At 34.8% G+C, this 144,179-nt stretch overlaps 9 protein-coding genes, 2 long non-coding RNA genes and 1 pseudogene across 12 annotated transcripts; 3 read left to right on the forward strand and 9 right to left on the reverse strand.

The window, feature by feature from the left end:
* Positions 1-1,899: 1,899 nt before the first annotated feature.
* Positions 1,900-6,699, forward strand: LOC145580032 (replication protein A 70 kDa DNA-binding subunit A-like). 2 transcript variants are annotated; one of them, XM_081637349.1, is made up of 3 exons: positions 1,900-2,396; positions 4,767-5,148; positions 5,242-6,699. In XM_081637349.1, the coding sequence occupies exons 1-3, from the start codon at positions 2,137-2,139 to the stop codon at positions 6,376-6,378; spliced, it is 1,779 nt and encodes a 592-aa protein (XP_081493475.1). In that variant the 5' UTR covers positions 1,900-2,136; the 3' UTR covers positions 6,379-6,699. The 2 variants fall into 2 exon arrangements, with proteins under 2 accessions (XP_081493475.1, XP_081493474.1); XM_081637348.1 differs by having other exon boundaries at positions 4,767-6,699.
* Positions 6,700-7,622: 923 nt separating this feature from the next.
* Positions 7,623-11,893, reverse strand: LOC145577753 (mechanosensitive ion channel protein 10-like). Its single transcript, XM_081635207.1, has 9 exons — positions 11,834-11,893; positions 10,711-10,717; positions 10,498-10,563; positions 10,334-10,427; positions 8,991-10,250; positions 8,763-8,886; positions 8,339-8,632; positions 8,050-8,252; positions 7,623-7,887 (listed from the first exon to the last, which is right to left on the reverse strand). Exons 1-9 carry the CDS (start codon positions 11,891-11,893, stop codon positions 7,623-7,625), a joined length of 2,373 nt encoding a protein of 790 aa, XP_081491333.1.
* Positions 11,894-12,089: 196 nt separating this feature from the next.
* On the reverse strand, positions 12,090-15,038 carry LOC145578866 (mechanosensitive ion channel protein 10-like). Its single transcript, XM_081636165.1, has 5 exons — positions 13,708-15,038; positions 13,496-13,619; positions 12,992-13,285; positions 12,699-12,901; positions 12,090-12,551 (listed from the first exon to the last, which is right to left on the reverse strand). Exons 1-5 carry the CDS (start codon positions 15,036-15,038, stop codon positions 12,278-12,280), a joined length of 2,226 nt encoding a protein of 741 aa, XP_081492291.1. The 3' UTR covers positions 12,090-12,277.
* A 5,714-nt stretch (positions 15,039-20,752) lies between these two features.
* Positions 20,753-24,910, reverse strand: LOC145578867 (uncharacterized). Its single transcript, XR_014098935.1, has 4 exons — positions 24,557-24,910; positions 24,323-24,475; positions 23,035-23,117; positions 20,753-21,044 (listed from the first exon to the last, which is right to left on the reverse strand). It is a non-coding gene; the product is annotated as an uncharacterized LOC145578867 (long non-coding RNA).
* Positions 24,911-25,136: 226 nt separating this feature from the next.
* LOC145577754 (uncharacterized) lies at positions 25,137-36,655 on the forward strand. The gene is made up of 5 exons (XM_081635208.1): positions 25,137-25,670; positions 25,754-25,800; positions 25,901-26,083; positions 26,202-26,216; positions 36,205-36,655. The coding sequence occupies exons 1-5, from the start codon at positions 25,137-25,139 to the stop codon at positions 36,653-36,655; spliced, it is 1,230 nt and encodes a 409-aa protein (XP_081491334.1).
* A 7,396-nt stretch (positions 36,656-44,051) lies between these two features.
* LOC145577755 (putative mitochondrial protein AtMg00310 pseudogene) lies at positions 44,052-44,552 on the reverse strand (annotated as a pseudogene).
* Positions 44,553-58,345: 13,793 nt separating this feature from the next.
* On the forward strand, positions 58,346-58,885 carry LOC145577756 (RING-H2 finger protein ATL52-like). Its single transcript, XM_081635209.1, has one exon. It carries the CDS (start codon positions 58,346-58,348, stop codon positions 58,883-58,885), a length of 540 nt encoding a protein of 179 aa, XP_081491335.1.
* A 1,153-nt stretch (positions 58,886-60,038) lies between these two features.
* LOC145580033 (vacuolar protein sorting-associated protein 2 homolog 1) lies at positions 60,039-62,952 on the reverse strand. Its single transcript, XM_081637350.1, has 5 exons — positions 62,706-62,952; positions 62,106-62,236; positions 60,899-61,003; positions 60,462-60,722; positions 60,039-60,367 (listed from the first exon to the last, which is right to left on the reverse strand). The coding sequence occupies exons 1-5, from the start codon at positions 62,740-62,742 to the stop codon at positions 60,224-60,226; spliced, it is 678 nt and encodes a 225-aa protein (XP_081493476.1). The 5' UTR covers positions 62,743-62,952; the 3' UTR covers positions 60,039-60,223.
* Positions 62,953-79,258: 16,306 nt separating this feature from the next.
* Positions 79,259-81,159, reverse strand: LOC145578869 (protein BIG GRAIN 1-like B). Its single transcript, XM_081636166.1, has one exon. The coding sequence runs from the start codon at positions 80,620-80,622 to the stop codon at positions 79,387-79,389; it is 1,236 nt and encodes a 411-aa protein (XP_081492292.1). The 5' UTR covers positions 80,623-81,159; the 3' UTR covers positions 79,259-79,386.
* Positions 81,160-84,951: 3,792 nt separating this feature from the next.
* On the reverse strand, positions 84,952-93,589 carry LOC145580034 (omega-amidase, chloroplastic-like). The gene is made up of 10 exons (XM_081637351.1): positions 93,286-93,589; positions 90,421-90,537; positions 89,611-89,835; positions 89,415-89,508; positions 88,263-88,337; positions 87,236-87,314; positions 86,175-86,190; positions 85,700-85,780; positions 85,505-85,587; positions 84,952-85,271 (listed from the first exon to the last, which is right to left on the reverse strand). The coding sequence occupies exons 1-10, from the start codon at positions 93,523-93,525 to the stop codon at positions 85,184-85,186; spliced, it is 1,098 nt and encodes a 365-aa protein (XP_081493477.1). The 5' UTR covers positions 93,526-93,589; the 3' UTR covers positions 84,952-85,183.
* Positions 91,429-92,300, reverse strand: LOC145578870 (uncharacterized). Its single transcript, XR_014098936.1, has 2 exons — positions 91,804-92,300; positions 91,429-91,702 (listed from the first exon to the last, which is right to left on the reverse strand). It is a non-coding gene; the product is annotated as an uncharacterized LOC145578870 (long non-coding RNA).
* Positions 93,590-101,895: 8,306 nt separating the features above from the next.
* LOC145578871 (protein Brevis radix-like 4) lies at positions 101,896-110,131 on the reverse strand. Its single transcript, XM_081636167.1, has 6 exons — positions 109,909-110,131; positions 109,636-109,808; positions 109,109-109,548; positions 104,445-104,592; positions 103,310-103,719; positions 101,896-102,131 (listed from the first exon to the last, which is right to left on the reverse strand). Exons 2-6 carry the CDS (start codon positions 109,771-109,773, stop codon positions 102,053-102,055), a joined length of 1,215 nt encoding a protein of 404 aa, XP_081492293.1. The 5' UTR covers positions 109,774-109,808; positions 109,909-110,131; the 3' UTR covers positions 101,896-102,052.
* Positions 110,132-144,179: the final 34,048 nt, after the last annotated feature.

Consider the following 144,179-nt stretch of genomic DNA (forward strand, 5'->3'; position numbering starts at 1 on the left):
GGCTTGATGCAAAATTTTTTGTACTTCTAAATTAAAATTATTTTGTAAATGTCAATACCCTAAAAGTAGAGAATGAGATTTGTTACTGATGAGAATTGAACCTCGCACCTCAAGGATACAAGGCAACCTTGTGCCATTGGCCTATCAAGAGTAGAGGTGTCAAACCCGAACCGACCCGAAAAAAATTATCCGTTTCGAACTGTAACCGATTCGATTTGATCCGAGAAATTCAAGACCCAAACCCGATCTGTAACCGAACCGAACTCAACCCGAATCCGAACTTGACCCGATCTGAACTTAATCCGGCACCGATTTGATCAGACCTGAACTCAACCCGAATCCGATTTGACCCGACCTGAACTCAAACCGAACCGATTTGACCCGACTCGAGCTCAACCCAATCCGAAATTGACCCGACAAATAACCGATCAGATCCGATCTGTTTTAACCCGAACTGATATTAACCCGACCCGATTTAAACTCGATTTGATTTTTACCCGATCCGAATTTAACCCGACCATAATTGATTATTGACCTTTTTATTCAAGTTCTTATACTATATATTTACTAATTATTAATAAGTTAACTTTTTTACTACAAAGAAATAGTCTGGAGTCTTAAGTTTACTACAAACCCATCACGTGAGACAATCTGACTAAAAAGTAGATGGGGTTCATATAAAGAGCTCTCTCTTCTTATCTCTCTCCTTTTTTCTCTCTCTACCATGTGTTTTTAGAATATTTTAATCGTTGTTATGTATTTACAAATACATAACATTCCTTCATTACTACTTCCTCTACAACTATGCATTATCCTAGAATTATAGACATTATACATCGTACGGTTATACACACACTACGTACATATGCAATAATTTATGCTCAAATAAAAAGAATGTACATAGTAACAATTAACTATCACTATGTATAATGTCAAGTTTTTAATATAAAAATTGAATTAGTAATAAAGTAATTCTAACAACTCTAACAAATATCTTATACAAATTGAATTAGTAATAAACTAAATTAATAGTACAGAACTCATAACTTCACAAGATTGTACAATTGATGAAGAGTTGTAACCTTGTAATAACCTTAAAAAATTGATATTCTATTTTGTATATATCACCATATGTAACTATTATTACTCATCAATATATCACTAGCTCGGTCTCACTTATATAGGTATGATAATTTATCGATAATTATTCAATCTCAATTTTCCTTTAAGATAAAAATTATACATAACTTGATCAAATGAGAAAACTAAAACTTCGTACTTCATAATTAATAATCATATTGAACCAATAATAAGGTAAAAACTCAATAATATCTCTAGATTAAAAATAACCTTATTTGGATATGAATTTGGTCAGCTCGACCAAAATCCAGCCAAACACAAAAAGGAATTAAATCGAAACTGACCATTTAATGAATCAACGGATCAACCTTATCTTAATCAAATCGAACTTGACCGAACCGAAATCATCCGAACCGAAATCAACCCGACCCAAATTCATCCGACCCGAAGTTATCCGGTTAAACCCGTTTTAAACCCGATCCAAATTTATCCGAACCGAAAGTGAACCGATCTGGAGTTGACCCGACCCATATCCGACCCGGACTCGATAGACCATGGCCCGAATTTGACCCGACCCGAATTTGACCCGATCCGACTCGACCCGAGTTAAAACGATAATTTTGATCCGAACATATCCGACCCGAATAGATCCGACCCGAACAGACCCGACCCAAACTCCATCCGGTTATCCGAATTGACACCTCTAATCAAGAGCTCTCCCTCAATTAAATTGCCCTAAAAGAGTAGAACAGTCCTTCGTAGGTTCACGGGTTACGTGCGTACGTCTTTAATTTAAAAACTTCCAATACAAGAATCTTTGCTTTTCAGTTCTTGCTCCTATTTTTCAACATTCACCCGCCATTTCAAAACCCTAACCTCTAACCACCATTAACGTTCATTCATCCTTCTTCAATTCTCCCAAATTTTCCAGAAATTTCAATTCACCTTCATAATTATTAGAAAAATACTCTTTCATCTCCAACAATTCCTCTTTTTCTTCATCCGAAAATCTGTACAACATTATTAAAAATTAAATCAAATCAAAGCGTCGAAAAAATGCCGATTAATCTGACGAAAAATTCTCTTTCAGCAATAATGGATGGCGATATCAACTCCAAACCACTGGTTCAGGTGTTGGACATCAAGCTCATTAATTCTAACCAGGAACGGTACCGTATTCTCTTATCCGACACCGTTTCGACTCAGCAGGCGATGATTGCGACTCAGCTTAACGGCCGTGTTAAGTCTGGTGAAGTTCGTAAAGGTTCCGTCATTCAATTGATTGAGTACATTTGTAGCGCCGTCCAAAATCGCAAGTATGTTTTTGATTAATTTTCTCAGAAATTTTAATGGCGTTATATTTCAATTGTTGTTAGTAGTAATTTTGTTTGATTTGGAAAGAGGAGGAGAAATTCTGTGTGAAATTGATGTGATTATGATAATTTGATGTTATTTTGGTATAATACAACTAAAAATGGTATCTAATAGCATGCAAAGAGGTATAGCTCTGGAATTTGTGTGTTTATGATGTCGACTTTTGGAGATTTGGAGCTGAAGAATTTTGGTAAGTGATTATTGTTTCGATCGGATTGTTGGAGAAGAGTCGAGTAACTGTTTGTCGATTTGTAGAGGTAATGAGATACGAGGTACTAAAATAGAAGGTGTTGCTTGTGATACATTGGTGATATTGAATCGGAATTGTGGTCGTTGGATAAATGTGTTTTGATTGGTGTCTTTCTGTCTTAAAGAACGAGAGAAATCGAGAGAGGGAGAAGGAGGGGAAGAGTGTGTTTCTGTCTTTTGTATGTGCAAATGATTTCTATATTATCGTGTAATCTTGATGGTCTTGACATGAGTGTGCAAAATGCTTGCTGAGGAGAATAACACAGGTCAATAAGCTATGCTGATGATGTGACGTTTTGCAACTTGTAGGAGGCATTTCGTTGGGTTTTATTCCTCTGTAGGCTCATAGAGATTGTCAGTTCAGGTTTCGGAATTAAAAATTAAGGAAATGTATAAGCTTCATAAGTATCCTTGGCATTTCATTAAGTATTTATGGGTTGAGCTTGGGAAAATTTGTGTAAAACTACCCTAAAGATAGGGTCGTTTGTGAACAACTACCCATTTTTTTTTAAATTTGTTTAGAACTACCCGTAAGTTTGGAAACGTTTGGGTAGCACTACCCACTAACGTTCTCCGTCCAATTAAAATGGTATTTTGACCCAATTTTTCACTTTTATCAATTACAATGACCAATTAATGTTAAAATAAGCAAAAACCCCAATTCAATTAAACCCCCAAACCTTAGAAATTAAAATCCCCAAATAATTTTACACTCATGAACACTAAAATGAATTCTAATTTAAACCCTAATTAGGTTAATTAAGGTGAATTAAAACCTTTAAACAAACTCGAAAAGTTAATTGGGTGGCAAAAGTGAATAAAGTGGGCTCCGATAACGTCTTAATTGGACGGAAAATGTTCATGGGTAGTGCTACCCAAACGTTTTCAAACTTGTGGGTAGTTCTAAACAAATAAAAAAAAAATGGGTAGTTGTTCACAAATGACCCTATCTTTAGGGTAGTTCTACACAAAATTTCCTTGAGCTTGTGTATATTTTTGAATCAGAGTAATTTTAGGAATTCACTTATATTGTTAATATTCCATGATTTTCTGATACTTTTAGGCAGACCTAGGGAAAATAGTGGCATTCTTTTCATTGCTGTTGGCTTGTGTAGCGATTTTATCAGAACATGAGTGATTGAAGTTTAACACTTTACTGGCATCAATGATGCACGGGTATGGCTCTGGGCTGCCGTCTCCCGTACCCGAAACGTCTCGGAGACGGGTACGCGACGGGGACGGCTAGGATACGTCCCCAATCCGTCCCCATCAAAAGTGGTACGGCACGTCATTTTGGGGACGGCTAGGGTCTTGATCGGATACGTTTCGGGTACAGGAAATCCAAAATTCCACCGTACCCAAGAAGCCCAGCCCAATTTTTTTTTTAAAAAAACCCCAAATCAGAACAAAACTTATCTCATACTCGATTTCCCCCAATTCTCACAAACCCTAAAACTTCGAACTCCTTCATCTTCTCCTTCCCTGTGCGATTTGATTGACGGCGGCGACCCGGAGACTCACATGGAGGCTGCAACAACCGACGCCTGGTTCAAGGCGGCGCCGGAGACCCACCTTCTTCTTCGCTGGAGACCCACCTGCGAGGCATCCTGCTTTTCTGAGTTTTTTCTTTCTTTCTGACTCTCTTCTTTCTTTCTTTCTGTAAGTCTTTTGTTTTCTTTTTTAATTGTTTTATTTGTTGTTGATAATATAGTGAATTGTAGTGACATTAAATGAGAATGTCAGTAGGTAATTTTTTTTTTTTTACATTGTGCAGTTGAATGGAGTCTCAAAATGTTGGTAGTGGGTATGGTAATATTTTTTTTTTTTTTTTTTTTATTGGATTTATATTTTGCTGATTTTTTTTTTCCGTATCCGAGCCGTACCCGTATTTTGAAAAAAAAAATTTGCCGTATCCCGTCCCCATATCCGTACCCGTTTTTGTCCCCGTATCCGTATCAGTGCAACCTAGACTGGCATCCTTGACGATTTAATTCACTGTGATTTACAATACTTGTGCATGCTTCTTGTTTGGTGAGAACTTATTTGGGCCATAATTTTTGCAGGATTATTGTCATTCTGAATATGGAAACTATTATACCTGATTGTGATACAATCGGGAACCCACTGATGCCCTCTGGAGTTGATTCTTCTGTTGGAAATGCATTGCCCAATAGTAATGTTGCTAATCCTGTCAGAGGAAGCAATACAAACATGGCCACACTAAGTACCCGTAACAATTCGCAAAACTTTAGACCCACTATTCAGCCTGCATACCAGCCACCCCCTAATTATAAAAATCATGGCCCTGTTGTGAAGAATGAGGCACCAGCACGTGTACTACCAATTGCTGCATTAAATCCTTATCAGGGGCGCTGGGCTATTAAAGCAAGAGTCACAGCTAAAGGAGATCTTCGCCGTTATAACAATGCTAAAGGTGATGGGAAGGTATTTTCCTTTGATCTCCTTGATTCAGATGGCAGTGAGATTCGTGTTACATGCTTTAATGCAGTTGTTGACCGCTTTTATGATGTTATTGAGGTTGGGAAGGTTTATATGATCTCAAAGGGTACCTTAAAACCTGCACAAAAGAACTTCAATCATCTGAAGAATGAGTGGGAGATTTTTCTGGAAGCAACTTCTACTGTTGATCTTTGCCCAGATGAAGATGTTTCCATACCCAAACAACAGTTTAACTTCCGACCTATTAGCGAAATTGAGGGTGCAGAAAACAATTCCATTTTAGACATTATTGGTGTTGTAATATCTGTTAATCCTTCAGTCCCCATTATGAGGAAGAATGGGATGGAAACACAGAGAAGAAATTTAAATTTGAAAGACATGTCAGGCAGAAGCGTTGAGCTAACCCTATGGGGAGACTTCTGCAACCGAGAAGGTCAGGAGCTGCAAGAATTGGTTGATTCTGGGCACTTTCCCGTCTTAGCTGTGAAGGCTGCAAAGGTCAATGACTTCAGTGGAAAATCTGTTGGTACAATTTCTTCAACCCAGCTTTTTATTAACCCCGATATTCCTGAAGCTCATCGTTTGAATGAGTGGTTTCATCGAGGGGGAAAGGATTGTGCTGCCCAGTCTATCTCTAGAGATGTTATGCCTCTTGGAGGAAAGAATGAGGTTCGCAAAACCATTTTACAGATCAAGGATGAGGGTCTTGGAAGGTCAGAAAAGCCGGACTGGGTTACAGTTAAGGCAACATTATCATTTATAAAAACAGATAACTTTTGTTACACAGCCTGTCCATTGATGATTGGTGATAGACAGTGCAGTAAGAAAGTTACAAAGTCGGGAAACACAAGATGGGTATGTGATCGATGCAATCAAGAATTTGAGGAGTGTGATTATCGCTATTTGCTTCAAGCACAAATACAGGATCATTCAGGAGTGACCTGGGTAACTGCTTTTCAAGAAGCCGGGGAAGAAATCTTAGGCTGCTCTGCTAAAGAGCTGTACACTTTAAAATCCGAAGAGCAGGATGAAATGTTTGCTGAGGCAATTCGCAGTAAGATCTTTGTTCCATTCCTTTTCAAGCTTAAGATAAAAGAGGAAACTTATGGTGAAGAGCAGAGAGTAAAAACAACAGTAATAAGAGCTGATAGAGTGGACTTTGCGGCTGAAAGCAGGTTTTTGATTGACATGATCATGAAGCAACGCAGACGATGAATATCAAGTTAAAGAGTTCTGAATTTAATAACTAGTGAAAAGTGAGACCATTTGCTACTGCTGATTTGATTCTGTTAGGTATTTTGTAGATGTTATATAAGCGGATTAACTTGCCAGCATCTAGTTGTAAGAAACAGGTGCACTAGTGTAATAGAGAAGATCTACTTTAAATTTGTGTTGGTTAATTGTGGATATAGTGAGAATATGACTACAGACATTTATATGTATGCTTGTAGATGTTTGGTACATCTTTTTTCCCCTTGTACCCTCTCTTTACTCATTTATAAAAGCAAAAATGAATTGGATCATCGTGATTTCTAACTGATTTACTGCAGACAGAAAATTTCTACTACGTATTTAGCTTAATGTTGCTGTCCTTGCTGAACAGATTTGTTTTGTTAGTCTGTCGACAGAAAATTTCTATTTAGCTTAATTGCTGATATGATTTGTTTGTGTTTGTCTGTTGATGTGATATTACAAACTTTTATTTATTCCTGATCTTACCCCTTCTTTTTCTACGACATGGTATCCTGGGATTATTCGCGTGAATGGCCAGTCTAAGCTTAGCAATTAAATCAAGATTCACTGTGTTCAGACTGTGCTCTCTTGCTGTGGCCAAAGCTTTGGCTTGACATAGTAATTCTTTCTTCACAAATACATAGATGATTTCAGGAAATTTTGTCATAATAGCAGATGGTCAAATTTCCTTTTAAACTTGAAAATCTGTTAAGTAAATCTCAAGCAATAATACGAACTACGAAGTACAAACCAAGGAGCTGAGCCATTATAAGCTCGGCCTGGACTTCAAAGCTAATCAAGCTGTCTCAAGCATAGTAAACCGAGGAGAAAATGCAGAAAATACATAGAGGCTAAAAGCTCACCACGAAATTGGATTTGAAAATACTCAGCGTCCACATAAACACGCAACAAATATTTTGTATTACATTTGCACTATTTGCAGCACAAATTTTTACACTTATTCTTGAGTGATAAGAAGGAAGCTTCAAACAATCATATTTAACCCTTTTGTACAGAAAGTCACACTTGATTGTGCACCGTTAAACCTGTGAGAAAACCTGCAAGAAAAAAACCAATCAGTCCGCCATAGGAAACAAAGGAGAATCAGCATGCATAGTTCCAAGTATATCATGTCTTACAGTGCACAGCCTGTAGAATCACCAGCAGAATGAGGGGAGTGTAGAATGCAAGAAAACCAGTTAACTTGTGTGATAAGATTTAGCCATCTAGGCATTGGAAGCAGATGCAGACGACCCAACATATGTTACACGAACATCCTGAGGCAGAAGATGATATGTAATTCCTAATTCCTCAAAAGCCTTTTTCAATTCCAGAACGAGATCAGAAGCTCTGCTGTTTTTCTCTGCAATGTTCTGGAAGTTAATAGTGTGAGTTACAAAAAGAGCCATCTTAATCTTGTTCATGTCCACAATGTCGATCAACTGCACGCTATGACATGGTCTCCAGTGCTGTGGTTTACTTTCTATATACCTGATCAACCACGAAAGTATGCTGAAATGAGCAGTCATCTCAATGACAAAGACACAAGCGGAAAGAAGAACAAATTGCAGAAAGCGTTAAACATAGATGCAACATGGCTTCAGTGTAATGTGGGTGTGTATCTGTCCTGTGCAAAAAGTTCTGACAACTTACAACTTAATTCTATCCTTCAGAGCAGCAATGGCCTCGACTGTAGTGGAGAAGTTAATTGCAAACTCTACTGAGTCATTCATTTCTGGGCTCCGATAGAAATTGCTGATAGGTTTGGTTGCTAAAACAGTATTTGGATAGGATATTTTTTCATTATCATATCTCAAGAAGATTGTGTTCAAAATGTTCATCTCTTCAACAACCATCTGTCAGAAAACATCAACTGATTAACAAATGAAATAAATTTAGCTACAGAATGTAAATGATAAAATATTATGCATTTCTATGTTACCTGAACACCATCAATCACACAACGGTCACCTACATCGAATGGATGCATTACAAATACAAATATGATTGCCTCAAACACTGTCTTGCAGGCATTACCAAATATAAATGTCACGAGCAAGAGCTGACTTGTAACAAACACAAGTATTTTGGTGGTCAAAAATCCCATCACAAGAGTCCACACAATAGCTATAACAATCAACACCACGCTTGAAGCTAAAATATTCAATTCATCCACAGCTGTTTTAGTATCATCTAATGAATGAGCAAGTGATTTGCGCTCCATGTAAGCAGTAACCTGCAACCGGAAAATACTATGTAAGATCATGTCAATATTACTTAATCAAAATCTTTACAGCTTTATATAGCGGACTTTTTGTTGGAAAAAAGGACAAAATTAAGCAAATGTTCTCCAAAATCAGACTTACCACCCATTTCTCCAAGGCAGACTCCTTGATCTTTCCAGTTTCAATATATCCATCAAACAAAGGAAGTATTTGGTTTAATTCACCAATTTTCAAGAAACGCAAGAGATCTTCCTCTTCAATATACCTAGTTACACAAATTGATAAAACATTTATTTAGAGTGATTTTACTAAGGTACTATTATTATACTCAAAAACCGAGGAATATTGCCATAAGGTGAATAATCTTACTCATAACCAGGTTTTGCAACATTGTTGAAGATTTTGGAAGCAGCAACTTTTGCTCGCCATTCACTCTTGATCTCTTTACTTAGCTCACCCATGCCATCAACTTCACCCAAGTCAAGGAAACCGGAACTAATAGACAGCTTTGTTGTCCTTACGAGTTTGATCAATCTTTTCATGGTCCATGCAGAGACATTTTCTTGGTTTAGTTGTTGAAGCTTCTCCACATTAATAACCTCTTCTGTTATCCCTTTATTATTTGTCCTTCGCTCTAAACTCAGCTGACTTAAATGTCTCGATCTGGCTACTCTTGCTGCCTTCTCCATGATTGGAGGACCAGAAAGCATTTGAAGCACATATTGATGAAATATTGATTTTTTAATTCGATCAAAGAACTTCTTGACATGAAAAGATAAAGCTAAGGTCTTGATTAATGTAGTCTTCACTAGCCATATTACTGCCCCTAATAAACACCCGGCTATAGCTTTTGTAATATAATGTAATACTATGGTGGCTTCTTTTGATCTGTTGCTCCCACGAATAAACAACAAAATCCACGCGAGAAGAACTGAGCTCAGCCAAAGGAAAACTCGTACACCTCTCTTCAATCCATTGGCATAATAGGGAATCTTCTTCTTGAAAAGAAGTTTTCGTTCCACCAAGTAAACAATCACATTGATGAAATATTTTGCTATAATTCGACCACTAAACATCATTGTAAAAAGAACACACCACTTCCAAAGCTCTAAACTCCATACTGTGGTATTTTGCAAATTGTAGTCTATTAAACTAGCAATCAGCATACACATCAAGCAAACAAATGCAATCCACTCCACGAAAACAAAAAATTTCAACCTCCTACGAAATTGGTGATTCCCTTGCTTGTCAATGGACTTGTAAACATCCTCATTATTTTCTTCATCTTTTCCGTAGGCATTTAATGGTGAGCTTTGGAAACCCGAAGTAGCATTTGGAATAGCCATACTAACTCTAGGATAAACCTGTGCCGGATTTGTATAAGGTTTGTTTGAACCCACCATATAAGTACTTTGATCAGCCAAAACTTCATCACCGGGATAAGGTGGCTCAAAAAACCTAGATTTGGAATTTGATAAAGCTGATCTAGCTAGAGCAGCACGTCTCCTGGTACGTTCATTTGGAATTACAGGTTCAAACATGGGATTTACTATTGTAACTTCAGGATACATTTCAGTATGTATTTGAGGGATTATTTCCCCTGCATTGGCAACTCTGCCAGTCACTTCCCTTTACTTTTTCGGATACTACTTTCTTAGCAAGAACGGATACTACAAGCCTACAACATCGACGAGAGCTGCTTTCAAAAGAACTCAATCACAAGTGCCACCACCATCACCAGCACCAACAGCAACAATTTGGTGAAGATTCCACAAGCAGCAGGATCAGATGTACACAACCTTATCCCTACAAAAACACGAGGGCACTTTACAGAAATTTCAAGCTACTACAATAGCAATAATCCATAGTCTATTACCGCGTATAAGCTTTATAACTTTGGTTGGTTTTATATCAGGAGTTCGAGATGTACACAACCTTACTCCTACTCATCAACCAAAATGATATGATATAACTTTCACAAACCCAAATATGCTTTAAGAAACAAGATAATATCTATCATGCAATATTTCCACAGACATCTAATACATAAACTTAACAGGGAATATTAAGCACAAAAGACAGAAATTACCTTTTAGCTAGTAGATAAGCAGACAGATAGATGTCAGACCTCGAAATTCTCGATTTGCAGTTTCAGTTCCATACTCCCAACAAACATTATATGGGATTGGATTGCAAGTTACAGTACAACTTTTTAAAAGCAACTAACTATCTGCATTGACTGAAGAAGTCAATAAATTGTGTAATTTTTAAATATTCTCAATTTGGCGGGTGGTGAGTTTAATAGTATGAGTAGCAGGTAAGAAGGTAATTGCGGCTTAAATTACAAAAGATATATTCAATTCTATTTATGAATGTATATATGAATGACGCCAGAATTTTGTACTTTTATTACATATTTTAAAACCATTGCACTACTTTATAGAGTTTACCATATAATGTCTTCTACTAAATGCTTTTAAAAAGAGAACTTTGTACTCGTATTAATAGTTTATGCGTCACAACTTAAGTATAAGACACGCAACAATTACATTGAATTTCTTTTTTGAAGGAAATTACATTGAAGAATTCATAAAACATAATTTTTTTTTTTGTGGAAAAAAATGGCAATTTAAAGTACAACAATGCATAGTTGCAAGATGCCTAAATTACAAACTATCCCCATCTTAGACGAAAATTTGGTCCGACAACATATAACTTAGAAGGCTAGTTGGGCAATAGTATGTAGTATAACGTTTGGAACATAAATTTCATCATAACTGTACACTTCTTCAGAATTCGGATATGCTATCACTTGCTCATGGGCCGGTGTATCTTCACAAAATCGTATGTAACCTTCTTTGTAGTAAATTATACTTAGTCCACCGCTGAGCCTGCCAAGAGACCTATGCAAGAAAGGTTAATCAATTAGACATAGACGTAAGCAGGGAAAAGAAGTCTGTAACAACGAAATGTATACTTGAACCTTAGAGGCTAGCTGAAAGTATAGAACAGATAAATGGTCCGAGTTTCTGACTACTAGCAATTTAAAACATAGTTTAAGATGAAGGGTAGTAAGGAATTGGTATGTACGAACTCTTCCCTCAAAGCATAATTGCTTTGTTGGAACTTCATAGTTCATAAAAAATACTTTTGCTTACCTCAAAAAAAAAAAAAAAAAAAAAAAAAGGGTCCTATCTCAGACACTAATATACAGCCTGCAGTCTTTCGGCACAGGCCACAACATTTTGCTCTGTATAAGCTCTTAAACCCATTCCACTTCTAGCACAATGTTAAATTCCTATTCTTCATAACTGTTGCAATTACTGAGTGTACTCCCTTTATCGGAAATTAATTTTCGAACTGTCATAAATTTTTATAATTTATATATGAAATGATTTTACAATACTTAATAAAAATTGTGTTAAAATTCCTCTCCATATCACTTTTTACTATATACATGCCTTGATTTACGCAAGGACATATTAGGAATATTCAATCATAATACACAACGGAGTATTATTCTAAGACAAATGACAACTTTTTCCAGACATCTTAAAAAGGTGCTCATTATCTTATGGTGCAGAACATGTTAAAGGCAAGAACTATACATACCAAGAGATTGAAATTATCTTGCAGAATTGCAGTTGAAAACTTGGTCAGTAATGGGAAAAAGAAGGAGATGCTGCCGGCCCCCCAACATGTGTAACATGCACATCCTGTGGAAGAAGATGATATATGATTCTCAACTCCTCGAAAATTTTCTTCAGCTCCAGGACAAGATCAGATCTTCTGACTCCTTTCTCTCCAATGTTCTGAAAGTTGATAGTATGGTTGACATAAAGAACCATCTTAATCTTGTTCATATCCACGATCTCTTTCAATTGTACACTATGGCCTAGTCGCCAGTATTCAGGTTTGTTTTCTATATACCTGAGCCCAGTTAAAGTATGTTGAAGTAAGAACCAACCTCAAAACCAAAAAACACTAGTTTAAAGGAAATTACTGAAAAGGTTAAATATAAATGTCATGACTTGAGTTCTCCCTTTTTTCTGGTGTAAGAAAGTACAGATAACTTACGATTTGATTCTAGTCTTTAGAGCAGCAATGGTATCTACTGTAGTGGAGAAGTCGATTGCAAACTCAACTGAGTCGCCCATTTCTGGGCTCCGATAGAAGTTGCTGATAGGTTTGGTTGCCAAAACAGAATTTGGATAGGTAATCTTTTCATTATCATATCTTAAGAATATCGTGGTCAATATGTTCATCTCTTCAACAACCATCTGCCAAAAAAGCTCAATTGGTTAGTACAAGTGAATGAGATCAAGCAGCAGAATCCAAACAAGGTCATGTAATAGGCATTTTAAGTTTACCTGAACACCATCAATCACACAACGGTCACCCACATCAAAAGGATGCATTATAAATACAAATATGATTGCTTCAAAAACAGTCTTAACGGAATTGCCAAACATAAAAGCCACAAGTAGTAGTTGAGATGAGATAAAGACAAGTATTTTGGTGTCCAAAAATCCCATCATAAGATTCCACACTATAATCATAATAATCACCACCACGCCTGAAGCTATTCTATTCAGCTCCTCTACAGCGGTTTTTGTATCATTTAATGAATGAGCAAGTGATTTACGCTCCAAGTAAGAATTAACCTGCAACCAAAGAATTTGTAAGAACCATGTTTATAATACAAACTCAAAGTAACCATGTTAATCTGCAATTAGAAGTTAATACTCTGAATTTAAGACTCGTGTCTATATTACTTTTTTTTATTTTTTATTTTTTATATTCAACATCTTTACAGCCGTGTGTGGAAGATTTCTTTCAAATAAAACAAGCATATTTCAGAATCAGTGTCTTACCACCCATTTCTTTAAAGCTGTCTTCCTGATCCTGGCTGTGTCAACAGCACCTTCAAATAAGGGAAATACTTGGTTTACTTCATCCATTTTCATAAAACGTAAGAGATCTTCTTCATCAATATACCTATGTCCACAAAATAATAAGAAGTTAGAGTAATTCAGAACGAGCTCAGAGATGCAGAGAAGAATTGCCAGAAGGTGCATTATCTTACTTGTACCCAGGTTTAGCAACATTTTTGAAGATCTTAAGAGCAGAAACTTTTGCTTCCCATTCACTTGTGATCTCTTTATTTTGCTCACCCGTCTCATCATCTTCATCATAATCAAGGGTATTAGATATAGTAGACAACTTTGTTCTCCTTATGACATCAATTAACCCTTTCATGGTCCAAGCAGAAACTTTATCTTGGTTTATTTTGTGAAGCTTCTCTACATTGATAACTTCTTCTTTTACCCCTGCACTTTTTGTCATTCGTTCTAAACTTAACTGACCACTAGTCCTTGATCTGGTCAAACTTTGTACCATCTCCATGCATGGAGGCCCGGAAAGTGTTTGAAGAACATACTGATCAAACAAGGATTCTTGAATTCGATCAAAAAACCTCTTGACATGGAATGATAAAGCCAAAAGTTTAATCAGTACAGTCTTCAGTAGCCATAGTCCGGCCCCAACTAGAAACCCAGCAATAGCCATTGTAATATAATGTAGAACTTTTTTGGTCTTCCTTGATCTGTTGTTCCCATGTGTAAACAATAAAATCCATGCTAGAAGAACAAAACTCAACCAAAGGAAAACTCGTAAACTTTTCTTTAGTCCATATACAAAATACAGAACTTTCTTCTTAAGCAAGAGTTTTCGTTCCACTAAGTATACAAGAATGTTCATGAACCATCCTGTTACCAATCGACCACAAAATATTACTATGACAAAAACACACCATTTCCAAAGTCTTAAACTCCACAACGCGGTACCTTTCAATTGGTTGATAGTCAAGCTAGCGATTAACAAACCCATCAAGCTAATGAACACTATCCACTCCAATAAAGCAAAAAATTTCAATCTCTTACGAGATTTTTGATTCAATTGAAGGTCAATGGATTTGTAAACATCCTCATCCTCCTCTTCCTCATTTCCTAAGACTGAAAAAGGTGATTTTGGGATGCCTACTGGAGTTCCTACACTAACTCTAGGAGACGCCTTAGGCGTTCTGACAGGTGTTTTTGGACCCACTAGATAAGTGGTTTCATCAACCAAAGCTTCATCACTAGGATATGGTGGCTCAACTAATCTTGATTTAGTTTTCGACCTAGCTAGAGAAGTGCGCTTTCTCATGAGCTCATTCGGAACCTTAGGAGGTCTTTGGGGTGTTGAAATGGGGCTTAACTTTGTGATTTCAGGAGACATTGGTGTAAACATAAAATTTTTTCCTTGGTCTGATAACATAGTGCTTTGGTCTGGTGACTTAGTGCTATCTGCTGCTACTCCAGCAGCAACTATAGCTAATACAACATCAGTCTCATTTTGATAACTACTACCCTCCATTGTAACAACTACTCAGAATCAAATATACACAATCACCCAGAATAAACAGATGCCCTTTCAAAGAAATTCAAACAACAATTATTATAACAGCACAGAATAAACAGATCCCATGAAGCCCCCAACGCATGGGCCGCACCCATCAATACGAGAGAGTTCAGACCACTTACAAGCTCAAATGAGGTAATCACTAATGTAAACAGTCACCCAAATACATGTTTTTCTTTTCTAGGAATAAACAGAATTTCAGTAAATAACCAATCTCTAAGAATAACCAATTCTGATCATTCAATCATTCCCAAAATCACCTGACAAAACAACATTCTAATATTAGAACTTTTTCGCAATTATTAACAAGCAATCAATCAACTTACATAAATTAAATGTTATATAAGTGCAACTTTGACTAACCTGAAAGTTGTTACTTCCCAATTTGGAGGAACATGGTTTTTCTAGCAAAACATTTTCTGGGTGTGAAAATCAAGTTGCACAAATGATAAGAAAAATCTTGAGCAGCAACTATATAATATAATTTGGGCAATATTTTAAAGAATGTGAAAATGGCGGTGGGTATATACTGGGTACTAGTGGACGTTGGCTAAAATGCTAATACGTCAGAATAAAACTACCAAACTATTAATTTAGTAAGCTCATGGAACGTGTGATAGAATATTGTACTTCAGTTATCAAATTCAAATTCATATGATTAGATTATATAATATTTATTTCAACCCCCTTCTATTTAATTAGTCAACAAACAACAACACCTACTCTTCTGGGTGGCTAAATAATGTCCAGCTAAGTGTAGCTATCACCATTTCATCATTACTCTTATTGAGACCAGGGTCTTGTGTAGCCATGTGGGTCATTTCTTCTTATAATATCCCTCTCCAAGTCTTCATGAAGTTGCAAATAAAGATGGCACTGGTAGCATTGTTCAAGTACGAAAAAAGTACGACACGGCATAGGCTCAGGGTAGGTACACAATGTCATGTTATTGTGCATATCAGGCGTGCAACACATTTTTCAGAAAAGTATGACATGACCCAACTCGATAGAAGTATAGAACACACTAACTAAATAGGTGAATTTTGTTTAAAGCATGTAAGCATAACATGACACAATGACACATGTGATGCTTGGACAGTTGGACCGTGCCTACTGCCTAGGCCACCCTTCGACATGGCATGACACGTAGTTAGTGGGCTCGAATGTAGGTAAAGTCTAGCCAGACCAGGGCATACAGGTTGGGCACAAGGCACGGTTCACAACACCTTTAGGTGTAGGTCCAAGGAGACAATAAGGTTTCATACCTTGAAAGTGTAGATTAAGTTTTTTTTAGAGTTCAGGTAACAGGTATCCATGATGTGAGATCAAAACACGAGTCTATAATATAGTACACATTAAACATACCAGAGGGTGCTTAGAGCATATATTCTGAATATTCATCAATTCTGCAATCTGTTAAGCTTCCTCCCCTTTGTTTCCTTCGTCCCTCAAAATGAAATTGAGATGAAAACTCAACATCAGAATTATCAACTCGATCATAAAAAATTTCAGCTACATCATCATGCTGCTCAGCATCACTTTAATCAGCTGATAAAAGTCCCCTTCTAGTGGTGGATCTTGCACTGATGTACACACCTTATTTGCAGCCAGCTAGAGCATATAAGTACGAGTATTATTTCGGAGAAGATGAATGCTTATGCTTATGCTTAGCACCATCTTATGCAATGGTCACTGTCAGTCATCATGAAATTTTGGTCACATAAACATAGATAACAATATAAAAATTCACATTGTTGGAAAGTGGAAGATTGGCATATAAATATTTTTGTTAAGCTTAACTGCATGGGTGCACGACATATTGACATTAAGGCAGTTTTAGGCAGAATGAGAGATGACTTGAGGCATACAAAATCATGTTCCTCAAAATTAGTTACTCCATAATAAATTCATAACGTCATTCATTTGAAGGTTATTGAAATTCAATTATTGCTGATAATATCATCAAAGAAAAAAAAGGTAAAAAGAGAGGAAATTAAACAATGGTGTCGTTTCATCTATAAAAGAGTTAGTTCCTATATGAAGTCACAGTTTCTAGGAAACACAATTCCTAGGACATGAAAATTCTCAAGTCCCAAGTACATTTGATTGGCAGCATAACTTTTGTGATTTTACTCTAACTTATTGAGGGACCTAAATAAAGTATCACTCTCAATCTTCAATTCAACAAACTTGACACGTGGACACGGGTATGAAACTAATGTAAACTTTTCATAAGATAGTCGCGTTTGACTGTTCTAGCCTAGTTTGGGTAACACAGGCAACACAGCTCATTTTGGTAGCTGAACTTGGGTCGTTTATTCAAAGCACACACTATGCTCGTGTCTTACCTTGACACTCGGACCGGGTAGATAATTTAGACTTTATTTTGGGCCAAAATGACAGAAAATTTTCACAAAATAGCCCAGTTGAACACATGGATATGTACCCACTTTGTACGTGGGTTTCAGTGGGTTTGGAAATATACTCCGTATACACTAAAAGAAGCCAAAATTTTGCATTACTACCAAGTAACAACTGCCAACAAAACAAGATACCAAAAACAATTATAATCCTCAAAAAGTTGAATAGTTCATCAACTTTACATAGTAAACATAACAGAATGCAAGTCATTCTATCTGTATTCATCAAAATAATTAAATTCAACCCATTTCCAATTAAAAATTAAAAATTGGAATTTTTTTAATTAATCTCAAATCAAAATTTGGAAGTTCCGAGTTATGATAGAATGGAGTAAAATGAAGAAATTCTAACCAAAACCTCATTTAACTCACAGAAATCAACATGAAACTGCTTGATAAAATCAGATGACGAGATTTTGTATTCATAATATACATAAGCAAACCTTCTGAAATTCTGAGCCAGGCATGTTTGAAAGATGAAGATTCAGGGTTTTTGGGAAAAGATTTGGTTGAGATTCGAACCTCAAACCACAGCAACAATGACTCTTAACATTTTAAAACAAAGGAAAATAAAACCTAAGTGAATTTCTAATTTGTTTCTTTTTTAAAAAAAAAATAATAATAATAATTTGTTGTTGTTGATTTATTTTTTAACTCAAAGATCTGACTTTTATTAACGGTATACATTATTAAACTTTTATTATCAGCGGTGCACCTAATATTTTCACTAATTTGCTACAGTGATCATAAGTGATCAAAAAGTTAATTAAACGTTAAATGAGGGTTATTTCAAGGGATTTTGCCAGCAACTGAGTTTACGAAAATGTCCCCCCAGTCATAAACTCTCCCTCCAAGCCCAACTAACATCATTTAAAGCAAAAATTTTGATCGTTCAACTTCCATACTCTCTCTCCCCTGTTCTGACACTCACATAAAGCCCTAATTGAAGCAAAATTTCTGGAGAATCGCTTTGACAAATCGTGGATTAAGGTTAGTACTCAACTTCGATCTTGATTTTGTGAATTATTTGGTTTAAATTCTTAGGTTTTCATGTAATGACTGCTATTTTCTTTTTGGGGGTTCAATTATGAGTTCGAGTAGTGAATTATGCTGTAATGTTGTTTGATTTTGCTTGAATTTATGCTTGAGTTGCACTTTATTAATTGTGGATGCTAAATTTTGGATTTTTTTTACATATCTAATTCGATGATTAGGTGTTTGTGTGATGCATGCTACACTCCTGTTAAAATTTCAACTTAGGTTTAACATTGTGTTGTTCTTGAGTTTATGATCATTTGTTGTGTTTAAATGGTAGTTTAATATAATTTTGCAAAATGGATGAAAAGCTTTTATTCAGATTTAAGTATAAGGTGCATAAAGTTGATATTGAAATGGATCCTGATCTTTGTAATCTCATGGATTTAACCATAGAGTTCGAGGATGAGTTATAGAAAAAAGGGGTAGTTATACTGAACCCTATCTTTACTTATGCATATAGAGGGAAACATTGGCCTATTGATGATGATGGTGGTATACATGGGATGTTGAGGACATTTCTTAATGCTAAAATGTATGAGATTTTGGTTGGAACTGGTATGAAATCTAGTTTCATGAATGACCCGGTGTCTGAGTTTAGGAGAAACAAAATAGCTACTGAATTAGGTGAATTTCCACCACCTCCTATAAATGAACCAGACTCACCACCTCCTATAAATGAACAACCACTAACACCTCCTATAAATGAACCACTAGTACCACCTCCTGCACATGAACCATCACCACGACTACCAATAGAAAGTGGCCAATCTTCTGAGAGTCAGAGTGAGACCACCAAACTAAAGCCTAGAAGGAGATTAAGGTTGAAATACTCTGATGAGGCTAGTAATGCTGTGGCTCGTAGTACTGTGCATAATGATGCTGATGCTCCTAACAGCCCCATATTAGTAGATGTGTTTGGTACTGAATTTAATTATGATCTAGATGTTACTTGGGGTGATGTTTTGCAAGACGATGAGGAGAGTAATGGGAAGCAATCTAAGCAGTTTAAGAGGGAATAAACTAAGGGTAGGAAGGAGTTTGAGAAGTACTGTGAGAAGGCTAAGGGTAAAGATAGTTCTTCTGGGGCAAAATCAAAAGGAAAAGGGAAAGCTAGTTCTTGTGAGGCAAAAGCAAAGGGGAAAGGGAAAGCTAGTTCTTCTAGGGCAGCAGAGAAGGGTAAGGGAAAAGTTATATGCTCTGGTGGTGAGAAGTTACCCCCATCTCTCATATCCCCGCATACTTGTTTTAAAAACTTTAACTGTTAGAAGAAGCCCTAGGTTTTCACCAGTTCAGAACACCACAATTCAAACCAATGTGCTTCCTTTATTTAGTTCTAACCCCAGACTGTCTGCACCACTCACTAATACTGGACTATTTGGTAGGAAAATTTCCAAGAAGTACTCAAGTTAGGAAAGGTACATGGATTAGTTCTAAGGGTAAGGGGAAAGTTCAGCCCAAACAGCTTGTGGGAAGTAGTGAACCTAAGGCTAGAAGGAAGGTTACCTATGCTAATCCTGATGGTGGTGGGGGTAAGCCTAGTAACTCTAGCAGTTCTTCTGGTGATGACAGTAAGGACACTGATTTTGCTGACCATGGCTTTGAGGATGAAGATGATTCTGATGTTGAAGTAATCCTTGAGGGGAGATGTACCACCTGATGAATTGATGGAAGTCAACTATGTACCCCACATAGAAGACAACTGGGAGGCTGGTTTTTGGGCTGGTTTTGTGGATTCGGTTGATGATGATGATTATTTTAAGAAGTTGTACGGGCAGGGTGAAATTTATGAAGAGGTCAAATTTGGGAAGATTGTTCTTAGACCATGGATGATTTTCATAAACAAGGCCCATTTAAGGGAAACTCTAAAATATTTTGCAGTGTAGGAGGGGTTTGCATTAAATGTTATTGCTGCAGACAAAAAAAGATATACTTTAACATGTTATGCAGAGTGTTGTGAATGGAGACTTCATGCTAGTAGGTTCATTAGTAGAAAAATAGTAAATAACATTGGTTCAAAACCCCCATATAGCACCGATTTTAAACCGGTTTGCATTTGAGGGATGCTAATGTAAGAAAAAAATGGCACCGGTTCAAAACCGGTGGCAATAATTTGCTTTGCCACCAGTTAACCGGTGCCAATTATTCTTCCCGCTTTTTTTTTAGCATTAAATGAAATTGGCACCGGTTACCCGGTGCCAATAATGCCCTAAATAAACAAAAAAAAAATTTGCATTTTTTTCACTTAAAATGTAGCAGACACACATATATTCATCAATAACTAGTAATTGTACACTTTTTAAGAATGAAAAAACTACAGTATCAATATTTTCTTCTAGGGTACTTCTAGTAACATGATAGGAGGAGGTAGTAGCAAGAGGCGGCAGTAGCAGCAACATGGAAGCAGGAGCAGCAGTAACATGGAAGCAACAGATATGTTCTTCTCCCATGGCACACACTGCACACTCACAATCAGGTCTTTTCCCTCGGCAAATTCATCCTTGATCTGTAAAACATAGAGCAATGCATGTTATTAGCAACTGACTATTCCATGAAGATTTTAGATGAAAAGGAATAACACGGATCAGATCATATATATAGGCAAAATTGCTCATAAATTTAACAACCAATGCCGCAAATGCTGATGATAAGCTTACCATAGACTTTAAAGCATGCAACATTGTAATGTGATGCATATTGCCACAAAGACTATACATCTCAATTCACATGAAAACAATCCAATACCCGAAATGCTGCATTTTCCCTATAACCCTATCACTATATTAAACATTTCAAAAAGAAAACCCTGTATAAATACGAAGCAAAGATTATTTAATGAATATTTGTTAGGAAGAAGCTAAAAATACTAACCACGAAATAGAAATCTAAATTACACAGCTGAATCTGATTCCTCTTCAGAAGGATCCAAACCAAAAGTTTTCGCATGTGTTGCTGCTCAAAAGTGATGAGCTAAAGTCACCTTTACAACTTCTGCCACCCCCCCCCCCCCCCCCCCCCAAAAAAAAAAAAAGAAAGAAAACTAGCTTATTTAACACCACTAAGTTATAACACCTAAGAATGACATAGTAAAATCCAAGATTCTTAATTAGAAATGGGAATCTGATACCACTTCAAAAAGATTTTAAGAAAGAGTATACCCATCTGATTTAGCTCAAAAGTGCTTTAGTAAAGTCAACTTTAGACTCCCTTTTTCATTCCCCCTTTAATTAGCAGTAGCATATAAAACCTTAACAAGATCATGTAACACACCACCTATCAATCACCGTCACTATTTCAAGCAAAAAACACAGTTTCTCAGAAATCATCCATATTCTAACTAGACAAGTCCATTGAGTTGAAATAAAATGCAGACCAAATAAAATACACCCAACTCCATTGAGTTGAAATAAAATCAAGTAGACAAGTCTAGGGTTTATACATCTTAGAAAACGCAGAAAACTCATTGTGAGCTAGGCAATTTCAGAGTAATTTGGATCAAGGGGTCTTTGACTTATATTGGTTCTTATTTCTCTGTAGAATACTATCTCCCTTTAGATTTCTCATGGCTTTCCATGCTACATACACCGAAAGGGAAAAGTATGGAGATGGAGGACAAAAATACCACTAACCAACTGAAATAATGTAAATAACCTGTAACAATCTTCCAAATCCTAGTCCAAAAATAGCTCCACCAATGGTTTAATAAATACTAGTACATACTTGCACCATCAATATATAGTTATATACAGAAGACTCATATCAACTCACCAGAGCTGTCTTACTACATTTAAACAAAGAAGACTTACAAGGACAACAACCCAGGTTCCAATCTCAAGTCGGTATTAACAAGACACAAAAATTTCACACAGAGGTGAGGTGCCATATCGATCACATAAATCAACCACATACAGCTAACAGTGGACAGCTACATCTCACACAGGAATTTAGCTTTAATGCTTAAGGTGACAACTGACTCACAATAGTTTTTCAATAGTCCTCGAAAGTACTAGCAACTAATTAGGCTTTGTAATCTACAACTGAAATAAGGTGTACATTTCTGAATCATTCTGACTTGATCTGGTATTAGTCTAATCTCCTAATCTGACTGATCTTTGAATGTATTTTGCCACCAAATTAAAAGAAAAATATCTCAAGTGAGGTCTTGTTAGAAACTCCTCAAAGTGCATTTTCTGAATATCTAATTTTCATAATTTTTACAAATATGCAATAAAAGACGTTTTGTAAGAAAAAAGTAAAAATATTTGGTCAGGCCTAGTCTGGATTTTTTTGGTAAGGTGTGATCTAGCTTGATATTAACGAGATTAGGTAATAACCTCTTGTAATAAGGTTGGAAGGCAGAACATTAATTAGCATTTTCTCAAGAATTCTCATAACCTTAGCAGAATTAATACTTCTTAAATTTTATCTCCAAAGATGTTAAATAGAAGTTACCAAAGAGAGAAATTATAAATGGAAACATGAGAGTTGTAAGGTACCTCTAATGGTCTCGAGCTATACATTTTGTGATAAACCAAAATACAATTGGGATTTCTACCTCCTCAACCTGCTGGCTTTAGTACTGCAGTGATATTCGCAAAGAAAAGTCATAAAAGTTCAGGAGCTGTCATGAATTTATTGTGCAAGAAATTAATGGAAAAACATATCTAGACCTCTACTAGAATTGACAGCAAAAGACAAACAAAGAAGAAAATTAGCAGCACAGGTAAAAAGAAACTTTGGCAATTTGAGGCATACAAGCACTTGGACAAATAAGAAACTTGCAAGGCAATCTTTTCTGATCACATATAGTACTTATGCAAAACAAATCCCAAACTTTGGAACACAAACTGACTTCTGCTGCAAAGGACCGCATGAACCAACTTCTTGCATTTACAAGGAACAAAATGCCAACAAACATTGGCATTGGAGGAATGAGCTTGATCAATATATATATTTATCCTACAGCTAGAATTTCATTCATGACATGAACTAGATAGGTCAGCTTCGGTTGATAGGTTACAGCAGATTTGATATGCTCTTTCCTCAAAATTTATAACAATTTAGTCGATAATTCCAACAAAACAATAACACTATGAATTCCTAAATCAACCACTACAGAGCTGAAAAAGAAGTGTCAAGTTCTCATTCATCTGTGAAGGGGGCCGCTAAGCTTTGTATAGGGCCAGAAAATGGCTTATCTAGACTAAAGAATTTACATAAAAACATACTACAGAGTTACAAAAAGCCCATGGCACCCTCAAGATACATATGATTGCTCCCCTGAAATATTCACTGCCATACACCACTAATAAATATGTCCACAAAAGAGAACAGGACCACCCCTAGAGATACAGATGAATTAATCCCCAAATAAGGTACACCGGTATGCACGTTTACAAAGAAATGTGCTTTAGCGAGAAGTATCCACACAAGCACCTTTTCTCTAATAGGATTACGGAAATAAAAATAAAACATGACTCATCAAAAACAGTTTGAACGAATTGCCAAAATCTACCCCAGTGTCACAAAATAGAATGATAAATTTGTAGCTATCTTACTCGTATTTTCCAAACAAATCAAATTGCAACCAAAAACATTGAAAGCAATCGTTACCAATGCTAAACATGTCTGTCACACATTAACAAAACAACCTAATCAATTCCAAATCAATTCAAACCAAAACAAATCGAAATTCCAGTAAATTGAAGCCCGATCTGAACCAGATCCTAACCCTAAAAACACAATTCAGCAACAAAAAAAAAAATCGAAATAAAATACAAGTACCTTATTCTCGAATTTAAGCAGAGGACTCGAGAAGAGATGGAGTGGGCTGGCGGATCGCGACCACCGTCACCATAATCACCTTGGCGCCGTGAAGAGAACAACATGTTCATCAACCTCATCACAACATAACCCCAACTAATTCAATCAAACGCCCTATCATTTCAATTGTTCATCATTAATCACAAAAAAAGTAAATAAAAATCAACCCTAGATTTCAAATCGAAGAGCACATACCTTCGTGAAGAATTCCACCACATCCGCAAAGATCTCAGACCGGTGAATAAATAGACCGTTAATTACGATGGTGGCGACAACATTCACCACCGCCGTCACACCCTCAAATCCTCAATTCCGCAGTAGTGCTGCGAAGAGAGGAGTGAAAGAGTGGAGAGGTGGTAGATGGAGCAGCGGTGGATGGGGCGACTGTAAAGAGCAACAGGAGGCAACTGAAGACAGAGAAATGAGGGTTTGAGCAGAGAGAGAAAACAAAGGAGAGAGTGCGAGAAGAGAAAGAAGAATTAAAGGGTTTTTTTTAAGAATTCCCACCGATTCAAACCGGTGCCATTTCCTTAATTTGGCACCGGTTTGGTTTGAATCGGTGCCATTTCTATTATATTAAATCCCGCCCATTTTTTTCCCCAACGGTTTTTAAAAATAGGTGGCCTTTACTCGGTGCCCAATTATAATTTTCTACTAGTGGTTGTCTGATGGAAAAACATGTGCAATAAAGAAGATCTGGCCAGATGTTCACAACTGTAGGGGGTTGGAGACCTACAATCCTATTTGCACTGTTAAATGGGCTGCTCCCAAGGTGATGGAAGATATTAGGGTAGCTCCAGATATTCCAAGCAAGGCATTGAATGAGCTTCTATTCCAGAGATTTGGTATCTACATAAAACAAATATCACTATATAGGCTGAAGAGGTATGTGATTGAGGAGTTGTTTGGTGGCTATGATGAGTCTTATTCTCATTTGCCTAGATATGTTGATATGATATGTGCCACTAATCTTGATTCAAAGGCCTTTGTTGCTTGGACATTAAGTGAGAGCATACCTAGGGTGAATTTGTTCACTAGCATTTTCATCAGTTTTGTTGGACAGTGGAAGGGATTTCTTGGAGGGTGCAGATCTTTGATTGGATTTGATGGGGCCCATTTGAAAGGAAATTATGGAGGTATCTTGTTGTCTGCAGTTGCAGTAGATCGCAACAATGAAATTTTTTCATTAGCTTATGCAATAGTCAATGTAGAAGACAAAGAAAGTTGGTCCTATTTTTTCTGGCATCTTCACAACATTGTGAAGCAATCAATCGGGAAGGAGTGGACAATAATATCTGACAGACAGAAGGTATCAATTTCAACCTATTGTTTGATTATGATTTACTGTCCTTTGATTTTGTAACATTTTAACACACTATGATTATGATTTAGGGTGTTGATGTTGCTCTGTCTCAAGTGTGGCCTGAAGCAAAAAGAAGGTATTGCTGCAGACACTTGAGTAGGATTACAAAAAGGCATTCCGGGTCCTTTGATGTATATTCTTTTCTGGAGGGCATGCAATGCCACTAATGTATACAGCTTCAAAAAGGAAATAGAGAGGCTGCAAAAGGAAGGGGGAGAAGATGTTATAAAGTGGTTTGCTGATTTAGGAGATCAGTCAAAATGGAGTAAACATAAGTTTGATCCAAATATGTGCAATGACTCAAACACCTCAAATTTTGTTGAGAGTTTCAACTCAACACTAGGTACTGACAGATGCAGGTTAGTCTTAACATTGCTTGAAGGTATTTAAGTTGTGATTTTCTTATCATTTACCTTACATTATGTAATTGAAACCTAACTGTTTATTCTAATGACTGCAATTGGTCATTGGTATTAGTGTAGGAGTTTATAGGTACGAATGCGGAAAACATGAATCATATTCATATAGCACCTAATCCCAAGATCATGCATAACACATAAAGAATTAGAATTAATACCTTTTGTAGCGTGATTCCACGTATGATCGAACAAGAACAAGGGAGACAAAGAACCTCAAACGTGATTCCTCTACTTGGTCCACGGGCACGGATTAAGACCTCCACTAATGCTAGTTAGTTGCAATTGAACCCTTCAATTGACCTTCTAAGGAGAAGAACGAGCAACGGACCAACCACGAACCACCACAGGCGCCACTAGGGGTGGCCGGCCGTGCGTCCAAGGGGAAGGAGAGAGAGAGAGCCGTGGGTTAGAGAAAGAGTGTGAGGGTTTTGAGATTTCTGGTTGCTTGATTCACAATCAACTGTTAATTGTTGAGTCAATTGTTATGTCATACAACCCTAGGCATGGATCTTATTTATAGATCTCATCTCCAAATAAGAGTCCATGACAAAGCCCAAATCCTAACTCTAATCTAACTATGCTAGCCCAATCCAATTCATGATTAGTTACTTGTTCATGAGGCCCATAAATGGGCCTCTAACTTGCTTAACCCAATACCCTTATGTGTGACCTCATAGGATCCATTCTAGCGGGCTTTGGACCATTTGACTAGCCCAAAGATCATTGATCATAGTCTAGCAACAGATAATGACGACCCAAAAGAACGAACTTATTATCTCCATAATAGTGATCCTTGATATATCTAGTAATTGCACTTATCGAAGACATAACTCCTTCAATCTCCCACTTGTCTGAGACAATTGCACAATATTCAAATTCCTTAAGTCAATGTGTGTCGATTTGATAATATGATTGCATCTCATGTCGTGATCATATCAATCTACAAATCTTTTCTTGAAAACTAAGTTAGAATTACAAAACAAATGATTACCATGTAATCCATTTCAGCACGGCCATGCTTTTTCTGAATTCTCCCTCTTCAAGGGGCCAAGACACATTCCTAATTAAATTGGTAGACTCAATCCAATCTTGTGGCAACCAAGGCTCCCACTCAAATCATGAAGCAACCAGGAAACACCCTTTATAATCTCCAGTTACGGGAAGACGTTTGAATGTACACGGTTACATCAATCATTGAATGAAATCAATGTTCCACTCATGTCAATATATCCGGAAGCTCTATACTTGAGCTTCAAAGTAGGTCTATAGTTCGATCATGCATCATTCATGCATATCCATGTGATTGACCGAGCTTCACTACGCTCCTATAGCCTATGAAACAGAGCTATCCAATCAATCTTACATGCTAGTCCATTAATTGAAATCATTTATGTCTAGTTTAATGATTCCGAACTAGGAACTGGAATAATATATGGATTTTGTTCACCTGTGGGGTTTCACTCACCAGGTCATTAAATAATTAACCTGATGAGCCCATCAATCCACAATTATTTTGGACATTTTATTTAATATTGAAACCACAATTAAATAAGAGAAATGATAAACTTCTGATTAAACATAATTCTGCCAATGAATGTATTACATATGTAATAAGTTTTTCTCTAAAAACAAATACAACTTAAATTACATCATTAGCCTCAATCCAGTTGCATTAGCATGTTTCTCATGCTTAGGCAATGGAAGGGGTTTAGTAAGGGGATCAGCGATATTCTCATCCGTATGAACTTTGCAATTCTTGACATCTCCTCTGCCAACGATTTCTCGAATGAGATGATACTTCCTCTCAACATGTTTGGATTTGAAGTGTGACCTAGGCTCCTTTGATTGAGCAATGGTGCCATTGTTTTCACAATACAACTCAATCCCTTTTTGAGCACTTGGTACAATGTCCATCTCAATAAGGAATTTCTTAATCCAAACTGCTTCCTTAGCTGCTTTAACAGTAGCTAAATATTCTGATTCTGTAGTAGAGTCTGCGACAGTGCTTTGCTTCGAACTCTTCCAGCTCACTGCTCCTCCATTCAGACAGAAGATGTATCCAGACTGGGATTTAAAATCATCTCTGTTTGTTTGGAAACTCGCATCCGTATAACCTTTGACAACCAACTCATCTTTGCCGCCATATACTAGAAACATTCCTTTAGTCCTTCTCAAGTACTTAAGGATGTTCTTGCCAGCTGTCTAGTGTGCTTCACCTGGATTTGCCTGAAATCTGCTACACATGCTTAAAGCATATGAAACATCCAGCCTTGAACAAATCATGGCATACATTATAAACCCTACTGCCGAAGCATAAGGTATAATCACCATACGTCTCATCTCGTTTGGCATAATCGGACATTGAGATTTACTAAGCGTAATGCCATGAGATATGGGGAGAAATCCTCTCTTGGATTTTTCCATCTCGAACCTATCAAGAATCTTATCAATATAAGTCTCTTGACTCAGTCCAATCATCCTTCGAGACCTGTCTCGATGGATCTTGATTCCCAAGATGTACTCGGCGTCACCCAAGTCTTTCATGGAGAAACAACTCTTCAACCATTCTTTGACTGACTCAAGCATTGGTATGTCGTTCCCCATAAGTAGTATGTCATCTACATACAAGACTAAGAAAACTATGCTGCTCCTACTGAACTTCTTGTATACACAAGGTTCCTCTTCGCTTTTGACAAAACCAAACTGTTTGATTGCTTCATCAAAACAAAGGTTCCAACTCCTTGATGCTTGCTTCAATCCATAAATGGATTTCTGAAGCTTGCATACCTTTCCAGGATTTTCTGGATCTTCAAAACCCTCAGGTTGTGTCATATACACTTCCTCCATCAAGAACCCATTCAAGAAGGCGGTTTTGACATCAATCTGCCAAATTTCGTAATCGAAAAATGCAGCAATCGCTAGAAGAATCCGAATGGACTTAAGCATTGCTACTGGGGAAAAGGTTTCATCATAGTCAATACCATGAATCTGTCTGTACCCTTTTGCAACCAGTCTTGCTTTATAGATGTAGGCATTTCCATCCTTGTCTGTTTTAATCTTGTAAACCCACTTGCAACCAATAAGCTTTACCCCATTAGGAAAGTCCACTAGGGTCCACACAGCATTTTCAAACATCGATTCCATTTCAGATTTCATGGCCTCAAGCCATTCTTTTGAGTTGGGGCTCATCAAAGCTTGCTTGTAGGTTGTGGGTTCCTCATTCTCCAATAAGAAGATTTCAGAATCCTCAGTTAACAGAACTTCAACAAACTGTTTGTTTCTGATTCTGGCAAACCTACGTGGGGTAGGAGCAACAATAGAAATGTTTTCTTTAACTCTTTGAAGATTTTCGCAAGAATTAGATTCAAGTGGGACGATAGGAGTCTCGCTAGTCGAATTAGCTTGCTCCGACGCATGATTATGCGCCCTCGCCTCTGATGTGGTGTTATCCACATCCATTTGTTGCTTGTCTCGAATTTCTTCGAGAACTACTTTACTCCCACTTGGCTTTCTAGAGAGGAATTCATTTTCTAGAAAGACACCATCGCGAGCAACAAACACTTTGTCATCTTTGCGATTGTAGAAGTAATACCCTTTTGTTTCTTTAGGATAACCTACAAAGAAACATTTGTCTGATTTAGGGCCGAGTTTGTCACTTTGTAAACGTTTTACATAGACTTCACAACCCCAAACCTTGAGATAAGACAACTTTGGAACTTTTCCATTCCATAATTCATATGGTGTCTTCTTAACTGCTTTGGATGGGCTTCTGTTTAGTATGTTCGCAGCTGCTCCTAATGCATATCCCCAGAATGATATGTGAAGATCAGTAAAGCTCATCATGGACCGAACCATATCTAGTAAGGTCATATTCCTCCTTTCTGACACACAATTTAACTGTGGTGTCCCTAGAGGGGTTAACTGTGAAAGTATTCCACAATTAATCAGATGTTCATCAAATTCTTGGGTTAAATATTCACCACCACGATCAGATCGTAATGCTTTAATTGTTCTCCCAAGTTGGTTTTGTACCTCATTCTGGAATTCTTTGAACTTTTCAAAGGCTTCCAACTTCTGCTTCATTAAGTAAACATAACCAAATCTACTTAAATCATCAGTAAAAGTAATGAAGTATCTATATTGACCCCTAGCTTTTGAACTCATTGGTCCACACACATCCGTATGTATGAGTCCCAAAAGGTCACTTGCTCTTTCACCTACACCCGTAAAGGGTGACTTAGTCATTTTACCAAGCAAGCATGACTCACAATTTTCAAATGATTCATAATCAAATGTTGAAAAGAGTCCATCCTTATGTAATTTCTGGATGCGCTTTTGGTTAATATGTCCAAGCCTACAATGCCATAGGTAAGTTGGGTTTGATCCATCTGTTCTTTGCTTTTTATGATCTATGTTGTAAACATGAGTTGTATAATCTAAGACATATAAACCATTAATTAATTTAGCGTTAGCATATAACATATTTCCTTTAGAAATAAAACAACATTTGTCTCTTATTTCAAAAGAAAAACCTTCAGTATCTAAAACAGGAACTGAAATAATGTTTTTGGTAATAGTTGGAACATAATAACATTTATTAAGCACCAAAATAAGACCAGATGGGAGTCTGAAATGATCACTAGTAGAAAAAATTAAATGGCAAGCGGTTCAAACCCCCTAATGGCAAGCGGTTTTGAAACGCATGCTCTTGGGGGGCTTGCCAATAGCCTTTTAAATGGCAAGCGGTTCAGAACCGCTTGTCATTTGTACAGAAAGGGCAGCGGTTTGGCGCCAAAACCGCTGCCCATTATGGCTATAAAAAATAAATTTTTTTTTTTTTTTTTGGTTTTTTTTCACTTAAATTGATTCACAAACAAAATATACGTAAAAACATTAAAATTTTCATTAATAAATTGTTGTAATATTACAATTTCATCAAAAAAAAAATATTAAAAAAAATATTACAAATAACAAAATTAATACAAGGTAATTTCTCAAAAAAAAATAAAAAAAAATAATAAAAGTTCTTGTTCCACCACCAGCCACGAGCACCAGCAACACCATCACGCGCACCAGCACCATCACCACCATCCATGCGCATCAGATCCCAGCCCACCACCACCACTCACCAGATCCATGCGCACCACCACCCACCAGTTCCCAGCCCACCTCACCACCAACACCCATAAACCCGTAGCCCACCTCACCACAAACCCTCATCAACCCGTAAAACCAGATCACCACCCACCAAAACCCACACCGAAACCACGACCTCCACCCCAATTAGCTCTACGGCCATGAAAACGCCAAATTGCCTTGAAATTATGGTTTTAAAGGTCTAATTCGACCCTAAAAACTCTAGATCTAGAGTTTTTAGGGTCGAATTTGACCAAAAAAACTTGAACCCACACACATGCACGAAGTTGCTCGAAATTATACTTGAAATTTGCTCGAAATTGCCCTCAAAATCTGCTCGAAATTGCCCTCGAAATCTGCTCGAAATTTAACTTGGGGTTTTGGTCGAATTTGCTCGAAAATATCCTGGTTCGAATTTGTGGAGATGAGAAAGAAAAATGAAAAAGAGATTGTGAAAGAAGAGAGGAACGAAGGACAAAGAAGAAGATCGGAGATGAAAAGGGAAGAGAAGAAAAGAGAGAGGGAGAACGGGAGATATGGAAGTAGAGAGAGAGAGAGAGAGCAGCGAAAATGAGAGTAAAGAAAGAGGAGAGAGAATGGGAAATGAAGGGAAGGGTGGGCGGCTGCAAGTAGTGAGCATTAGTTTTAGGGTTTTTTTTCAAAATGGCAAGCGGTTTGGGGTTGAACCGCTTGCCAATATATCTAATGGCAAGCGGTTCAACCCCAAACCGCTTGCCATTACATATATTGGCAAGCGGTTCGCGCCAAAACCGCTTGCCATTTAATATTAGAGGTTTTTTTTAAAAAAATTGGGTAAATGGCAAGCGGATTTTTAAAACCGCTTGCCATTTGGGGCTTCCCATTACGTTTTTTCTACTAGTGGATAATCTCCAATAGCAAGTGCAACAACTATTGCTCCATTTCCTACTCGGAGTGTGATTTCCCCTTTTGCTAATGCCCTACTCCCTTCTAGGCCCTGTATGTTATTAACAATGTGAGCACCACAACCGGTATCGAATACCCAAGTTGAAGAAGAGGTAAGATTAATTTCTACAACAAAAACATCAAGTAACTCCTTACCTTCTATTTTCACTGGTGTATAATGGGGACACCCTGGTGTATGGCGAAGCCAATCACCACAATAGAAGCATTCGCTTTGTCTCCTTTTCAGGTACTTCTCAGCATGGTTGAGTAAAAGGTTGACTAATGTCACAGTCGAGCCCTCATCATTATGAGTGAGCCTGACTATATCAAAACCATCGTGGAGTGAGAACAAGATTATGTCATGTATGGAGTCATCATCAAACGGTTTCCCAAGGACGTCCATCTGATTGAATAAATCAATCAGTTCATTGACATGGGTCCTTACTGACTGACCAGGCATGAGTTCTTAGCCATTATCTTATAATGAACATTGTAAGCCTTATACCTTATGTTGTCAGTCCAGGAATAGTAAATATGAGGGATCGAATTAACGACCTCTCTTACATTGTAGTCGTTGAAGTTTCCTCCTCCACTTCCTAATGCCCCAATGCCACCTCGACAGATGGCACGAAGACATTCATAAAAGTTGGTTAACTCATATTGCCTGAACCTTCTTTTCCAACAATTTGGAATAGATTCTAAAATGAGATTCCTGAATTTCTCTGCATCCGAAACAATTTTCGCATGCCTTTCAGGATCATAACCTTCAGTATACTTGCCCTCAACAGGTATGTATAAACGAGATTCAAGCTTTTGGCTTATAAGAACATTTCTCAACTCGTTCTCCCATTCCCTGAAGTTTCTGAGATTCAGCCTTAAATTTAGTTTCATTGGCAAAATAGTGTTGTCATTATAGTTATTCATCTACAAACAAAAAACAATACGAGGCAAAGTTCATTAATTATGTTTAATAATTTTAAAGTACCATAAACAATTTAAATTGGTAACTTTAAAGCATTTATTCAATATTAAAATGATCCCTATTGAATTAAATGATTCCAAGACCCTTTATTTGTGTAATAATTGACCGGACTTTGGCCCTACCATCAACCATTATATTTTCAAGGTGAGTAAACTCTTTACTGATTACAACTCTTGTAATTCTTGGTTGAATAATTACGCATCACATGTTTAATTATTACCCTTGCTTCAAGGTTCTAAACTCTTTAGGTAACCTTGTTGAGTATAACCAATCAAAATTGTAAAACTTGATTTACCCCAACTTTCCCAAGATATAATATGACACCCAGCTTTGGCATGACCCATCATAAATATCAAAGGTTTCATCGGGTTTTCAATTGGAAAAGCAACCTCAATATTCCCGGGACTTAGATTTATTATGTTGTGATTATTTAGTGAACTCTAACGCATCATCAATCAACATAAAATAAATCTAACATGCATAATCTACTAATGCATAAGTAAAACATGACATAGTATGGCCCCTTAATCCTAAGAAAACTAATAAAGCAGAAAAATGCTCCCACTTGAATCTTCATGGATCTCATCCATCTTATTCCTTTGGGCCTCCACTCCATTGGCTTCTTGGATCAACTACAACCTGTAATATTATTCTATTCTATCTACTACTTAAAGAAAATAAAATAAAATTACAAAAATACTTAACGATACGCATACCATATTTAGATTACAAAAATACGAAACGATGCACAGATCGTATTTAGAATCTATGGGCCATACTAGTCTATATATAGCAATAAATAATATCATATATTATAAAGTGCCACATAATAAACCACTCATCATGCTTTCCTAAACTACAACATCGAATGATCATAATTAAGGAAACATGGCACAAAATATCTCATATTTTTTAATTAATTAATTACTGCAATTAGATAATATCATATATTATTTCTAACCAATCATAAAATATCATATATTTTATTTAAGGTAAGAGATAGAATCAAATCATATTTTAATTATGGAAGATAAATCATATTTATTTTCCATGGTTATCTTAACTAATTTAGGAGATTCTATCCTAATTTCTAGCCAATCACATAATTTTAAATCAATTATTATCAAAAATAATTATGAGATAATCTTCTTAAATCAATCATTATCCAAAAAGAATCTTTTGCTCCATAATTATCCAAACTTAACAAAAATAACAACTTTAATTTTGTTAATTATCTTTTCAAAATCAAAACTTATCCCTTTTTTTTTTTTGAAATCTGATTTTTAAATTTTTTTTTTTTAAATAGCTGCGCCAGCCACCGTGGTGTGGCCAGCCGAAGCCAGCCACGGTGACCGTACACCTTACGGTGTAAGCTGCACAGCAGCAGCAGCACACGCAACACTTGTGGTGCACTGTTGTCGCTGCTCCTGTCCGAGTTCCTGCCCTCCCTCCGGACCACCTGCAGCGGAAGCCGCCGTGGCTGCGCCACCTAGCCGCGGTTACCGCTGCTTTAAAACTTTTTTTTATTTTAATTTAAATAAAAACAAAACAATTTTGTAAAAAAAAAATTAAATTAATCTTAATGTGGTCCAATTAATTTCAAAATTAAATCATATTCAATCTTGAAATTAGGGTTCTTCATGAAATTAATCCCCAATTTAATTTAACTCTTAAATTAAATAATTTGATCATGAAAAATTCATAATTTAGCATGAAATCAAATAGATTAAATTCTATAAACACATAACAATCGAATTAAATCAAAACCAAAACACAAATTTCTCAAATTAGGGTTTAGGGTTTCGAATTTTTTGAAAATTAAGGTGGGGGGTTCGAATTTTTCGAGTGATTAAGGGGAAAAATTCGGATCTTTGATGGCTAATTTGGAGCAAATTAAACAACTTTTAATGATTCTATATTGTTAAATCACATTTAAAATAATAATTGACCCATAATTAAATTATTCTCCCTTCTAATTGAATTAAAATTGTGGACTATCAAAGAACTAATATTCAATATATGTACATGCATAGGCTAACTGATACCACTGTAGGAGTTTATAGGTACGAATGCGGAAAACATGAATCATATTCATATAGCACCTAATCCCAAGATCATGCATAACACATAAAGAATTAGAATTAATACCTTTGTAGCGTAATTCCACGTGTGATCGAACAAGAACAAGGGAGACAAAGAACCTCAAACGTGATGCCTCTACTTGGTCCACGGGCACGGATTAAGATCTCCACTAATGCTAGTTAGTTGCAATTGAACCCTTCAATTGACCTTCTAAGGAGAAGAACGAGCAACGAACCAACCACGAACCACCACAGGCGCCACTAGGGGTGGTCGGCCGTGAGTCCAAGGGGAAGGAGAGAGAGAGAGCCGTGGGTTAGAGAAAGAGAGTGAGGGTTTTGAGATTTCTGGTTGCTTGATTCACAATTAACTGTTAATTGTTGAGTCAATTGTTATGTCATACAACCCTAGGCATGGATCTTATTTATAGATCTCATCTCCAAATAAGAGTCCATGACAAAGCCCAAATCCCAACTCTAATCTAAATATGCTAGCCCAATCCAATTCATGATTAGTTACTTGTTCATGAGGCCCATAAATGGACCTCTAACTTGCTTAACCCAATACCCTTGTGTGTGATCTCATAGGATCCATTCTAGCGGGCTTTGGACCATTTGACTAGCCCAAAGATCATTGATCATAGTCTAGCAACAGATAATGACGACCCAAAAGAACGAACTTATTATCTCCATAATAGTGATCCTTGATATATCTAGTAATTGCACTTATCGAAGACATAACTCCTTCAATTAGAAGAGTGTGCATGGTCAGAATTGCATCAAGGCATCAGAGAGCACAAGACTGGAAGGATGATGATTTGTGTCCTAAAATTTCTAAGTTGGTTAGAAATATTAGCAAAGCAATTAGCACATGTAGGGCTTAGTCTCAACAATAAAATATGTTCATGTGGAGCTTGGCAACTGTCTGGAATCCCCTGCAGACATGCAATCAGGGCAATGCTCCATGCTAAGGTTGATCCTCACAACTATGTAAGCTCTTGTTACTCTGCAAGAACATACAAGCAAGTCTACAGCCATGTCATACACCCCATTCATGATTTCACTCAATGGCCACCTGCTGATCATAACCACCCCCATCAAATTAATCCACCCAAGATGAAGAGACGTGTTGGAAGGCCTAGTAGAAATAGGAGAAGGGAAGAGGGTGAGGACCAACTAGGGAAAAGGGCAAGAACTGTGAGATGCAACAACTGTGGAAATTTTGGCCACAATTCTAGGACTTGCAAAGGGGGTTTAACTGGGAAGGAATCGAAAGCAAATGAGGCATTGGTTGTTAAAAATCCAAGGGTGAGGGATCAATCAAAGGCTGAAAAAGAAGCTGCTACTCAGTCCAGAGCTGCTGGAGCTGCAACAGAGATGTCATCAGCTTAAATGGCCAGCCAACCTCCAGACTTATCTCAATCTCAGCCCTGAAGCATGATATCGTAGTAGGCTGTCTTATTTTGCTGGTTTTTGAAGTAGTGTGAACAAACTTAAGTACTTTTTTGATGGGATTTTATAAGGTGTAATATTTTTAAACAAGTTTTATTGCAATGTTGGTGACCTTTCTTATTTGGCATCAACTTATAACTATGATTAAGTTGTTTTTTGGAACAAGTTTTATTGCACTATTGGTGACCTTTCTTATTTGGCATCAATTTATTATGATTAAGTTGTTTTTTTGCAATTTGAAATAACAGGGTGTAATTTTGCAATGTGAAGTTACTTGTTGTAATTTTGCAATTTGCTGCTAATAATTTTGCAAATAATTTGATATAACATACACAAATAAACAAACAAACCCCTGTCTTTATTCCAAAATAAAACACCAAGTACATTTGAGTTCAACTATTTCATAACAATAACTGAGTTCATCTATTTCAAAGCAACTATTAGCAACACCAAATACATCACCACAACTAATTTCACCACCATGTACATAAAATCAGCAAATTCGCCAGTCTTGTGTATAAACTCTGCAAATTCTGCCCTTAATGCATGTAAAGATGATGCTTCTCCTTGCCTCCCTCCAAGGTCCCTTAAAATTTGGTCTTCACTAACCCACATAAAGAACTTACATAGCCTACACTTATGATAGGGCCTTCTAGGATTCGATATTGAGTTCGAAAACCTAATGTCTGCAGATCTTGGTGGTTGGCTATTGCAGTTCATGCCTCTGAACCAAGCATCTCCACAATTGATGCTGCTTGAAGATGCACCCCTGCCAGAAGAATCCATTGAAGTGTAAGAGTTTAAAAGAGCAATGAAGAGAAAAGTGGATATAGGGGAATTGCAAAGTAGCAGGGAGATTAAATAGGAAAGAGGGGAAAATCGAAAAAAAAAAGGAGGGAAAAATAAAACAGAATTTTGGAGGGAGTTTTTAGGGTAGGGGCATTTGAGTATTTTCACCTTCCCAACCCATTAAACCAGCAAAAACCCACACTTAATGTTCAATTAACGTTTTAATGTCATAGTGATCATTGCAAATTAGTGAAAATATTGGGTGCACCGCTGATAATCAAAGTTTAATGTGTACCGTTGATAAAAGTCAGAACTTTGAGTGTACCAGTGATAAAATCCCATTTACGGAGGCTGCACCAATTTATCTAAAAAAAATTTATCTAATGGTAGTTTTGTAAATAAATCTACATAAAATCCAAGTCAGCTTGGCATTTAGGTAAATAAATCAACATTATATTAATGGGGTCTACATTTAATAAAAGTTTTTAATTTATTTATAGATTTGTCAATAAACGTATTTTTGTTTATCATGAAATAAACTTGTATATTCTCTTTTTTTTTTTAAACAAACTTGTATATTCTCTTTATTTTGTTAGATTTGTCTAAATTTTATTTTCAATATATCAATTTATATAATTTAAAACTATTGATAATGGTTAAAATTTTGCATTCACAAGCATAAAATAGGAAGGTTTAGTAATCTATGGAGTAAATAAAAACGGAGAAAATACTCCACATTATTAACAAGAATGTTTAGTAATCTATGGAGTAAATAAAAACGGAGAAAATACTCCACATTATTCAAACCAGAACGTTTAGTAATCTTTGGAGTAAATAAAAACGGAGAAAATACTCCACATTATTTCAGAAACAAATTCTAATTTGGATTAGGAAATAAGGGTTTGTTCTGATTTACTAAACTGAGCTGAACTGAACTGAACTGATTGGAGCTGAATTGAAATAAATTGTTTATGAGAGAAGGCAATTAAATTAGGAATTGATTGGGGCTAAATTGAACTGAACTGAACTGAACTAAAACTAAGCTGAAGAGAACAGGCCCTAAAAATAAATAAAATTAAAAAACCACAGTTAAGTGTGTTAGATTATATACAAATCATTCAACAAAAAGTCTTGTGTAAGGCAAGCTTACGTTATTGTTGTTGTAAGACCATCAATTTGAGGATAATTTTAACAATTTTTCTAGTAACTTTAATCCTTTTAAGGGTAACTTTAATTTTGAGTGAGTTTGATTGTATTTTAATGTGTAATTTCTAATAATTACATGATATGAAGGCTAATATGATTAATTTAGTACATTATAAGTGTTTTTTAAGGGTAAAATGTATGTTACGAACAATATTAACTTTTGAACTCCCTCTATCCCAGATTAACTGACACTGTCAACCTTGCACACATGTCTAGGGATGTTATTGGGGCGGGTCAAGTAGGAGAGCCACCCCATCCCTTCCTCAATGGTTTCGGTTTGGCGGGTGGGGGCGGGGATGGGGATAAAAACCATACCCGCCATAGGTGATGGGGCGGGTGGATTTTAGGTTGTACCCGCCCCATCCCCACCCCGCCTCACCCGCCCCACTTCGTACTATACCCGTCCCATCCCCACCCGCCCTACATCGTACCCGCCCTATCCCCACCCTCCCCCCTTCGTACCCGTCTTATCCCCACCCCATACCCACATCTATATATTTTTAAAAACAAAATTATATACTTTTATACTATTTTATATAAAAAAAATTATGTAAAATAAAATAGTAGATTTGTAATATGATAATATTACACTCCATAATCAAAGAAGTGTGTAATATTAACATTTTTTTTGTAATTTATATAATTATGTAGTATTGTGTATTGAAAGGTGGGGATTAGGGGGTCTTGGATGGGGATTAGGTGGGAATGGTTTTGGAAGTATACCCGTTGGGGCAGGGATGGGGATGGATTTTGGACCCGTCACGGGGATGGGGATGAGGGTGGGGATGAAAATTTTAAGTGAGGATGGGGATGGGAAGGCAAACATCCACCCCGCCCTGCCCCATTGACATCCTTACACATGTCGATGCACTAGTTTGACTTAATTTTTATATAATCAAATATTAATGAAACCTATTTTAAAATTATATTATGAACTTTTATATTAATACCTATATAACAACATATTTTATGATAAAAAAAATATTTTTATTATATTAGTAAAAAAATATGGTCAAAACTAATATACAAATGGTGAAAAAAGTCCGACGTTCCAGGTATTCTGTCATGGAGAGAGTAGTATATTAGAGTAACTTTAAATACTTTTAGGGTAAATTTAACTCGTCTTACAATAAATACCTGAAAGTCCGCCTTAATTTAGAATTTGTAATCATTCAAAAAAATTGTCTTAAAAAAGTCTTAATTGTGTGTGAATTGTCTGCAAAAAAAATAGTCTTTTTATGTAATTTGTTTTTAACAAATATATAAAAAGAAATGAAGTGGATAATAGATTGTTGGATTAGTCACAAAATATTCAATTATCATAAAGTAATATCAATTATTTTATCATTTTTACTAATAAACAATTAAAATTGTAAGTCCTTAACAAATGCGCATGGTCAAATTATAATGCTATAAAAATAAATAAATAAATATAAAACCAAGCAGGATATAAAATGATTTTAGAGTACCCGTAACTTACTTTTCTACGAGGGAGGCCTAGTTTATTACCTTCATAAACAAAATTCGTTTATCAAGTGGTAAAATTGTAAATTATTCAATAAAAATGTTCAGTCATTCATTGTGGCAATTTCGTATTTATATCAACAAATAAGGGTCTCATGTTTACTAAAAAGTTGTTGATTTATTACAACTTTATTTGTCAATCCTAAATTGAAAATTATACTCTAAAGCCCCAAATTGAAAATCATAAATGAGATATGTAACTTAAATATCAAATTAAAACCTCTAATTTGAAATTTGAAAAACACTAATTAAAATCATAAACCCTAAACCCCCAATTGCATGTTAGTGAATATCGTACGGAGTACATAGTTAGTTTTTTTTTTTAATTTTTTGGTAACGGGAAGCAAAAACTTTTATTCAATCAAGCAAGAAGGCTCTGATGAGCCAACACAAATTCAATTACATCATTTGGACATTCTTCTATCCAAACTCTAAGCTCAGGAAAAGAATTACATAATTTTGCAAGGCCATCATGTGCACCCCGAGAAAACTTCCCAGGAGGTCACCCATCCCAAGACTACTCCCAGCCAAGCACGCTTAACTATGGAGTATTCTTAGCATATGAGCTACCTAAAAGGAATATGCATCTTGTTGATGTGAGTAGTATATCAAACTCCTTTAAAGCAATCATGAGGGGTATTACATACACCCCCACTTGAGAACGGCAACGCCCTCGTTGCGCCTGGAAAGCTAGGGACTCCAGTATTACGCCTAATGGCAACTGGGTAGCCAAAGTGTTACATCCAGTCTGGCTATGGCCATATGGCCCCAAAATTCTCCCCCGCTAAGCGACTGACATAGGATTAATTATCCACGGTCAGCACGCGGTCGCAGGGTTGCTCGAGGTCATCACATCCCCCGCAACATCCCTGTAGGGAATATTTCAAGCATCCCACACTTGAGCCCCACTGTGATCATACATTTAAGTATGGTAAAAGAGTCGCCAACAAGTTTTAGGAACTTGTAAACCGTTCACAGGGTGAAGGTTATACCCCTCCACGATCCATGAGATCACTAACTCCATATTAGTCTAGAACCATGACTGGATATTCGGGGATGAAGGTACAAATCCAACCTAAAAGAGATTGAACCTGCCCTAAAAATAGGCCTCTACTTTATTCTTCTCATATTCATGTGCGCTTTCTGACTAACATACAATCAATATATTAATCCTAAACCTGTTTGTTCTATGTTGGTTGAATATTAATGCACAATCAAAACTACTATTGGCGATCACTTGAATTATAATCATATTAGCCTAAATAAAATTATTAATTATCTTATTAAGCGTGATTACAAATACAAATTCCCTTTAAACCTGCAAGAGATGGCGTGATCAAGCAATAACAATATATATATATATATATATATATATATATATATATATATATATATATATATATATATATATATATATATATATATATATATATATATATATATATATATATATATGTATATATATATATCAAGCAACATAAGAATATATTGATACAATAAATCATCATCATCATAATCTCAATCTCATGAAAGCATAATAATATATTAGCAAGATCCTAGGAATGATACTAACATGATTAATAACAAATCCTAGCATATCACTAAGCAATAAAGATCAAAGCTTTATCCCTAACATGATACTAACATGATAGAAGAAAATAGAAAGCAACCTAAACATGATAATATAATGCAATAAAAGCATCCTAACATGACACTAGGAATTAATATAATCTAAGAATGATTTCAAAAGATATAAAGCAGATAAAACAACTTACTTTGTTGCCTCATTTCTCTTTCTAATAACAAAATACACACATTAGTAACTTCAAGGAAAATATTAAATCAGACAATTAATTTAAATAATTAAAATAGGGATTTGGGACTAAACCCTCAAAAATTATCAACCTTTCACGTCTAGGGCGAAGGCAACTTCGAGCTTGGCTAGGTGTGTCTAGAACTCGTGAATGCGGTATTTTTATTTGAAAAGGGAAGGCTTAGAAAGAGAGAGAAAGAAAAAGCTATTGCTTGAGAGAGAGAAGAGAATAGATGATTGTTGATGATTGTTGGTGAATAAAAACGGAGAATATCGACCCTATTTATAGAGAAAATAGTCCAAAAACAATATAAAATATTTAGAATTCGAATCGGAATAAAATTGATTCTGTCGTAGAGCGACAAGGTCCAACGCGGCGCGACAGGACTGTCGTGGCGCGGTGAGACAGTTTTTTGCGTATTTTGTTTTTATCATATCTTTTGATCCAGAATCCAAATAAGTCATATAATATGTCGTTGGAAAGCTCTTGAAGTATAATTTCCAAACCAATTGGAATAAGATTAAAATATTTTATAGAATAAAAGATATGGCCAAAATAGTGGAAGGGTATCAGTTTTGGATAGAGATTCGTATTTCTTTCATATCTTTTTCGTTATAGCTCTGAATTAATATTATAATATATCATTGGAAAGATAATTTCAAGAGCTATCCAACCATATATTATTTGGATAAAAAATATGATGTCCGAAAATAATATCTGATCATCTTTGAACGACATTCATTTCAAATAGAATTAGGACTTATAAAAGAAAAGTTTTATCCAATTTCAAACTCTTTAATCTTATCTTTTTTTAAAAAGGATAATTAAGATCTTTTAGAAACTTATAGAATCTTTTAATTAATCCTAATTAGTTTAGGAATGGGATTAAACCTTTGGACCCTCCACATGATCATTGGGGCGTAGGTAAAATCCGGATTGAGCCTAGTTTAGTATTTTAGCCATAACTTCCTCATTATTCATCGGAATTGGGATTATAATATATCGTTGGAAAGGTCTTTTCAATCCTCATCCAACTACACCATTATTGGACCCTTATCATGGAATTAAATAAACTGGACTGGATGTTTTTCATAAATAGAGTAAGAAAAGAAATGTTTTCGAAAACAGAAAGAAGTATTTTATTAAAACGACCACATTCCACGAGGCTCTTTCACAATTTCACCTTGTTCGATATCAATGACGTGAAAATTACTCATCACTAGGTTTGCCTTTTGGGGATACATAATTAGGTGTCTGCAGTCCCGCATTACACCACCAAAGCCCACCCCACTAGGAGAAAACAGAGCAGCATCAGAGTTTACCTTGGTAACACCCTCCAAAGGAGGCTTCCAACACGAATCAAGAATCGGAGAAGGGGGGTTAGTATTGCATATTGCCTGCGCCTTTTCAAATTCTCCAACAATATTAACAACACTACGAATGACTTCAGTCCTATCCTTCCTCTTCTTTTCAAAGAGCCATCTATTGCGACGCAACCAAACTCCCCACACAATACTCCAAAATAGAGTCCACCATTCAGCATCTTTGTGAACTTCTCGAACAGAGCAGCACCATTCTCTGAAAGATTCCCCAGCAAAATTCTCAACATTTAATCTCAAGGGTGATATGTACCAAATTAATCTCGCCTCTTCACACTTCACCAACAAATGCAAGGTATACTCATTCACCTCACCACACATAGGACACATTAGATCAGTCTGCATACCTCGTCAAGCTAAATTACTCCGAGCAGCAACAACATCTCTAATTGCACGCCAAGCGAACAACTTGATTTTTTGAGGAAGCTCAGCACGCCAAATAGACTTCTAGTCAAAAGAGCAGCCACCCATAGATGAAGACACGACATTTCGGGTTTGCTCATCAATTAACATATTATAAGCACTCCTCACCGAGTAATGTCCATCCTTTGTAAAATTCCAAGACCACGATTCCTTACTGTCAAACATAGGGATATGAATATTCTGAATTTTGCTCACCTCATCTTAAGAAAAAATAGTGTTCAACATGTCCACGTCCCAGCTTCTGTTACTCCAAAGTTGGCGCACATAATTTATCCCTGCAGCATTATCACCTTGACTTGTCCCAATTGTAAAGCTTGGCAGATTTGGAACCCAAGAATCCCTCCAAATATTGATAGAAGACCCGTCCCCAATGTTTTTCCTCGCCCCTTTCAAAAGAACATCCCAAGCTCCTAGAATCGACCTCCACGTGAAGCTTGCATTCGGACTGATTTTTGCTTCTAAAAAGGTTGAGTGCGGAAAGTATTTGCCTTTAAGGACCTTTGCCATGAGAGAGTCTTCATTTAAGAGAGTACGCCAAGTTTGCTTTGCAAAGAGAGCTCTATTGAAAGATTTCATATTACGGAAACCAAGACCCCCTTGATTTTTTGAATTATACAATTTATCCCAGGAAACCCAACAAATTTTCCTCTCTTCCCCTTTTTGACCCCCAAAAAAATTGACGACACAATTTTTCAACCACATTTAGAATGATATCCGGGATCGCAAAACATTACATAGCATAGGTCGGAATTGCTTGAGCAATTAATTTAATCAAGACCTCCTTCCCTGCTTGAGACAAGTATTTCTCCTTCCACCCCCTCAGTTTCTTCCAAATCCGATCCTGAATATTCTAGAAAACCTGTTTCTTGGAGCTACCAATATAAGTCGGTAAACCAAGATATTTGTCATGTCCTTCGACAGCCTTAAATGATAAATTCATCTGAAGCATGTTTTTCCATTCTTGATCAATGTTTTGGCTAAAAGACACCTCTGATTTATCCATATTCAGATTCTGACCCGAAGCCACTTCATAAGTAGAAAGGATCCCAAGCATATTCTCAACTTCCTCCTCCGTAGCTGTAGGGAATATTTCAAGCCATCCCACACTTGAACCCCACTGTGATCATACACTTAAGCATGGTGGCGTCCAAAGGGAAGGAAGCTAGAGCAAAAGAGTCGCCAACAAGTTTTAGGAACTTGTAAACCGTTCACAAGGTGAAGGTTACACCCCTTAACGATCCAGGAGATCGTTAACTGTAATAGGTCTGGAACCATGACTAGAAGTTCGGGGATGAAGGTACAAATCCAACCTAAAAGAAATTGAACCTGCCCTAAAAATAGGCCTCTACTTTATTCTGCTTGTATTCATGTGCGCTTTCTGACTAACATGCAATCAATAGGTTAACCCTAAACCTATTTATCTATGTTGGTTGAATTTAATGCACAAATAAAACTATTATTGGCGATCACTTGAATTATAATCATATTATCCTAAACAAGATTATTAATTATCTTATTAAGCGTGATTACAAGTACAAATTCCCTTTAAACATTCATAAAAGGCGTGATCAAGAAATAACAACAATAATATATATCAAGCAATAATAATGATAACGATAATCATAACAATCACCATAATCATAATAACGCTAAAGCATAATAATAGCAAGATCCTAGGCATGATACTAACAAGATTAATAACAAATCCTAGCATGTCACTAAGCAATAAAGATCAAAGCTTTAGCTCTAACATGATACTAACATGATATTAGGAAAAAAAATAGGAAGCATCATAGAAACATACGTGATATTAGAAATTAATTAACCCTAAACATGATACTAGGGAGCAACAAAACATCCTAACATGATACTAGGAATCAAAATAAAAATCTAAGCATGATTTCTATGTCAAAAGAATAATGAAACAATTACATTACTTACTTGGATGCCTCGTACCTCTTTCTAATAACAAAATACACACGTTAGTAACTTCAAGGAAAAGTATTAAAATCAAACAATTAAATTAAATAATTGAAATAGAGATTTGGGACCAAACCCTCAGAAATATCAAACCTTTCACGTCTAGGGCGAAAGCAACTTCGAACTTGGCTAGGTGTGTCTAAAACTAATGTATGAGGAATTGTGTTTGAGGGAAGGTTTAGAAAAAGAATAGAGAGAGAAGGAAAGCTTCTAGCTTTTAAAGAGAGATGATTGTTGTTGAGAGTTGATGATTTGAAAACGGAGGTCCAGGGACCCTATTTATAAGAAAATAGTCCAGAATCGATAGAAAAGAATCAGAGTTCAAAAAGGAATAAAACACTCTTCTGTCACCAGCGACAGAGCTCGTCGCCAAGCGACAGGCTTCGTCGCCAGGCGACGAAACTGTCGTTTGGCGATGCAGAAGGTTTTCCACGCGTTTTCAACGCGGAATCTATTTTTCGATAAAATCAAGTCGTAAAATCCGTACGAAGGGTAAAATCGTAATTTCATTTAAGACACTTCTTTTATTCCAAATAAAACTCATAAAACATAATTATCAATCCTAATCCCTTTAGGATTCAAAAGAACCTTCTAGAAGATTCTAGAAGACTATAATCAATCCTAATTGCATTAGGAATGATAATTCATAATAGGCCCTCCTCTAGATCATTGGGCCGCATATAAGAACCAAACCGGGCCCAGTTTAGTATTTTGGCCATAACTTCCTCATTATTCATCGTAATTGGGCTTATAATATATCGTTGGAAATCTCTTTTCGAGCTCAATCCAAATACATCATTATCGGACCCTTGTCATGGACCAAAATAAACTAGATTGGCTATTTTCATAAAATAGAGCAGGTTTTTGAAAACAGAAAGAAAGATTTTTTAATAAAAACTAACCACAACATTAGAATTTCCACACTTTCACTTCATTCGATTATGATTCGACGCGAAAGGTATTCATCACTGGGTTTGGTTTTGGGGAGACACATTTGGGTGTCTATAGTAGCCCCCACTTTGACTGAGTTTGGAGAAACTTATGTTTCGAAAACAAAAGTCAAAGTAGCGATAGGGACGAAGAATGATTCAGAACGTTCTGCGATCCCAAATCATTCTTGCAACGCCGATACCTGCAAACTAGCGTTAAAGAGTTAAGAAACGCGTATCTTGCACCGTCGAGCACACGTCTTTGTAGTCTTGTCGTCTTGCGCTGAGTCAAAAATAAGACGCGCTTTGCACGCGGAATCCTCTTCTTAATATGATTAAGCAACAAATTCCGCGTTTACCAAATTAAAATCGGGTTTATCATAAAACACTTATTTTATTCCAAATAAACTCTTTAAAATAATAATTATCAATCCTAATTCCATTAGAATTTAAAAGAACCTTCTAGATATTCTATAAGTTTAAAATCAATCCTAACAACTTTAGGAATAATAATTAATAGGCCCTCCTCTAGATCATCGGGCCGTATATAAAATTCATTTCGAGCCCAATTTAGTATTTAGGCTATAACTTCCTCATTATTCATCGGAATTGGGCTTATAATATATCGTTGGAAAGCTCTTTTCGAGCTCGATCCAACTACACTATTATTGGACCCTTATCATGGACCAAACTAAATTAGGCTGGCTATTTTCATAAATAGAGTATAAAAAGAAATATTTTCAAAAACAGAAAGAGAGATATTTTAATAAAAACAACCGCATCACTAGACTTTTCACACATTCACTTCGTTCGATAATCAAGTGACGTGAAAGGTATTCATCACTAGGTTTGGTTTTGGGGAGACACATTTGGGTGTCTACACTCAGCATCATGAATCAAAGCTGATAAGCCCTCTGCACATAAAATAAACAGGAACGGGGAAATAGGATCTCCTTGTCTCAGGCCACTGCTAGGCTTAAACTTTCTCGAAGGTTGACCATTGACAAGAACATCAAAAGAAGCAGTACTAACACAATTCATAATCAATCTCACAAAAGTCTCCGGCATTCCTAGTTTCAGCATCATCCTTTCAAGAAAAGCCCACTCTACTCTGTCATAAGCTTTACTCATATCAAGCTTAAGCCCAAGGTACCCCTTCTTCCCTGTCTTTTTCTTTCTGAGATAGTGGAAACACTCATAAGCCACCAAAATATTATCCGTAATCAGACGACCCGGAACAAGCCACTCTGCGACTCATGAATGATATACGGGAGCACCAATTTCAACCTGTTTGCTAGCACTTTTGTGACAATTTTATACAAGACATTGCACAAGCTAATAGGTCCATAATCAACAGGAGACTCACATCTTTTTTTTTCGGAATTAAAACAATATGAGTCTGATTAATCGGACCTACATCCCCACCATTATTTAAAATATCAAGCACTTTATCAACAACATCAACCCCAACTATGTCCCAAAATTTTTGAAAGAAAATTGCAGGCATACCATCTGGGCCTGGGGCTTTAGTAGGATGCATTTGAAAAAGAGCAATTCGGACCTCCTCGACATTGAATGGGGCTGCCAAGTTTGAGAATTTTCTATCATCAATAATAGGTTCAACTTTCTCCAACATAGGCTCCGGTTCGATGTTACTATTTCCCGTAAAAAGATCCTCGAAATAATTCACAAAAGTTTCTACAATTTGCTCCTCTTCGGCATACAATTTTCTAGCAACATTTATAATGAGGGAAATATTATGCCTCGTCTCTCTTTGCTTGGCCTTATGATGAAAGAAAGAAGTGTTTTTGTCATCATGCTTTAGCCACTCTTGCCTACTCCGTTGCTTCTAATAAATCTCCTCCCTCCTCTCTAGCATATCCATCCGATCATCCAATGCTCTCATTTGGGCAATTACCTCCTCCGTTTGATACTCACCCATTAAGTGTTTCATTTGAGCCTTACAAGCATTTAGCTCCTTCACAAAGTCCCTAAATTTCTCTCTACTCCAAGCACTCAGATTCGAAGAAGTAAAGGCTATTTTCAAACAAAGATCACCTCCACGCTCCCAAGCATTCAAAACTATCTCAGCACAATTCTCATCAGGGAGCCACATTTCTTCAAATCGATACGATCTCTTTTTTTTATTTTCCTTCTATTTTGGCACAGCATCCTTAATGCACAAAAGGATGGGTAAATGATCGGACCTCCTCTTAGAAAGGTGAGTGACAAAAGACCCCAAAAAAGCTTCTCTCCATGCTCGATTTGCAAGAAATCTATCTAGCCTCTCTTGAATATTTTTCTCCCTTACTTGATTATTTGTCCATGTGTACTTATGTCCAATAAAACCAAGGTCCTCAAGCTGGCAGAAATTAACAGCATTATGAAGAAAATCCGCCTCCTCCAAACAAAAACACGCCCTCCAATATTTTCATTTGATTTAAGCATTAGATTAAGGTCACCCCCACAAAGCCACGGTTTACCATTTGAGTCCTTGAGACTCTCCAAAAGTAGTCCGATTTTGTATTTGTTCTCATCTTCAGGATACCTATAAATACCCATAAATCTCCACTCTTCTTGATCCGATGTCTTCACCCCTACATCAATATGGTTTGACGAGTAAGAGTTGACACTAATGTCAATGCTGCTGTTCCAAAGAAGCGCCAAACCTCCCCTTCTCCACCTCCCTTCACCTTCACACTCCACTATAAGACACAAAGCAAACTTTATTTTTTTTTTTTTAATTTTTTCCATCTCAAAAGCCTTCAATCTCGTTTCCGAAAAAAAAACTACTTGGGGACACTCAAGAAAAACAATGCATTTTAATGCATTAACTGCAGTGGTGCTCCCCAAACCCCTACAGTTCCACGAAAGGATGTAACTCATTTATCATCGAGAGCCCAAGTAGTGGGATTCACCACTTTTTCCACAGATAAAGACAACATCCTTTTTTTATTACCTCCCCTCTCATCACCATCATCCATCAAAACACCCTTATTAATTTCCATCTCACTCCCTTTTCTTTTTTCTCCTGAGAGCACCATACTACTTTCCATGCTATGGTCAGCATCTCTCAGCCTTCTCCTCCATCCCTTTCCCTCCTTTCCCTCTCCTTTTCCCACATTCACATCACTGACAACCTGAACAGGATTAGATAAAGCAACTTCCCCACTAGAAAAAACAAACATCTCCTTTCCAGCATTATTTTCGTGCAACACACTCTCCATAATTCCACCACTCCCCTCTCTATTATTTTGTTTGTCTGTAGACTTCCCAATATCCAGTCCTACCTCACTAATTTTATTAGCTATCTCATGCACTTGCGTGACATCAATCGGTTTAGTGTCTATTTTTTTCGGTTTTGTAACAAAGAAAGCTCTCGCACTAGTATTCCCTACTGACCCCTCCTCCTCCACTCTAAACCCTGGCTTATATTTTCATGAAGACGCTTCATCCAATCCCCAAAAGGAATCATAAGATTATTACAATCTTTATGCTCATTACAGTTCTTTATTCCATGTCACATATGACCAAAAAAATAACAAAATAAAGGGGGTTTCTCATATTTTACCTCAAAGTACTCTTCAATTCCTCCCCTCAGTTTCAGCTTCACATGTTTTGCAAGAGGTCGTCTCACATCCACCAACACACGAAGACGGATAGACTTATCAATGCCTACCCTTGCTTCACTGTCCAATTTCACAAACACCCCCAATTTATTGCCTATTTTTTCGACATTAGCAGTATTCAATCTTCCTTTGAGAGGGAGATTATATACCCTAACCCACATTGGCAGATGAACAAGTTGAATATCCGAGGGCTTCACTGAATCAAGCGTTTCACCAAGAATCAGCGCATGTCTATCAAAGTGCCACGGTAGATCCTCGAGCACTTTATTTTTTTCACGCCAATGATAAAACTGAAACAAGAATAGATTCTTGCTAATGTTTGTAATGTCAAGACCTTGCTTAGTTTGTCAAACTGCTTTGATTGTTGCAATGAAAGCAGTGGTATTAATGTTCCTACTCGTCCAAACCTTCCCCGCTAGGGCGAGTTCAACCCCAGCATCCTCATCAAGTTCTCCAGAGTCATCCCATTCAATTGCGTCATTCGAGTCATCCTTCTCTAGAATCTCCGAATTACTACCTTCGGCCACATCCTTTTCCACCACCGTAAGAACTTTGTTGCTATCCCCCATAATTGAGTTCCAAAATCAAGAAATACAAGCGTAAAACACTGAAAACCACAAGAAACTCGATTGAAATCAAGAAGAAACATGAAAAATAGGAAACCCTAGCCCCAAGCGACTAGAAAAAACCTTCCCAAGGAAAACCTAGAGGGAACTTTTTGTTTTCGGAGTACATAGTTATGTATACATACGGAGTCCTATTATTAGCATTATAGCAACAAATCTTAAAATGTGTAGCTTTGATGTTTAGACCTCGCTTAGTTTGATGTAAGATGATTTCAAGAAAAATGATCTTTACATTTTTTTTTTCCCATTTTCTTTGTTTGGTTTGTGAATGGGTTGAAAACATTTTTTTTAGATGAAATGGGTTGAAAAAAATTCCTACCTCTGTTTCAATTTATTTGCAACATTTAGGATACCACAAATTCTTTGCAACAAATGTTTTATTTCTCTTTTTAATTGCCATTTCTTTTAATCTTTCTCCCATCACATACAACTTTTTCCCCCCTTAATTTACCACTCACAAACAAATCTATAATTATACTAAAACAGAGGGCACTCATGCAAGCTACATCTTGACATGTGTCACTCTATGCTTAAAAATTGTGATATCGCAATATACTATAAATATGTATATTCATATAACTAAAAAAAATCTTGCAAGGCAAAATATAGTGTAATATATTCATTATATTTACAAAATAACTTCACAAAATAATCTAATATAATATATTCATATAACAAAAAATATATATTCCTACAAGGAAAAATAAATTGTTCATATATTCATATAAAAAATATGTAAAAATAATTATTAGCCTATTTTATAAAATATATACTTACAAAATCAATTCCTCTAATATAACCCAGCTTGTAGTCATAATTATAGTTCGTTCTTTACTATATTTATTTTATAACTATATTTATTAGATTATGACTACATAGTTATTGTCCGAATACAATATATAGTCATAATTATAGTTATAAAATAATATTTAAGCCCTAATTGGAATAAATATAATTATGAATAATTATTAGATTATGACTACATAATTATAGTTCGACTACAAGTATAAAATATTGTAAGAAATAAACATAGTTCGTTTTTTACTTATACAATGATTGATAAATTACTCCGTATTTATATATTGAATATACCAGTCAATATTTAGAAATTTAGAACACATTTTCAACCATTAGGATTTAGGAGTCAAATTCCTACTATTACCTCCGCAATAAATTCGATGATAACACGTTGTATATTATTACGTTGATATATAAGGGTCTCAGTTCAGTTCAGTTCAATTTAGTTCAGCTCCAATCAGTTCAGTTCAGCTCTTAATTTTTTTCTCTCATAAAATATTCATTTCAGCTCTGTTCAGTTTAGTTCAGTTCAATTCAGTTCAGTTCAGTTCAGTTCAGCTTCAATCAGTTCACTTCAGTTCAGTAAATATGAACAAGCACTAATTTTCGAAGAATTGGATTTGGGTTTTATTTTGTTTCCTAGGATAAAATCAAGAAAACCCACCTAAAAAACCGAGGAGCTGCAACAAGGTGTAACTTTGAAAAGAAATTCGATAATTCTTGAGCCTAAATTGGATGATTAATTTTTTGAAATCTATAACTTGAAAAAGGAATTGTAGGAAAACACTGATTGTGGATTTGAAAAATTGAGGCTAACGGCGGCTGAGTTTGCGAGTTGATTTTCAAATTGGGTTTCAATTTTACATATTCAAGCGAGGACATACGTACATAGAATGATTTGGTTATTAAGATATGATTTTTAAGGTGAATAGGGGGTTTGATCTTTATAGGGAGACCTTATAAGGAGGTTGGAAAATGTGGGTATCACTACTGTGTGACACCGACTTCAAGTGTTTGGAGTGTTGATATGATTTTGATGAAAACGATGAAGATGCTAAGCTAGAGTTAAGTATAATACAAGGACCTCACTTTTCTATTTTTTCACCTTTAAGGACCTCCAACTTTTTTTTCACCTTTAAGGACCTGTGGTTAATTTTCCGGCAACTTTAACTCACCTGAGATTCGGCTAAAAACTTAAGTCCTTCATTTCCAAATGTTAAGTCCTTCAAAGCGTTAATTATTGCAACACTTTCTACTATAATGATTAGTTCTAATCTTCCCAGTTCCCACATGAGTTTGGTATATCAAATTCGATTCAACACAAGTTCTACCAACAATCTAATTCTATTACAAGCAAAGAAAACAAAGCAAATATTATTTCCTATCTAAAATCACAATAATATAAATGATAAATTACCATTTAATCTCATGAATCAAAGGGTTCTTGTTCAACCGAAATTTAATATGCCAATAGTCTCCAAATCCTCCTCCTAAATCACATCTTCACTTTCCCTCCCAAATGCTTCTGAACCTCCATTAATGTCTGCTTCTAAATCAAACTCAAGCTCTTATCCTAAAAAATGGCGGCTCTCGAACCCTGAACACTCGAAAAAACCCCTCTTCTCACCATCATAGATCAAATTAGCATCAGCACCCTTAAATTCCAAATAATTATTCACTCTAGTTTTCAACAACAAATCAATTGCAATTAGCACAAACAAAAGCTATGACCCAAAGCTTCTAGAATACAGTATGAAAAATGAATAAAACATAGGGGTAACTTAATTCAAAACAATGAGTGTGCTTCCCCATGACACATTAGCTACGTAATTATGGTTTTATGTCAGCTAACCAAAGCTTAACTCAGCTTAACTCAAGGTGAGTTAAGTGATGTTAATCACCACCGGAAAGTAAATGTTAGGTCCTTAAAGGTGAAAAAAAAAGTGGGAGGTCCTTAAAGGTGAAAAAATGAAAAAGTGAGGTCCTTATATTATACTTAACTCTGCTAAGCTACTATATTAGATGAAGTACATTAAATTGTTGATATCTAATATTAAAGATTTAATATCGATCAGATACTCCATATTAAACTTTTGATACCAAATATTAAAATTAAATCTTGATATATGATATTTAAAATATAAATATCAATATTTAATTGTTGGTGCAGCAGGCCATACCGTGTGGCATGGGTTACTCGTCGAGTTACTCGGTCAGGGGTTTACTTGAGGGGTTCGAACATGGGTTACTCAAGGGGTTCACTCGGTCAAAGATTACTTGAGGGGTTACACGGTCATGGGTTACTCGAGTTAGTCGGTCATGGGTTACTCGAGTTACTTGGTCAAGGGTTACTCAAGTTACTGGGTTAAGGGTTACTTGGTCATGGGTTAATTGAGTTACTCGGTCAAGGGATACTCGAGTTACTCGGTTAGGGGTTACTCGGGTAGTTCAGTCAGGGGTTACTTAAGGAGCTCGATCAGGGTTACTTAAGGGTTCGGTTAGAGGTTACTCAGTTAGGGGTTATTTGAAGGGTTACTCGGTCAAGGGTTACTCAAGAGGTTCAGTCATAGATTACTCGAGGGGTTACTCAGCCCGGGGTTACTTGAGGAATCTCGGCCAGGGGTTACTTGAGGGGTTACTCGGTCAGGAGTAACTCAAGTAACTTCTGGCCGAGTAGGTTGAGTAACCCCGGCAACTCGAGTAGACCCCTAACCGAGTAACTTAGGTAACCCCGGCAACTCGAGTAACCCCTGACCGAGAAACTTGAGGGTAAGTAACCCCGGGAACTCGAGTAACCCTTGACCGAGTAACTCGAGTAACCCCTGCCGCATGGTACAGTAGGCCGCATACAAAAATTTGTGATGTACAGTATGGATGTTTGTATATTGGATTTTTTTTAAAACTATGACAACCTTATGAAACAAAGAGAATATGTTTTATTATTAAATAAATATACACATAATGGGTAATACATGAGACATGTAAATAGGCATCTATAAATCATTCTGATTAAAAGGTATAATATAACTGAAATATATAAAGGCCATAAACCTTATTATTCATATCTTTAGTATGTCTTTATTTTTGTAAAACATTAAATTGAAAATATTACAATGAGTAATAATTATTGTGATAAATGGTTGCACATTATTGTGATCTATATTGTTGTATAAGTTTTCAATATTGTGAATTAAATTAACTATTGTTTAAATTTTATAAAATTTAGTATTTGAACTTTTAAAACCGTGCAAATACATGGGTTCTATACTAGTTTTACCTAAATATTGGTGAATATCACATTGTTGTAAATAATAGGAAAATTTGTTTAAAAGGGACATATATATTTACTATTTTGTTTGGAAGGACCTTATATGTTTAAAATGGTCTAAAAGGACCTTAAAAGTTTTTTTTGTTGTTTAGGGGGACCTTGAGGTCGGAATCTGGCAATAATTGACTTTTTTTTCTCCGATATTGACCTCTCACGTGACCTTAAAAAATGACCCCCTTTTTCTTCTTTTCCACGATTTCCTTTCAATTCCTCATTCTCTCTCTTCTAATTCCCAAATGACACAAATCAAAATAAGGGAATTTAGGGAAAACATGAAGGGAAAAAAAAGGGGGTTATTTTTTAAGGTCACACGAGAGGTCAACGTCGAAGAAGAAAGTCAATTATTAAAGGATTCCGACCTCAAGGTATTTTCCCAACTAATATTTGAAAAGGAAGTTGAATTAATTGTTGCTAATACTTGAAATTTTGGAGTACTCAGAGCATCTCCAATGGTTCAATTATAAGGACTTGCTTGCAATTTAAATAAAGTTCCTAGCTACATGCTTACCATTGGAGAATAAAAAATTGAGCAACATGCTAGCAATTGTAGCCCAACCAAGCTACATGCTTGATTGAAAATGAGACAAATAATCTCCATTCATATTGGAACATGTGTATAATTATCTATTATTTTTTTAAAACTTTATTTTTTTGCAAACTACAATATGTGTGGCTTACCATTGAAACAAGTTGTTGGTTAAAAAGTGTTGTAGCTTAGAAATTTATGTGGAAAAGCAAGCTACAAAGTATTGTAGCTTGCCATTGGAGATGCTCTCACTAATATTGGGACAATTTTAACTTTGTCTTTAATTCGAATTATGTGGAGGTGAATTCAGCAAGGGGGGTCATTGAGTTTAAGAAAAGTAAAGATATCATACGCGTACTTGGAAAAAGATAAGGTTTTTTCTTCTATCAAAGAGAACAATATAACGGAAACAATCTCTAAACATTTTCAAACATGCTCCAAGTTTCAGTTTCAACCAAAAGAGGCAAAATTCTTTTGTTATGATCTTACAGCAATGATTATCGATGATGGCCTAAGAGAAGATCAAAAGTAATGTTATGAAGAATCAAGATCTTTGATTACTAGTTCGAGTTTTTTTTTTCATTTTCTAAAGACAATAACTCGCTTAGCAGAGTTATGGTGTCAATGAGAATGAGATGAAGAAGTTATGTTGGGATTCATTTCAACCATCATAGAGCCTCCAAAAGACCATTAGTTTTTTTTTTTTTTTTTTTTTTTTTTGGTGTATAGAGAGCCACAAGTGTAGTTATGTTGGGGTTCACTTCAACTAGGGGTGGCAGTTCGAGTTAACAGGTCGGGTTCGGGTCAGATTTCTTATAAACTATCAAAAATAATGTAAATCTTAATATTATTACGAAATATGAAACTTGGGTCAAATCGGGTCGATTTCGGGTTGCTCGGGTCGGGTCGGGTTGGGTTCGGGTTTATGTCAGTAACTTTAGATCGGGTTCAAGTCAGGTCAGGGATTGACAACCCTAACTTCATCCGTCATCGATCATAGAATATTCTGAAATTAGGAGAGAAACTCTAACCACTTGATCTATCCCTCACTCTGAGTCTCTCACCATTACATTTTAATATACTAGGAATTGCATTGGTACAAAAAGTATTTGGCTCGGTTAAGGTTTACAATATTTGGATGTTCGGTGTTAGGAGAACAAAATAAAAAAAGAGTAAAAAGCTCTAAAACTGTCATTAATCAACCTACTTATACAGATTTTGTAAAATATCTTTTCTCCTCCACTTTATGCAAAGGCTTTACCCAAACCCACAAGTAGCCTTTAGCATTAATTACAAGTTTACAACAAACTAAAAGATTGAATAAATCAGGCTCTCCTTCAATTAGACTCCTCATGAGTGCTTAATCTTATCCAATTTCCAACATTATTAAAATGTGATATGCATATAATGTAACAACCAAATAAACAAAATTATATATTCATATCACCTGCTTTGAATGCGGTTCATTATTTAAAATGTAATGATTCTCGAGTTAATCAACTTAAAATGGCTAATTTTTAATTTGCCCATAAAGATCTAGGAGTATCAAATTTTATTTTTTTGTTTTTGTTTTACATATAAATGTGTTCTAGAGTAAGGTCAATTTTTGGATCAACTGGTCATCAATCGCGTGTGTTAATTTTCCTTTTTTTTTTTTTTTGTTGGTAAGAAGAAGAGCTCTACAAGCCGAAACTTTTCATAGGTCTTCTCAGCCCAAGTTAACGAATTAGACACTTTAATAAAAGTGGGAAAGGGATAAGTTAGTAAGGAAATCCCGCCCCAAAGTGCCTTTCGTAAAAAAGACCAAGCTTTGCTTGGTATTAATTTTTTTTATTAAGCAGCGTTTATCTTCATAACCAATATTTGCTTTATTTATACTAGGAAAGTACCAATTAGTTTAAGGATAACCTAGGAGACGATATATTCTCAGAAAAAGATCTAATAACAGGAAACTAGATTTTTTTTATCCAGCTTTTTGCAGCTCAAGCTTCACATCATTCACAAGGACTTATAAATGAAAGCAATTATGTCATATCTCTGAGAGTCCAAGTATGTGACAATAATTATGAGAGTTACAAGAGGTGGACCCATAATTTTCTTCTTAAATTATTGGACAAAAAAAATTATGAATGAGTATTATCGGTTGAGTTCTTCAATTTTAATACAAAAACAAATAATTTGATGATATAAGCGTATGCAAAATGTACACTGTGCATCTGATGAATAATAAGCATAAAACTAAAGAAAATAAAGCTTATTCTCCATATCATTCGATCCCAATAAAAAATCCATCAACTACAATTTCACTCAACTAAATATTTTTCCGTTTTTTAAATCCGTCACTAGAAGGGAACCTCTAAGAGGTCTCTAAAAAAAAACAGATCTAAGTTCATACCCTTTCTATTTAGAAAATAAATTGACAACAACCTAAACAAAATAAAAATAAGAAAAATTAATGTCAGCCGTCCTTGTTTGGTAGCACATATAGCAAATAAAGCTTTGTCCTCACTTCCATGATGATTCTACAGTCTATGGAAAACGCAAATCAAATCAAACAAAATTTCCTTAAACTCTACTTTAACAACCCCTTCGTATAACATCAACCTGCAGAATTTTTCATACTTTTCTTTATTTACTTGTTAAACCAAAATACCAAAAAAAAAAAAAAAAAAAAAAAAAATGAGTGATCCATCACACTATCATATAGAACCTCCATCACTAGGCGAGCAACAACCCGGTCACTACAATCTGAGCATGTTATACTGCGGATTCTTCGTCGTCGTGACTGCAGGACTTGTTTTAGCTATTTATCATTGTTTAGCACTTAACTGGTGCACTGACTACCCGTCCTCTACTTGGTCAAGAAACAGGGAAGTTATCGGAACTGCTCCGAAGCAGTTCAATGGTCGGAAGATTGTGGAACTAGATTCAACTCTATATAAGTACAAAAGTAGTCTGCCAGAAGAAGGTGACAGTAGTTGTTGTGAAGAGTGTGTAGTTTGTTTGTCAGTGTTTGAAGAAGGGGAAGATGTTAGGGAGTTGGTTAGATGTAAGCACTCTTTTCATGCTCCTTGCATTGATATGTGGCTTTATTCACATTTTGATTGTCCGCTTTGTCGAGCACCGGTGGGTGGTTGTCGTGGCGGAGACATCGGTGTTGCTCGGTCTGAGACTAATTCAAGTGCAGGTTTATCAGATTCAGGTGTTCTTCCTGTATAATTATAGATGTCTTGGTTTTCTTCTTTTATGTGCTTAAGTTTAGTTTTGTTTTGATTTTAGATATCTAATTATCTCTTGTTGTTGTCTTAGTTGTGTAGAGAATGTTCAAATTAGACAACTAGATAAGTAGTGTTGTCATTAAACCATATACTTCAATTATACAAACTTGGAAAATTTGTGGATGAGTTTGAATTCCTTCTATATTATTGGATTTCATTCCACTTTATAACTTAAGAACCAAAGTTATACACTAAGCGTTACTAATTTGGTGTCAATTTTTATAAGAAAAAACGCATCTATTAGTTGCAATGTTACATCTTACAAGAGGTTATTTTTACAACATACTAGTATATACTATTTGAACATACATTTAGTAGCATCATATCATCCATGTTACTAATATACGTTTTTAGCAAATTCTAATAGCTAGCAATTGCCAAATTAAAACTATTACCCATCTTGTGGAATATGTTATATACACTCGAGTGCACCGTACACTCAATTAACCTAAGATTAGTTTTTGCTCTTTATTTGATAATTAAATGAAAAACAATCATTAAAATAAGGATAAAATACTCGTAGGTGTATGGTGCTCCCATGGTGTATATAACAATCTCTCCCCATCTTGCCAATACGCATAAATTTTGGACTACTAGCAATTGCCAAACTTTCGATATGTTGCAACATTCATAAATTCAAAAACACCATGTTTTAGATGCCAATTTCTTCATAATTTCAGGTCAATTAAAGAAAAAAAACATAGGACAATAAATTGCTAAGAGATAAGAAAAATATCGAAACCGAGTGAGTAAATTTCAACACAACTATTCTTCTTAGTATGATTTTTTTATATAGTATTGAAATTTCAACAATTCAGTCCTTATCAGTATCAGTAGTTTTTATGGTTAATAAGGGGTTGTACGTTAAAAATTCCTATCAGCAAGCTAACTTTGACATTGTCAACCTTGGTACAAAGTGCAATACTCATACATATATCAAGCTGGCAGCTCAAGTGTACCCTATCATCCTTCATCAGAATCTGAAAAGCAAAAAAACAGAATGCAGGATAGAGAACCAAGCAAAAAAACAGAATGCAGAATGTAGGTAAATTCATATGTACTCTGTTGAGTGGTAATAACTTGATAACATCATCTATTTTACCTCACCAAGCAAATGCAACTTCATTAGGAAGCAAATCAATCTAAAAGTTTATTATATACACAAACAAAATAGAGTCAGCTGGCAATGCATCAAACATTAAGCTGAAAATTTTGCTCAAAATAGACATCATATATTGAACTCTCTTGTTTAAAGTATGGACCAATGTGACATATGGGACTACATTCTTCTCAAGTTATCCAACCTTGCTTGCAAGTCATCATCAATCCCACCATCATCATTACCAGTAGCTGTTGCTTCAGCCTGGGCAACCTTGCCCTTAGCTGCAGGTGCAGCCACTGCACCTGATGGTGCGTTCACAAGCTGCAAACAAAACATCGTCAGAAAAATGTATTGAATTTATTGGCGAGGTAACTTCATCAGAGAGATAAAATTGCCAAAGTACTGAATAAAATACCTCTTGGTTGACATCGATACCAATTTCATCAAGCACCTGGTTAACAAGCTCGTCTGTTTCATCCTCCTCTTCATCTCCCTCCAAAGCGTCGTCAATAGCATCTCCCATGACTTCGCTGGTGAGCTCCATTCTCTCGTTTTGCCTCTCAAACTCTTGCATTATTTTCTGGAGTGATGGAAGATTCATCTGCCTATTCATTTGGCCCATGGCCTTTGTAACTCCTTTCATTGCTTCTCCCATGGCTTGTGTTGATTTCAATGTCTGCTTGTACAAGGAGAATGATTATTAATAAGTATAATAACAGTGTAACAAGAAGCAAATCTATATGAACACTAAAATAAGACACTAGTGCCCAGTCACCAAATAAATTAAACGCTATCATGGCATGCTGCTGAATAAGAAAATAAATACTGTACTGAATGAGGATTTTGACATGCCTGAATCCTCAAGGAAACACCCTGAAGTTGCGATTTAAGCTTGTAGAACTTCTCAACCTGATGTCTTGTTCTAATTAGATCTTTTGCCATGATTCTGACAGCTCCCTGGCAACAAAAGAATTCATAGAATCAAACATCAAAATTTGATAAATAAAATGCGCACAAGACTCCTTCAATTAATAAAAAAGTTAAAAAGCCAAGAACATTCCAAAATTCAGCACTCTACAGCTTCACATGATGAAATATAGAAGCTTCTCCATAAAATTTGCTTATTTTCAGATGGTAAAAGATGATCACTATCAACATCACCCAATTGCATCTCAGAGCTCCAACATACGGAAGGGTAAGTGGAGTCAGTACACGCAAGCCTTACCAGTATAATTATAGACAGTGTATACTCCATAAAATTTGTTTTTTTTTTTTTTTTTTTAGCATATAATACATATCAACTATGTTACACTAGGTTTAGATAACGATAGTAAAGAGAGAAAGGGACAGAAAGGAGAAAGAGGGAAGAGAAGGGAAGTGGAAGGGAGGGAAAGAGTGACCTTCCAATTTTCCTTCCAAATCTCTCCAACAATAAAGGGGTTTGGTTAACTATAAGAGGAAATTTCCTTTTCCATCATTTACCCCATGGCATCCAAATAAGGGAGAAGTTAACCCTCACTTTCCCTAAAAATCTCCCTATTTAAATATAGTGTGAGGCTCTGATAGAAGTGTTAGGCATGGCCACACGGGTACATATCCAAATGTCATACAACCTTTTTATTTTATTTTATTTTATTTTTTGCCTACTTCTTCCCTAAATGAAGTGTTCAAGTCTTCAAGAGCCATTCTAATGTCAATGTCTAAGGGTTGAGTAACCGACATGTGTAGTTTGGTAGTTAAGGTGCAATGAAGAGTCGGACAACATAGTAATCACTACCATGTACCATTATCACCTCTATGCTTCAAAAGAGCAGACTCATATATAAAGGAAACAAACCAATGTAATGATTCTAAAGAGGATGACTGTGCACGGTTTCACAATTCAATAAGAGGAACATACAGCTTATTGCCCATCTCAATTCAACCCATCAAAACCTTAAGTTTGACATTAGCAAATGATTCATACTTAAACTAGTTTTTCTACATAACATTCAAGCACAACGATCAATGCCACGAAAACAAGCTAACACAATATGTAAAATGTGTAAAATTGACAAACCATTTGTCCTTGCTTAGCACTCTTCTTGATTTCGGCAATTAATTTCTTCTCTTGAGTTTGTAAACCCGCTCTCTCCCTTTCGATTTCTCGTATCGACTTATCCAACATCCTCTTATTCTCCCGCAGAAGCTCTATCACACAAAATCACAAACATACTTCAGAAATCTTGCATAACTGATCACCCAATTAATATTAACATCAACAAAAACAACGTTTTCAAGATCATCAAAATTAGGAGCCACTAAACATATTAGTAACAAACAATTGCATTAAAGATGATAACAATGGTTCTATTTCCAAATATGGAGAATCACTTTAAAAATCAAGCATAATTCGGGAATTACCTAGTTACTCTATAATACTCTAGCAGTATAATAAACCTTAAAACTCAAACAATTGAATTTTTTTCTAAAAATCAAACAAAAACCCTAACTAAGCAAATCCAAATTATATGAAATTCAACACAATGCAAAATGATCAAATAAATTGGACCGTCAAATAATAGATCAGATCAAAAACAAAAACAAAAAACAAAAAAAAAAAGGGAGAATTTACTGTATTACAAAAATAATCAAAAAATTAAAAAAGAATATGATTAACCTGCAGGAGTTTTGCGTTTTCCGAAGATGAAACTCATATCGATTAAATTAAATCAGGCCCTCTTGATTTCGATCGAAGAAATAGCAGAAAAAATCGAATAAAATTGGGGGATTTTAATTCTGTAGAATCAGATTAGATTAGATGATGAAATTTGATGATAAAGAGTTGAAAATAGAAGAGGATAAAAGGAGGGGAAGAGGAAGGAAGGTGCGAAGTCGTTGAAAGCCTAAACAAAAAGCTTGGTTGCTTAACGCGGAAATTATTCCCACTGGGAAAGGTCCCCTCTACTACATGACATTATTTCTGGATCCTCTGTGACTGGGTGTAGGGTGATACTGTGCGTTTTTTGCTGGGTTGCTGACGTGGTGTATTTTTATTTGTTGGTTGATTTTTTTTTTTTTACTTGGATGATGGTGGATTATTTTGTTTTGTTTGGGTAACTTTGTGTTTTGTTTAGTCAAGGATTACTACTAGATTAGTTGGATCACTTTAGATTAGTTACAATGTATCTTTTTAGAATAATGAATTTTTATAATTACAAGGGCGATTAAGGCACGCGATATAGTTAGCATTAGTCATGTGTGAGGAGCTCTTTTGATTTGGCCTTATAGTGCAAATTTAGTTGTTACCAACACTAATGACTGTGATGAGATAAAGTACGTAAAATGTTTACTATCTCCGTTACATATTAGTTGCAACTTTGGAATATTTTATCTCTCACAAATAATACTCAAAGTTGCTACTAATATGTAACAGAGGTAGTAAATGTTTTGAATTTTCTATTTCAAAAAAAAAAAAAAAAAAAAAAAAAAAAAAAAAAAAAAAACAATTAATATTAATAAGGGCAAGTTAGTAAATAAACTTTTAGAGAGTATATTTGTCAAAATGCTTTTCATAAGAGTTATCTCAAACTTGTTACAATGTTGAAATTACATGTATAAAGATATTTATGTTTTGAACCAAATATTGAAAACCATGAAAAGTTAAATTGGACAAAAAAAAAAATTAGGGCAAATGGGTTATGTAGGGCTTCAAATTATCCGAACCGATCCGATTTTCAATCTGTTAGAGCTAAGCTTGATAAGAATTATTCATGTTTGACCTATATATCTCAAGCTTGAACGAGCTTTTAAAAATCTTATTCGAGCTTGGCTCATTAAGAATTTGACTTGTTTGAGCTTTGTTCACGAACATAATTGTTTGCATTTCAAGTATAAATTCGAGCTTAAACGGGTTTAAATTTGGTTTAATTAAATAAATTAGCCCTAATTATTATTGAAAAATGATTTCTTTCGAGTTTTAATATATTCATTTAAATGAGTTTGAACAAGCTTCATGAACATTATCAAGTTGAACATGATGTTGTTCGAGTTTTGTTTATCTATTTGACAATCTTAATACTTTTGTTCGAGGTTGTTTGTTAGCTTAACAAACGAGTTTTGACCGAGCTCGTTCGTGAAGCTTATTTACACCCAAGGAGTATATTAGTTAATTCGGATTTTATGTATTGTTAGAATCAAGTGCTTTGATCTTTTGTAAATTAAAAGAGATATTCGGTCAATCATCTTAACTAATGTCTTTTGTTAGAGACTTGGAGATGCAACAACGCTTGATAATGGTGTTGGAAGAGCATTTCCTCCTATTTGGCCTAGCTAGAATCCGGATTAAACAGAATCTAATGACCATTGTAATTATTGAGTATACTTTAATTCTGATTTATTCTAGTTTTTCTAATGTGGCAATTTCATTTAATTTTTTATCTAAAGAAAAATGTTAATTCATTTTTTTCATTGGAAAAACAACGGAAGTATTAAGTGAAAAGAAAAATTACTCCATATCACATTCGTCATTCGGTGGTGAATTCGTGAATGATGGCTTGATGGGCTAAGTTTTGAGTTGAACATCAAGCCTGCAACCGAAGTTGGGCTTTATCCATGCTAACTTGCTAGGCCTAATACAATGAGGTTTTTCCGTCTTTTTTATGATGGACCTAAGCTAGAAGTCCATCTAATTGCAAATTTGGTCTTTTTTTTTTTTTTTTTTTTAAATTACTTGAGAGCAAGATTAGCTCCACGTCTTAAGATTCTAAATGACATCATCATTTTTCTAATTTTGTGGTGTTAAGACAAGACTTTATTATTTTAAAACATTTATGAAGTTTGGTCTTAATAAAATCTGAAGTGGAGTCTTGAAAATTCAAGACTCAACTTCAGACTCAATTTAGCACTCAATTAATTTTTTTTTTATTTTTAAAAAACTTTAATAACTTAATTTATATGTAAAAAATGAGTTTGAGCGATTGAAGAGATAAATTTTATCGAGTTTTAAGGAGTCTTACATAATTATAAATTAGAAAAATAATTAAATTTAATCTAAAAAGCTGATGTGGCAATGAATTAAAGTATTAAGATAAGATTCTATGTCAACCGGGCCTCTTGTTGACAATACTTTAAAGGAGTAGGGGTGGGATTTGATGCTGATGAGGATTGAACCTACACCTCGAGGATGCGAGGCAACCTCTTGTGCCACTGCACTAAGAGGCCTCTTTCATTTGATCTATATTGATTATGAACTAGTACTATTAAGCTCTCCTAAAGTTCTATGTAAAAGTGTTAGTTGGAATTTTTTTTTTTCTTTTTCTTTCTTTAGGTAAGGATAATCTCCTTGCAACTAGAAGGAAAATTAGGGATCTCACTTGCTTAGAGGTAACGTTTAAGAGTAGAGGGAGGAGGTAAGGGAAAGCAAAGTTGATAAAACTCGAACTCGTGACCTCAAAGTTACAAAGTAAGTTTTCCAAATCCACTAAACCTGCTTGGTTAAAAAATGCTAATTGAATTGTTGGTTATAGAGTATAAATATATAATGCACTTGGTAAATCATTATAATACTTAGGTACTTATTTCGTTTTCTTTTATTTATCTTACTTGAAAACTAGAGACATACTTATAAAAATGATATATAAGATTTTTAACGGTTCTTTAAGCCATTCTTGCTAGATTTATCTGGATATTGATTTTTAAATACCACCTCCGTTTCTTATTATGTGCAACAAAGGGATATTAATTGTGAGACATAAAATATTCCTTTATTATACACAGGGCCGGTGATGAGGTTGTGCAACCAGCCCCGCCGCACAGGGCCCCAAAATCCAATTTACAATATATCATATTGGCTGCATTAAAGTATCATAAAATTTGTTGTAGCGTAGTGGTAGAGCGGCACGTCACAACAATGTGTATCACCCACCTAGAGAAGCAAGGTTTGAATCTTTTGGGAATCATTTTTTTAGTCCAAGGTCCTTTTTTGAGTTTAGTTCTAACTTCTAAGTCCTTAGTAACTCTTTATGTTCTACGTGCTTAGCACCTCACTAAAGCTTAATGTCTTAGTTCCAATTAATTCTCTGAAGTCTGAATGTCTATTTATTTATTTTTTTGTCTTTCATGAATTAACTATACCTCCCATCGAATTAAAATTCATCCTCCTTTCACTTGTTGCTATGTGTATAAAAATTCACCATTATCCTTAATGGTAAAACATTTCACGATTTATATTACATATTGTATAATCATTTATATTAGCTTCCTCCTTCAAAATTAAAACTTGAAATATTATTTTATACTTATTCATATTTTATTAGCTTTTTATTTAGGTTCCCACAAGTGAAAATTGTACTTTACCTTACAAGGAAAAAAAAAACACAAAAAATATCAATGTTGGGGCCTAATTTTTAAAATTAGCACAGGGCCCCCAAAATATATAGGACGGCCCTGGTTATACATAATAAAAAATGGAGGTAGTATATAATTTTTAAAATTTCAAAAACACATAATTATTTTGTTGTTTTTTTATTTATATTTTTTTTAGTAGAGTAACACATGATATTTAATATATTTAAATTATAATATTGCATTGAAAAATCTGCAAAAATAAACAAGTCAATTTTTATTTATTTATTTTTTTTTAAAAAAAGGAGAGGGTACAATGATGGTTAGAACCAGATCAAGCATTGTGAAAAATTACTCTGTACTTCCTCCATATTCTTTTAGTGACTATTTTTTAAACTATACACATATAGTTTTACACATTACTTCGTATTATTTACTTTTGCGCTATTTACATACTTTCATAACCTTTGACTAATATATTAAAAAATAAATGATATTATATAAAGTGTTATTAAATACTCCGTAGATATTAATATAAAGAATTATAATACGGAGTATTAACTTTCTAATAAATTCTACAGAGTACTTCGTATAATGTTTAACTATATATATTAGTGGTTAATTAAACTAGTGCATTGACAAACACATTAATTTTAATAATACTATCGACTATTATAAAATAAAGGGAGTAATATATAAAAATCAAATATCACGGACTATTAAATTTAAAGGCAAACTAAATTAGTCAATGCACATTTTCACAAGATTAAGTTTTTTAGAAGTTAAACTAAATAAAAGCTAAAGATAATTAGGGTATGTTCTCTTCGGCTTAATTTCAGTTCGGTTCAGTTACTAATTTCTTTTTTTCATAAACAATTCATTTCATTTCAGTTTAGTTTAATTAAGGCCCTGTTCTCTTCACCTTAAAAAAAATGATATTAAGTAAAAATAATTTCTATTCAGTTCAGTAAAATTAAGTTCAGTTTAGTAAAAATAATTTCTTTTCGGTAAAAATAAGTTCAGTTCAGTAAAATTCAATTTTCTTAAAGAAGAATTATAATAGAAAATCAGTAAAAATAATTTCAGTTCAGCAAAAATAATTTCAGTTCATTAAAATTAATTTAAGTTCAGTAAAAATAATTTAAATTCAGCAAATATAATTATATTTCAGTAAAAATAATTTCAATTCACCAAAAATAAGATGAAGAGAATGGAGCCTATGCTCTATAAGCATTTAGAAATGAAAAAAGTAATTTTAAAAAACAAAATAGAGAAAAATTGTCACGCCATAAAAAAGAACATGTCTGATGTCCATCCAGAAGCGTATGCGTAAATGGGCATCGTGTTTATTTACTGACGCAGTCAGAGATGTACACGTACACATGCGCACGTGGTACCTCCAACAGCAAACTGTAGAAGTGGGACTGACAACGACACTCGCCAGGTGGTCACGTGCGGTTGTGTCTCTGTCCTTATCTTTTTCGTTTATGCACGCGGCCCATCTTTCATTAATATGACACTGTTCATTTCTTCATTTACCAAAGCAAGGATTTGGACCACTTACCTTTCTTACGGAGTACCTTTTTTCTTCTTCTTTAGCCCAACTTCTTTCTTTGGCCCAATTTCCATAATTGATCACTTTTGATTCTTCTGCTGTTGCAGAGCGTATTATGTATACTGATTAGCTGGCCATACCGTACGTCTGTTTATTATATAACGGAATAATCCATATAACATTAATTAAACATTATATATCTATAACAATGATGAAGTAATCTATATAAAAATATCAAAGTATAGCTCCATAATAGTTGGTCACATATAAGAATTAGAGTTATTAAAATCACCTTGACATGCAAGTTTAATTTTCTTTTTCCTTAATTTTCAATTAAATAACTTTAAAATAATCGCAATGTAAATTAAAAAATGTGAGAAAACATATGAGTACATACATGAGTGTATGCAGTGGCGGATCCAGGATTTGGGGAATAGGGGTAAGGAATTAAGTTTTAAAAAAAAATTACAAAATACAAAGTAATATGTGAAGACTTATAATTTTGCTTACTTTATTAGTATTTGCGTACACTATACAATTACAAGTTTTATAATTGAGTAACTAAATATGTTTGGAGTATTCCCTCAAAAAAAATGGAGTGAAAAAAAAAAGAAATTATCTAAGAGAACTGTTATTCTTAACAATAGTTCTTTTTGTTCAAAAGTCCTCATTTATGGTGGAAAAAATTAACAATATTACCTAAGAGACCTGTTATTTGTGACATTAGATCTCTTTGATCATAAGTAGTAGTATCGCGCAAAAAATAATAAAACCCACCTAAGAGACCCCGTGGTCTTTAAATTCTACACAAAAAAGACGGGTCATTAATTATTGCGGCGATACCTAAGAGACCACCGATGTAAATAGGCGGTCTCTTTTATTATCAGTTTTTTTTTCCTTTTTTTTTTTCGCGAAATGGGGGTATACCTGAACTTCTGTGTACCCCTGGATCCGCCACTGAGTGCATGGAAAGAAAATAGAGAGTGCACATTTTTCTTTCATTATGTTTAAGTTTTCTTTTTGTTTGGCGAATATGTATTAGTTTATCACTTGAATAGAGTACTACAGTAATGATAATGGGAATTTATGAGAAATTAAAAAGAACATCTTTACCATAGATATTTAAATAAAAAGTTATACTTATGCTCTCCTCTCCTTGTTAATGTTGTAAACATGTAGCTTGGTGTTTTTTTACTCATTACATAGTGTATGACATTTATGTTTTACTCAAACTATTGATGTTTTTGTATAATTTATTGAGACGTTAGTTATTTCTTTAATTTTTTCCCATCCTATTATTATATACCTTTCAAGTTTTCATTCTAGAAAAGTAAGAATATAAGATAATAGAAAGGTGAGTACATTGTGAAAACTAAGTCAAACAAAAGTATACACGGTGCAGTGTGTGCTTCTCTCTCTCTCTCAAAAAAAAAAAAAAAAAAAAAAAAATCTATATACTTGAGAGTAGATAGAAGAAAAAAAACAATTTACTCTACTATGTTAAGCAATTCAAGCCCTACAACAAAATAAGTCATGCCTTGCAAATTAAAAACTCACTCAAATGACATCTAAAATAATGTAAAATGTCAACCCTCAACGGTCAACACCTAGATCAATACTTTAACCACTCAACCTCCATAGTCCAATATAGTACTCCGTATAACAAATACATTTTCTAACACTAATGCAAAATTGTTTTTTTTTTTTTTTTTTTTGCTTCTTATTATAAGCGATAGTGCAATAACTGAATATGAGGAGTACCTTCTTACATAATATGCATTAATTAAATGTAATAGGAAAATATGTTCACACTCCTATAGTCCTATAGATTGAAATTTAGAATTACTTTTTCTTAGGGTATAGTTTACTCATGTGATTTTCACTAATTTGAATTTAAATATAATAATCAAAATTGTAATATCTCATTTGATTGACTTTAAATAGTTCTTATTAGTAACCCTTGTTTATACACATTTTTTCTAAACTTATCAAAGCTGAAATTATTAATTCTTAAACAAAGTTATTTTTTGTATTAAATGAAAATAAGACAAACTAAATAGAACCCTAATCCTTATTTTCTAAATTATTCACTCAATTAAATTATTGAGTGAATATCTTTTTAAGGGGTAGCTAGGTTTCAATGTATATGGCTCCATTAGTCCATTACAACCACATAAAAGTGGTTAAAATATTATTTATATATTATTCACCATAATTAATTACTCTACATTATTTAACTACAAAAATCTATTGGATTCATCATAAACACTTATTGCACATGCATAATGCTCGTCCTTCTTTGAAAGTGAACACTCAAAATTATTGTATCAACATTACATGAGTGACTAAGGACCAAAATTAGGCTGGCTAGATACAAATTTCTTGAATTTAAAATGTTTTTCTTCAAATTATTTGATATGAAGTAGATAGCAAAAATCTGTGGTTGGAGAACAAAGGTAACCCCACATAGTTAGAATGAGAGTATAGCACAAGATCAATCCATGCACCCCTTCCAAAAGACAATAATATATATGAAAATTGAAAAATTGTACCATATCAAGGACAAAATTGTAAGTGCATCCGTATCAATTGTTGGCTATTTGCTCTCTTAGGATTTTGTACATATGTAGTACTACAGTGGTAGTGCTAGGTTGGCAAGAAACATTATTTTGTGGTGCCTAGCCATATATGTTCGTGTTTTTTTTTATATAAATACTTGATCACCATCTGAATATATAAAAGAAAATTTTGCGAATAACTACCGCAAAAGTTCCAACTTTTGCGAACAACTGTCTTTATCTTTTTTTTTTCGAACAACTACCACAAACTTTGTATTTGTTTTGTTAACACTACCAGTTAACGATGGACGTTTCCTTGTTGTGTGTGGGGCCCACCCTAATTCGTTCAATACACAAATAAATGAACAATTAACCAGAAATCATAAGAAAGATTAAGAAAATGAACGAATATTACCTGTTTTTTCAATCCTAATAGCATGAATTCGATCTCTAGGTGAGCAATTTTACCTATGCCTTAAAATTTTTAGAAGACAAACATTCAAAGAAACAAAGAGTATCTAATTAGGGGAAGGTCGTTAATATAAAGGAGAGATAGTTGGAGGGAAAAGGACGAAAGGTGAGCCCCACATACGACAAGCAAACGTCCTTCGTTAACTGGTAGTGTTAACAAAACAAATACAAAGTTTGTGGTAGTTGTTTGCAAAAAAAAAAAAAAAAAAAAAAAAAGATGAAGGTAGTTGTTTGCAAAAGTTGGAACTTTTGCGGTACTTATTCGCAAAATTTCCTATATAAAAAATCAAAGATATATGTATTGAGAGAAATTACACATTTAAGCTGAATATTGTTCTTATTGTTATTACGGATGGTTTAATAACAAATTGATACATAAATTCAATACATACTTACTCAAGTTTATTAAGAAGTTGAAACGGTAGCAAAATGATTAATTTCTTACAAAGGGAGTATGATGATCATCCACCAAATGAAATGTCTAATAATGTCTTATCTTATCTTAGCTTCTATATATATCATAGGGCTCACTAATCCTGACCAAATGTTTGTGCATTGATTATTATTGTTCTTCCATTACCCCTAAATGTAATGTCTACTTGTGTTTGAGACGAAAGGAAGGACATGCACAAGTTTTGTGTATGCCAACTCATTTATTTCCCTTTTTTTATTTTTATATATAATTTGAAAAGGAAATGAGGAGGAAGTTGACTAGAGGATTCCATTTCTTATCAAATCACCTCAAGGCCTTAAAAGAAAACCAATATACAGATATAGAATTAGCATGTGGGTGTGTAGGACTACCAACATCTGAAATCTTAAAATTTTAGGATAAATGAAAATATAATAATACTCCCTTTGTTCAAAATTGATAGTCACCCATGACCTAATTACTCAAAAAATCTATATTAAGAATGGTATTTGTCATCACCCAATTTAGCAAAAAAATAAAATACGGTTTAGAGAATTACAAATTATGATAATTACAATATGTTATTCTAAACTTAGCTAATATTGTGAGTGACTATTATGTTGTAGAAAATAAAATGAGTTTATCAATTAATATGACTATATGAGTATAAAAATTAATTAATAAGATTCTAAATAACAAATGAGGAAAGTGATTAGAAAATTAAATTGATATATGTTGGGGATGAGTTGGCATGATCATAGTGGGGGTTAGGGTTTGGTGGAGAAAATCGAAAAAAGTAAAGGAATATAAATACAAAAGATTTTAATGGTGAAGACGTGAAGTTTGCTAGATTGTTAGGCTCCGCTACCAAGTCAAGTTTTAGGGTGAATGATTTGCATTGTACAAGAGATTAGGCATATAATCCCTTTATCCCATACTTTTGCTCCCATATATAAGTCATAAAGCTCTCACAAATAAGTGGATCATGTATATATGGAGCAATTAAAAAATGACCGAGGGAGTATATAGTTATATACCAGCCTAACACTTGTACTTCATATTAGCTAAAGCCCATGGCTCACTTAAGGCAATAATTATATGTACTTGCCATGCTAATTACGCTATTATCCTACAATACAATTATTGGTGCCTTCTTACAGTGGAGTATCCTTGTATAATAAGGACTTAACTACCTTTTTATAATTTCTATCCATAAGTTATTATAAGTCCGCTTCGGGTTCTTATCCATATTGGCTGTATTTTTAAATTTATGTACCATGTAATATCACTAGTATTATTGGACAATATTGGTTAATTGTGTGAAGCTCATTGTGAGGATTACACAGGATAACTGGCTTAACCTGTCTCCTGAATTTTTAGTTATTGGCAGCAGATCAATCGTTGGAAAAGAAAATTACACATGATCAAGTTATGCCCTAGTACTGTAAACTATTACATCAATTAACTACTTCAACTAAATAATTTTTTTTATTTTTTTTTAATTTTTTTCAATCAACATCAAAATAAGTTTAGAAGAATGGAGTTTCTATAGGTAGTGTAATTGTGTAAAGTGCTCAAGGTCCATTAAGTTTAAGCACCTAATGCTAATAAATTTGCTAATACTTTTATGGTTGCAAGGAAGGAATCGTACCGTGATAACTTAGGTTAGAAGGTTATATTTGATTTAAGTAATAGCGTTTTAAAAATGAGTTTAGTAATCATTGGAAATAATTATGTGTAGTGATGGCTTTTAAGATTCATTCCTTGTTTACTTGTGAGTTTGAGGTCACGAGTTTTGAGCCCCATCAACTTTATTTGTTTGGGAGTAAAGGGATTCCCTTACCTCCCCCCTTTATTCTCAAGTGTTGACTTGCGGAGCTGGGTTGACTTAACCTGTGAGAAGTGTCGGTATCATTTTATTAATAATAATAGTACTCTCAAGTAGTACTTTGTATATCATTATCACATTTAGGGTATAAAATATATGATTAAGACAAATTTATAAGTAAAATCATTATTACTCATTAAATCATTTTATTTTAAAATTTTTGTGAAATAAATATAAGTAAACCGTTGTCTTTTATCTTTTTACTATTAACATATGTTAAATATGGTATACATATATTTATGTTTTCACTCACCTAAATCAATGGTATATGCACTTAGTAATAGTAATAGTAATAATAATAATAATAATAATAACAACAACATTAATAATAATAACATTAATAATAGTATTAATAATAATAGTAATAATAATAATAATAACAACATTAATAATAATAACATTAATAATAGTATTATTAATAATAATAATAGTATAGCAGCAGCAGCAGTAGTAGTAGTAACAACAACAACACCATTAATAATAATAATAACATAATAATAGTATTAATAATAATGTTGAAATCTGCTCTGCTCGGCTCGGCTCGGCTCTGCTCTGCTATCCTGAAATCTACTATGCTCTGCTGAAATTTAATTTGCTCTGCTCTGCTGACCCCTGCTCTGCCCAGAAGCTCAAAAGAACAGGACCTTGGTCACTTCACAATCTTCCTCCAACCTCACTCGATGTTGTACGATATTATTGAGGGGAAGTGATTTAACAGTCGCGTTGAACCTTGGATCATAACATTATACCTTGGATCATAACATTATATTTTATCTAGCATTCACAACATTTTTTATAAGCTTATTTGCTTCATACCCATCTAATTTCAATAACTCGTTAATAAAGTAAGTTAAAGTGATACTGTGATATACTAACAGCTAATTTCAAACAAATAAATAAACTACTCGAATGATATAACTTTATAAACATATCCGATAAGAACATAACAAATTATACACGGTGTAACAAACTCATGGAATACAAAATAAAAAAGAGATAGATAATCCATATTAAAATCCAAAACAACCTAGCAAAGAATATAACTATGTTGCATGTGGTGGTAGAATTGTAAGAGAGTACAAACTATTATTAATAAGTTAGTATGAAGTTTCGTTGATGGGGTCAATTATAATGATTTGGGGCAAATGTGGTTATGAAGCACAATAATGTTCTCACAATCTAACACCTCTTCAAACGATCAATTTTGCTATTACATTATCACTAAACCCGTCGTTTTCGCGTGTGCAATCAACTTTAGTGTAATCATCAATTTGGTAGTTCTCCCCCCTTCCTTTTCTGCTAGATTTGTCAAAAAGCTTCTTACTTTATAATTAACTCTTTACAATTATTCTCATTTTATTCTTTTTTTTTAAAAATTATTTATGTTAAAAAAAATTGGTTAGCCGTTTGCACTTTATATGATTTGTAGCGTGGAACTAAACTAGTAGTAATTGTTTAGGCCACCATTCAACTAGGAAACTTGTATTGAATTGGTCCCAAATTGTGTGCTCCTTTCATACTATTTTATGTGTCTTACATGAACTATCTCGTTGTCCTCAAACAAAGTCCTTTTACATGAAAGACTTGTTTGATTATTAGTGTGCTTTTATTTCGGCGTATATATATATAAAATGGTACCTACACTTTATCATAGCAAAACATGTAGATTTAGCCATGAAAGTTCAATTTTGAAAAAAGTGATTGTTTATAATTTTTGAATTTATGTAAAGCTTTTTATAATAAATTGTAAATTGATTTGTCACTAATAGAATTGAAGTTTGGAAACTTATTAAATATTAAAGGACCAATTCCAACAAAATATTAAACTGATGGTGGTTGAATCCCATGATTAATTTATACTTCGTATATTCTATCACGCCCTGGCAAATGAGGGCCCGTACCTATGAATTTTTGTCAAGTTGGCCCTGATACCATGTTAAAGGACCGATGAAATCAAGCGTAATAAAATATAAACTCAATTGAATCTAACAACTACGCCAATTGAATTAATGTTAAGCTAATCAAAAGTTGTAAAGCGTAAAAGGCTAAAATATACTGCGTATACAACAAGAAATGTAGAATCGGACCTTGAAGCTACACTACGCCCCTTAAGTAGCAAAGCAGCATAAGCAACTTCATACCTAGTTCGTTAAGCAAGCCATCATAAATTTTCTCTCACGAAATAAATATATTTCTATGAGAATCACCACGTACTCTCAATTAGAATATGACACGTGATTACACCACTACTAAAAATTGGCCAAATTGCGACCGGCGTAAACGGTAGCAAAAAATAGTGAAAACGGTCGCAATACATAATTGCGACCGTCAACGGTCGCAATACATAATTGCGACCGTCAACGGTCGCAACATGGCGGTCGTTATTATCATGGTCGCAAAAAAAAATATTACGACTGTTTGGCGGTCGCAAATTTTTAACGGCCGTTTTACCTATTTTCAACGATCGTCAAAAAAACGGTCGCAAATATTAAAAATTGCGACCGTCTTATGAGACGGTCGCAAATATTGAATTTAGCGACCGCCATAAGCCGTCGCTAAAAGTATTAAAAAAAACAAAAAAAAAAAAAGAAAAAGACCCACCCAGATCCTCCCAAACCAGAACCCACCGAAACCATGCACCACCACTACCCTTCTTAAACAACCACTACCCGCCTCCGCCACCCATTACCCACCATCACCTTCGCCCACCTTCAACCACCAATACCCACCACCACCTACCCACCTTTAACCCAGAAAAACAGAAAAAGGAAAAAAAAATCACCTACATAATTTTGAACAAAAAGCAAACAAAAATGAAATAAAACATCATCAAACAATCTATGAAATTCGAACACATAAAGAACAAATTCGAGCAAATAAAATGCACAAAAATTAAATAAAAAAAATCGCCCAAAAATGCACAAAAATTAAACCAAAAAACGAGCAAAAATTTAATAAAAAAATTGCCCAATAATTATACCCAAAAAAAAAATTAAACCCACAACAATTAAACCCACAATTCGAACAAAAAATTTGACAAAAAAATCAAACAAAAAATCTATGAAATTCGAACAATTATAGAACAAATTCGAACAAAATTATGAAAAACTCGAAATAAAACCAAAATCAAAGGAATTCGAACAGAAAAGAAATTAAAAATCGATAACAAAATCAAACAAACATGGAAATTCGAACGAAAAACGAATTTCAACCAAAAAATTCGAAAATAAACAAAATTTTCAGAAAAATAAACATACCTTTCATAATATATCTTCCTCTTTAGGTTTATATGGTCGAATTTGACCAAGAAAACTCCAAATTTGGAATTTTTAAGGTCGAATTTGACCATGAAAAACCATAACTCGTTTGTTAAAGAAATCCGAACACCATAATTTGTTTGTCGACGAAAATACGTACACCAAAACTACAGCTCTGAAAAAAATGAAGAAGAAAAAGAGAATGAAGATGGAGGGGCGTGAGAAGAGAACAAAAATGGAGAAGTTAGAAGAAGAAGAAAGGAAATAAAAGAAGTAAGGATAGAGAAGAAAGAGATGGAGGAGCGTGAGAAAGAGAAGTAAGAAGGAAAGAGCAGGAGAGAGAAAAGAAAGAGGAGGGGTGAGCGGCGTGAGGGAGTGTGAAGTAGATTAGGGTTTGTGAATAAGGTATGCTTTTATACCGTATTTTTTTAATTAAAAAAAAGGGTCTTTTACGACCGTCTTTGCCGGTCGCAGATTATGATTTTTACGACCGTCTCTTTGACGGTCGCAGATTATGACGTTTACGACCGTCAGAGACGGTCGCAGATTTTGACATTTACGACCGTCTCTTTGACGGTCACAGATTATGACATTTACGACCGTCTTTGACGGTCGCAAACGATTTATTTTAATTTGGAATTAATTTTATTTGTTCAAACATCCTGCGACCGTCTAAAAGGCTAAAAACGGTCGTAAAACGGTCGCAAATTTGCGACTGTTGTCAAAGCAGTCGTAATATTGCGACCGCATAAAAAACGGTCGCAAAATATGAATTTTGCGACCGTTTTTCAGACGGTCGTAAAAAAACGGTCGCAATTTAGCTGAATTTTAGTAGTGCACCATTATTGAAAAATTTAGTGTCTGTTTGTTTCATTATAATTAATGAAAGACTTAGGGATTGTTTGTAATATTGATCCTTTATGTTATGTTGTACTTGCAAGCTCACCTATTAGTCATAATAAGACATTTTTTGAAAGTAACCATCATACGTTAATAAGTTTAGAGAAAGGTTTCATTAAAAAAATAGAATAAACCATAAAGGTAAACAAAAATTAAGTTTAAATTTTCACCTAAAAAATAGGTTTAAGTATAAGGCAATAAAATATGATAAATTCAAATAATTGTAGGCATATTTTAACCATTTTTTATTGGGTGAGGAAATGTGTAACTACGTTCTTGTAATAACAGTGAGCTGCCATATATATATATATATATATATATATATATATATATATATAGGAGAGGGATTCGGTAAGAACCCCTCTTTATATAAGAACCCTTTCTTATGTAAGAACACCTTGTGTTTTAAACTTTTTCCTATGTTCTAAATTTTTTTCTGCCTATGTTCTAAATTTTTTCCAATATCCTACTGTAATTTTTTTATACTTATGTTCCAAATTATTTCCTATGTTCTAAATTATTTTTTTTAGCTTATGTTCTAAATTTGTTCAAATGTTTTAAGTTATTTTTTCAGCTTATGTTCTAAATTTTTCCCTATGTTTTAAATTATTTTTTTCAGCTTATGTTATAAATTTATTTACTATGCTATAAATTATTTCTTCAACTTATGTTCTAAATTATTTTTCTTATGTTCTAAATTTTTGTTTCCTTATGTTCAAAAGTTTTGCATGTTTGATTTTTTTCTTCTTATGTTCTAAATTTTTTCTGCTTATGTTCTAAATTTTTTCTTAGTTCTAAATTTTTTTTCTATGTTCTAAATATGAACTCCTCAAAATTACAGAAATGTCATTACTAAAGGATCATTTTAGATGATTAGATCAAAACTAATAAAGGGTTGAGATTGGTTCTTATATAAGATTGGGCTCTTATATAGAGGAGGGTTCTTACATGAGCCTTTCTCTATATATAGTTGGGATCCAATGAGAAGTTTCTTAAAATGAGAAGGATGAAATGTGCATAAGTTTTACACTAAATGTGCATATTTTTTCACTAAATATGCAAAGCAAAATTTTGAATTAACAAAAATATTTTCTGGAAAATCAGAAAAATGTGCACATTATGTTCAAAATTTATGCATATTGAATTTGGGTCAAATATTTTTTTGCACATCCAGTTCAAAAAATATGCACATTCAATTCGGTACAAAAATTATGCAAATAAAATCCTACTCATTTGAGACTCACAATAGGTTAATGTTAATTAAGGGATTTTTTTAGTCCATATTTTAACTTTTTAATACTCTGTAATGGTTATTTTAAATTTATTTTATTTTTCTTTTTGTTATACATATTTAAGCCAAAATGAGTTCAAATTAGTTAAGATGTCAAGACAGAACAACTTATGAGTCCTGACATACTCATACAGAAATTATGTATAACAAAAATACTCCATAAAATTAAGTATAGAAAAAAGTAAGTTAGTTCAAACAAAGCCTTATGTTAGAGATTATGCAATACTGAGATACAATCTACTCTAATTTACCATGATTAAAAAAAAAAATAAAAAAAAAAATAAAAAAAAAAAAAAATAACACATAAGAATCCAATGTGTTATATACTTAATATTCATTTTAAAGGATATAAATAATTAATTCAGGATAATTATAAAAATAGTTAGAAACCTTAACCTCATATATTCCTTTTTTTTTTTTTTTTTTTTTTTACGAACATATATCCCCTACTAGCTATCCGCCTATCCCCTACTAGCTATCTAGCTTAGTAATCATACCACATTCAAAATCAAATGCATTACAACTAATTAACGTAGTAGATTTGTGTTTCCTCATAAACTTAAAACCAAAGTTAATAGATTAATCAACTTCCAAGAACCATATAATTACATTCACATCCTAATATTAAACCAAACAAAAAAAGAAAAAAAAAACAACATAATTAAGAAAATAATTAAAAAATAATTAAGCCGTTATGTTGTTCAAACTAGTAGTACCATACACCGGCAACTCCTCGTAGTACCGACTAACACCAATTGAGCTGAAATTCTCCAACTCAAAAAGATCTGAACTCGCACAACTTCCACCACCATCATCATCTTCGTCATCATCATCTTCCATTTCGTCGTGGTCGAAACCATCTTTTAAATTCGATACATGACGTTGTTGAATGTTCCCGCAATTTGTCTTGATCATCATCATTAACGCATCAATCTCTTTCTCCCTCCTCCGTCTCCTCTCCTTCTCGCCGAATGCGTCTTCATTCGGCGGCGATGCGAGCTTCTTCGACTCTTCAACTTCATTCTTTTGTAACGATTTATGACCGCACGGTCTAGAATCTTCGTCTACTATTACACTCACTGGATAAAATCTCACTGATCGTTTTGATGATTTTGTAGATGACGTCGTTTTATTGCTCAAGCATGATCTTGAGAATGACGACGCAGACGAACACGTTGAGTCCGTCGCCGTCGCCGCCGTCGTTGTCGGCGGCGGTGATTTGATTCCCGGCGAACTTCTCGCCGGAGATCCGCCGGAGTTTCTGAAAATTGAATTCAGAAACGCGGCGATTCTTCTACCTGGAGAAATTGGAGCAGTGTTCTGCTGTTTGGAACGCTTTAAATCGCCGTAGATCTTCAGCGCGCGAGATTTCGTCTTCGTGAAGATTCGCGAAGACGATTGATCGCGCGAGGTTGTTGATCGAGGAGTGAGATTCGTAAAACACGACGAAGAAGACGATGAAAAGTCAGTCGTGGAAGAATTATCTGATGCCCTAGGTAAACTTGGGACAGATTTCTGACGAACAATCCTGATTTTTTGATCGAGTACATCACCGAGATGAAAATGCTTCCGATGCGGTGGTTGTTGCGGTGGTTGTTGTGGTGGTTGCCGCTCCATCCATGACTCGATCATGATGGCGCGGCGAAGATCGACCGTCTCTAAGGTACTATCGCTTCTCATTTTAGTTCTTCGCTGTTTAGACGATGATGATAATTGTATAGTGTTGCAATCACTTTGTTTAGTAATAATGCTTCTAGTAGGAGAGGTAGGGGTGGTACGAGGGTAATGGTGGAGGTCGTCGTCTTCATCGATCGATCGATAAATGGCGTCGAGAAGGATGGAAGAAAATGAAGGGTTCTTAGCCCTTCTTTTGTGGGTAGTATTATGAAAAGGAATAGTAATTGTTTCAAATTTAGACATTTTAGTAACACACAATAACAAAAACAATAACAATGTTGTTACCAAAACAACAACAATGAAGATGTTATTGGTAGAATTTTAGCAATAGTAGTGAAGTATGATGAATGTAGGATGGGAGATTCTCATGCTAAATACTCAAATTTAGGAGTGACAAAGAGAGCATGTGAAAGAAGGAATTGGAGCAGTTGTTAGCTAAGAGAATGTCAAAAGCTGCAAAGGCTTAGGCGCAATTAGTGAGAGAAAAAAAAAACACCACCATGTGATATGATCAAAGAGTTGAACATATAAAATAAGTGTAACACACTATTAACACCTTATCGTACCTTCGTCCCAATTTAAGAACCAACACCCTTGCTCGCACCCTTCAGGATAAGGGTACGATCACGGGTTATTTTATTTGCAAGTTGTTATGAAGACGTCTATAATAATTAGAGCGAGAGAGAATTGGGGTTTAAAGACGGGAAGATATTGGTAAGTACTATCCTGTGTTCGTATATATGAACAGAGGATAGTACTTAAAAAGAAAGGAAAAATAGTGTAAATAGTTGTGCGGGAGGAGAGAGAAAACTCCCGCGCGTGCGGGTGGGAAGAAGAAAGGTGGAAACGGGGGAGCAAAAAGCTGACAGCTAGGCTAGTGAAATGAATAATAAGGTCGGTTAACTTTTGTTAAAACTTTTTTTTACTATTAGTCAGATTACTGTTTTATTTTGATTGCTCTGTTTTTTTGCTTTTGTTAATGTGACTTTGTTTACACGTACGTGTGAGGGTTACTTTATTTTTTTATTTGTCTTTTTTTATTTTGGGTTTATGTGCTTGAAAATTTGTTGGATGTTCATATTCATATAATAAGCCAAATTTTGTTTTATAAAAAAAAAAAAAAAAAAAATACAGTATTCATATTCCTTGACTATTTGATTGGTGGAAAAATCAACCTAAATCATTGACAGTCAAAGTGGTATTGCTTTTTTATTTTTGGATGTTTTAATGGAATAATGTAAAGTTGTTTTTTTCAAATTTGCTGATTTTCAACTGAGGAAATAATTGTACTAGCAACATTGCAATAAAAAGGATGCAAAAGACAAGAGCTAATCTATGGTGGATATTTCTTCTCCTTCTATATTATTCACTACATTTAATTTGAGATCATTTTAAGTAGAGAAGACAATCCTAATTATATAGTCCCTCATTAGAATCTTTACAATTATTTAAATTTTCTAGTTATACCATCAATATTGCGTATGAAGAAAAAAATAGACTTGTGTGGTCTTCTTTATATTAATTATTATTTTAAGATTATCAAGTTATTATGATTATTTAGAAGAGTTTGGTCCACAAATAAGGCTAAGGAGATTCCATACTAAAACCAACTGATAAATAGGAGTAAGGGCCTGTTCTCTTCCGTTGAAATTCAGTTCAGTTCAGTTCAGTTCAGTTCAGCTCTTATGTCTAATGATATTGCTAATGATATAAAGCCAAATTTCATTCTTTTAAGCTCTTATTACAACGACGCAACAAATAATAATAATAATAATAATTATTATTATCAATAAATAATAATAATAATAATCATGAATAAATAATAATAATAATAATAATAATAATAATAATAATAACAATAATACTAATAATAATAATCAATAATTAATTATAATAATAATAATAACAATAATTAATATTAATAATAATAATAATAATAATAATAATAATAATAATAATAATAATAATATCGATACAATTCATTGTTCAAATGGTTCTATTTTTTTGATACACATTTCTATTGTTAATCTTATTGAGAAAATTAGAGTACTACACAACTTAAACTAATTTTCATAGTCAGTTAGTTCTTCGTCTTCTTCTTGTCCACCAAGCTCCTCCATTACCTCGGCATTCCTCTGAACTGACTCCCATATCTGATCAGTTATTTCTTGTCGGACAATATCCATAGCTGCTTTTCTGCTACATGTAAGTGTTTTGTGTTCTTTTGTCATAATACTATTTTATTTTAAAACTAAATAGTATATGTGTTTAAAATATTTAGAGGTTTCAAGTTTTTAATATATTTTCCATAAATTTATAATTATATTATAAAATTTATAATTATGTCATATGAAATAGTACATTTGTATATACACATAGGTATAGTAATATATAATCAAAGACCACTAATCCGTAGTTAAAAATCACTAATTAATAAGTTCAGTTCAGTTCAGTTGATTTCAGTCAATCAGAACAGGCCCTAAGGGTCTGTTCTCATACGTTTATTTTCAGTTCAGTTCAGCTCCTAATTTCCTTCTCTTATAAAATATTCAGTTCATTTCAGCTCAGTTCAGTCTATGAGAATAGGCCCTAACTCCTCTACATTATAAAGTGGAACAAGTATAGGTGGATTACAATGAGTTTGAACATATACGGTCTTATGTTGTATAGTTTTGTTTAGAATTGTAATCACATAATAAAACAAGTCTAATTTAAATTGTGTGTGTATCAGTATATGTGCATGAATGGACAAATGTACATATGTTTTGTCGATCATTCAAGTGTAAGTATATATTTACTCCTTAGAACATTCACATTGGTTGTTCACAAGGAGCTGCTAGCAATTTTTAAGTAATTGCTAGCTACATACTTGTCATTGTGAAATTACAACCTCTTATAGCTAAGCAATTTACATAGCTCTATAGAGTTATGTAGTTTTCACTTCGTCCAATGCTATTATATTTATTTATTTAATATATTTTATGTGTTTGTTAATATATTTTATGTATTTTATATTATCACGTGGGACATAATAAAATTACAAAAGAAATAGTTTGCCATTGTAAAATTTGTAGCTTAAATCATGTAGCGTGAGAAATAATGATATGAGTATATGGCAACCCTTAGCTACATGTATATGAGCTAGCCATTGTGGATATACCACTCTAATTTTAAGACCCCCAATGTATATGTGAAACCCTTAATTGTTGTTTTACATCTATATAATTCATCTAAACCCTTGCTATACACAAATTCAGAAGTTAAAGCAAGTGTTAGCTCTTAAAAAATTAATTTACAGGCTTACAGCAATATTTGAACCCACATTAATTATGTACAAGTAGAGATTTTGATAGCTGAAAATAAATTATAACATGAATACGTAATTATAATTTCTATACTACCTTACTTAAGCCCGTATAATACTTTTTCTGTTTTTATATGTTTATCACTATTCACTCACTCCCTATTCATTAGGGAATACACATTAATTATAAAAAATTCGAGTATAAGTTCGATGATCGCCTAGTTGTATAGTACGTGTTGCCAAAAGAAACCCTAGTTGTATAGTGTCCCAACCAACACACAAAGAAGGTTTTTTATTGGGTTGGGTGGGGTGATTAGCGGACCCTTTAGGCTCTATATTTGGATGGTCCAATACTCCAATGTTAGTGAGAGTTGAGTTACTATAAAAATTTGTCAGCTATATGATCTCTTTTATTAATTTTGTGTCAATTCGATAATATATTGTTTACAAATGCTTCATTGACTTAGTAAAGTGCCCTTAAAAAATGCCACTGTTTAAAAAGATAAATTTAAGGTTGTAAAAAAAATTCATTGGCAAAGTGATTTTTTATTTTTTATTTTTTAATTTTAATTTCTTTATTATTACTATCAACAACTAATTAGTGATAACTGATACATCAACTTTTATAATAGGTTTGAGTCAAAATAGCAATGATTGAAAAACCAAAGTACTCAAATATACCTTATCAATACAATTTTGAACTATACCGTATTTCAAATCCAAGCAAGACATGGAGACCTCGTGATGGTTTCAATGAAGATATAGTATAACGAGTGTATGATCAAGTATAGTTCTCGGAGCTAGGTTGCCAACTAGCTTTCGGCAATGTCTTGGTGGTGGTAAGGTGGTACCTAAGACCCGAGATTATAATTCCGTCCATTGCTGTGAGAAATGAATGGAGGTTCTGAGTACTCATACGGTAATTTTCTGGTCGGGTCTACTGAAAATGTATTGTTAATTTAAATTATTACAGCTAACAAAAAAAGGTCATAACCTGTAAAGAAGAAAAACGTACTGAAATGAGCAATATCCTTAAACCAGCTGAAATAAATGTCCATTAATAACAGGTACACTCATGGGCCAAGAACACTAATGTATTACAGTACTAATACAATCCATTTATAGACTACAGCTCATTTAGAGCCCACAAGTTAACTCTACTAATGACACTACTATTATTAGAATATACTGGCACTGATGAGCAAATTTTCTGTATTAATGAGTTGTACCATACTGCTAGATTCCAAATTCGTCGAGTCACGAGTACGTAGAAAATAAATTACAAAATAAATATATTATGCTATCATTCTTCACAAGAGGAAGGAAATCAAAATCTTGAGGGAACTGGGATGGTCATCTCACCAACAAAACCTTATCTACTCATCATAATTAGAAAACATTAAGAGATGGGCTCTTTGAATGTGCTGTATCAGAGTTGACACCACGCACGAATTGCTAAAGATTGATTATTGCTGATGACGGTAAGCTGGTTCTGTGCTGTTACTTGGTAGACTCAGCGTGCAGCCTCTGAACATCAACTAATTGATATAAGTCACCTCTCCTTTGGTTGATGATGGGTAGGTATGCCCTGCAGATTCCATTTCATACGAGAATTTGGTAAACAAAATATAATGCTTGGATCGGATTTAAACAAAACCTTCAGACTGAGAAAACAGCTCCAAATTTTCTTCTTAGAACATTTAAATAAAAGAATGTGGACCGCTGGATCCTTCTTAAAATGACAGTTAAAAATAAAATTAAAAAATAAAATACAATAAAAAAGAACTAACATATAGTATCATAAAGTACAGAAGATGTCACCTTCTTTGCTCAACCAGTGAGTAGTCGATTTCTGCTATAACAGTTGTCTCATCATGATCGGTTGTCGCAAGCACTTCCCCGAACTGCCATAAGAAAATGACTTGCATAAATTATTCATTTGCCTAGGTTTCACAACTTTCCTAATCAAGTAATAGCCTAAAACTTGAAGATGACGTACAGAGACAACAAACTTACAGGTCCAACCAAGGTAGAGTGTCCCCATGCCACATACCCTGACTCAGTATCACGAGCTGGTGCACACGTTGCTACATACAACTGAAGAGAAATATATAGAACGTCATCTACCTGACTATTAAGTTCTCAAATGCAGGCAATAACATCATGAATTCATGACTTGTAGCTAATATAAAGAAGATACATAGACACTTTCACAATAACATGAAACATGTAGAAAATACAGGCCCTCTAATTGTGAAGCCCTAAGATTGAGCAAGTTTATTCAAATTTTAAATGTCTAGTTCATTAAACTTGGTTAAAAATTACAATAAGAACCACCTTCACTATAACATGGTAGTAATAATGTATTATCATACATCCCCTTCACCAGCAAATCGCTATAACACGGTAGTCATAATGTAGTGTCATATACAGACTTCATCATGTAATATCCAATGGGAATACTTCGCAATAAACAAGGTCAGTGGAGTACCTGATTATCTGCTGCCCTGCATAATCCACGGATAAAAAAATATAAAAGGAGTTCATTAGAAACAGGAACTTCACTTTGAGGTACAGAAATACAGTATAATCCTTGTCCTAAAATGCAAAATACACTTTTTTTCAAGGTGAAATACATACACTTTGATATGTATAGTTTCAAAACAATTTCAGCTAATTTTCAAGATATATTAACTATGTTCTGAGATGATGATATTTTATCATCAATTTATGGAATTGAGTAAAGACGTAATTATACAAGACGGGAACATCATCGTGACATTGTTTAATACTAGTTACAATATGTTCACCCTATATAATAATACCGAAACTTGATGGCAACTTAATTTCATAGAGAGCTCCTCCAGAAGCCACATCTCATCCTAAACCAGTAATCCCTTCATTTTTCTTATTTTTGTTTATTATGGGGGTAGAGGCAAGGGTTGAGGTAGGGAAGAAAATTGTGGAAGGAAAATCTATAAATAAAATAAATAAATAAAAAATAAAAAATAAAAAATAAAATTGTGCCAGACCCTTCCTCCTAGACCCCAACTAATTATATTCAGCACCTTCCCCACATCATCATTTCATTCTAGTCTTGTCGTATTATAATGGCACAAATAATAGTATCCACTCTCCAGATCAAACACATAAAACAGATTGCTGTAAAATAGGTTCTCTACTTATTCTTTTTATTTATTTATTTATTTATATCACTCTCCCAGTCTTCCTATATTTGGCAATTCTTGAAATCCTACAAGGGAAAGCATTGTCATAGTTTGACAGAAAATGCAGCATGCCTAATTGCCTGCTCATAGATCTTTGTAATTTGCAAACACTAATACTCCTGCAGACTCAGCACGACAGCAACATTTACAGAGTGAACGAGCCCTAGGTTCAACTGAGAAGCAATAGATTTTAGCTGTACATTGCCAAATTCTGTCAAAAGAAGCATAGCAAAGATGAAGGTTTAGTCCTGCTGGGTGAGTCTGGTAGTTTCCGTTTTCCAAAGGTAGAGAAAATTGATTCAACTAAAAGCATTAAACCTCTTACCTAGCTCTCTGTAGAAGTTCCCAATGTAATGGACCAGTGGTCATATTAAATGCTCCAGGATAGCAGAGCAAATGAGCACCTAACATCCAGTAAAACAAACTCACCATTATAATCAAAGTCTAGAGAGCAAACCTAACATACAATTTACACTCTACCAATAAGGGGATTTTTCAACAATACAAGAGCAGAAATGAGAAATCAATAAAGTACCAAAAAACAGTAATACCAGAAGTCCAAAAGTCCATGCTCAACAGATGTGGCATGCGCGAGTGTGACAAACAAGAGACACCAAATAATTTTAAAAGAAACCAGGTAAGTATGATGGACACCGTTTTTGTTTATTCTATTATAGTAGGAGTAAAAACAACATCAAGAGACGTCAAGCTGCCAAGGAATCCTCTAAAGAGAAACATTTAATGACAGTAAAATAATGCAAGGTAGAAAAAAAGTTATCCCATAAGCTTCTTAGCTAGTGCTCGTATTACAAAATGTTCTGGCTTCTCTTAATTAATTATACCTAAAGGATACCCAATCATACTGATCCGCAAAAACACTTCATTACATCCTTACAAAGTGCACACTGCTAACTCGCACCAAGGAATCCCCACAAACACTTCATGAAATCCTAAAAAAAATTGACGGGCAGTTAAATGTTGCAAGGTATAAAATAATGTACCATAAGCTTCTTATTAGTGCTTGTATTACGAAATATTCTGGCGCTTCTCTCCATTGATTACATCTAAAGGCTACCCAGTCACACTGATCCCCACAAATACTACACAAAATCCTTCTAAGCTGCACATTGCTAACTTGCAATGGCATTAAAAAAGATGACTGCACTCACTGGAATCCCCAATTAAAAAATTGAAAATTCTAAGGAATACTCCGTTATACATTTATATATACTAAATATTATTTGGACTTCCCAAAAATCATGATTTTCAAAAGCTAAAGTTCCATTACATTCTTTGATAAGTTTTATACACATTAAGAATTAACAAATGATAAAACAAAAGTAAAAACAAACCTCTTGCTGCATAAATTGCCGCTAATTCTTGAAAGCGGATATCATAACAGATACCAATGCCGATGCGCCCAACATCTGTACAGAAAATTTACTTATCAGCCTAAAACAAAACATTAACAAAGAACCAAAAAGTGGATTACAAGTAATTTCTTTCACATATAAGATCGGACTATTATTAGTATTCTACTAAATCATTGATCAATCATAACAAAAGTATACCAAGCACCTCTAATAGTTTATGACATGAAGCAGTCCTTAGCCATACTAAAGTCTCTGTTTATTTGTGTGTGTGTGTACCCACAGGGGGTTGACTTCTTTAAATCAACAGATATACGTAGAACAACAATGCAGTATTAAACTAACATAGCAAGTAAGAGGTATTCAGAAAACCCAATTATCTGTCTTAAGACTCTGGAAGACGTGGCTTGAAAGGAAAAGATACACGAGTGTCTTTAAACAAAGTAGATTCATGAATTCAGAGTATTTCAAATTGAAGCTTTTGACAAATTGAATTTCCTAAAAGGCTATAACGCATCAAGCATGAGTGTATTCAGAAGTCATATGGAATTTCAGCATTTTGCATACACAGAGTGATGCTATATTATGATAAGAAAACATGGTGAAAGAACCCAAATCATCTGCAACCACAGTGATCTAGCAGAAAAATCTGACTCCTAAAGCAATATTCACACAGAAAACTATTATTGATTTGAGCAATTCCAGAAAATAGTTTTATTAAGAAAATTGACAATGAAAAACTGGCCCTTTGAAGAAAAATACACTAGACTTGAATCAGTAGTAAATGAAAAAATTCACAAAAGCTGTCCCAAAAGCATTAAAAGGAACCAAAATGTGAAGGGAACTAAAAATAAGAGGAAAAGGGATGTCCAAAACTCCAAATCTTGATAGACCATTACCTTCAAAGTAAATAAATAAATAAATAAATAAATTTTAAAAAAAAAAAAAACAATATAGTAAAGGGGAAAATAAATTTTACAATGAAAAGGGTTGATCACATTACTGAATTTACAAGAAAATTTTCTTGATCATATTACTATGCCCAGCTATCAACAACCCCAATATTTTACAAGCAACTAAAGAGCAATAAATATCTAGATGGCCTAGTCATCGAAGAACAAAAAAGACAGAAACCTGTGTCAACTATGGTAGGATTCTCTCCAGCGGTAAGTGTCTTTGATTCTTTAAAAGTCATCTTCCCTGGAATGTCAATGTCAAAAAGATGTATCTGCAAAAGTGATCACAGTGATGTTAGGAAACCTAATATAAAAACCATCATATAGTACAATGCAAAGAGAGTCTCCACACCTACAGTAGATTAGACACATGCCTTCCTGTGTTTAGCTTTTAGCTTCCCATCAGTCCCAAAAATACAGCATGTATTATAAAGCCGATCACCTCTTCTCTCTGGTATGGAACCACCAACTATCGTAATTTTAAGGTTTCTCGAAACTTCAGAAAGCATTGCTGTGGAGGGAGATGCATCACCACCTAATTCAATATCTTCGGCATAAACTGGAAAGCTGTCATTTGAATAGGGACTGTTCCATATTTCCTGAGATGATTGCATAAAGAAAGCAAAACGTGTTTTATAAAATTATCCACGTAAATTTTAAGAGACGAGAGTCTAATAAGCATCAGGACGATATCGCCCATAACTGCACCCACAAACAATCAAGCATAATCAAAATTATGCAAGTCCAAGACAAGCATACTGAAAACCTCACCAGATTTCACCCTAAACTACATTCACAAACAATTAAGCATAAGGTATGCAAGTCCAACCCAAGCATACTGAAAACCTTACCAAATTAGATAGATTATGTTGCAAGGGAGATGATCCTTTTACAGTTTTACTATTATTAATACATAGAAGTATAGAACTAGACAAAAACCATAACTTAGCCAACTAATACATAATCAAGACTCCAATTATACTACTACTTGGATAAGTGAACAACATGACTAAAGCAAATATGCACTCACACAAAGACAACATAGAAACAGCTCCATAAAATGACAATCCCATGCATGGTTGTCAAGGAAACTAAGACCCATTAAAAGAGAAAAAAAATACAACAACAAGACCAACCATCCAAACCCAAGTACCCAATTAGGCAATTATAACATGTATGCTTACAGGCAGAAGAACAAGCTGAGCACCCTTGTTTGCAGCCTCCTCAATTGCTTCACGAGCATGTGATATATTCCTCAATTTGTCAGATGTAACTGACAATTGGCAAAGAGCAATCTTGAACTGCACACATGGAAATAGTGATTCAAGAACACAGTAAATAGTGCCAAAATGCCACCAAAACAAAATATAAAATACTATAAAATTAAAAAAAAAATAAAAATGATTGATACAAGATGCCTTGAATATCAACACCAATGAAAGGGGGTCAAAAATTAACTAGAAAGAAAAATTGTTTATCAGGCCAAACTTAGAGGTCTGAATGTCTCCAATTATAGAAACCCGAAAGAAAAAGAAAAGACACTACTAGGTACATGGAGAGTGACCATTTCATTGGATGGGTTTTGGAAGTTGCTCAAGAGGTATAATGTCTATGCACCTTAGCACTGGCCATTGCAAAGTTATAAACTACTCCGTAGGAATTTTCAAGGACAATGTACAACAAAATATTTGTGCTACTTTGAGCCACTACATAAAACCCCATCTTACTTTAGCTTCATTCAATTAGCTGTTGATGAACTTCAAATTTTGATTAGTTTAACCATCATAAAACCACGCTTGGCTCAAGCTATATCACCTTTCGTCCCTAAGGACAAACCAAATAATGGACAGGCTTCTCAAGATATTATTCATGGGCTAATAACAATGTTATCAGGATCGGGATTCTAAGTTGGATCGGAAAGGCCTAGCAGGATCGGATCGTAGGATCGAATCGTAGGATCGCACGATCCTACCAATTTTCAATTCTAAGACAAAGTAGATGTATAAAATTGTTGTGGGATCATATTTTATGTAAAAACAACACTAATAATGCTAATACTTAGTGATTTACTCATTGAAAAGGCGATACTTCATTAAAAAGCTAATTATAGCGAATATTTCGACATCTTTCTCAATAAATTTGTACATAAAAATCTTGAGAACAAGGCAATAGTTATGAGTTCAATACTTCAATGACAAAATAATACACATAATGACATAAAATAGTTTTAATTACAAAAATCTTAGTTTTAATTAAAGTATATTCATCAATCATCATATCCAAAACTCAAATTGCCATACTCAACATCATCACTTCTAACATTAGTTTCTCCTGTACTAGTTGGCTCATTTTCAAAGTTGTTTCCATCACCAAAATCGTCATCATCATTAAATTCATTTGAGCCCATATAAGTTGATGCAATGTCATCATCATTGTCGGTTAAATTTGTTACTTCAACGATTTCATCTACACAATAAGTGGCAAAAATAATTAAAAAGGTGAAATAGGAGAAGATAAGATTTTTATAAGTAATAAATATTAAATGAAAAGGAAAATAAAAATCTCACCATCATGGTCTTCATGATTTTCATCTCCATTTCATCTCCAGTAGAAAACGAACAAAAACATGCAAATTTACCAAAACAATCCCTAAATTACTAAGCAAATAAAGAAAAATTGAAAATTTCATAATAAAAGAACATACCTTTGCAAGCTTGGAGCAAAAAAATGGAGTTTATGCATCATGCATGTGTCGATTTGCGTGAATAAGATAATGGTGAAATGGAGATTTGGAGTTGAATGACTTGAATCTTGAATGTCGGTGAAATGGATAGGAAAAAGTGATCAAAAAGGGTTTTTTTTACAAATAAGATAATGATATCTTGGATTCTTAAGGCTAGAATATTAATGGGCCAGCCCATAATATGTTTGGCTGACTAAATTTTCACAAATGTAAGCTTTAATGTAGGATCGTTGGAATCGACATAGGATCGCGATCCCACCGATCCTATACGATCCCAACGATCCTATGCCCGATTTTTTGCAAAACCGATCTTAAGGACGATCCAAGTCGTTTGATGAGATTAGGATCGTAGGATCGTATGATCCTACGATCCGGATCGCGATTTTGATAACATTGGCTAATAAGGATTACAAAAGTCCTTAAATAGCATAAACACAATCGTTGACAAATCAACCCATTATATGGCATTGTTAGATTACCAAACTATCCCTGATATTGACCTCGAGGATAAAAGGTAATATAATACCCTAATCTCAAACAACTAGTTTTTAAACAAATTCATACCTAAGTGGTACTACTAACGACTTACTCATAAATGGTAATACTAAAGACCTCAATGGTAATACTAACAATATCAAAGGTACTACTAATGAGTCGTATAGTACTATTGACGATCCCTTATTCTCAACAGAATTATCTTTGTACTGTTTTATTTGTTTTAGTCTTCAACTACTAAGAGGATTAATAAAAAAAAAACCCTTTCCTTATAACATCCAACCGCAACAATATCAAGTTTAAGGGAAAATAGTATATCTAACTATTTAATGAGTTACAAGGATAGCATAAGAACCACAACAAACAATGGATTAATACTGAATTAAAAAGCACGATTACTTTCAACTCGCATAAGAATCACACCAATCTAACCGAGTAGCAATGAATCTAAAAGCATGATTACTTTCAACTCATAAAAGAACCACACCAAGCTAATCAAGTAGCTCAATACCAGCTAAACATTGCTATCCTTTCGCAATGAAAATGTAGAACATCAATGTATTAAATTTAAAATGTTACCCAAAAAAATGTAGAATTTAAAAGTTGAAATAATAAATAAATTGCCAACTCCAAACCCTAATCACAACATAAAGAAGTCATCATTACATCTAAATTAAAAATTGAACAATGCAAGAAAAACAAAACAAAATTACAAGTATAAATTAATGATTAATCAAACCACAATTCTTAAAAAAAAATAGATTAATTGATAATATTCGAAAGAGAGAGAGAGAGAGAGAGAATAAGTGACCTTGGTGATCGGAGGAGGTGGCAATGGAAGTGCGGGAGGAACCCTAGATTGGTGACCAGTGGAAATGGCGGAAATTGTGGTGGAAAAAGGTGAATTAGTGATGTTTGAGTAATTGGGATTGCGAAATTTGACAGCAAAAGTTTGAGATGATAAAAATGAGAGATTACTGGAATTGTGCTTCAGAATTTGCAGTGAATTTGGAGTTTTTGTTAATGGTTGAATTTGGGAATAATTAGCCATGTTTTTTTTTTTTTTCTTCTGAATGTTAGGGAAGTGATTGAGTTTGATGTTTAGATATTACAACTGAGAAAGTGATTGAGTTGTTGACAAGAGTTGAATTAAACACCATCGTATTTTGCTTTTATCATGTACCCGCAATTTTTTTTTTTTTTTTTATATACTACCTCGGTTATATATTATTTGCAACGATTAGACATTTTTTCTCTCTACTTTATGTCAAATCGTTGCAAATAATGTGTAACGGAGGTAGTATATTTTTTTTGAGCAAATTATTTTTTTATTTTATTTATTTAATTACTGTATTACTCCGTATTATTTATTTATTTTTTTATACTCCGTAAATGTTTAGCAATCCTTTTTTTTTTTAAAAAAAAAAAAAACCAACGGAGCATTATATTAATTAATCAAGGGATAAGTATCCGACAAAACATACGGATTAACTTCACACGGACAATGATTAACCCATACTTGCTCCACACCAAACGGAATTAACTTAATAAGGTGATGTGCAACGGAGTTACCAGGAGTTACCATCCTTTTTACATGATTCCAAATAACAAGATTAAAAGAAGAGGTGATAGAGAAAATATCTTCCAATAAAGAGTCCAACTCGGTCAAGTGGATGGCTGCTTTCGAAAGCTTAGAAATGAGGGATAGTCGGATAGATTATTTGATTCAAAGATCACCTTCTTGCAGCCAAATCTTCGAGCTAGCCTAGCAGCTAGTAGCAAAGTAGAATTATCAAATAATGAATCCACTTTATAATAAGGCAAAAGCTAACGAATGTTTCGGAAGTATGGGATAAAATAAATAAAAGTAGAATTATCAAATTAAAATGAATATTAACTATACCAATCAACGAGTGATTTTGGCATGCACTCCTAATTAATACCATTTTAGGAAATGTTTATCTAACACCTCAAAAGCTCTTTAGCAAGATCCTTATAATAATGATGTTTATGTTTTTTATAGTACTACTCCGTACTATTTTTTGTTTCCAATTGTTGTCTCTATGCATTCCTTTATTATTAATGTGCTTCTATATATAATACTCGTAATTTTTGTGCTTTAAATCAAATGTTATGTGCTTTTATTCAATGAGTTTGTGCTTTTTTTACAAGAAAAATAATAAAACAACTTGGTTGTAAGTAAAACTACATGTATGTAACCAAGTGTATGTTCTAATTACTTCTCATTGTTGCGGTCTCCAAGAAGTGTCATTAGGTCTATTCCGCTTTAATTACTATTGTGTGACAAAAAAAATCATGTTACCGTTGCAAGTATCATTGAAATGCTTTGCATTGTTCAGTTTTTTATTTTTTTTTAAAATGAAAAGATACATGCAGTTAGTGGGTTTTTGCAACTGTTGGTGCAAGGGCAGAGCCAAGGGGGTTGGTGGAGGCCCGTCACATATTCTTAGGTGCACACTCATGCACCTAGAAATAGATGTAAGGTGTAACAACAACACAATATGAACATTAGCTTTTCAGAAAGTGGACATTAGGTTTCTTCCCTTTATTTTTCTCCTTCAATTTTTTATTTTCTATCTCCTCTGTTTTTTTTTTTTTTATTTTCCCCCTTTTTAACAATTATTTGCTTGAATTTCTTTCTTACAACATGAAAGTAGTTATTAAGTATGAATTTTTGTGTGAATTTCAATTTTGTGCCTTAATTTCGATTGATTAAGGTATATATGAATCTTTGAATTTACAAATTATACTTTATTTTTTCTCCTTCCTTCTTTAATTCCTTTTTCCTCGGTTTTTTTTCTTCTAATTTTCTCGTTTTTTCGATTTAACGATTGAATATGTTACTTACAATATGGAATTGGTTGTTTATTTGATTTTTTGAATTCATATGAATTGTTTTTTTTTTAGCTTCGATCAATTTCAGTTGTGTATGAATTTCATTTGATTTTCTGCATTTTTTTTATCAACGAACATAATCATGCAAAATATGAACATATGCATAGGTTCCCTTAAATGTGAACATTAGCTTTTTAGAAAGTGAACATAAGCATAAAACATATGAACATATGCATAAAACATATGAACATATGCATTTAAGAAAGTAAACATAACAATTCAAAATATGAACGTAAGCATTGGTTTCCTTAAAGCGAATATAACCATTTAAAAGGTGAACATATGCGTAAAAAATATGATCATATGCATTTAAGAGAGAGAAGATATGCATAAACAGACTTAATGAGAACAACAAATATTTACTATGAATATTTACATTATGAACATATAAAATATTATTATGAATATAAGGCATTTAATTATGAACATAAAAAATTGAAGAAATAAAAATAATATGATTATGAAACATATGCATCATAATTCATAAGTATTAAAAATATGAACATATGAATTCAAAATATGAACATATGCATTGGTTCATTTTTGAATGCGTATGAACATAATTAAGCATTTCAGAAGGTGAACATATACATAAAAAAAATATGACATATGAATTTAGAAAGTGAATATAAGCATTTCAGAAAGTTTACAAACGGATTCAAAATATGAACATAAGAATTCAAAATATAAACATATGCATTTCGAAATGTGAACATAAAATATCCGTTTGATTTCACTAATTTTTTTGACAATTTCATTAATAAATTTCGAACAATATTCAAACAAAATTAAGTGATAATCATATAAATTCAAACAAAATTAAGTGAAATTTACATAAAATTGCCTTTTTGGGGAGGATCCTTTTGATTTTGCATCTCTTTCCTAATGTCCATTGAAGTTTTTGCAGTTTTTTAGTGAAAGAATGAAATAGAGGAGAGAGAAAGTGAAAAAGAGGAGAGAGAAAATCATATAGAAGAAGAAGATTGTTGAGTTTGGAAATGACGTTACATTTATTAGGTATGGGTGGGTTTATTGGGTGTACGTGGGTGAGTGTATTGCAGTTTTCGTGTTTTTTAGTTTTAGGGCTTTTTTTAATTGGGTTGTCTGTAATTAGGCTTTTGGGCTACGTTGTTACACCTATTTAAGGTTACAAATTTTTCCCTAGACTCTAGTTTAGGCAACTTTTCCTACACCCCCATCTTATTACGTCATTTTTACTTTCCCTCCTTAGTCTTTTTTTTAAAAAAAATTCTCATCTTTCCTTCTTTACTTTTCATTCTAGCCACTGCATAAAAAATTTCTCTCTCCTCTTAGAGATTTCATATTCTCTCTCCTATTTTTTTTCTTCAACTTTCTCTGATCTCTCTTCTTTTATGAAGATTTCTAACTTAGTTGTTTTTTTTTTATCATGATCGTGAATATGTTATTTCTGCTAGAGTTGGATTACTCGATTCGTTTAAGGATTAATGTGAGTAATTTTGTATCGTTAATGCTAATTAATCAATCGGTTTTTTTTTTTTTTTTATCTTTGATAATGCTCTGTTTTTTTTTATTATTTTTATTATTGTTATTGTTTCATTACAAAGATTTGATTTCATAGTATTGGTTGTAATGCTTTTAATCTTGATAATTCTTTGTTTTTCTATTGTTATTGTTTCATTTTAATATTATATTTTTTTCCAGTTATGTGCATCTTATATGTTTTATAGTTATTTATAATTTTTTTCATTCGATTGTTTTTACCAGTTTTATGTGATGTATATAAACAGTTATAGTTAAAACAATGCTCACTTTTGTAATAGTAAATGTTCATTTTAGGGTTATATTTGTGTTCAGTAGTAAATTACATGTTTATTGTAGTTGTATATGCATGAATATATGTGTTTACATGTGAATTTTAATGATTATAATTGTTTTGTAATTGCTCATGTACTTTTTAGGCTTTTAGCTAGTGAATATATTTTATTATTTGTTATTATACAGTGTCATTATAATGTTCAGTTATGTAAAGATAAATGTTCATTTATATATACTCTATGGTAACTTTACTCTAATTGATCAAATGCGTCATTATAATTGAACATTGTTGCTATTGGATATATATGTTCAATTATTACATGTTTTCTTATTGCAGTGACAATAAAGAATGTTATTATTCTTGAAGAAACAAGTAAGCCTGATTTAGTGGGGATACAATTTAAACCTGAAGAAGAAAACTTATGAAATGTATAACGAATACACATTTATGAAATTAAAGGTTTTGGAGTTAGAGATGGAATTGAAAGTGTAAGAGGCGATGAAGAGACGATTCAATATGTATGAAAAGTTTTATTTGTTCTAAGAAGAAGCGAGTTCCTCCTAATGCTGCAACAAATGCTCCTAGTATTTAAGAATGCTCAAGTTCCTGAAGTCCCTCCTAGAGTTCCTAGAAATGTTCAAATTCCAATTATTTTAGGTGTTCAAGCCAATGATCAAGTTGTTCCTACTGTTTCAATGTACAAATTCCTACAATTGCTCAAGTGGCACCTAATATTCAAAACAATACCTTTATCCATTTGCTATTAAGTACTATTTTTCTTATTGAAATATTTTTTAAAATATTTAAGTGAATATTTAAGTTTGTAAAACCGATCATTTAGTTTTTAAAAGTGATCATTAAGTTTTTGTATAGAATCATTTAGTTTTACTAATATTCTACAAGTGAATATTTAAGTTTCTGAAAGTGGATCATTTAGTTTTTGCAAATGATCAAAATTGATAAATATAATACTTTACATAAAAATCACAATTTTCATATAAGATTGTAAGAATAATTTTGTAAATAAATAATATTTATCAAACTTTAAACATAAGTAACTTAAACTTAAACAACATAGAGTAATTCTATTAACAAGTAATATCTATAAGTTTTTAATTTATCAACCAACAATGAACATATCCACAAGTGAACATGTTATATATACTTTCGTTCTTTCCGCTCAGATCTTCAGTTTGCATTAGTTGAACAATGTATTGCATCATCAGTCTTCTTATTTGGTCTACCTGTTAATGAAAACGAATTATTATTAAACTGAACATTAAGTGTTATATAAATGAACATTATGTGCTACATAATTGAACACTAAATTATATTACTTGTTCAACTAAAAATTAATAAGATTATTACTTGTGTATTGAATTTTACTTACATTTCAAGTCACAAACCCAGACTTTTGGCTTATTGTTTTCTTTTTGCCTAGCTTTTGAGTTTATACTTATATATAAATGAACAATTATCAAATTGAAGATGAACTTTCATAAAAAATAACTTGGATATACATGGACATCAGCTCATAATATGAATTTAAACATATAGTGTTTTGTAAGTGTTCATTATACTTAAGAGTTGTATACATTATATCTTCTCCACTCATCGTCGTTTTTTGCATATTATATATATATATATATATATATATATATATATATATATATATATATATATATATATATATATATATATATATATATTGTTCATTACACTTAAAATTATGCTTACATTTGTGCAGAAGTTTTGTTTATCATCTCAAAATATAATTCCTTCCGCTCTGTAAAATCAAATTGAAAGAAGTAAGTTGTTTAAATATGACCAAACTTAAATAACATTGTGCTTACACTTTGAAATTTAACAATAATTACTAACAATACTTATGTTGATGCTTCTTCGACGCCGGATTTTTCAATTTCTTTCATGAACACCATCACAAAAAAAAATAGGGTTTCTACTTTCTTTTTTACTCTAAACATGAAAAATATACTTACTCTTCAGATTTTTGCTTAGTTTCGTTGAAATTTGTTACGATTGAACAATTTTGTCTCTAATGTCGGACATTGTCGTTGATTTTACTTATTGTTTGCTGCAGTTTTGCACTTTTGCTTTTGCAGAGAAGATGAGAGATAAAATGAGAAAGAAATGGTGAGAGAAGATGAGAGAGAAAATATTGATCTGAAAATGTAAATGAATATTTGATTATTTATTTATGTGTGGGGTAGGGGAAGTTAGTGGCAATTTACTGTGGTAGGGGTTGGTATTGAAACACAACGTTTCATGGGGGGTGTAGGAATAGATGCATAGACTAGTGTCTAGGCATAAATAATTAATTTAAGGTGCACAAGGGTGCACCTTAGACTAATTGGAGGCCCGACCTCCCGTGGCCCAACTAGTGGCCTTTTTATTTTAAAGGCTGGCCCATAGATATATACAATAAAGGGGGATTTAAATCTAACTTTCTAGTGTATGACTTAGTGGTTAGAGTGGATAAAAGTAAACTCTTGTCACAACATGTGTGGTGTTAATCCTTCACTTTAACCATTAACGCAAAGACCTATGCTATTTTACTTAATAAATCTCGGCCTCCCCAAATTTCAATTCCTGGCTTTGCAAAGCAGTATCATTGGTGGAAAGGTCCCCATTTAAATATTTTGTCAAATGGGGAGCTTATTTTTTCCCACCAATCTGGATGTTACCTAGTTCTCCTTTCTCCATAAATATGATGATCTTATCAACACTTCACTTCTTAGTCATAGTAAACCATGTATCTCACCCTCTGTATCAACCCACAACTCATTCGAAATCTTAGTCCCCGTTCTTTAGAGCTGCTTTGCTCTGCTCTGCTCTGCTGAAATCTGCTTTGCTCTGCTCTGCTCTGCTTTGCTGAAATCTGCTCTGCTCTGCTCTACTCTACTTCAATCTGCTCTGCTCTGCTCTGCTCTACTTAAAATTAATACTTAATATTAAATTATTATAATAATAATTAATATTTAATAATAATAAATAATTAATATTTAATATTTAATAATAATAATAATTAATATTTTATAATAATAATAATAAATAAATAATATTTAATAATAATAAATAATTAATATTTAATTATAATAATAATTAATACTCAATAATAATAATAACAATAATTAATTATTGATATTTAATAAAAAAATAAAAAAAATAATAAAAAATTATTAATATTTAATAATAATAATAATAAATTATTAATAATTATTAATAAAAATAATAATAACAATAATAATAACAATAATAATTAATATTTAATAATAATAATAATAATAGTAATAATAATAGTAATTATACTAACAGTAATAATAATATTTGTAACTAATAATATTAATTATAATAACAATAATTGATTTTTATAATAGAAATTAATATTAAGATAATGACTAATATTTAAAGATAATACTAATTATTAATTTTTAATAATAATAATTAAATAATATTTAATAATAATTATAATTAATATAATAATAATTAATATTTAACTTTAAAAATTTAATGATTATAATAATAATGCGATAATATTAGTAGTAGTAGTAGTAGTAGTAATAATAATAATAATAATAATTAATATTTAATAATAATAATAATAGTAGTAGTAGTAGTAATAATAATAATAGTAGTAGTAGTAGTAATAATAATAATAATAATAATAATAATAATAATAATAATAATAATAATAATGATAATGATAATGATAATGATAATGATAATGATAATGATAATAATAATAATAATAATAATAATAATAATAATAATAATAATAATAATAAAATAATAATAATAATAATAAAATCTGCTCTGCTCGGCTCGGCTCGGCTGAAATCTGCTCTGCTCTGCTCTACTCTGCTTTGCTTTGCTCTGCTGAAATCTGCTCTGCTCTGCCCAAAAGCTCAAAAGAATAGGGCCTTAGTCATGCATGGAGTATACAGGTTTAAATATTTTTTTTTCCCCATTATTAAACATTATGCCTTTTTCCAAAATTATGGCTCCTGATCAATTTTTTTACTCGTGCCTAATGCATTTGTTTTTTGCCAAGAGTCTCTCAACTCCACATTTTAATTCGTTACATGCTGAATGTTGCGGTGACACAATTAACACCTTGTTAAGATTTCTTAATTATGTACAACAACAAAATATGTTGATCACTAGGGCACCTCTTATACATTGTCCTATAATTTGGAACTAGTGTTGCTCCACGCCTAATTGAAATTCTACGAACTCGTTGAAATTTCAAATGATTGAATTATACTTGAGTAGCCCTTATTTAAAACGGTCTTGACTTGAACTTGTTTTCTGAGTTGAAACACAACAAGAATTCGTCCGGTGAATTTTTCCTTCAGATCAAGTGTGTAGGAATTGAAAGGGAGCAAACTTTCTATTTACTGGGTTTCCTTGTAAAATTTGATATACCAAATTGAAATTACATCATTTCCTTCCCTTTATGCCTTGAAAGAACTTACCCATTGACATGATTTTGCCTGTTTTTCACATCAGCTTGTCAACACTCAAGGTCTAAGCCCTCTAAACTTTACTCGCTAGTATTACCTTATACCAGTTGATACATCATATTCATGTCACCAAAACAAGAAGAGGAAACAAAAAGAACCAAAAATTGAAAAAACGGCGAATGGAATGCCTTCTGAACTTCTGAATTTAAATACATGCAGCATACACCTTGATCTTCATAGCATTTTATCTAACAAGGCAGTAAGGCATCCTTTAGGTATTTATACTGAGGTAGTAACATATAAAGAATGTACTCTAGACACGACTTGCTTCTTCAATTCATCCATCAATACTCACAGCTCCTCCCACTTGTTTTTTCTGATCACAAGTATTGTTCGTGTATACGAGCTCTATTTTCTTCCCACCAAACTCTAGCATGCATCTCTCCAAATTTTTCTCGACTGCATTGCATGAAAAATTCAGTTTAGTCACAAATTCATATGACCATATTCCAAGAATTGGAGTGTACAGAAAAGCTAGAATCAAGCAGAATCTACACAAATCTGATCCTGCAAAACAAAATATCCCTACTTCTACGCCAAAAAGATAGATAAAACGAATGAAAGGGTTTGTTTCAATAATTTCAGAGATGAATGTATAGCACTATTACCCTAATGAGTAAATGCCTTTATAAAGACACCCACCCAATCCAATATCATGTTCAATAACGCTTTATAAGCTACTTCACAATAAATCAGAAACCCATATAGTTTATGGACCATTTGCATTTCGTCCATTATGATCCACAAGCCATCTTTAAGATCTTGGATGGGTAGATCTAGCATTTCCTTTTCAATGGTTAAACACTAATGGGAGAATTTCGCAAGAAGAAATCCTCACTTTCCTAATGAAAACTCACTTTCCAGCTTTAGACATCCATAGATTGATTGCACCAATGAGTTTTAACTTGAACTTTCCAAAGTAAGATTGAGGCAGATATCAGACATATATGATGTGGTCCATGTGAGCTTAAGTTTTCTTCTATCGTCTTTTTCCATTTCCGTTGAGGCTTATATTTATTTGGACATCACATTTATAATGTGGGACTGCCATGTTTATGTGTACTATCATTTTCTTTCAATGTCAACTAAAAACACAAGATATAAGTGCCTATCCAATGACACTAAATTCATGGCTCTCAACTACCTCAGGAAATAAGGAGGTCACCCGATTTATAACACCATCTCAATGATTTAGTGACTGCAAACTTTAGAAACAATCAGTGTTTCGGAAGAGACAAACTACACTCACATTCTAGTATTCTTGGAGTATGTTTTAAAAAAAAAAAAAAAGGGAACGTCCAAGAAACTCATCTCATTTGTAACAAGGTTGAATGATTAGTTATGCTTCAGCCTTTTAGCCAATTTCACAATAAAATAATCCGTTGATCAAAATTGTTTTGGGTTCAGACTTAAGTAACCACGAAAAAGTATTACTACTAAGCATGGAGAACTAAAATGAAGAGCTTGATGTTTATGTTATAACTTTACTTGCTCATTTTCCCAAGGAGATGAAGTAAATTTACTGTATAAACTTTTAATAAATTAGGAAGCATATAATGCAAGTTGAAAATGTTTACCTGAATCTAACGCGTCTAAGCTCCCTTCGCCCCCCAGGCAACGCTCTAATAGTGATGTAAACTCCTGGCTCATCCTCTTCTACCCACTCAGACTCCATGTCACTGGCATTGCTGATTGACAATTCTCCAGATCGATCTCCTTCTCTGGAAGAGGTCGATCTTAATGACTCATCCATAGAAGATAGTTCTGTCTTAGCTGTAACTCCACTGATGTTGGAGTGTTTAGGTGTTGAGGCGAGGCCACTTGATTCGTATTGGCGTGATTGCTTTGAGTGTTGCTCGAAAGAATCTGAGGATGAGTATCCCATACCCATGTTCATTCCACGGTATAGGTTGCGTGGTAGGCTTTCTTTGCTTAATGGTGGTGTAACAGGACTGTCCCCAATTGATGACTCCATCATTTTTGAGTTCTGTTAAAATAAAAGTAGATGTCAAAATATTGGCAAGTGAACATATTAATATCTACTTATCATTTACTATGTCAAGTGTTTTTGCTAACTGATGTTCACTTTGTTTGAAAAAAGTGCCATAGCAAAATTAAACCACCTTGTTAATTTATTTGTGACATTTAGGCTCATAGTAGTATAGTACATTTATAAAAGGTGATGATCAAAGAAGAAGAAGAAGGCAATTGTAATATATATTTCAATTCAAATCACTGATTTGATGAACAATTTTATTTATTTATTTATTTTTGTGTGTGTGTGTGTGTGTGTGGGAGGTGAGAAATGGAGAAAAAAAGAGTCGCGGAAACAAAAAAGACAAGAATGCCAAGCAAAAGGAAATTGGGAGCTACAAGTTTGTCAAATTTTGGGGAAAGGGGGGGGGGGGGGGGGTGGATAATTAGCTATAGTAACCTTACTTTTCTACTTTAGGGGTTTCTTTTGCTTAAAAGTACCTTTGCAATTATGTTTCTCTAAAATGCTGTTTCCATATATAAGTATAGCCATAAATCAAGGATGTGGTTAATATAAGTCCATAATGCATCTAAGAAAACATACAGCACTTGTTATTCAATTTTCCCCATCTTTGTACCAACAGCTCGTAAACATCTGAAATCATGCAACTCCTAATACTTTGTATAGCAACAATGACATGATATTATACTATAACAGCAGAGACTGGGATGGCATACCATAGAGCTATTCTCATCTTCTGATCTTGGGGGAGTTGGAAGTGGAAATGCATTACGACTAAGTCTTTGGACATTGTACAGTTCCATGATCTTCTCGTAGTTATCTGTCCACCATTTTTGGGCTTGCCATTTGTTGAACATATCTCGGCTAATCAAAGAACACAAAGAATAAGAATTCATGAGTTCATAGTTAGAAACCGTGAAATATGAAAGCATAAACAAAAACAATAATATTGGATTGGCTCAGGTAACTAATAATGTTACTATGACTTCTGGAATTACACCGATGAATCCCCACCATTCATTCCACGGTAAGTAGTGGCTTACCCAAATGCAAGGATTAAAGTTTCATAATACATTATTTATTTGGCGAAATGAGCATGGAGCAAAGCCTATAGCAAGCAATGGTACTCATTTACTTGGACTGTTCTATTCACCTTAGGGACATACTTCAATACTTGTATCAGACCCTTGACACTGTTACACGTATGGACACTAAACTCTTCACTTCAGACACAAAACGCGGGGGATTTTTTTTTTTTCCATGAAGTAGCATATTATGACACTACTCATATCTAACACGAGTACCCAAGACTGAGTAACATAAATCACAAGCCCAAAGCCCCAATCCCTTTCTTTCTTTAGTGAGAATTGAACCCTGCACCACAGGTTGGAAAATATTCTACTACAGTAATATAGTTACAAGTGACTGTTAAGTAAATTATTACAATTTTACATCACTTTTTACACATGCTTAGTGCCATAATTTAGAAGCAATCATGAATATAATCTTTTCACTAGTAATGGTTTAGTCCACTAAAATGATCACCTAACAACTTTTGACAAAGTCATATTGTCCTTATTTCAAGGGATTAATGGCCCCAGCCATGACATCTGGGCATGGGAAACAATATAATTTCCCAATAGTGATAACATTGATAATTTTTTTAATCAATAGATGCCAAACAAATCTAATCAAGTCTTCTAAATATGACAACTTTTTACAATATTTTGCTTTGGCCATCTACAGTAGTTAATTTGTTGTGATTATAAGAGTTAAATGGTTTTCTCAACTTGATAATTGGGATGATTGATGGCTACCAGACTAGGTTATAAAGTTATGATATCCACATTCTTTTTTAAAATATTTTGCTCCATAATTTTTCTCGGGCCCATAGCCACCCGCTAATTATCTTTTACCATAATTGTAATATGAATCGGAAGGAGTATGAACAACATAAATTAACTGAGTCAATGAGTAAAGATGTAAGACAACAATTTTTATTTGGTTAGGCTTAAGGACCCACCTACGGAGGGGAGAAAGGGGCAAATGTGCCCCGTGATGTTTTTTTGAATTATAAGGTGGAAAAAGATGTCACTACTCTATCACCCCAACTTCTTTCTATTATCTTTTCATTTCATTTAAGCACAATGCCACACCACTTAACACTCTTAACGTAAGTCGTATAGACAATAAACAAAAGTCACAAAAGACATTTTGATTCAGACACAATATTGAAAATTATACTAATAACAACAACAAGACGGTCGGTCGGGACCCAACACTTAAACACGTACATGTGTAGAACAATAATAATCGAAGCCAAGAATAGAACATAATGCCAATTATATATCCCTCAATCATATATTCATGACAAATTCTATAACATACGTCCAATGTAACCATGACCATGCGCACCCATGATTTACAAGAAAATGGATTTTAGGGGTGTTATATGTCATATTTTCATGGCTTTATTTTATGGTACTTTGCATGATAAAAGGACAGAAAAATTAGTACAAACTGACAAAGATAAACTCAACCTTGGCGTGAAAGAAGCTTTGAAAACCCAAAAAAAAGAAAGAAAGAAAAGAGATTGACCCCACATCCGACATATCGACATTGTGCATAATAAAAGTTCATGCAACACAAAATCAAATTGGCCCACTAACCAAACAGTCCTGCAATTAATTCTTCTTTTTTGGACCGTTTTTTTTAATTTTGTTGTTGAATTACTATTTATTATTTTAACTTTATTATAGGGCAAAAGAGTAGATTTTACTGTAAGTCGTCATTAATCATTTACACAAGACAGAATTGTCTCGTAAATCTTAAGGCTTTGTTTGGGACAGGAATACCATTAGTCAAAAAAGTGATTTTGAATTTTAATCTCTCTTGTAATCAAGCAAGTTTTGTTATTAAAGGGTAAATGGGTACACTAACCCAAATAAAGAACTCTAATTTCTTCTAAATAAAGCATCTTCACTTTCTCTATGTTTTTACTTCATTTTGATCAAAGAGCAAGGAATTAATATATGTGGATAATGTGAATTACCCTTTTGAATTAACTATAACACTTTCTGAATTATTAATGATAAGACAAAGGAGCACAATGAATCCTTAAACCTTATACTCGATAATCAATACAAAGACTCAATTGTATACGGAGTGTAACATAACTACGTAGTACACAAGTAAAGAGGACATGACCAAAAATGTTCCGAATATCCGTCAATTTCAACTTTTCTTCTTTTCAACCTAAATAACATACTTTGTATAATCTAAATGACATTATGAATGAAAGTGATTTGACTTTTTTTTTTCATCCTTTTTGAAACTAAGAAACATAGTTTACTCCTTTTAGAAACTAAGCGCAATTTGTTCATCAAAATGGAAAAGGATTATCCATTTCCCCCTCTTTTATCAACAAGTTCCCAAGCTTTTCTCAATTGGAGGGCAAAATTTTCCTATTTTTACCCCCTTAGATCAAATAGTGTTATAGAAAAAAAATCATAATCATAATCATAAGTCAACATTTAAAAGCAAGCTAAGAGTAACAAATCATAGCACAAAAAAGTGAGACATAAGATTCTAAAGACAATGCAACCACAAACTTTGAAGTTATGGTTATGGTTACTTGCAATTATTTCCTATTGCAAGGCAACCATAACAAAGTCATTAGTCTCATTACCTCATATCTTGGTTTTTTTAACAAGTGTCGTTATCAATTGTAACGCTAAATATATGGATTGGATTACTACCTATCTTGTATCATCAGAATTCTCTATTATGGGCGTGTTCGGCGTTAGCTTTTGGTCAAACCACTACTCAACAAAAAATGTGAGTGTTTGACAAAGTAGTGGTTAGGGTAGCTTTTAGTGGTGGAGGTAGCTTTTGTGAAAAGTTAGAAACATTAGCTTTTGAAATTAGAGGTAGCTTTTCAAGTAGCTGTTGAAAATTTAATCTATAGTTTTAAAAATAAAAAATTGATTTTTATATATAACAGGTTGTCAACCACTACTTTACCGAACACTCATATCTAAATTATTTATCTTGACAGCTAACAGCTACCTACATAGCTAATAGCTACCTTCACAACTATATTTTGCTGAACACACCCTATATCTCCGTAAGATTTGCTCAAGATAATAAATTTCATTAAAGAACAATACAATATTATTGACCATGAATTAGGTAATAGATAAGTATTATACATTATTAAAATATGCATAATCTACACCAAACATTTTTTTTTTCTATGATCTCATCAATGATCAAAGAAACACAATCGCTTTAGTAGTTTAGTGTACAAGCAACCAATACCAATTCTTTATTCTGTAGGCTTTATATGCTAAATGTAGATACTCTATGATCAAACTAATCCTCAAATGTAAGAGTATAACAGTACTAAACTTTTTCATATAAAAATCATAGCAACGGTCCATTTCACATTAAGGAACCCGCAATATATGGGAGTATATAGTGTACCAACAATCAATGAATCCAAACACAGCCTATTCTACCAACCAATTTCTAGGTAAAATCAAAATCCATTATGGACTTTAATTACTTACTTAAGTAATCTTAACAAAACATTAATCAATGCTCGTATCAGTCATTAATGTAAAGGTTTCATTGTTCAAGACTATTGTTCTGTAAATAATTTAGTCGACACCTGGGTTTGTTCTACACACCTTATTTTTGTAAGGAGAAATAAAAAAAATAAAGTTCAAATAAGCGACAATCAAATTTCTTATACTCCATAATAATAATAAGAAAAAAAATAAAAAAAAAAGAGAGAGAGAGCGAAACTCCAATGGTTGACATGGAGATTAGTCCTTTTCACAAGACTTGAATCACTCGATGATGTATCATGTTTGAATTTAAAAATGCCCCGAATTAATACTATAATTGAAACATAATTATATAAGACTTTTTTTTATTCAAACACAATTCTAATAAGACTTTTGTTTCCTCTCTTTATCCAATTTCAGAAACAACCAACTAACTTATGTTTGTTGTATTTTTATCAGCCAAATAAGATACATTCTCCACTTTATTTAACAAATTCTTAATCAAAGCAATGTACGTGGTATATCTATATTAAATACTCCGTAATGAAAATCACCAAAACTAACAAACTAATGATGTCTTGACCGAGTGGTTAAGAGCTCAACACATAAACCCGTGTATAATACGAGCAGGTCACAGGTTCAAATATCCCCAACCCGACCACCCCCAGACGTAACTTGTATTCAAAATCAAACACGACCGTCACAACAATGCAATCAAAACAATAAAAATACTACCTCCGCTTCATATTATTTGCAACAATAATATGAAACAGAGGTAGTAATTAAACCGAAGAAGAAATTAAACTCACTTGAATCGAATACGCTTAAGATCATTCCCGCCACGTGGCAAAGAAACAAATGTAATCAACACCCCAGGCTCCACCTGAGCCACCCACTCTTTGGGTTCGTCTTCCTCGACCAACACAACCGGGTCAACCCGGCGCCCACTCGCTGACACCGACATTACCGGCGTTACCTCGCCGCCAACCGACAACCCCTTTAACCGAGCTTCCATCTCTTTCCCCCACCTCGGCGTCGCCGCCGAAGACGACGAGTTTGCACTCAATGTCCTCTTAAACGCCCTTGGTGGCTTTAACTTCTCTGACCCAGACCCGGAACCCGACCCGGTTTCTGATTCGGCGTATTTCTTGAGTTGACCCGGACCTGACCCGGGTGCACCGGTTGAGTTCGGGTGTGAACATGGGTTGCATTTGTATGCTCCTGATGCCTTCAATGCTATTCCTTTGATCTACATGTATAATAAAAAAAATCAAATTATTATTATGTCAAAATAAAATTACATTAAAATGGAAAAAAATAATATGTTTGGAATTACCTGAGAAGTTAAGGTTTTAATGGCTTGTTTACTATTAGGAGTGTGAATTGAGTCAAGATCGTCGTGTTGATGATGATGATGACTAACTGAGTTATGATGACCTTGTTGATGCTTTGGACGAGCTATGCACGTCAACATTTTCGATTTTTTTTTTTTTTTGGGTTTTCTCTATTCTGTAAAATTAATTATGGGGTTTAATTTCTTCATCAAACACAAAAAATTCAAAAAATAAAAAAAAAAAAAAAAAAAAAAAGGAAAATGAAGAAAATATACCTTTGTGAAATTCAATTGGTTATTGAATTTATTTGGGCAACTAAAATGATAATGATGAGGATGATTGAGTAAAGGATGAAATTAATTAACCCAAAAAACATAAATTAATTAAGATTAAGAAGAATAATTAAGGAAGAAGAAGAAAAAAGAGATGAAATTAAGAGAAAGAAGGAGAAGAAGTGGAAAGTGCAGGGCACGTTGGTTTAATGGAGTTCGCATCTTCTTTAATTTTGGCTCCCACTCTTTTTATTCTTTAATTATTTTTATTTTTTTTCTTTTGCGCCTTTTTTTTATTTTATTATTTATATGATTTTCTTTTTTTAATTTTTACCTTTACCACGAGGATGTATAAGTGTGAATGTGAATAGGAATTTTTGTTGGCGGGTATTTTTTTTTATTTTATTTTTGGGTCCATATAATTTGACTAGATTTGTAGCAATTTCAATCATGAAGTAGAGAGTAGTACAAATTCTTAAATGGACCTGGTTTACACTAATTTATTGTGAACCACTAACATTAGAGAAAGTATGGTTGTTTTATTAACAAAAAAAAGGTCACTATAATTTTAAAAAAAGTCACTATGTTGAAATAAAAATCATTTTGGTAATATATAGGCCTAAGTGGTTATTTTTGTAATGAAATATTTTATATACTGATCAATATGAATAATAAAGGCCACTATGCTAAAATTAGGGTAATAGCGTCGTATTTCAAGTTCACAATATTATTAAACGTTGTAGTAGTTTTAATAAAGGTTACTATGTTAAAAATAAGGTTACTATGTTAAAAATAATGGTCACTATATTCAATATAATGTCAGTTGCGTGTGTATAGACCTCGGGTCCACAATAATATTATTGTGGACCAGGTCCACGCAAGTGTTTTTGAGAGAGTAGTGACAATTTAATGGATTTATGGATTTGATACTCTTAATTTTGTTTATGTAAGAAAGGCCCAATCCTCTATCATAAAGGGTCATGGACTCATGGTCATGGTCCTTCATGGACTTTTTGGTTGGTTTAGTTTTGTGTTGTTTGAGTTTGAAATTGGGTTATGCTAAAAGCATCCACAATAATTATGATAAGTCCTTGTTTGTAATTTTTAAATATAATACTACCTCCGTTAATTATTTTGTGCAACTTTTACTATTTTTGTCCGCTAAACATTACGTGCAACTAAAAAATTTCTTTCCTCTTTTATTAAAAAAAAAAAAATATAGTCAAATGTCAATTTTATCCTCATTTTAAAAATTAACGGCTATTTCACCAAATGCCACTGAGCACTTTAAAAATTCACCAAAAGCCATCGAACTTTTCAAAATTCACCAAATACCACCCAGTTTTATAAAAAATCACTTAGTGCCATTAATGACCAACGGCCGTTAACTCCGTTAGTCATTAGGGGTTAATCATGACACATGTCATGATATAATTGGTCAATTTATCTTAATTCATAAAAATTAAAAAAAAAACAAAAAATTAAAAACAAAAACCCCAAAATTTTCCTAGCCACCCCCACCACCGCCAAACCCTAGTTACTCCCCTTATCTCGCCGGAAAATGGCCGGCCACCACATTAACCACCAAATACCGGCCGGCTGGCCCTTTAACACCCCCACCGAATCCACCGCCGACCCCCAAAACCACCCACACAAACTGCCTCAACCCTAAAAACTAACAGCGAGCATGAGCTTTGACAACAGCATGACCACCGCGCAAAACCACTCTTATCCTCCACTCTTGAAACGACGAAATCGACCATTCTGGATTTCCATGGTCGATTTCGACCGTTTGAGGGTGAAGGGTTTCCATAGTCGAGTTCAATTTTGGGTTTCCATGGTCGATTTCGGTGGCTATGGTGATGCGTCGTGTTGGTGCGTGAGGTGGTTGCGGGGGCTGGGGTGGGGATCACGGCGGGGGTGTCGGGTAGGCAAAGTTCTGTAGGTCGTCGGGCAGTGCGGAATTGTGGGCAACTGGACATTGCGTGAGACAGTTGCGGACTTGCGGTGGCTGGGGTGATTTATCGGGAGGAGGAAAGGGGGATTAAGTGGAGTCAGTGGTTTTGGTGGGGTCAATGGGTTCAAGAGGGAGGTTAGGGGGTTCCGGCGGATTTCGACGGGAGGTTAGGGGATTCCGGCGGTTGGCTTTGGGTTGTCGGTTGGCTTTGGGTGGTGGTTATGGTAGTGGGGGCTGGTTTGGGTTAAGATTTAGAGTTTTTTTAATTTTAATTTTATTTACTTTTTTTAAAACCAATAGCTGACTGACACGTGTCCACATGTGTCATGATTAAGCCCTAGTTATTAACGGAGTTAACTCCATTAGACAATAATGGCACTTTGTGAATTTTTATAAAACTGGGTGGCATTTGGTGAATTCTGAAAAGTCCGATGGCATTTGGTGAATTTTAAAATTGTTCAGTGGCATTTAGTGAAATAGCCGAAAAATTAAAACGCAATTTACTAACTATAATCAGATTTAATTATTCACTAATTTCTCACCCAATTTTTACCCCAACCAACCCAATTTAATTCATCAACTCTTCATCTTCAACTCAAGAAACCCAAAACCACCTTCATCTTCATCTTCCCCCATACTTTCTCTCTCCTCTTTCCATATCATTATTTCTCTTTATCTTTTAAAATCTTCTTTCTCTCTCTTCAACTTTCAAGAAATTGAATTCGTGATGGGTTTTTTGAACTCGTGGTGATGATTTCGTAGTGGGTTTCCGTCGGATCTATGGGGGGGTTTCGTGAGAATGGTGGTGGTGGTTTCATGGGGGTTTCGTGAGAATGGTGGTGGTGGTTTCATGGGGGTTTTGTGGGGCTGGTGGTGGTTTCGTGGGGGTTTCGTGAGAATGGTGGTGGTGGTTTCATGGGGGTTTTGTGGGGCTGGTGGTGGTTTCGTGAGAATGGTGGTGGTGGTTTCATGGGGGTTTCGTGGGGCTGGTGGTGGTTTTGTGGTGATTTTGTGGGGTTTTCGTGAGAATGGTGGTGGTGGTTTTCGTCGGATGGGCTGGTGGTGGTTTCGCGGGGGGTTTTGTGGTGGTTTCGTGGGGCTGGGGGTGATTTCGTGATACTGATGGTGGTGGTTTCCGTCGGATCTATGGGCTGGTGGGTTTTGCATAGATGGGAATCGTGGGGTTAGTAGTGGTGGTGGTTTCGTGGGGGTTGGCAGTGGTGGTGGTGAAGCCGGCATTGAAGGCAGTGGTGGTGTTGGTGAAGGCGGTGCCTCGATGGTGGTGTTGGTGAAGGCGGTGTTGGTGGTGTTGGACTGTTGGCTGGTGTTGGTGGTGGCAGTGGGTGGTGTTGGCTGATCTTGGTGGTGGCAGTGGATGGTTGATTAATTATCTAAACATTCTCTCTCCACCTTAATTACATACCCCTAGAATACATTAATCACCATTATCAAATTTTGTTTCGTGAACCGCAAACTCTCTCAAAGTTGCACATAACTATTAATGGAGGTAGTATGTAGTTGGAGCTAGTAGTACATCATTATGGAGCTACGTACAAAGGTTTTAGCATTAGTGAAACTATATAGCCTCACTTATCCTAGATCATGTGATTTCTTTTTTGCATTTCTTTTTTGTCAAAAGGTAGTACAGAGTAGTTTGTTATTGTGAATGTTATAATTTAAATGATGTAGTTTGGAAAATAATGATGTGGCAACCCAAAACTACAAAGAATGTAACTATATATTGTAAATGCTCTAACTCAGTTTAGGATCTAATTTCATCCTATGTTGGTTGCAATACTTCATTGATTTGGCCAATATAATTAGGAATTGGCCCATGATATTATATGAGAATGAAGAATAAAAAAAATAAGGTTAGATAGGGAATGAAAAATAGGATAGGATCAATGAATCATTGGTCACAACAGTAAGAAAATAGAAAACCTGTTTGTTTAGAGCCTTAGAGGGATAGGGATTTTGGGAAATGGATATAATAATTCCATGTTTGTTTATAGGGATAGGTTTTGGAATTAGAAAGGATAATGGGAAAAGGATTAAAACTCCTCTTATCCCTTAATTTCTATACTTAGGGCCTTAGGGGGTTGGTATAAGGTAGAGGTGATCATTTGCAAGCTTGGGTGGGTAGCGGGCTAAGCCTATGCTTATTTTTTATATTTAATGGGCTTTATGTAGTAAACCCGAACCCTTTTATGTGGCCTTGATACTTTGTCCATGTCCGCTTATTAAACGGGTCGGGCTTGCCCGTGAAGAGACCTTAAATTTTTGTTTTATTTTTTATAACACTAATTAATCTTTTTATTATTTACTTGTACTAAAATTATTTTGGTAGAGTATGATTTATGATCTAGCAATTGAAAATCTATCGTGATGGATGAGTATAATCAAATCGTTAGATGACTATTTAAATTTTAATTTTATTGTCTTATCTTAATAATTTATTTTGGAATTTAGAATAATATTATAAATACTCCATTGTATTATTATTGGCATAGTTTTCTATTGAATTATATATAGTTTCTCAACCCATATGATTTTTGGGTTAAATTCTTAGATCTACCATAAACAATTCAATTAATCAATAAATTATGAGTTTTATTTTTCTTAAATCTAAGTTAAGTTATTTATTTAATGATTGAGTATTTTATTTTAAGGGTTTGAAAGTTGAATGAAGAATTTGAACAAACATTTAGCTGAAATAAAAGCGTTAACACCCGAATGTAAGCTTACCAATTACTCTATTTAATTGATTAATTGAATTATTTATGATAGATAAACGGATTGAATAGACATCTCAATGTGAATTCGACCTTAGCTACTTATTACAACAACCAATTACAAATTACATGAAATTAGTTCATTAACAAATTACGTGAATCTATATATATATATTGCACATAATTAACACATCTACAACCCTTAAAATGTTTCATTTGTTCCCCTTATGAATAGTGCTCACATGTGTGAGTGACATGTGTGATGACTTTTTGATGTGGCAATGTTAGTTGTTACTTTGCTTATGTTGCGTATTGGAGGGGACATGTACCGTTTTGTTGTTTGTATTTGTCAACGTCAGCATTACTTCTTTGGTATGCATTTTTCTCCTCTGAATTTACTTTTCTGTTTTTCCCCAAATTTTGTATGCATTTTTCTCCTCTGAATTCATTTTCGTTCCCTTTTTTTTCCCCAAATTTTGTTTCCCCAATTTTTTTTTCCTTTTCACTCGATGATGATGCTGACTTGATTTTTTTTGCCCCAATTTTTTTTTCAGATTTTTGCTTCTCCTCGTATGATGAAGTTGACACATCATTCACTACAAGAATCAGGTCAAATAACGACGGATCAGTTCCAACGGACCTGAAAATCCGTCGGAAAAATAGATATTTTCGACGGATTTAATTTCCGTCGGATAATTCCGACGAATTAAAAAATTCTGTCGGAAATTTCCGACGAAAAATAAATCCGTCGGAATAATTGGACATTCCGACGAAATATTCCGTCGGAGAAGGTCATTTCCGACGGATAAATCCGTCGGAGCATGTACTTTAAAAAAAAGGAAAAAAAATATTTATGTAATTTCTAACCCTAACCCTCTTCTATCCTCCCCTTTTTTTTTCCCTCACTTTTCTTTCCTCTTCTTTCTCTCTCCTCAACCCTCCTCCTTTCCTTTCTTCTCTTTCTCTCTCCTCATCCCCTCTAGCCGCCCCTTCTCTCGTCTTCTCTTTCCTCATCCCTCCTCTTTTCCTCTCCTCATCCCTCCTCTCCTCTTTCAACCCCTACCACCGCCACCAACAACATCATAACCACCAAGCAACAACACCACCATAACCACCAAGCAACAACAACAAAGACTACAACAACACCGGCGACCAAAGAAGAACGACGACCACATGCGCATAGATCTAGTTAATTTTTTATGTAATTGTAATGCCAATTTATAAATTTTATTAGATAATTGTATAATTATATATTTCCTTTAATTTTTGTGGTTTAATTATCGTTTTTTTTTTAAATTTTCTTTATGAAATTCTTGTTAAATATGTAGATCTATTGGTTTTGATTTATTTGTGTGGTGTTTTTCGATTTTATTGTCTTAATTTTCGTATTTTTGGGTTGATTTTCGATTATTGGGGTTATTTTCGGTTTTTTTGCTAAGTTTTGTGTTTTTAGGGTTTATTTTTGGTGTGGTGATGTCAGTGGTGGTGTTTGAAGGTGGGAAGGGGCTAGTGTGGGTGTCGGTGGCGGTGTTTAAAGGTGGATTAGTGGCTGGTGTGGGTGTTGGTGGTGGTGTTTGATGGTGGGATAGGGGCTGGTCTGGGGTGTCGGTGGTGGTGTTTGATGGTGGGATAGGGGATGGTCTGGGTGTCGGTGGTGGTGTTTGATGGTGGGATAGGGGCTAGTATGGGTGTCGATGGTGGTGTTTGAAGGTGGGATAGGGGCTAGTGTGTGGTGGTGGTTGGTGTCGGTGTGCAGTGGGGTCTGGTGTTGCGGGGTGGTTGCTGGTGAGGCTTTTTTTTTTGTTTTTTAAAATGATTTTCCGACGGAATTTCCGTCGCAACATACCGACGGAATTCAGTCCGTCGAAAACTTGCGACGGACTTTCTCGGGCCTGAAAATATTTTCCGGCGAACTAAATTTCGTCGAAATAGTGTTTCCGACGGAAACTCCGTCGGAAAAGACCCATTTTCCTACAAAAGGTTTTCCGACAACTAGTTCCGACAGAATTTCCGTTGGAAACGAGTTTTTCGACGGAAAACAGGGTGTTTCCGACGGAAATTTTTTGTCGTTATTTGGCTGTTTTCTAGTAGTGATTGTGTGTCGATCTTCTATGTTGTTTCTCCGACTTCCTCACCTTCTGCAATTGATAAAGCAAAATCACAACTTTTCAGCAATGGCTACAAGATGTCATAAGGTAAATTGTATATATAAGCATTGGATTTTTTAGATTAAGTCTCACCTATGCCCCTTATGAACAGTAGTCCAACCTGGGAGTGGCTCGTGCAAACGCTGACGTTGCACTTTATTTTTTTTTTCTTTTTTTTTCAAATTTGTGGCTAACTCTCACCCGTGACTCAGTGAGTAGTGAGTACCCTTCTGACTCTCTGAGTTTCAATTCCTCTTTCCTCTTTCCTCTCTCCTCGAAGTTCTTTTTCAGACTTCTCATCTCTAATTCCTGACAACAAAAGGTTTTGTGTGAGACCGGACTCACGTGAGACCGGGCTCAATAACAAAAGTCCAACAAAAAGGCGCAGGCTAACTAAACCCGATCGCGAGGTCCGCAACACCAAATACATGACAGTAATATTCTAATAACTGGCAATAATATTCTTATACATAACACTAATGTTTTAATATCTGACAATAATATTCTAATACATGACAGTAATATTCTAATACCTGACAATAATATTTTTATACATGACACTAATATTTTAATATCTGGCAATAATCTAATATATATATATATATATATATATATATATATATATATATATATATATATATATATATATATATATATATATATATATATATATATATAAAGGGGAATTTTTCCCCGCGTTTTTATAGAGCCACATAGGATTTTGTTATTTTAAAAAAATTATAGAGCGCCACATAAATGTGCGATGTAGGATTGGTATTTAATGTGTGCCACATAGGTTTAAAAAATATTAAAATATTAAAATTATAAAAGTCAAGATGAAAAATAACAATCCAATTCATCAAATTGATCCTACGTGCATATTAATGTTTATCATAATTAAATAGGTTAAAAAAATATTAAAATATTAAAATTAGGAAAATTTGCGAGGAAGGTCCTTTTATGAGGTCAACCTTGTGTGGAAGGTTCTTTTATGAAAAAGGTGGCACGAAAGGTCCTTATATGAACATTGGATTGCGAGGAGGGTCCTTTAACCAAATTCCAGCGTTGACCAAGATTTTCCAGCCAAAAATAATCACGTGATGTGCACGTGACCACTTAAATGAGGTTTTTTAGGTGGTGGATGTTCGAGGTGTGGGTTTTAATGGGTGGTTTTCGTAGGTGGCTGGTTCTGGTTCTGGTGAAATCAAACACCATAACAATTAACAACCATAATTCTAATTGTAATTGTTGTTTCCGAGCTTAATTTAAAGGGGGAAAGGGAAATCAAGGGAAAAGAGGGAAAAAGGAAAAAAAAAAAACCTCATTTAAGTGGTCACGTGCACATCACGTAATTATTTTTGGCCGGAAAAAGTTGGTCAACGCCGGAATTTGGTCAAAGGACCCTCCTCACAACCCAATGTTCATATAAGGACCTTTCGTGCCACCTTTTTCATAAAAGGACCTTCCACACAAGATCGACTTCATAAAAGGACCTTCCTCGCAAATTTTCCTTAAAATTATAAAAGTCAAGATGAAAAATAATAATCCAATTCATCAAATTGATCCTACGTGCATATTAATGTTTATCATAATTAAATAGGTTTAAAAAAATATTAAAATATTAAAATTATAAAAGTCAAGATGAAAAATAACAATCCAATTCATCAAATTGATCCTACGTGCATATTAATGTTTATCATAATTTAAAAAAAATAAACTTAAATTATCAAGCATAACACACACATTGACACATATTTGCATCATCAAAGTCGATAAATTAACGTGCATCAACAAACAATTTTTTCGTTAAATTGTTTATGGACTTCTCATTTTGTGCGTCTCTATAACTAATTAGGAAAAAGATAATAATGATTAATTTTTTTTAATAATGATAAAATTTAAGTTAGGAAAAATATATGAATTGTTTTAATTAGCTTATAATTTGTTATTATTATAAATAGGCATTAATTTAATCCACGCACCACCAAAGAATCACACAATACTTCATACAAAGCAATTTACGACTTTACATTGTGGTTTAAGAAAATGTACTCTAATTCCTTAAACTCAAATTTTTTTATGAATTAACAATGAATATGATGAGGTTGCATGGGGAAGTAAGGTCGTGGGATGAAAAAGGCATCACTACACTTTTTCAAGTCTTCTGTTTTTATCATCATTGTTATTGTCATCCAAGATTTACTATTTTGCTATTTATCAATGTTTTCCAGCTTACCTATATGCTAATTGATGGTAAATTAAGTCTATAGATCACAACCTAATGTTTGATTAATGTTGTACCGCTGCCTTTTCAATTACTTCTAGATCAAAATAGAGATGCTTGTAAAGTGAAGTTTAAAAAGAGAGGCGTGCTTTCCTTATTCCTATCATCCTATGTGTTTTTCTTTTGGGGTCAACTATGTTATTTGATTGAGAAGTAAGAAGTTAAAATAATTGTAAAAATGTGTTCTCAAACCATTCTTATTACCAATACAGTGCAGGATGGGTGTATTCACAAATAATATTATTTTTAACTATTCCGTTTTTTTTTCATTGCATTGTTTTCTTAGGTCTACTTCGTTGATTTGAGAACTTAATTCTTCCAAAAATGATTGGAAAATTAAAGTACGTGTATCAAGGCTTTTGGATATATTGAAATTTCGGAAACATAATAATTTGATTAGTTTGGACATGGTTTTAATTGACGAAGAGGTATGCCTTTAATTTTATTTTTAATAATAATATATAATTCTTTTTTGAAAATTTATTGTGTAACTTACCATATTATTTTAACTTACAATATTTTTTGCATATGTAGAGTGAATATGCCCATGCTTCAATCAAAGGAAAATTTGTCCAACAATTTCGTTCTAAACTGGTTGAAGGCAAAGTTTACACAATTCGATATTTTTCTGTTGTACCTAACAAGAATGAAATCGTGTTGTGAGCGATAACAAGATAATGATACAATTTTTTCAAAATACAACTGTCAAGGGCGTTGCAGATAATAATAAATTTCCTTTGCATAGATTTGATTTTGTTCAATTGCAACATTTAGATAAGTTCCGTAGTAATGCTACACTCCCCGGTATATATTTTACAGATTTTCTGGAGGCACTAGAAATATGTACCAGAATTACAAAGAAACAATATACTCTACACACTACATATTTAGGGCTGTAAAAGGGAATAGGATAATCCTGTCAGCGTCATTCACAGGAGACCCAAGATACCTAAATCATAAGTACAAAAAAAGAATAGAGTACTCTGTATAGAGATGTACAAGAGATCATTCTATTTGAACATCACAAAATGTTTTTTTAGTATAATTTTTTGATAATATCATAATAATAATAGTTTTTTAAGATTGAAATATTATTATTTTTTATTTTTGACATTATTGTTATTATATGCTGATAATTTCTGGTAGCTCTGTGAACTATATAATATACTGTAATACTGTATAATCGGTCATCGGTCCATTAATGAAAGTGATAGAGTTGTGACTTGTGTAGTTGTGTTGGCATGCATGAAACTAATACATTCCTACAGTTCAAATCAATTGTAACACACATGTAAATTAAAGCATTCTTACCTCTTAACAAATTTCATCTTTTGCAATCCAAATCCAAAATGAACACAAAACACAACTCTAACCAACTATTCTATTGTCTTCTAATCCTTTTTATATTATTATTATTATTATTATTATTATTATTATTATTATTATTAGTATTTAATAAGACACAAATCTTAAATAATCTTAATAACAAAAGAGATCATTCTATTTGAACATCACAAAATGTTTTTTTAGTATAAATTTTTGATAATATCATAATAATAATAATTTTTTAAGATTGAAATATTATTATTATTTTTGATTTTTGACATTATTGTTATTATATGCTGATAATTTCCGGTAGCTCTGTGAACTATATAATATACTGTAATACTGTATAATCGGTCATCGGTCTATTAATGAAAGTGATAGAGTTGTGACTTGTGTAGTTGTGTTGGTGTGGGGAATAGATTTCAAGCGTTAAACCCCTAGCTTGAACCCCACTGTGATCATACACTAAAGTACAGTGGCGTCCAAAAGGGAAGAAGATAGAGCAAAAGAGTCGCCAACAAGTTTTAGGAACTTGTAAACCGTTCACAGGGTGAAGGTTACACCCCTTAACGATCCAAGAGATTGTCAACTCCATAAGGTCTAGAACCAAATAAGGGTTCGGGGATGAAGGTACAAATCCAACCTAAAAGAGATTGAACCTGGCCTAATAATAGGCCTCTACTTTGTTCAGATCGTATTCATGTGCGCTTTCTGACTAACATACAATCAATAGGATTAACCATAAACCTGTTTATCTATGTTGGTTGAATATTAATGCACAAACAAATCTATTATTGGCGATCACTTGAATTATAATCACAATTAACCCTAAACAAGATTATTAATTATCTTATTAAGCGTGATTACAAGTACAAATTGCCTTTAAACATTCATAAAAGGTGTGATCAAGCAATAACAATAAATATCAAGCAACATAATAATAATCAATATCATGAATAATAATAACAACAATAATAATAATCATCATCAAAATAATAATATTCATAATATTCATAATCATCATAAATTATAATAATTATAATCATAATCATGTTAATATTAAAGCATAATAACAACAAGATCCTAGGCATGATACTAACAAGATTAATAACAAACCCTAGCATGTCACTAAGCAATAAAAATTAAATCTTTAACCCTAACATGATACTAACAATCATAAATATTAGGAAGAAATTAGGAAGCATCGTAACAATCATATTTAATATTAAAATTACCCTAGACATGATACTAGGAATATCATAATTGCAATATAAACATGATTTCTACATCATAATATCAATTAAAACCATTAAAGTACTTACTTTGATGCCTCGTACCTCTTTCTAATAACAAAATACACACGTTAGTAACTTCAAGGAAAATAATAATCAAAACAATTAAATTAAATAATTGAAAGAGAGATTTGGGACCAAACCCTCAGAAATTAAACCTTTCACGTCTAGGGCGAAGGCAACTTCGAATATGGCTAGGTGTTTCTAGATCTTGTGAATGCGGAATTTTGTATGTAAAAGCAAGGTTTGAGAAAGAAAGAGATGGATGATTATAAAAGAGAATGAGAGAGAATTGACGATGAATGAAAACTGATTGTAGGTGAATATTAATTAAAACTGATTGTTGATGAGAATTGGTGAATGAAAACGGAGTTTTAATACGTTATTTAAAGAGAAAATCAGCCAAAAAAGATAAAATAAACAAAACAGAGTCTGACGCATAAAAAACAGAGCTGCCGCAAACCCTGGCTAACTGGCGCCTGCCACCAACACTAGCGCCAGGCGCCAATGCCTGGAGTCAGGCGCCAAGCCTGTTTTTAACGCGTTTTCGAAAATCAGCCAAGTTTGCCGTACTGGAGGATAAAATCATATAATTTCCTCGAAAATGCTATTTGATTTTAATTAAAACTCTGAAAAGTCAACAAAAGTCAATTTATCAATGCTAATTGAATTAGGAATGAAAAGAACCTTCTAGAAGAATCTAGAAGACTAAAACCATTCCTAATTGCATTAGGAATGATAAATCATATTAGGCCCTCCTCAAGATCATTGGGCCGCACATAAGGCTCAAAACGGGCCCAGTTTAGTAAATTGGCCATAACTTCCTCAATATTCATCGGAATTGGGCTTATAATATATCGTTGGAAAGGTCTTGGCAAGCCTCATCCAACTACATTATTATTGGACCCATATCATGGACCAACAAAACTTGATTGACTGTTTTCTTTAAAATAAGTTTTCAAAAACAGAGAGAAGAGAAAAGAAATTAAAACTTATCCGCAACACTAGACTTTCCACACTTTCGCTTCATTCGATTATTTCGACGTGAAAGGTACTCATCACCGGGTTTGGTTTTGGGGAGACACAAATGGGTGTCTACAATTGGCATGCATGAAGCTAATACATTCCTACAGTTCAAATCAATTATAACACACATGTAAATTAAAGCGTTCTTACCTCTATTGTTGGAGGAGATGCAAGCCCAAATCCATACTCTTCACAACCCGTATACATGGATATCTTCAGATCTATTATCTGAACCAAAAAAAAGCAACTACGTTACTCCGTAAGATCTAAATATTGCAGATATAATCAACATTAAAAGATGGGTATTTGAAGAAACTCCTCATGCCCAAAAAAAAAATCAACCGAAACCCTAAAAATTGAAGCATCATTGTCGCCACCATCGCAACCACTAGTGAATAAGGATAGAGAAGAAAGGTGAGAGTGGGCTAGCGGTGGTGAAGATGGCAGTGATCTAGTTAAGAATGAAGGAGGATGAGTGATAGAGATCAGATATTAGAGATATGGGAGCAAAGAGATAGAGAGAGAGGGCGACTGGGTGAGGGAGGCAAGAGAAAATGAGAGAGGGAGAGGCGCAAGAGAGGGAGTCAGGGAGGTATCCCATGTGAGAAAATAAAAATAAAAACAAAACTGGGCATAGGTGTCGCTTGTAATAGTAAAAGGCTATATGCAACTCGTAAAGTAATACTTTATGAGTCACACATAATGAAAGACGAGACGCGTATAGTTTACGTGTTGCCTGTTATAGTGTAGGTGATGTCTATTCCTTTCAACTCATTTTTAGATGTCTTTTATCTATCCTTAGGTATCACATACTTTGTAAGAGGCGGCTCTAAAACCTTACGCATCACCTATTAATTTGAGGCGACTCTAAAAGGGCGACTCCATAGGGTGTTTTTGTAGTAGTGTAGGTTATTGATGTATTTGCATATTATCTTGAAAACTATGTAAAGATAATCAGTATGAGATGCATAAATTTATGTGGCTTTGGCTTGACAAATCTGTCTTGCACATGTCTAATTGATCTCTATGGTGGTATAGAAAAAGGGGTTTGTGGAGATATGATGTGTGGTTTATATTTGATGATGCATTTATACTTTTTTTTTAGGGAATACGTTAGCAGGGCAAGAGCTAAAATGCTTTGGGGGAAGTTGCCAAAACATACATGTTCATCACTATCACGGGTATCCCATCGAGCTACAAGATGGGAAACCGTATTACTTGCTCTACATAAATGAGTTCTTTGCAATTCTGAAGATATTTCTTCACCATTGTGGTTTTGGTTTAGGCATATATTGTTATATTTTAAGTAGCAAGTATGGTATTGAGCTTATTATTTGACATAGTATCTTATTTTATTTATTTTATTCGCCTTCTAGGAAATTGCTCATACAGATTTGCCACCAACTCATTCCATTAGATTGGGTCTTGAGAACCTTGAATGTATTTCAAGTAACTTAGCTTAGCTTTTGTATGCCTGTTTATGTAATCAATTTTATTCCTAGGTGTTGCTATACTTTGGTTATATACTTATGCTTTCAATTTGACAATTTCCATGTGGTATAGTATCTAATAATTCACTAAATTTATATATATTGATAGGCATTTGAAGAAGCCACTAAGCAAAGCCGGAAACTATGGGTGAAGAAATTTACAAGGACTGCTCTCTTATCATGCAACAATTGAGTGACAACCTCACTTTCTGAACATCAGACCAAGAAGGAGAATGAGAGAGATTTTTTTGACGCAATGGATGAGAGACAAAGATGGGAGAGAGAGCGATGCATTTTTTTTATTTTTTTTATTTGGAAATAGCTTAATTTAAATAGTACATCAGTTTTCTCTCAAACACATTACACTTTTAAATTATTACTTTGATTTCCATTCATATTCTACAATCTACTTCGTAATAAACAAGACAATTTTTTTTTAATTGTTTTTATGTTTCTTATCATATTGTCAAAAATATTGAAAGCTTCACACAAGCACATTCAAAATATATTTCTAAAATGATACTTTGGATTTGAAAAAATCTAACTTAAAAAATCTCTAAAAGTATTTTGCAATAAACAATAATTAAACCTATTAGCTACATATACACTTCTAATTTAAATCTAAGTTAAACGACTAAGCAAATAAATTCAATTCATTTAACTACATCGGGACACACTCTTGTGTGTGACCCAAACTATTACAAGGGGTAAATCAACCTCAAACGTCTAAATCATTATATTTTTCATAAAGGTTCTATCAAATTGCTTCGCGCGCAACGCTCGCATGGAGCCACCCTAGTATAACTATAATTATATATATTGATAGATTACGTACTTAAAATTTGCAAATTATCTTTCTTATGTTAAATAATTCAAATAAATCATTATTTTTTTCATATTATAAATAATTTTATTATAAAAGATAAATAGAATCAAATCTAATATACCAATATATCTTTCATCTTTTATTGAGGAACTAACACTGAATAGTCATGAAGTGTGGCTGCTGAAATTGAGGTTCATGCCCCACAAACCATGAAATGAGAAAAAAAAACTGATGTTGCAAAACCGATAGAAGCTGCTGGTGCAAAAGATGTTGTTGTTGAGGATGCTGATCAAAGAACAGACATAGACACCTGCTGCTCTAAATAGTCCATAGAGTTATACTTCCTCTGTGTTTTTAGTTGGACACTGTTTGACTTTTACACTATTTACAGAACATGCTTTGACTCGTTTTTGTCGTTTATAGATACGATAAAACATATTCATGTGGGATCTTGTTTGAATCGTTTCAATGTATATTTTATTAATATCCACATTTTATAGTTTTACAATGTTGATAATTAGAGATATTAATCGTTAAAAAAAATGTGTTGGTATAGACACCCATTTGTGTCTCCCCAAAACCAAACCCAGTGATGAGTACCTTTCATGTCGAATCATAATCGAATGAAGCGAAAGTGTGGAAAGTTTAGTGTTGCGGAGAGTTTTTTTTATTCTTTTCTCTCTGTTTTTGAAAACTTTATTTTAAGAAAACAGCCAATCCAGTTTGTTTGGTCCATGATATGGGTCCAATAGTGGTGTAGTTGGATGGGATTTGCAAAGACCTTTCCAACGATATATTATAAGCCCAATTCCGATGAATATTGAGGAAGTTATGGCCAATTTACTAAACTGAGCCCGGTTTGAGCTTTATGTGCGGCCCAATGATCTAGGGGAGGGCCTAATATGATTTATCATTCCTAATGCAATTAGGAATGGTTTTAGTCTTCTAGATTCTTCTAGAAGGTTCTTTTCATTCCTAATTCAATTAGCATTGATAAATTGACTTTTGTTGACTTTTCAGAGTTTTAATCAAAATCAAATAACATTTTCGAAGAAATTATATTATTTTATCCTCCAGTACGGTAAACTTATCGGATTTTCGAAAACGCGTTATAATCAAGCTTAGCGTCCAACCCCAGGCCTGGCGCCTGGCGCTAGTGCTGGCGCCTGGCGCCAGCTAGCCAGGGCTGGCGCCAGCTCTGTTTCCTGAGCGTCGGACTCTGTTTTGTTAATTTATCTTTTTGGCTAATTTTCTCTATAAATATCGTATTAAAAACTCCGTTTTCATTCATCAAGTTTCACTAATTGTCACCAATTGTCATCAAGATTCATCAATTCTCACCATTCATCAACATTCATTAGCATTCTTTTAATTCTCTCATTCATCTCCTCCTAAACTTGGTTTTCTCATACAAAATTCCACATTCGCAAGACTTAGATACACCTAGCCATATTCGAAGTTGCCTTCGCCCTAGACGTGAAAGGTTTAATTTCTGAGGGTTTGGTCCCAAATCTCTATTTCAATTATTTAATTTAATTGTTTGTTTATTATTTTCCTTGAAGTTACTAACGTGCGTATTTTGTTATTAGAAAGAGGTACGAAGCATCAAAATAAGTACTTTAATGGTTTTAATTGATGTTATGATGTAGAAATCACGTTTACATTGTTATTATGATATTCCTAGTATCATGCCTAGGGTAATTTTAATGCTTAATATGATTCCTACGATGCTTCCTATGTTCTTCCTAATATTTATGATTGTTAGTATCATGTTAGGGCTAAAGATTTGATTTTTATTGCTTAGTGACATGCTAGGGTTTGTTATTAATCTTGTTAGTATCATGCCTAGGATCTTGCTATTATCATTATGCTTTAATATTAACATGAACATGATTATGATTATTATTGTTATAATTTATGATGATTATTATCATGATTATTGATTATTGATTATGTTGCTTTATATTTATTTTTATTGCTTGATCACACCTTTTATTACATGTTAAAGGGAATTAGTACTTGTAATCACGCTTAATAAGATAATTAATAATCTTGTTTAGGGTTAAATGTGATTATAATTTCAAGTGATCTCCAATAATAGTTTATTTGTGCATTAAATTCAACCAACATAGATAAACAGGTTTAGAGTTAATCCTATTGATTGCATGTTAATTAAAAAGCGCACATGAATACGATCAGAATAAAGTAGAGGCCTATTATTAGGGCAGGTTCAATCTCTTTTAGGTTGGATTTGTACCTTCATCCCCGAACCCTTATTTGGTTCATGACCTTATGGAGTTGACGATCTCTTGGATCGTTAAGGGGTGTAACCTTCATCCTATGAACGGTTTACAAGTTCCTTAAAAACTTGTTGGCGACTCTTTTGCTCTATCTTCTTCCCTTTTGGACGCCACCGTACTTTAGTGTATGATCACAGTAGGGTTCAAGCTAGTGGGACTTTAAGGCTTGAAATTATTCCCTACAGTTTTTGGTGACTCCACTGGGGAGGATTTCTATTTTAATTCCTGAATTTGTTTCGGCAATGATTTAGAATGAGTGGATAAGACTCGAAAAGTTCTAAGTATTTCATGTGCGTAATTTTGATTAACATTATTGTCATATGCATAAAAAAGATCTCATTGGAAAGACCATATGTAATGAGTTAAAAACATAGGATTTTACACGTAGGAAATTTGAGAAATATCTTTCACAACTAGGACTAAAATAACACCGCGCGAAACTGGAAAATTTTATCGAGCACAGAAAGCTGCTGAGGCATGTGGGAAGTAGCGTCAGGGGCCAGAGCTTGGTGCCAGATTTTTAGCCGTAGCGCCAGGCGCTACAGTTAAAATCTGGCGCCAGTCTCTGATTGCTGGCGCTAATTTCCCCCAATACCGAGCCAGAAATATGCGTTCTAATTTCGACCGGTTTTTCGTATTGTTTGCTCGATCCTACTTCCTGATTGAATTTTTTCTCACTTTTCTGAAACCCATATGTGTTCTACATATGGATATAACCCTCTGGAAATTCATGTTCCATCTACCCGATTGAACGCTCCGTGCAACAAAGGGTACATCCGAGATGTTGAATTCACCAAACCATGGAAGCGAGTTTTTTCTAAAACTCGCGGTGTCCCATCCACTCGCGCCAACCCTTCACGGTTAGGCTTCCGCGCGGTGCATCCGGAAAATTAACCATGGACCCTCTTTGACTAAACCATATCCCGAACTTTAGAGAACTAGAGCCATGGTTAGGTTGAGAACGCATTGCATCATATTGTGCCTACTTGACTAATTGTGCATTATTTGTTGTGCATATATATTCTATGTTTCTCTTAACCGTTTGTTGACTTGTGTTGAGATTAAATAAATTAATGACTTAAAGAACTTTGCCTAATTAATTAATTAATTAATTTGAGTCAATAAAGTCTAATTTTCTTTAATCGGAATTGACTTAGTACGACTTTAGGCATACCCCAGTTGACTAATAACACCGAAAACAGTCCCAGACCGAAGCTCCACTATTGGCGCCAAGGTCTGAGCTGTAGCGCCACACTATGGAGTGTAGCGCCTGACGACAGCTATGTTGTCTGGCGCCAAGCTCCATAGTGTGACGCCAGTCCTGTCGCTTGGCCGACAGTTCGGATTATTTGTCGAGTCATCACCTAAGGTCTAATTAATCAGTTTTCTGTTTAATTCGGTTAATTTTGCTATCAATGATGTTTATTTGAATCAATGATCGAGTTTAGACACTAAGTCCCATGGTCTTACACAAGAGTCCAAGCATGTCACTTACACTCAACGCACACACCAATACACATACTTTGACCATGATTAAGAGAGTCCTGTGTGCGCGCTTTTTCGTCATTTTTTTTAGGGGGGTAAGTCGGATATTAATCCTCCAACATAGAAATATATACATTATTTTTGCCAAAAATATGCACCCTTTTTCCTTTAATCCAAGGACAGAAGAAACCATTTAGGAGGAACTTCACTCCTATTGGCATGAGTTATGACACCGCATTTGATCGATTAAATGCAAAAGGTCTTATAACTCCCATTGGACCATTTGGGGACCTACCAGTCGAGAAGAGGTCGGTTAACTGGAACCCCAACGCGCACTGCAAGTATCACCAAGGTAGGGGCCATTCTACTGAAAGCTGTTGGAAGCTTAAAGAAGCCATCCAAGACCTAATCGACAATAACAAACTGCCGTTGCCCCTGCCAGTAAGAAGCCAAGCATCGACAATGCACCTCTAGCTCATACTCTGGCTATCTCCGACGAGGAAAACAAGATTGACCCCTCATCTCTCATTAAACCTGTTGAAGAAATCAATGCCATAGAAAAAGAAGAGGAGACCTCCTTCGATGTCAAAGATAGCCTTCCAGAACCGGCAAATAAGGAAGACATACAATTGCTCACACTGTCTATGAAGGAGGCATCGCAACTACTACGTGAAGCTCTCAAAGTTATGAACGAACTCCATAAGAAATATGATGACCTTCCACTTCCAAAAGAAGAACCTAAAAGAGAATTCACACCAGTGAGAACGACTTATGAGGCAAAGTATTTTCCCTTACAAGTCACTGAAAAACCCAAGAAGAGCAATAAAATCTATACTCCAATTGGGATCCCATATGCGCAAATGTTTGAAATGCTCTCCGAGAGTGGCGAGGTCAAACCTCTCGAACTGAGACCATTCGAGTCATTAAAAAGGACAGATAGATATTACTGCCAATATCATCAATCAGGGGGGCACACTATAGAAAACTGTTTCAAATTCAAGGATTTGGTACAGAAAATGATTGATGAAAAGAAACTAGTCCAAACCCAACAAGAAGAGGATAGAACCATCAATGGGGTTTGGGACAGTGAAGAAGAAGATGTCTACCTAAAGGACATAGTAGGACCTTCACCTTCTGTATCATACACCACAGATGACATTTGGGATGAAGAAGATTCATCAATAGATGTCCTCACAAGATCTGGGAGAATGCAACCTCCCGTTTAATCGCAACCTATGCCTACCGTACAACAAGTTCCCATACCTATCATTATTGTTAAACAGTTTAAGAAGACAAAAGTTGAGATGAATGCGTGGAAACTTCTGGCAACATCTCGAGAACATAGGTTGGCTGTAATGAATGCCTTGGATAAAATCGGGATAGATTCTGACACTACTCCTGAGGGACTAGCCAACTTCCTCACAAGTGACCTTCCTAGTCCGATTAATTTAATCACCTTCTCTGACAAAGATTTACCCCAAGAAGGTGACAGACATTACAAGGCATTAAACCTCACGGTAGTCTGCAAAAGGATGAATGTTCCCATGACTCTTGTAGACAATGGATCGACTATCAATGTCTGTCCACTTAGAAATGCGAGGATTCTCGGCATAAGGGATGAAGACTTAACTCCGTCCACACAAGGAATAAGAGCCTACGATAATACTCGTCGTCAAGCTCTTGGCAAAATAACCCTAAATGTAACGGCAGGAGAAATAGAACATGCTATTACTTTTCAAGTAGTAGACATCAAAGCCTCATTCAACTTGTTGTTGGGACGCCCTTGGCTTCATGATCTAAAGGCCGTCCCTTCATCTCTCCATCAACAAGTAAAAGCCATAGTTGGAGGAATTCCAATCACTATCGATGCTTCGCCAATGAGAATCAAATCCATAGAGAATCCAATCATTAACGTGGAGCACGACGAAGATGATGAAGACCTATGGGGCTTTAACGAAGAAGTCTCCTTAATCCAGGAGGATGAAAGGACATCTCTTTGCTATGACCCCCATTCCAACATGATTGTCAACACCATGCTGAAGAAACAAGGACACTTCCCTGGGATGACCCTAGGAAAGAAGAAAGGGATCGCAAAATCGTTGGAGTCAGCTGGCCTCCCTAAGCTAGATACTTTCGAACTTGGTTTCGAACCGACTCGGAAAGATCTCAAGCGATCCCAGGACAAGTTGAAAGCACGTAGAGACGCTCGCATTCAAAAGAAAGCAATTCCAATGGATCAGTACCCTCTTACGCTTAATGGTCAGTTCATAAAAGAAGGAGAGGACTATCCGTGCCATAAATTTCCCGAGCCATTTGTTGTAAACGGCATACGACAACCAGGATTCGAGATTTTCTTGGATTGCTACTTCACTTATGAAATCCCAACTCCCGTCCACAAGGAGAAAGCACCCCCATGCTTCGACTTTAACGTCATGGGATTATTGTTTGGGCGAGAAAAGAATGAGCCAACTTACCAAGAAGATAACTCCTCGCTCATTCAAACGGTCCTACAAAGTGAAAGCTTCGACCCCTCGAAGCTAATTACTCCAGCCGAAGGATCACTACAAGGGTGGCGCAAGACTATCAAAGTGACTACTCCAAGCGGAAGGAAGATATCAATCACGACAGGGCAAGGACCGATGTTCGAAGAGTCGTCTGAGTCAGAGTATGAGTCAGAGTCTTCCCCTTTAGAGTCTTCTAAGTCTTTAGTAGTAGAAACTGAAACGGTTGATATCTCGAATGATTCAACTCATAAAAGAGAAGTTAAAATCGGACTAACATTGAATAAACAAGAAAGAACCGATTTAATTAACTTGCTTAAAGAATTTATCGATGTATTTGCTTGGCCATATGAAGATATGCCAGGCATTAATAGAGAAATAGCTCAACACACGATACCACTAATTCCAGGAATGAAACCTGTAAAACAAAAGTTGCGTCGAATGAAACCCAATGTAGCACTTAAAATAAAAGAAGAAGTTCAAAAACAAATAACTGCAGGTTTCATCAAGGTATCTAAATACCCCGAATGGGTCGCCAACGTCGTCCCAGTTCCAAAGAAAGACGGAATGGTAAGGATGTGTGTCGAATATCAAGATCTAAATAGGGCAAGTCCAAAGGACGACTTCCCTTTGCCACACATCGATATTCTGGTAGACAACACGGGAAATCACGCGCTTCTCTCATTCATGGATGGATACGCAGGGTATAACCAGATTCTCATGGCAGAAGAAGACACGGAGAAAACAACCTTTATAACACCATGGGGCACTTACTGCTACACGGTAATGCCATTCGGGTTGAAAAACGCGGGTGCTACTTACCAACGTGAAGCAATTGCCTTACTCCATGACATGATGCACAAAGAAGTCGAGGTATATGTCGACGACATGATTGTAAAATCAAAAGACCGTCCAGGCCATCAAATAGCCTTAAGGAAATTCTTCGAAAGGCTATGAAAATATAATATGAGGTTGAATCCATCAAAATGTGCTTTTGGAGTCACCTCAGGCAAGCTCTTGGGATACGTCATAAGCTCTAGAGGAATAGAAGTAGATCCAACCAAGATTAAAGCAATCATGTCAATGCCATCGCCCAAGACCGAGAAACAAATTCGAGGATTTATTGGCCGGTTGCAATACATAAGTAGGTTCATATCAAAACTGACGACGATATGTGAACCAATCTTCAAGAAGCTCAAGAAGAATGTACCAGTAATATGGGATGACGAGTGTCAAAAAGCCTTTGAAAAGATCAAAGCCTATCTCGCAAATCCTCCCGTATTAGCGCCAGCACTTCCCGGAATACCTCTTAGGTTATACTTGACGGTTACCAAAGAGACAATGGGAGCCATGCTAGCACAAGAGGTAGAAGGCAAAGAAAACCCCAATCTATTACCTAAGTAAAAAGATGCTCGAATACGAAACACGCTATACACCGCTCGAGAAATTGTGCCTCGCCTTGGTGTGGGCCACAACTAAGTTAAGACATTACATGTTGGTACATACCGTTTTCGTAGTCTCCCGATTGGATCCACTCAAGTATTTGTTCGAGAAATCTACACTCAATGGACGCATATCAAGATGGATAGTCAATCTAGCCCAGTTCGATGTACGGTTTATGCCACAAAAAGCCATTAAAGGATCCGTGGTGTCGGACTTTCTAGCAGATTTCCCAATAGAAGACTCGACACCAATACAGGACAATGAATTTCCAGATGAAGACTTAATGGTCACTGAAGATGATACTTGGACCTTGTATTTCGACGGAGCCTCAAACCAAAAGGGATGTGGCGTCGGAGTGCTACTAGTATCACCTAAAGAAGAGCACGTTCCAATCTCAATAAAGCTTGATTTCGACGTTGCCAACAATGCTGCTGAATATGAAGCATGCGTGGTAGGCCTTGAAACAGCTTTGGAATTGGGAGTAAAGAAGTTAAGGATATTCGGAGACTCTTCTTTGATCATCAATCAGATATCTAAAAGGTGGAAAGTAAGGAGCGAAATCCTAGCCCCTTACCAAACCTATCTGGAAACTCTTACCGATCAGTTAGAGAGGGTAGAATACACATATCTACCTAGAGAATAAAACCAATTTGCTGATGCCTTGGCAAGATTAGCCTCAATGGTTAGGATTCCTACAGAAATCGAGTAAATGCCTCTAACTATCGAAAAAAAGGCACAAACCAGCATATATCCAGGCTATAGAAGACGACGACTTAGTCCAAGGCGAAGAAGAAGAAGAAGAAGAACCGTGGTGCCTAAAGGTCGAGCTCTCCTATGTGTAGGAAAGGTGGATGCACAAAGAGTAATGAGAATAGTTCACGAAGGAATCTGTGGCACTCATGTAAATGGCAAAATGTTAGTCCAGAAAATAATGCGAGAAGGATATTATTGGACTACAATGAATAGGGATTGCCATCAATACGTAAAAAGATGCCCTAAGTGCCAAATTTATGCCAATTTAAAACATGTCCCTCCATATTTGCTCTACACCTACACATCGCCATGGCCATTCTCTACATGGGGAATTAACATAATTGGCAAAATCACTCCCCCAGGAACAGGAGGCCACGAATTTATTCTAGTAGCAATCGATTACTTTACGAAGTGGGTCGAAGCGCAATCATACGCTAAACTCACTGCAAAACATGTAGCACTCTTTGTCGAGAGAAATATTATTTGTCGATATGGAGTCCCACATGAAATGATAAGTGATAATGGAACACACTTTCAAGCCGAATGTGAAGAATTGCTACAAAAATACGGCATTCAACATCATCATTCCTCCCCTTATAGACCTCAAGCAAACGGAGCAGTCGAGGCGGCTAATAAAAATCTAAAGACTATCATCGAGAAAATGACAGAAAATCATAAGGATTGGCCTGACAAGCTTCACTTCGCATTGTGGGGTTATCGCACGTCAATCCGTACATCAACGGGAAATACGCCATTTTCCTTAGTATATGGAATAGATGCCGTATAACCTGTCGAACTAGAAATACCATCTCTACGCATTGCTTTAGAGAGTAAACTCGATGAAGTTGAATGGACTAGGGCAAGATATGAAGAATTGATTCTACTCGACGAAAAACGACTAGAAGCTCTGCACCACACTCAGTGTTACCAAACTCATATGGCTAGGCATTTTAATAAGAAGGTCAAGACAAGAAATATCAAAGTAGGAGATTTGGTATTAAAAGCACTAAGGAAAAATGTTTTAGACCCAAGGGGAAAATTTAGACCTAACTGTTCTGGCCCCTACATTGTCAAAACAATCCTGTCAGGAGGTGCAGCAAAACTAACTGATATGGATGGCAATGAATTCTCAAACATGACTAATCTTGACCAACTTAAAAAATACTACCCATAATTACTTGAGTAGGATACTCAAGAGAGCTACGTTCGGCCTGATTCCTTAAGAAAGGATACGTAGGAAACCCTTTACGGGTGCGACCACTTTATTTTTCGACATCTCCGCGTTCCAAAATCAATTAAAAAGTCGACAGAAAATCGGCGAATTATTGGCGTCGCAAAACAGAGCCTGGCGCCAGCCAGAAGTCATCAGCGCCAGCCGATGGAATTGGCGCCTGGCGCCAGACTTCAATGGCAGGCGCCAAATGCCAATGACTGGCGCCAATTTAAGAATAAAAATCTGGGCGAATTTCGATGTTTTTCGGAAAATTTTCGACTTCCGTACTCGAGGAATTTCTGGAAAATTAATTTTTTCGATTTTCATTGCTTTAATAAAATAAATTTAAAGTAAAACAATTTAATTGAAAGCTAAAATTTCATTAATAAAATAAAATTACATTATTGATGGAATTTAAATAAGGCTGAAATAAATTAACGTTAAATAAAAATAACAATCTAAGTCTAATAAATCTAAAGCTAAGCAAAGCTTTTAATCTTTCTTTTCCTTTCTAGCTCTTTTCCAATTCTTTTCTGCTTCCTCCTCTTCATCCATCACTTTAGCTAGTAGGCATCCTTTAGAGGACCTACATTCAATCTTGGAGTAGATGGTCTCCCCTTCAGCTAGCACTCCATGCTTCTTTTCCGCCCAAACGTTTTGTCTGTGGTGTTAGCTTTCCTTTTTCCTTTGTCTTTGGTAGTATTTTTCTTCCTAGGCATTGTAGGTGTTTTGAATTCAATTCTTGCACCTAAGCGTTCTTTGGCAGGAGTCACCCTGTCACCTAGACGATTCTTCACATCGGTTCTACCCTGATCAATCGAAGATTTCTTCAGCAACCACTTCTTTACATCATTGGGCAAAGAAGGAGGAACCTTTTGGGTAATCACTTCCCATAAAGGTCTAGCGCTCTAGTAAACATCAAATATGTCTACTTCTTGAGAAATAGGGTACTCAAAGGGAGGACGAAGATCCCCAGAAGGAATATTTTGAAGCAAGCTGTATTGTCTTTTTACCCTGCAGGGGTAATAATAAGTTACACGAGATAAGCTTGGAAGACGGCAGAAAGGTTGCTTGTTAACACCAACCATCCTTTCTATTTTCCACCATGGGACGACCCACTTGATAGCAAAATCACGTGATTCAAATACTTTTCTCCACCCATGGCGCCCAATTTTAGGGATGCGCTTCTTCCTTCTCACGAAGCAATTGGGAGTATATTTTTCAATGTCGTCCGGAGGGCTAATTAATCCTAGCCTCTCCATTAGCCACATCTGTAAAAAATTGCAATGCAAATAAATTATTACAATACAAAAATATATTTTTTGATTTCTGTAATTAAAAATATTATTTTTCTACCTGTAATAAAATTGGAGAACCGCAAAGAGTTGCTTTTGGATCCCTTTTCAATTCATCTAGACTAATCATAGTCTCTCCAACTATTAATGGCATTGGATTTCTCTCTGATTCAATTTGTTCTAAAACAGTGGTTATAATTGATTGACCCTCATTATTTTTACCACTACTAAGAAAAAATTGATTGAGCATGCAAAATAAGAACGCCCTTCTTCTGTATATATGAAAAGATTCAGAAAGAGGTTTATCAAAATAATGGCGTGCGAATTCTTTCAAATTAACTATGTTGCCATTCACTATTTTTGATAAATCCCTTTCCTTTAAATTAAAGAAGCGCTCAAAATCCTTATAATAGTATGCATCTACTCTAGGGATTACTACGAGGTCTATTGCAGGGAAGCCTAAAATAGCTAAAAATTCCTTTGGCAAAGGGCTAATCTCATCATACCCTATTCTGAAACAATGAGTATCAACATTCCAAAATTCTAGAGCAGTATGTATGAAGTCTAGGTCTAGATCTACCCCTTTGATGCCATAAATTCCCCCCAAGTGAAATCAATCTAATTCTTTTTTGTCTCTAGCATTAAGAGATCGACACCATTCATGAGTGTATTAGGTGAAGGTTTTAGTGGCTAAAGACATGATTATTATTTTTTTCTAAAGAACAGAATAATTTTATTCGCTGGAATTATGAGAAGAATCGGCTGGGCAGGGGGCTATTTATGCACAAATTGCGAAGAGTTTTAATCAGAATGAAACACGGAGTCAGCGTCAATTGGCGTCAAACACCCGTGATTGGCGCCAACCGCCAGAGCTTGGCGCCACACGCTAAGTGTAGCGCCTGGCGCCAGCTGGCGCCAAGTCACCAAGACAGCCGCGCGTGCTCAGCTTGCGTTTTTAATATTAAACTCGAGTCGGTTTATGACTTTATGGCTCCGTTTAATTCGCATAAACATCCTTTTTTTTATCCTTTTCTTAATTAAGTAAATATAGCTATTATTTTTTAATTTATACTATTCTTTTTGGACTTTATTTTAAAATTCCAAACACCCGACATTCTATTTTTTCATTTTTTATTTTTTCTTTTTTGGGGGAGAGAGTCGGATACCCTCCATCAATAATAAAAATGACGGAATTTTTGCGCAAAATTGTTGTCACACTTTTCTTGCACACACAAACATACACACAACAATAAATAAATTCATAACAATACAAAATGTGTCTAAATAATGAGTCAAAGGCAAAGTTCTATAAAAAAAGTCAAAATAAAATATATACAGGAACAAACTATGATGCCGGAGGACGTAGGCCCATCATGTTATAAAATTACGTCGTACGAGGAGTCACCTCTCCACCGGCTCCAGCTCCAGCTCCAGTCTCCGTAGGAGGAGGAAGACTCAAGAAAGGACCACTACAGCCAGGATCAAACTGAGGCTGAGGCTGCTGCGATGACGAGCCCACCTCGTACATCCCACCACCTCTGAAAGCCGAGGTAGCCTCTCCTACCGGTGCAGTGTGACCACCCTCAGAAGAAGATCCCGAGCCCTCTGCAACGTCGGCTCGAGCAGCCTCAGAGCGACCGCCTCTACCCCCTGACGAAGTGCGACGACGTCTCGAGCTAGACCTCGCTGGATCCCTCCGCCCCTCAGGTCTCGTGCGGGTGTGAGAAGCGATAGGATGGCCCTGCAAAAAGAGTTAAATCAGAAACAAAGTAAAATTGAAGTAGCAATGCAAAAATAATGAGTAAGGAAAGGCTACCTCTCGGACAACATCATCCCGACGACAGGTGGCCGCGTTCCTCATCCGGACGAGCTGGCTCCGGAAGGCATCTATGCATCGTGCCATAGCCGATACCACCTCGCGTGAAAACTGTCTAAAAAATAAGTCAGTAAAAATGCATGATATATAAACACAAAAAATTCTGAATTAAAACTAGGCTTACTCTAGTCTGGTGGCGAGGAATCGACCGCTCTACGAAGCGCTCGCCCTCGGGAGCCGGAGAAATCATCTCCTCGATTGGCCCGTACATCCCCTGGTAGTGGATAGACATACGGGGTGGCACGAACTCAGCAGCACCATCCTGATAAAGCAGAAAAAATCAGTAAAGTATTACTTGGGGGCTACTTAGCGAAAAATAAAAAGCTAAGAATCTTACCCTCACATCCTCAGCCGGTACAGGGGCTGGAGCTAACAAAGGTAGTAGCTCCTCAGCATAACACCGCCCGAGGATCACATGGGACTGCCAAGGGGTACCAGCTCCCTCAGACATGCTCGACAACCGCGCCTCGTCGAACATATGACGTGGTGGAGCGGCAGGAACGACGAAGACATCAGAAGAAAGCTGTCTAGCGACCCTCTCTCCTAAGTACGCGACCGCTCCATAGGTCCCCAGAAATAGCGACGCTCAGCAGAGTACTATGCGGCTAATCCAGGGACTGTCCAACCGCCCCACGGTCGGTATACCACCTCAGGTCCTTATAAAAAGCATCAATCAGGCAAGAAAATATCTAAAACATCGCGGAAAAGCAAGATAAATGATAAAAGTCGTACCGAGATGATCCAGCCCCGGACACGTGCAGTAGACATGTCCACGTGGTGGCCGCCCCAAGAGGCGCTCACTGGAAATCCCCTCGGCGATGGTCTCGCCGGCGCAACGGAAGGAAAGTACTCGTAGAACCAAATCTACAAGGAGTTAAAAGTGTGAGTAAATGCTAACTAATATGTAGGGCTAAACTTTATAGGGAATAATGTTTACCTCTACGACCTTCCAAAAAGCAGACAAAGCGACGTTCGTCCTAAAGGACCGGTGACGACACGAGTCCCTCAGCGCACGAACGAAGTCAGCATAGGCCAAGCTGGCCCAGTCATAAGTCCCGATCCGCTGGAGATCACGGACAGCAGGAAGGTAGTAAAGCAATGCCCTACTACCCTTGTCAGGAGAGAATGTCCCTGACAACAACATCAGCACAAAGATGCGCACCCGCTGCTCTCGGGTGGTCGCATCGTCATCAAGAGCCGCTGCCAGCGTCGAACGGCGAATTCCCCTAGCACTGAACTGAGTCGCCTCGACCTCAGCTCGGGCCCGAATAGCGATCGGCCCCAACAATTCCTCGACCTCTGAGAAGAAGACGTCGATCCCACCGTCAAATGGCAGTGGCACGGAAGTGAACTCCAGTCCTGTGATGAGGCTGAAGTCCGTAGGAGTGACCATCATCTCGCCCCAAGGGAAATGAAAGGTGTTGGTGGTGTCCCAGAAGAACTCCACCAAAGCGCGCACTACGTGATGACCCCCGCTGGAGGCGACCATAGCCTCGGAGGTCTCAAACAGAGTAGCTAGCCCGAAAGACTCCCATAGGAGCCTCGTCTCAGGATCCCTGGCGATGTACATCCTGTATAAATCGCCTAAACCGTCACAGCCAGAGCCGTGATGTCGTGTCCTCCCGGGCTCGGTACCCTGTCTCACCCTCACGGAAATGTGGTGGACAGGGGCGAAGAACAGAGTCCGCTCGTCCCACTCCAGAAGCCGACCGAGTGAAGTGGACGGCGTGGCATCGTCCTCTACGGGCTCATGCTCCCGTCTAGTGTTTCGGGACCGTGAACTCGAGCCTCGCTGTCTAGCCATGCTACATTGTGCAGAATTATCATGAATTAAGGTTCTATAGTATCTAAGGTTCGCCTAGCCGCATGATACTATGTTCCCAAAAAAAAACAGAGTACGTAGTACTAAAACAGAGCACAAATTCAAATTGAGCATGACAACATTTTTTTCAAGCAATCAAGCCATTTCTTGCAATACTATAGTAATTATTGTGACAAATTGGACAAGAATTGCTAGCAAAAACATCAAGAACGAGTCACATTGTTCTTCACGACCTTAAGAGGTCCAACAATGGCAAATTGCTCATTTCTTCACCAAATTGAGTCAAACAAGTCTCAAATTACTCCTAAGGCAATATACAAACATAATCAAGCAAATTCATGACATAAAACTTGACAAACAAAGCAAATTGAGCATTATAAATTTCGAATTTTCATGAAATTCGTGAATAAACATGCCAAGAATTCATAAAAACTGATGTGAGTTTGAAGAAAACTTACATAGATCAGGAAAATAGATGAGAAGAGCTTTGATTTACAACAAATTTGAGCAAATTTGGTTGAGAAACGAGCAAGCAATGAGCAATTGAAGCTTTCGGTTTCCTCGAGCAGTTTCGCGACGAATGGAGCAGCAAAATGAAGAGGAAAGGGGTATTTAAGGAAATCCCCGTGCTGGCTCCAGTCCCTATGCATTGGCGTCACAAATTAGGCTTGGCGCCTGGCGCCAACATCAGCGCCTGGCGCTAACACCAAATAGCTGGCGCTGATGGTTTTTCAGCGACGCCAAAGCATCCAGCCACCTGATGAGGTTGTGCTAGCCTTCTGCAACATATTTTTGGGTTCCTTGGTACGCCAGTTAGCCCCTCTAAGCGATTTAACATGAATAGTAATCGGCTTGATTACATAAAGTGATCGACCTGATAAGAGATCGTCTCACTTAGCTTAAAGCGCCTAAGCGTTGGCTCATTAGCAAAAGGCACCGACATATATAGGTTCAAAAGCAAAAGGCACCGACATATAGGTTCAAAAGCAAAAGGGCACCGACATACAGGTTCAAAGAAAAAGAGCGCCGACGTACAGGCATAGCGGAAGCAAAGTTCAGGCGAACTTTTAAAGATCGACAGGCGTGGATCTTTGGTAATTTCCTTTGAAAAATTATCGCATCAAATGAGGATGACTTCAAGAGAAGATATCTTCGACAACGTTCCGTAGCTTGCGGAGAGTTGTCACGAACAACTGGAGGTAATTTCGGGCGAAGTTATCTTCGATAGTATTCCCTAGGATGTGGAATATTGTCAATGCGAATGAGGATTATTTCAAGCGAAATAATCTTCGATAGTATTCCCTAGGATGTGGAATATTATCAATGCGGATAGAGATTGTCTCAAGAGAAATAATCTTCGATGGTATTCCCTTGGATGTTGAATATTATCAATGCGGAGGAGGATAGTTTCAGGCGAAGCAATCTTCCAAATTTGGAAGCAGTTACAGGCGTAGCGGTTTTCAAGCGGGATGGCATTCTCTAGCTTGTAAGAGGTCATCAAAGCAAGGATACATCAGCAATCGGTTACTTTCAGAGACGTGTGCTCGACGGTGCAAGATACGCGTTTCTTAACTCTTTTATCTGTTTAACTAATGCTAGTTTTGCAGGTATTGGCGTTATAAGAGTGATTTAGGATCGCAGAACGTTCTGAATCATTCTCCGTCCCTATCGATACTTTGACTTTTGTTTTCGAAACTTACGTTTCTCCAAATTCAGTCAAAGTGGGGGCTTCTGTAGACACCCATTTGTGTCTCCCCAAAACCAAACCTAGTGATGAGTACCTTTCACGTCGAATCATAATCGAATGAAGCGAAAGTGTGGAAAGTTTAGTGTTGCGGAAAGTTTTTTTATTCTTTTCTCTCTGTTTTTGAAAACTTTATTTTAAGAAAACAGTAAATCCAGTTTGGTTGGTCCATGATATGGGTCCAATAGTGGTGTAGTTGGATGGGGCTTGCAAAGACCTTTCCAACGATATATTATAAGCCCAATTCCGATGAATATTGAGGAAGTTATGGCCAATTTACTAAACTGGGCCCGGTTTGAGCTTTATGTGCGGCCCAATGATCTAGGGGAGGGCCTAATATGATTTATCATTCCTAATGCAATTAGGAATGGTTTTAGTCTTCTAGATTCTTCTAGAAGGTTCTTTTCATTCCTAATTCAATTAGCATTGATAAATTGACTTTTGTTGACTTTTCAGAGTTTTAATCAAAATCAAATAGCATTTTCGAAGAAATTATATTATTTTATCCTCCAGTACGGTAAACTTATCGGATTTTCGAAAACGCGTTAAAATCAAGCTTGGCGTCCAACCCCAGGCCTGGCGCAAGTGCTGGCGCCTGGCGCCAGTTAGCCAGGGCTGGCGCCAGCTCTGTTTCCTGAGCATCAGACTCTGTTTTGTTAATTTATCTTTTTGGCTAATTTTCTCTATAAATATCGTATTAAAAACTCCGTTTTCATTCATCAAGTTTCACTAATTGTCACCAATTGTCATCAAGATTCATCAATTCTCACCATTCATCAACATTCATTAGCATTCTTTTAATTCTCTCATTCATCTCCTCCTAAACTTGGTTTTCTCATACAAAATTCCACATTCGCAAGACTTAGATACACCTAGCCATATTCGAAGTTGCCTTCGCCCTAGACGTGAAAGGTTTAATTTCTGAGGGTTTGGTCCCAAATCTCTATTTCAATTATTTAATTTAATTGTTTGTTTATTATTTTCCTTGAAGTTACTAACGTGTGTATTTTGTTATTAGAAAGAGGTACGAAGCATCAAAGTAAGTACTTTAATGGTTTTAATTGATATTATGATGTAGAAATCATGTTTACATTGTTACTATGATATTCCTAGTATCATGCCTAGGGTAATTTTAATGCTTAATATGATTCCTACGATGCTTCCTATGTTCTTCCTAATATTTATGATTGTTAGTATCATGTTAGGGCTAAAGATTTGATTTTTATTGCTTAGTGACATGCTAGGGTTTGTTATTAATCTTGTTAGTATCATGCCTAGGATCTTGCTATTATCATTATGCTTTAATATTAACATGAACATGATTATGATTATTATTGTTATAATTTATGATGATTATTATGATGATTATTGATTATTGATTATGTTGCTTTATATTTATTTTTATTGCTTGATCACACCTTTTATTACATGTTAAAGGGAATTGGTACTTGTAATCACGCTTAATAAGATAATTAATAATCTTGTTTAGGGTTAAATGTGATTATAATTTCAAGTGATCTCCAATAATAGTTTATTTGTGCATTAAATTCAACCAACATAGATAAACAGGTTTAGAGTTAATCCTATTGATTGCATGTTAATTAAAAAGCGCACATGAATACGATCAGAATAAAGTAGAGGCCTATTATTAGGGCAGGTTCAATCTCTTTTAGGTTGGATTTGTACCTTCATCCCCGAACCCTTATTTGGTTCATGACCTTATGGAGTTGACGATCTCTTGGATCGTTAAGGGGTGTAACCTTCATCCTATGAACGGTTTACAAGTTCCTTAAAAACTTGTTGGCGACTCTTTTGCTCTATCTTCTTCCCTTTTGGACGCCACCGTACTTTAGTGTATGATCACAGTAGGGTTCAAGCTAGTGGGACTTAAAGGCTTGAAATTATTCCCTACAGTTGGCATGCATGATAGTAGAAAGGTGTCAACTAAAAAAATAGAGGAAGTATATGAATGCACATTATGTTCTAACCATGCATGAGAGTTGATCTTGACACGCCAATTATGTGGCATAATTTCGATTTTGCATTAGATAGTTGAGTGTATATAGATATTCCATATAATTATAGGAATGCATTGAAGACACATTATGGTCTTCTAACTATGAAAATTGTTTTTGACACGCTAAAAATGTCTTAATGAGTAATAATGAATTTACTTACATAAATGTCTTAATCATACATTATTTACCTCTCAAAATAATGATATACTACTTTAAAACAACTTATTTATCCATTAATTGAATGTAAAGTTTTAAAATATATTTCAACTCAATGAACTGATAATCAATACCTACATTAAATTGTCATTTCTACTTAAATAATCACCGACCACCTCATTTTAAAAATAATTAAACTCTGTCCACTAACTCAATACAACGCTTTTTATATACGGACGACTAACACACACCAAAACTTGAGTAACCATTGAGCAATCAAGTAAGCCCTGACTGACTTAGTGGCCCTTGACCATGCAATCGAGTAATCCTTTACCAAGTACCCCCTGATCTGACCAAGTATTCTCGGCCACATGGTGTTTCCAGCCACATATGAAACTTTGTGGGAGATTTTTCTATGTAGCTGGCCTCACCGAGTCACCGTGTGGCCGTGGTTACTCGATAAGGGGTTAACCGAGTTCTCCTAAGTCCTGACCGAGTAACCCATCAAGTAACCACTGACCGAATCCCTCGAGTAACTCCTGACCGAGTAACCCCTCTAGTAACTAACCCCTAACCAAGTAACCCCTC

This window comes from Chenopodium album, chromosome 14 (genome assembly GCF_948465745.1).
Source record: "Chenopodium album chromosome 14, dcCheAlbu1.1, whole genome shotgun sequence".
Taxonomy (NCBI): domain Eukaryota; kingdom Viridiplantae; phylum Streptophyta; class Magnoliopsida; order Caryophyllales; family Amaranthaceae; genus Chenopodium; species Chenopodium album.

Bases quoted from the DNA above. Each gene is read 5' to 3' on its own strand.
- LOC145580034 (XM_081637351.1), bottom strand. From the start codon at position 93,525: ATGGCTAATTATTCCCAAATTCAACCATTAACAAAAACTCCAAATTCA. The intron at 90,538-93,285 runs GTCACTTATTCT...CCATGTGTGCAG, and splicing joins CACCTCCTCCGATCACCAAG to TTCAAGATTGCTCTTTGCCA. The intron at 85,272-85,504 runs GTGACATCTTCT...TGGAATCTGCAG, and splicing joins TCACTGGTTGAGCAAAGAAG to GGCATACCTACCCATCATCA.
- LOC145578871 (XM_081636167.1), bottom strand. From the start codon at position 109,773: ATGTTGACGTGCATAGCTCGTCCAAAGCATCAACAAGGTCATCATAAC. The intron at 104,593-109,108 runs GTGAGTTTAATT...TTCTTTGATTAG, and splicing joins CTTAAGCGTATTCGATTCAA to CCGAGATATGTTCAACAAAT. The intron at 102,132-103,309 runs GTAAACATTTTC...CATGCAATGCAG, and splicing joins CTTAGACGCGTTAGATTCAG to TCGAGAAAAATTTGGAGAGA.
- LOC145578869 (XM_081636166.1), bottom strand. From the start codon at position 80,622: ATGTCTAAATTTGAAACAATTACTATTCCTTTTCATAATACTACCCAC.
- LOC145580032 (XM_081637348.1), top strand. From the start codon at position 2,137: ATGCCGATTAATCTGACGAAAAATTCTCTTTCAGCAATAATGGATGGC. The intron at 2,397-4,766 runs GTATGTTTTTGA...TAATTTTTGCAG, and splicing joins AGCGCCGTCCAAAATCGCAA to GATTATTGTCATTCTGAATA.
- LOC145577753 (XM_081635207.1), bottom strand. From the start codon at position 11,893: ATGGGTTTAAGAGCTTATACAGAGCAAAATGTTGTGGCCTGTGCCGAA. The intron at 8,887-8,990 runs GTAAGATTATTC...TTGTGTAACTAG, and splicing joins GTTGCAAAACCTGGTTATGA to GTATATTGAAGAGGAAGATC. The intron at 8,633-8,762 runs GTAAGTCTGATT...TTCCGGTTGCAG, and splicing joins CTGCCTTGGAGAAATGGGTG to GTTACTGCTTACATGGAGCG.
- LOC145577754 (XM_081635208.1), top strand. From the start codon at position 25,137: ATGGAAGATATTAGGGTAGCTCCAGATATTCCAAGCAAGGCATTGAAT. The intron at 25,671-25,753 runs GTATCAATTTCA...ATTATGATTTAG, and splicing joins TAATATCTGACAGACAGAAG to GGTGTTGATGTTGCTCTGTC. The intron at 25,801-25,900 runs GTATTGCTGCAG...TAATGTATACAG, and splicing joins TGGCCTGAAGCAAAAAGAAG to CTTCAAAAAGGAAATAGAGA.
- LOC145577756 (XM_081635209.1), top strand. From the start codon at position 58,346: ATGAGTGATCCATCACACTATCATATAGAACCTCCATCACTAGGCGAG.
- LOC145580033 (XM_081637350.1), bottom strand. From the start codon at position 62,742: ATGAGTTTCATCTTCGGAAAACGCAAAACTCCTGCAG. The intron at 62,237-62,705 runs GTTAATCATATT...TTTGTGTGATAG, and splicing joins AAAACGCAAAACTCCTGCAG to AGCTTCTGCGGGAGAATAAG. The intron at 61,004-62,105 runs GTTTGTCAATTT...TTTTGTTGCCAG, and splicing joins GTGCTAAGCAAGGACAAATG to GGAGCTGTCAGAATCATGGC.
- LOC145578866 (XM_081636165.1), bottom strand. From the start codon at position 15,038: ATGGAGGGTAGTAGTTATCAAAATGAGACTGATGTTGTATTAGCTATA. The intron at 12,902-12,991 runs GTAAACTTAAAA...CTTTTTTGGCAG, and splicing joins GTGTGATTGATGGTGTTCAG to ATGGTTGTTGAAGAGATGAA. The intron at 12,552-12,698 runs GTAAGTTATCTG...AACTGGGCTCAG, and splicing joins CTAAAGACTAGAATCAAATC to GTATATAGAAAACAAACCTG.